Consider the following 144,179-nt stretch of genomic DNA (forward strand, 5'->3'; position numbering starts at 1 on the left):
ACTACTGTCGACACTTCGAATTTGCTGACATCCCGCAGGGTCCAAAATGTGATTGACTACTTAAACTGAAACGTGACAGTTCAAGTGACATGATTATTCAGGTGCTAACTAGCTGCTTCCTCTAGGCCACATGCAAAAGACGTGAAATGACTTTCCAGGAGATCCCCCTGCCTGAGAATGGCTCTCCTGTTAATTTCTCCACGGCGCTGAGAAATTGCGTGGTGAATGGATTGTAACAGTCTAGTTATTGAAATCAATAGCAATAACTGCAATCCCTCATTTTCAGAATGGCTCTCAAGCCAGTCAATGGATACCAAATTACACTTTGTCTATAGCACATAATTTCCATTTGAGAGATGGCGATCAGGATTTCATTAAAACCAAAAGAAAAAAAGAAATCAATGTCCAAGTATATGCCTCATTATGAATCATAAGCCTTAGGACCTCTGAGAATATACTGTAACACAATTTCAGAAATATATGGGCAGAATTAAAATAATGTTGAGTTTATTTTTATACTGGACATCACATATAAGGGTGGCAAGGTGGCCACACTTATACATGTGTGCTCAGAATCCGCAGGATCCCTTCATCCTGAGCTTGGGATCCTGTCTGTGGGGTTTTGTATGTTCATACTGTATGTCCTCACCATGTCCGTCTGGGTTTCCTCTGGGTTCTCTGGGTTCCTCCACATCCCAAAATATACTGGTAATTGGACTGGGGACTCTAAATTGCCTCAGAAGGCTGGATTAGACTTGCTGTTAACTACCTACATGGTTGTTTGGAGTGTCGCTTGGGCAGGTCCTCAGAAATTATCACTACGTGTCCATGTGGTGCAATACCATCATAAATAGTAAGGGTAGTATATCACCATGTGACACTGTATCCACAACTGACACAGGGATTCCCAAACATTTTGGGCAAACAACCCGAAATGGAGATTATGAATTTTCTGCGCGAAGTCTTGATCACCTTACATTTTTTTTTATTGTAAATTCCAGATTTATAATATAGGACTACTGTAATTTGAAAATTTCTTATGTCAGTAATATACATATGGGCAAGGTAAGTGACAAAAAACTAAAACAATATTCCATGCACTGACTTACCATTCTAGCGGGACGTGTTGTATAATAGGAAAATTATCCAGGCCAGGATGGTGTGATACGGCCTGACGCTAAGCAGAGGAATCTGGTTTATACTTGCCACATGATTTTGCTCATGCAGAAGCAACAGCAATGCAAGCAGCATTATTTAGACACCCTCTGTGTATCTAAAGTACATCTGGAAGATTTAAAAATGACATTCGGTAGATTGGACGTGCCAAAACATCCATTTGGGTTCCAGTTCGAACTGTAAAATGTTTAGTGATTTCTTTACACAATGATGTTAAACAGACTGCCGAGCTCTGTCTCTCTTAAAAGCATCTCAGGATAATGAAAAAGACTATAATGAAAAATAGCATATAGCCCATTAATTTAAATGTGGCTTGTCTCAATGCAACTCCTAGCATCATTTCAAAATATTCACACACAAAATCTGTCTTTGATATTTCTAGTATTAATTTGTAAAGTAAATGAATGAAGCAAAAGAGGAAAACGTGAGTTTCTCTTGTGACCCATTTGTAAATCGAGCAACTCCACGTGGGGTTGTGATCTCTACTTAGGCACCCCCTGGACTCAGATCGCATACTTATGTACTGTTCTAGACAGTCATTGAGTACTAACACTAACTGGTTTACCGGTTTGGTGTTTTTATATTAAAAACCTCTTACACAATCTTCAAACCCACTGAAAGGTCAGTTTTGCATAGCAGTCTTCTGGATTTTCTTTAGTAAATACTGTTAATGCAAGCTTATAGCTTTTGATTTGAAATGCAGCTCATGACAACAATCACAACAACGGCGAAAAGTTTTAACAGCGCTCGACAGTGCTCGTCAAATTTCTAAACATTTTACCCTTCAACTTGGAATCCTTATGGACAGGGATGGTTTACCTGTGAAAAGCCATCCAGTGAATGCCGCTTTTAGTCCTCCAGATGCACATCTATGCAGGTGGGTATGTGAACAATAAGGCTCGTGTTGCCACCACTTCTGCACCCGCACATCAAGCATCAAGTATAAACCAGCTTTAATTGATAATGAGTATGTGAATGGGTGTGTACATGGTGCTCTGTGATGATCTGGTGTCCCATGTAAATCACATGTAAAGGGCTGATCTATCACATTTTTGCTGATAGGTCTAAGTTCAAAATAGCAACTACAGACTAATATAGAGATAAAAAACGTAAAAATGAGTCAACAGCCAAGACTTAACAAAGACGTTCCATATGCATAGCATTAGAAAACACAGCCAGGAGCAGAGGTGGACTGGATTTATGTTTTTCCTCTTAACACATTTAATCCCTCGTTTATTAGCTGATAAGTTAAATTCAGTGTGTTGAATGCAGCTGAAGGAGTGAACTTTTACCCATTTCCTAAAACACACGACACTGAAGATATGTGAAGTGTAGGGTCTGGACTAAACCTGCCAGATCATATCATAGGATTTCAATTTTATTGAATTGAATCTAAAAGGAAGTACATAAATGAATCTGGCATATAAACATGTTAATATTGAGCATATGGACCATATTAACAAATTAATTCTGGCACATATGAATTTGCCAATACTGTTTATGTCATTGTAGATTTTACTTAGCAGGAAACTAACATTTCATGTATTATATTTGCCACACTTATTAGAGCAACAAATAATAAAAATGGTGTTAAAATAATTTGTTGGTGTGTAGAGATTAAGGCCGAGAGCATGTGTAAGCCAAAGTAAGAAGCAAGATGGGTGTGAATAGAAAGACACAAGAGGAATTGTATTATAAACTGAACAAACAAAGCAACCACAAGAGAAAATGTGAATTTGGAAAAAAAATGCATTTGGAAGGCTTAAGCATGCGCTAAGAAATTCCTGATAAGCTTATGAACAGACCGGATAGAAACAGGAAGTATTATGTATGAGGCGATGATGGAGATAATGGGGAACAGGTGTCAGGACTCAAAGACGGCAAAGCTCTGGGATCAAGCTGGTGAGTAGGCATCCATGACAGTGTAAGGATGCTGTTATTGCAATGTTGGCTAAATAGAGAAAGTGAGAGAAAGAAAGAGAGACAGATGTCCAAATGCCCCTCAAGACTCCCGCTTCTACCATTTGGTGGCATTTGAGAAATATAAAGGAAGAAACAAGCATGAAATCCATCCTGAATGACACAGCAAACAAAGAGGAGGAAACTCCTCAATAGGCCCCCTGTTGTAACTGGAAGTGACAGGCTAGTCGAAGATAAGAGAGAAACAAGATATGAGGCTTTTATTCGCATCCAGTCACAGAGATACTGTGTGCTGCTTTCGTACTACCCCAGCAAGCCGATATCAAAGATCTCATCAGCGCTAATCAAATGATTGAGCACACAGATATATGGTACAATCCAGCAAAAGTATAGGGACATTTGTAAAGGTTAGAGGACCAGCAGCTTGGTTTCATTGATATTGATGAAGGTGGAATTGTGTCAGAACGTAGGGAGAGGCTTGCAGAGGGAATATCATTCATCCCAGCACCCTGTTATACACACACTGAATGAGGTGCCAACCTGTGTCATTCAAAAAGCCATTTCTGTCCACCCTGCTCTATTGTCCTCTGACAGAAAGAGGGGGAGGGAAAGGGAAACGTGGGTGTGTGTGTGTATGTGTGTGTAAGACAGAGATGGAGACTGAGAGAGACAGAGAGAAGGGGACACCAGGAATAGGAGTACAGAAGGAGGGGTGGACATTCGTCAGTAGGGCCTTTTGTCATCTGAAATGGCGTAGCTGCCTTTTACAGCCAGGGCATTAACAAAACAAGCAAATTTATACACACGCTGTTACATATACTGTAAAAGCAAAGCACAAATATTAGTCACAAGGCACAAATTTCTGCTTATAACATTTAAGTAAATATTTATGACATTGTCATGACACTGTAAGGACAGAGTTATGAATCTCTTCTTTTTGATAGTGAGTTTAATTTCAAGATATGTACATTTCATACATATCTTGTACAGTTCATGTTTCATGCCACTGGAATGACAATTGTTAATATTTTCTCAGATTCTGAGTTTGGTTTTGCTGTTTGATGTGTCACCATCATGTTACTCTGGCATAAGAAGTACACTGAGCTACAAAAGCAGTTGTTATGATGTTCTAATGTCAGCCCGAATAGTCACACAAAAAAGTAACACAACCTCATTTCAACAAAAATAGGTGTTACATGACTCAGGAGTTAATCAATTTGACATCCTTAAAACAGTCCTTAGGACAATTTTAATAAGCTTTCTAAAGTTTTAGGTTTAAGACATATGAAGATGACTTGTAGCCTACATTATCCTTCCGAAATATAATGATAGCTCAATAATTCTGCAATTCAGCTTAGTGAGAGTCTGATGAACATATTCGAGCAGAACAGTAGGGATCCCATCATCTATACCACTCTCTCCATGTGCAATTTTAATGTAGTGGCAGAACTGCTTAGTGTAGCATAATGAGAATCAAGAACTGCTAGCTCTTCTGAAAAGAAGGGAAACAGAAGCTCTAACAGCCCAACAGCTGGGTCGTTAGCACGTTGTTCGCTGTTTATTGCATTAACATATGAAACACACAAATATAGTTTATTTTAGGCATCTGAGAGCCTCTCACACACCTCACTCCAGCGCACATGGTAATGAAGGGAAAGAGAAAAGAGGAGCATCACATCAGCATTCAGTGAAACTCTGTGTGGTCTGTGCAAAATCACTCAGATTAAAGAAAGTCTTGATTGAATTGCTTTTTATTAAGTTATGCATATCATGCTTTGGGTATTTGTTTAGCTGATTTAGTGCCACATCAAATATTTCTGTTCACGCTTCAGGTTCATTTGGTGCAACCAGATTAGATACTTTACTTCACACTCCAGTGCTGCTAGGCAGATCTTAAACTCTGTCTCGCCTTATCCAGACTCCCTACTGAATATTCTGCTACACTACAGGCCACAGTTCTCAACTACCTACAAGATAAAGATAACACTCATATAATAAATGTACAAAAAATCTCAGCTGAAAAAATCTCCTGGATGAAGCTCCTTGAAAGAAAATAAAAGAACAATGCCATGAAACACTTAATTTATCGTCAGAAATCATGTCTATACATGAACTATATAATTTTTTTTAAAAATAAATAAGCATTAAAAACAATATACGATTTTAATATTGACAGAATTAAAAATGCGAGTTGAACTTCTATCTGGAAAATGAGAACATGTAACAATTTATGGATCCATTTATTTTGCATATAATTGACATGTTTTGCATGTGGTGTGTGGCCATAACCAGATTTTACACAAAATGTATTAAGTCATGAGAAAACTATGACCTCTGTGATCTCCGCTCCTTATACAAACCTTAAGCTTAACCTTAACCTTGAGCTTTACCTTAACCTTAATCAATTCTCAAAACCTCAATCAATTAACCAAACTCTTCATATGCATTATCTAATGCATTTGCATTTGTGGTGAAAATACAGCGCAATAAAGAATTCAGACTAATACAGCCCTGCAGCTGGGATGGCCACTGGGTTACCATTTAGTGGTCATTCAGGCAGTAAATCTGGGACGAAGCCTAGCAAGATCTACAACTTTCAACAACACATTTAACATTTCTCATCTCCTATTTTGGCAATTCCAAATGTTTTGGTTTAATGTCTGAAGCCCTTTTGCAGCTGCTCTCTTTCATAATAATATGATCAGCGGCCTGTACCCAAATCCTAATTGCATGCATTGGAGCGATCTTGTATCTGTTTTCTATGCAGCCTCCAATTATTCTCCTGGTCACGGCTAGTTGCTCTAGGATAGTGAACAAAAGAGGGTCCCCAAATATCGCACACTTCACTCATTTAGTGAGTGCTTTCATATTCCACGGCTTGGCACACCTGCAGCAGAGCCTTTGAAAAATTACCTGCAGTTGCTCAGTAGCACCATCTGTTGCATAGAATAGATGCAGGGCAACTTTAATAGTGATTTGTTTTTGATGAACCATCTCAATTTGGCTTGCTAGTAGCCCACCATCAGTAGTTATTGAACTTTATACCACAGCACTGTTGAATGCTCGAATCTGATTGGTCAGAAAGTGACAGTAGGGCAAGGTTTATATTACTTCGATCTTTCTAATGTTATTGTTTCTATACTAACAACTTACACAGGAACTTGTATGGTAGATGCAACACATGAACAGGTTTGTAAAAATGTGGCGAGAACCTTTCTGTAAGGAGATATTTATTTATCGTTTTTTTGGACACTGAGTCTCCAGTGTCTGAGGTAAAGCTGTGATCTTAAGTTTTCCACCACAGGAAAGTCATCAGAGTGGAGAGCTTTGTTGTGTCTTGGAAACATGACAAGCTGCAATTTGTTTTGTCTTAGTAACTCCAAAAGAGAGAAAAACAAAGAGGAAACAACTGGTTATAGCTGCTATAACGTAAGTGATAACAGGAACTAACATGTCTTGTGGACATTCCACATTAAACATTGCTAACAAATAAAAGTGAATTGAAAAAATGTAAGAATTGGCATATTGTTGTGGTATAAAATGAATAAAACACACTGCTTTTATAAGAAAATAATCAACTTCAGGGTGGTAACGGTAACTCTACTTCTCATTGGGCCACATCACATCATCCCATCATTGATTATTTTCTTATAACAGAGTACCCCTAGTGTTTTGTTCCTCAATAAGTAGGTGAACTGTATAACATTGTACTAATCATCATGGCTTCTAGGCAGCATAGACAAAAGCCATTGCTACACTAATCATATGTAATTGTCTCTCTAATCACAGTAATCTATTCTCATGACTTATTTTTCATTAATGACAAACAATTAGGAAACATTAGGAATATTATTAAAATTAATTAAAACATGTTTAATATAATGTAGAACAATTTAACAGCACAAACGACTGAATGCCCTAGAGCTGAGATGAATGAACGTGTATTTCCTTGTTTTTCAAATGATCTACACAGTTATATCTGTATAGTTTTAATTATTACAGTGTAAACTGTACATATTACATTAAACTAAGCTAATCAACTTCACACATGGAGAAAATGTGTTATTGAGTAATTTTTTTGGTATGCTGAAATTAGCTAGCCATATGGGTAATGGAGAAATGTTAATATATAAGGGCACACTGTTTGATTGGCATTGGCACTGTGTATCATATAGTAACTCATTTAGATTCTTGGTGGGCTTGTGCAAATTTTGTGCACAGTATGGGACCAGAGGAAAACAGCCAGACATTTCACAATGTATTCATAAAACAGATGCTTTGGCAAATGGATGCAATCTAAAAATTACCACTTAGTGTCCGTCACTGGCACTCACCACTGTCCTCTTTCATTCCCTCTGCTCTCCTTCTCGTACATGCATATGGGAAAGTCCATCAGCATGGTGGAGTTGTTATGATTAAGGAAACTGTGTGTCTGTTGAATTATGTATATGCAATAGAGTCAGAGATCACTGAGCTAACTGTCAATGACAGCAATGAATACCTGGGAAGAGGCCAGAGACCATCCGACATACACACTCTCCCCTTATCTGTTCCTCTCCCCTCTCCCATTTCCTCTCTCTTTCTCTCTCTCCACATCTCTACCTCTATCTCTCTCTGGCATGAGTGTATCACAGAGAGTTACTGTATATATTTGTGCTAAGACCATCAGGTTTCAACAGTTTTACAATTGTTTCCATGTAGCACCTGTGGCCTTTGCAAACAGACATAGTTTTCCTTGGCAAAGACTCACACCCTTCAACCCAGACATTTTATATAACATGGCCTCTATATTCAAGGGGAAAAAATGATTGTCTGTCTTAGGCAACCTTTAAAGTTCCATGTAAAACACTACAGCTGAGTGTTTCCCAATCAGGAGATGTTCTGTTAAAATGATTTAGGAAATTAATTTCATTTCAACACTTTTGAACAGAATTCACTAAAAACAGGAAGATAGGTTTATTCAGTAAAGCCTACAAGAGTATAATGATGATTTACAATTTTTTTATTTTCATTATCAGTATGGATTAACTGTTATCCCTGATTTACAGTGAATCATAAGTAAGGAATAAGGGCATGAAATTATAAGAAAGTAATCAATGATGGGATGGTATGATGTGGCCCAACACAAAGTGGTGCTACTCTTACCACCTTAAAGTTGATTATTTTCTAATAGCAGCATGTCCCAAAGTTTTTTTTTTATTCCTTTTCTCCTGCAGCGACGTTCCTAAATATACTAAAGTATGATACATGATACTTTTTATTCATTTATAGTTATATTTAATGTTCGCACAAAGCAAGTTAGTTCCTGTTATCACTTACATTACAGCAGCTATTTACACTATTTCCCTCACCAGCTTCTTTTGCTTCTCTCTCTTGAAGTTAATGAGACCAAAATCATTTTACAACCAACAACAACTTCACCATATCAACAGTCAACACATTTTTTAATTCATTTATGTAGAGTGTCCACCATACAAGTCCCTGTGTAAGTTGTTAAACGATAATGTATTAGAACGAGCACATTAATAAAAACCTATTATTTGCTTTGCAGCCAAAAACACTGTCAGCCAAAAACACTTAACAAATTAAGTTGTTTATTATTTTTTTTTGACCAGTCAGACTTAGAAACACCACCATAATCAGTTTCTTCTGCCACATAGTGAGACTAACTGGAAAACTGAACAAATGCCACACGTGACATGAAAAACACTGACTTTCTGATCGATCAGAATAGAGAATTTAACAGCACTATGGTAAAGCTCTCATTACATTCATCAAAGTGCATGAGGCAGTAGCTTCAACAACTCTATTAATGTTTAATTTACATGTACATTCATTAATTTGACTAAGCAATTTACAGTTGAGACAGGATAGCTGTGAGCAATTTAGGGTTAAAGGCCAGTAGTAACTATTTCTGTAGAGAATTAATTGCTTAATTGTTACACATAGGCATATTTTCCTTTTTAGTCAGTCTCAAGTGAAATGTGAATTTTTTATGAATTAGAATGAATGAAGGAGAGGAGGTTTGAAGAAAAGGTAAGACTGTGTTGTTTTTATTTGAAAAACTCTAATAATAAATCTACTAATCAGAATCAGAAAGAGCTTTATTGCCAGGTGTCCTCACACACACAAGTACATACACAAATATGACAGCTGGACACATAATAATAAGAATAAAAAAAAAATCAGGGCTTGATTTAAAAAAATGCAGGTCATGCAGGTGTCACATGACCAAAATAAAAAAAAAAAAAAACTTTTGTCTAATTGCAGGCATTTTTTTTTTTTAACCCAGGAATTTTTTTTTTTAAATAGTATTTTAGAACATACTGAATATTCAACTTTTTGCTTGAGAGCACCATCTTAACTAAAACTAATCATGTTGTCCATAGCATTTGAAGAGTGAATCCATCCAGGACAGTGAGAGGAGTGTCCTGGAGTGATGTGATGCCTTTAAAAGCCATCACAATGCTAAATGCTTTACAGTGGCTGCCTCAGGGAGGAGTCGTATCTGATCATTATGGGCTGAAAACTCATTCGGCTGATAATCTTAAAGCTTTGTTTGCATGTTTGTATGTAGAAGACCATGAACGCTGCGGGCCATCTGGAGGATCAAAGAGCTTTTTTTCCACTGGGCGCATCCCTCGCTCTATCTTTCTCTCCCTCATTCTGTTTCTCTCTCTCTTTCTCTCTCCTCCAAACCCTTTCTTCTGTCGCTGTCCCTCTAATTCTGCCATGCCCAGATCTCTGACAAGGAGAAGTTTGCGCAGGAGATAACCAAACCAGGGTCAAACACTCACCTCGCTGACACACTAATTGAGCCTCAATAAAATTATGTTATTAAATTGCCTTTTAATGCCAAACTGTGGTGACATAGGAATGCTATAGGGGAGAGAGAGAGAAAGAGAGAGAGAGAGAGAGGGAGAGAGAGAGCACTCACAGGCACTTAAGAAATGTGCCACCTTCAGATAAAGCTTCCTTTATACAACACACACACACAGGGCTGATGAATGCAGAAGCCTAATTAGTCAAAATGGAATCAACACAGACCAGGCTGGAATACAAAATGGGGTTTGTGTGTGTGTGTGTGTGTGTTCATGTTTAAGTGTTGGCCAGGAAAGGATCCATTTTCAGTTACTGAATGCATTAACAATCTATATCTATTTAACCAAAAACCAAGCATAATTTCTGATTTAATCAGTTGGCACTGCTAAATGCAAATGTATTTCATGCAAATTTCAATTAAGGTTCAAACTATTTTCAGTAATCACCTTTAAATGTCATTTGAAACCATTTAACATTATTGAATAAGCTCCTTTAAAAGTTTTAGATATGCTATTTTAAAGATATTGTCTAAGGTAATACATTGCCTTTGTATGAAATAAAATCCTACATTTTATCCTTTCAGATATTACCACAATATTATACTTAAAATCAGAGCAAGAGTTCAATCCACATTGCTTTCTTAAACGTCCACACAATTCTCTTCCTGTGCACAGAATTATGGGACTGCTTTTGACAAGATGGATATACAGCATGTCCTTCATTCATTCATTTATTCATTCATCTTCAGTAACCACTTTATCCTTGCCAGCATCGTAGTGGATCCAGAGCCTATCCCAGGAACACAGACCATGAGGGAGGAAATTTGTTAATTAAAATTTTATATCTGGATTTCTGTAAAACTGCTTGTGACAATGTCCTTTGTTAAAATACAAATTGACCTGAATTGAATTGAATACACCCTGCATGGGATTCCAGTCTATTGCAAGACACAATGCATACACTCATTCACACCTAGGGGCACTTTAGCATAGCCAAACTGCCTGCTAGTATGTATGGGAGGTGGGAAGAAATCGGAGAACCCTGATAAAACCCACGCGGACACAGGAAGAACATATGAAATGACACAGATACAGCAAAGCAAGCTCAGAATCAAACTAGGAAACCCGAAGCTGTGAGAATGCTCTATGAGAAAGATTTTTTTTTCCATTACACGCTTAATTTCCAAGGCCAGGACCAATACCTCATTCTCATAACTACATACACACCTTTCTGAGTGCAGTTACTGAATAATACACAGCAGTTACTCAATTATATGCTTTTAACTGAATAATAAGGTGTTAATATCTGAAGGAGAAAAAAAAAATCCTAAGCATTTTTCTCAAAAAAGGTTTGGTTTTCAGATATACTATAGTCATTCGTTAGTAAGCACACTACATTGCAGTAGTTCGAATATTTATTTATTTATTTAAAATGCTGTCCCCAATTAGATCACTGGTTTATTTGGTGAGATATTTACCATTTGTTTTATTAATTTTTAGCTTTATAAAATAATTGATTTATTACAGAAGGACATGCATTCTGACCTCAGAACAGAAGTTTAAAGAAGTGCTGGAATACAAATCTTATCATTTGGGAGACCTTGAAGTAGTTTAACAAGATTTATATTCTGTACATGTTCGTCCTTTTAAAAGAGAGCAGGATTTGAATACTATATATAGTTGCTGGTGAACAAATAACACAAAATGAGTGGCACGTAGTTGACTTTCCTGTATTTACTTAATGAATTTGATTGTAATCAAAGCCATCAAAGGTTAGTAATGAAAATCATTTTCTCTAAAGCAGCATTATAAAATTCATAAGGCATCATATTTTCTAACAAATGATTTTTTTTTTAATGCAGTGAACATAGGTAAACTCAGACGTTAAAGAATGTAACAAATTATGTAACCTTAGCCACATTCATATCCTAACATTGTGCTAAAGGTCATGTGACATGTCAACTACTTAAACTCCCAGAAGCCATGTTATCTTCCTCATTCTTGTAAATACATGCCAGGTTTCACTGAAGTTAATGAATAATTTGTAGTATATAAAAAAGTCAGACCCTGTTCATGGACTGGATTTGTTTTCAAATTTTGTAATTAACATATTAACTAATGCTAATCTAGTTCTACAAGCAACCTTCGATGAGTAAACTAAACTAGTAAACTATAACTTGCATACAAAATAGTTCCTTACCAAACCTTAAAGTGTTACCAGCTTTTATTTAAAAAGGCTGTAACATTTGATTAATTCATTCCTTCATCTTTATTAGAGGGTACCATGCACACATGCACACACACACACACACACACACACACACACTTTAGACCCCTTAGAGGGACAGTCACTGGAAATCAATACAAAGTTCTTCTGATTGATCACCTTGATTCTATGATGAAACAGTTCTATCCTGATGGGAGTGGCTTCTTCCATGATGACTCCGCCCCCTTCTACAGGGCATGGAGGCTCACTGAATGGTCTGATGGAGATGAAAATGACATAAATCATATGCTATGGCTTTCACAATCATCGAATCTTAACCTAATTGTACATGTAAGGGAGATTTTGGAGTGACGTGTTAGACAGCATTCTCCAACACCATCATCAAAACACCAATTGAGGGATTAGCTTTTGAAAGAACGGTGTTCATCCCTCGTGTATAGTTCCAGAGATTTCTAGAATCAGTGCTAAGACATGCTTAAGCTATTTTGGTGACTCATGGTGGCCAAAATCCTTACTTACACACTATGCTTTTTTCCCATTTAAATCGTCACATGTATGCATATGAAAATAACTAAAACCTAAATAGAAGTTTCACCTACTGATAAAAAATAAGCATTTTCATAGCATATATTATAAAAGCGTGTTTACAGGCATTGCCAGTGGGCATAAATTGGTTAATTATGAGGAAATAATCTGCATAAATAGCATGAGACAGACATGAGATCATAGCTCTCAATCATTAATTATGTTTCTGTAAATAATATTTATCAAAAAGAAATGCTAAACCCAAACACTCTCTCTCTCTGTCTCTCTCTCTCTTTCATGGTGACTCAACCACTCCACACTGCTGATGTGCAAAAGGTGGAAATGGGGGTGCAGTTACCATAGTAACAAGGTATGCTAACCAGGACCCTCGTAGGATGAGTGGATATTAGAGAATGGCTTGGAGCAAGTCGTCCACACCTGCACAACAGTGGTTAAGCACCGCTGAGAGAAGAGGGACTTGAATAGCAGACCTTTTATAAGACTCATACTTGAAATGTCTGCTCTAACATGTACAAAAACACTAAATGACAGGCCACAACAATCCTGATAATTTATACACAGGCTGAAATTATTCTGAAGCCTTCATAATGAAATAATGCTTATATACATACTAAATACTTCGTTCTTATGGTCACTTTCACACCTGAAACCTTTGCCAAGTGCGTAGAAATCACAAACATCACCCATGTATGGAGAACACAGAGCTGGAGCTAACAAATTACTAGATAATTATATAAATAAGTAGTTTAAAACATTTGTGTATTACATCCACCATTTTATATTCTCTTTTTGTTTATTCATCCAGATCTCCAGAACTCATTGCATTTCTGCACTGTTACAGCTCTGCTCTGTCCTTTGGATCAGTTTGCACCTCATGGCTCAGTTTAGCAGCACACATTTAGAAAAAAAATTGCTGGCCGAAACCCCAAAATATGGTATGTTGGTTCATTTCCCGCAGTTGGGTTGATTCAGACTTGAATCGTTTTCTCACTGCCATCAAACTGCACTAGAGTTTGTTTAGAACTGGACCGAGACCATCTTGCTTCGACATTTTCAGATCGGTTGTTTTTTGGTCCGCACCCGAGTAAGATTGCTGTGTTCTCATCTTCCCAAATGAATTACACTCCAGGGGGAAAAAAAAAAACACACCAAGGCTCGATCCAAACACACTTAACACTGCATATGTGAAAGCAACCCAGACTCACAGAAATACGTTTGACTGCAAGTTATCTGCAGCATGTTCTATCAAATGAATATCAATGTTCTGTTACAAGTGTACAATGCATATGAACGCATTAAACATACACTCGAATGCTTACGTAATGTAATTTCCAATGTAATTTAACCATGCCCACTGCTACCACGATCCTATTTATGTAAGATTGACAAACTAAGTAATTTTACCTCCTTTTAAAACATATTTAACATAGCCCACTTCATGCAAGTGTGCACTTTTCACAACATATAATTAGACTTACTGGGCTCATGAAATAATCCTAAGTTCTCCTCTTCTCTACAAACACAGTCAGGCTTGCAAGTCATGTGACGACATGGCACAATATCGCAGGTATTTTAAAATGCAGAAAATCTCTGCAGTCTGCAGCCTAAAGATGTTATACATCTCAAAAATACTCATGTTACCATCTCATGTTTCTATGTGCTTTCAAACGTGGTTGTGTTATATGTTATATTGTGTTATGTATAATATATTTTTTTCTGTGACTGGCTTGGAAAGCACACTTATCAGTACTTATCAGTACAAACTTCAGCTATGTGAAATTCGAGAATCCCTCAGGTTTAATATTCATGGTCTCTTGAACACAGTAGATCTAATTGGACTCAGTACACCGGGTTGTTATGAAAAGAGTAGGCTTTAACTCGAGACTCATTTTTCTCTCACACCCACAGGCAGATCAATGTGTTAATCAGTAAAGATTAGTACTAACCAAAGCAAGGGCCCTTGATATTAAGTAGTAATTGTGTTAAGGAGCTGCAATGGGAACATTGGTACTGATGGTTGGGATGATGGCAGTTGAGGGCGGTATCCTGTCAGGGACAATCACTAAATAGTGCTCAGACCGGCTGTGGTGTGGAACAACCCCACATTTATCATCCTCACACACTGTCGCACAAATGTGACCATGCCTTCTGTCTCACTCAGATTTGCAATATGCCAAAAGATTAAAAGTTTCAAACTTTCTAAAAAGTAATATGGGTGTATCCTTCTCTGCATATCCCGTCTGTCATATAAACATAGGCTAAGCCTTTGAGCTCCTCTTCAGGGCCACCAGAGTAGCGGAAGATGTGGGATAGATGCCAGCTTTGGAGTGGGCAGAGCAGCACATGGCACCTCACACTGTCCAACATTACCTTCTGCTGAGAGACAGAGAGAGGAGGAGAGAGTTCCTTCAGTTTCCCCTCATCTTTATCCCTATCCTCTAGCATTTCTAATCCAATGCGTTGCCTTCGTTCACTGATAAATAAGAATAGAGAGTTGACTGATTTAGTGGGATCATCACAATGTATTCCCCAATGTGCTGCACAGTCATTGATTTTGTAATTTCACATAACAGCAAGTTTGGCCTGTTTGAGTGCACTGGTGTAATGCACACACTCCTCACAGTGCACACTGCCATGTTGTAGCATTAGAACACATTCACCTGAACCACTAGCTGTAGTTAATAGCAACAAATCCCTGTGGAGTAGCTGCTCGACATCATTTCAATGTGACAAATAGATTCCTTGCACTTTACTGAGGGATGGTGAGCATAGAGCTACATAGCATCTATGTAAACCATTTACGACAACCTACACAAGCAGTTATACAGAAGCACTAATTATTTTTGATATGTCAAATTACCATAATTGTATACATTTTTACTGACTTCAGGTTATTTGTTATTATGCCTTTTTTTTGTACACTATATGACCAAATGTTTGTGGACACCTGACCATCACACTTAGTCCCCCTTGTTATAATAACCTTCACTCTTCTGAGAAGGCTTTCCAGTAGATTTTGGAGTGTGGCTGTGGGGATTTGTTCATTCATCCACAAGAGCATTACTGCGGTCAGGCGCTGATATTGGACGAGGAGGCTTGGTGCACAGTAAGCGTTTCCCGTTCATCCCAAAGGTGTTCAGTGAGGTTGAGGTCAGGGCTCTGTGCAGGACACTCGAGTTCTTCCGCTCCAACCTTGGCAAATCATGTGTTCATGGACTTTGTTTTGTGCACAGGGGCATTGTCATACTGGAACAGGTTTGGGTCTTGTAGTTCCAGTGAAGGGACATCTTAATGCTACAGCATACAAAAACACTCGGCCATATAGTGTATGTTAGCACATAAATAAGGAATAAAACACCTAGGAGTGTGCTGTTATAATCAATATAATCAACAGCGGGTGGTCTGTTGTGGCCTGACCCACAACAAGTTGATTACTTTATTATAACAGTCATGTGATATTCCTCTGCACAACCTGTGACTACAATTTTTAAATTATCAATGAATGATGCATCATGCTTTTTAACCCTTTGTAATTACAGTTAATCTCGTGGAATTTCTGCAAAACAAGTTATTTCATATTATCATTTACATTATAACAGCCTCACCAGCCTTTCTTTTATTCCCTTTCTCGAAGTTAATAAGACAGAAAAAAAGCAGCTTGTCATTACTGAGAAACCAGAAAGCAGAAGCTCATCTGTCTCTGTTACAAAGTGATGATGCTGGAGACTAATTCAATAAATGTTACCTGAATGTCTCCTAACAAAAATCTTCATCATATCAATGATTGTACATATTTCTTTGTTAAATAACAGAACGGTAACGTTTTTATCTTTTTTTTTTTTTTTTTTTTTTTTTTTTTAATTAAGCTTAGCTTTTTTGGGCATCCACCATACAAGTCCATATGAGCTGTTACTATGGGAACAATAATGTATTAGAACAAGTGCATTAATATAAAGCTGTGATTTATATTACCAGAACAACGGTCAGAGCTGTTCTGTTGTAGAAAAGAAATTCAGCCTTTCTGATTCAAGAATTCAACAGCTATATGGTATACAAAATTTATAAAAGCAGTCTTTCATAAACTGACACCTGGAAAAAGCCTTTATAAACATTTATGTAGGTTTATATCAGTTGACATGAAGGGTTTATGTAAGTGTCTTGTAGCCCGATGAATACTTAAAACACAAATACTAATTTTCATTCCTGAAAATTGCGCTCAAACACATTTATCATAGTTTAATTCCAGCAGCAATGACATATAGAATAATGAATTTGGTTTCAACATCTGATTAAGTGTGCCTAACTAAGCCACAATAATTAGCTCTGAAGGCTCACAGGAGAAAATATCAATATGACAATGATACAAGGTAATGACCTTGGTTCATAATCTCCATTTGACTCCATTTGACTCCAAAAGACTTTAGTCTTATATATAGTCAATCCTTGATTTTTACTCTTAAGTGACCAGTCATGAGCTAAAACATTTCTTAAGGAGGCCAAATCACAGAGTCTGCATGTCCTGAATGTAAGCTGTAGTGCTGTGTGTGTGTGTGAGTGTGTGTGTGAAAATGAGTTACCCTGGCTTCTGAGAGGGGAAGAGCACACATGTAATGGACCGTGACCGGAAATCGATTCTTTTTCCCCCGTTACACCCCCCTCCCAGTGAGACTGCGCAATCATTTTAACCGCAGGGATTTAAAGAGGTCTATGGGGCTTGTGCTTGAACACTATGCTAGCAATGAGTTATCAGGTTAAGCAGCTCTGTCAGGCAAGAGTTAAATCATGAACTGACACTTACTCACAAGCTGTTACTAAAACATCACGCCAGCACTGAGGCTTCAGAAACAAACTGAGGACTCGTGATGAGCTTTCAGAACGGTGTCAGATCCAAACCTTTGGCCCCTGTGCTCCGTCAGTGTCAAAATATTGATAAAAGACTGACATAAGCAAAGGTCCACCCGGATCCTGGGAATTCATATTTCATTGTAAGCAAACATTAATCTTGCAACATTGTTGTTGAAGTTCTCAGGATGCCGTGGTTCAGCAACAAAAGTGCTTTATTTTCCACTCGACAAACAACCCAATAGAGGCAGCAGGAGGTACATGCAAAAAAAAAAAAAAAAAAAAAAAAAAAAAAAGCACATAGAGCTCTCTCACTTCCTACGTCTCCCCAGCACTCGTCGCTATCTCTCCTCTTCACCCGTTCACCACTACACACAATAGCAACAATAACTCTCCCTACTTATACCTTAAAAACGCCTCCTCCCTATAAACATCCCACACACAGGAACACAAAAACAAGCAACAATTCTAATTCTTGTAATAGGACCACAGCATGAAGTATTAATAGGGAATTTCACTACATGGTTTAAAGCATGGTGGGTCTATTATGCTAGTCTTTTTCAGATCAACACACTACACAGATTTTCAGAGATGTCTCAGCCTTGCTTTTGGCTACAAGCAGTACCACAGCATTGGGACAAGGCCATGTGGCTAACCTGAAGCTATAGCCAAAAATATGGCAGGCAACACTTTGCTCTGAACCTGGGCTCAGTCCAGAGGACACATTTCAAATACGGAGCTACAAAAGCACATTGCACTGACATTGCAGGCTCAAATCAAAATAACTGATTTTATTATCATTTTATAAATGCATACCACCATCAGAGTCACAACTGTTCTCTCCAAACATCTAAATTTATATCTGATCTTGAAAATGAGCTAGTCCCAAGGTGAATAGGACACGTTGCTAGTGGTGGAAAGACTAAAAAACACACTGATTTGAGTAACAGTACTGCTACTGTAGTAATAATGAATGTGACTACAAGTAAAAATAATAATCAAGAAAATTAAAGTAAGAGTCAGTGAGTTGTCTGGTGAAAAACTACTTTTGTAATTACAAATGATTTTTTTATTTATTTTTTTTTTTAAAAAACTAATCTGAAAACTAATCAACTAATCCGAAAACTTTCTATATCTGAAGAATGCACTTTTCAACAATTACTCTATGTTAACTAACCAAGTGAGCTACAAAGTGAACACCTCCATTATCAACGGTAGATAAAAAGGGTAATGTTAGCTGGCTAGCTAAATGCTGTTGGGCTTTCAGGAGCTTGCGAGGTTCATCAGTTCATGTTAATTCACATGTTTCTAGCTAAATAGTCAGATAGCAAAGATACCCCTTACACATTATCCTGAGCATTACCTATAGGCTGTGGCAGCATTTAGATATATTTAATACTACACGCAATTGCTACTGAACATCGAAGTGACATCTCAGGTTTATACAGAGCTTTCAGACTGTAAAACATCAAGTGACCTGTCTAGCTAGTCTAGCTCTCTCAGCTAGCTAATGGCTGACCTGTACATGCTTCCGCAGGTTGGACATTGAGCTGTGAAATGCTGGTATCTCCACAGATTTTGGCTTGCATAATTTGCAGATCATTATCACGCTGATAAATTGGGCCAGGGATGCTCATCTGTCTCCACTGTTTCAGACATTGCTGCTTCTGACTAAGCGTTTGGTGCCTGAAGAGTAGACTTTTAGCAGGAAACTGCTTTATTTATTTATCAGTTCTATTTAAAATCTGCATATATAGTCTTTTACAGTTTTCCAAGGATAAATTTATTATTATTTTTTTTACTCTGTAATGGTTAACCTTTGATGGACTGTCATCCTATTGTTGATGAATACTATACCCAAAGTTGCCTGAATAAGGACCCCAGAGCCACCCCAGCCCTGCTCAGGATAAACTAGATACTAGAGATGAATGAATGCATGCATTTAACATAAGTAGTGGTGAAGTTGAATATTTTATTCAAAGGAAAGTAAAAGGAAAGTACAGGTAAGGTGATTTACTTATACTAAGTATGAGTGAATCATATACTCAAGTACTATACTCAAGTACTCTTGTAGTTCTATCGCTGCATGCAGCTCACTATGAACATGAAAAAGGACATATCTAACACAATTAACAAGTATCTGAGATTATTTTATTTATTAGAAAAAAAAATGAAATGGGTGACTTGAATATGGAAAAAAAATACACTTGCAAGTGCTCCTGAATCTCTCAGGAGTTCATTTGATCAATAAAGAAGAACCACTTTACGTTCAATGTCAAAGTCAATACACTATATTGCCACTCTATTTTATCCACTGGGGTGAGGGCTGTTGCCATGGTCACCTAGACATGGCCATACTCCCTGACATTTGAAATTCACACAAGTTGCATATTCTAATTGTATTAGTAAGTGTTACACACACACACATACATATATATACACTGCATATATAAAAACCAGGTAGGAGGGAGGCAAGAATGAAAGTCAAACCTCAACAGCTCATCTATTTTTTTTTCCTGAAAAGGAGAGAATCTTTCAATGTCTAAGCTCTCAAGGTGAAACATATTCCCTTTTGCCTGAAATCAGATGACTGCAATGAAGGTTATTATAATGGGTACATTAGAATGACTGATAATTACACACCCATGGGCCTATTTAATTAACAATATGTTGCATATTCCTTGTTTTCTCCTTCTCTGCCTCCCAGACTATGTTTGTGAGACCGTCTCCTCTAATTCCAAATCCCAAACAAAAATGCAAATATATTAAGAAGGATTGTGAAATAAAGGTTTATTCGGAATGTATTTGCACCGTAGTTCAATTGAGCACAATTCGATTACCCCTCTAATATAATATTTTTATTTTGTTGCCTTTCTCAACCATAGAGTGATAGATCGATTCCTATTAGACTGCTATATTTTCAGAACTCAATCGCCATTCGTCCAGAAGCTGCCTGGAGTATCTGAGAACACTTAATAAACGGCAGGCTGTTATTGACTTCAATTTAGAGAAAGCTGCTGAATGTTTTTCTTCCATAGAGGCCCGGAGTACCTCCGGGAAATCCAGAATTGCCATAGGAAACATATTACCACAGGTCAGAACCTCCAGTTTAAAGGATTTATTGCCAAGCCCCTAATCATATTTCACCAATCTCTGCTCCCTTCACTCTCTCTTCTTCAGGGTTGAGTACAGCACTGATAGTCTTTCAATATACTTCAGTCTTTGTCCAAGCTTCAAAAGCATGTTTTTAATTACAACTTTTGGGACCCAGAATCCTCACTACACCTCTGTCACTCCTTAATTGAAAACGTACTCGATATTGCTATGTGTTGGGCCATGCAGTGTTTCCGTTTATTGCCGATCAGTCTACCCTCTAATGCATTTACTGGGTACTACAGGTGCTAAAACGTGTAACAAGCATGATGGAAGATGTCCTTATTTACAGAAAAGCTTGTATTCCTTCTCATCTTAACCCTCCTGGAAGAGAGCCATATTTCAAGTGCACTTAATTTAGAAGACAAGTAGCAATCACTCTCGATTACTTTGTTAAATCTCATAGGAACAGGCTGAGTGCACAGAAAATTTCCCCTGTGCTTGAAAGAATAAAAAAACAGCATGTTTTACAGATACATCTTAGTTTGAACCTAAAAGTATAACAGAACCGCCTCTTCTCACATAACAAGTCTGCCTTACAGCCAAATGAGTGCATAAATCTTTAATACTGAATGTTATTGCTATTAGCACTGCATCTTTATGAGTTGGACGATATAAACTTTTGCAGTTTTTATGATAGAAAGACTGTGGTGCAGCCATATTCAGCACAGCAGGACGCTTATCAACAGCAGCTCTGGCCTCCTTCTGTCAATGCTTAATTAATTTACTTGACAACCCCTTAATGGTTTCCAAAAGAAAACTCAAAATGCTGATTATGACTATCCCAGAAAATAGGAAGAATTTTTTTGTCTGGAATCGTTCAGCTGTTGTTATCTGCTTTGGTTAAAAGTCAGTCAGATTCAGGGTCTCGTGCATCTCTTTACCAAACATCAAACACTGACAAAGTCTCTTTTTAGTGCTAACTGTTGGCACAGCAACGCGAGGATAATGAATTCGGACGTGATTGGAATGTTAATTCTGCCAGGCCCATCACAGTCCAATATGTAAATGTAGCATTTTCACATGATGGAGGTTTTGTATGTATAAAGAATCCTTAAAATGGTGAAGTTCATTATTTTGATAAAGAATTACCCTCTTCTCATTGACTGACACTAGTCGAACAATGCAGAGCACAGTGTCTGAAACTATGTGACTGGCAGAGCACACACTCTTTCGGAATTAAAATGAGTCACAAATCAGCCTTCAGTGCTTTCCAATTTGCACGGCCCGGCTGGAGCGAGGGCTGCAGCTCATCTCTGATTGGCAGTGAAGCCTTAGATTTCAGCTGCTGCTCCTCTATTGGATTATAGCTCACTATACCATAGATCATAGCCCCAGCACTAGCATCGGCATTGCACTATTTCTAATGGGGACTGAAAATACTTGTATGTCGTAAGTTTAATGAGTTGGGTGACCACGGTATAAATTCAAGAACATCATCTACAAGACATTATCGATGAAGCATCTCTGCTGACCACATAGTTATTGTACATCTATTTCAAAGCTCTGGGGATTAATTAGAAAAAGGCAAAGTCACACTGTGTCAACCAGCCTAAATCTTCTGTACTAGATGGCAAAATGCCAGAGGAGGTTGACAAATAATTAAGGTCATTAGTCTATAAAGGAGAAGAACAACTGAAGCTGTATCACAAACACAACATTAATCAAACAGGGAAGGAAGCATTAATTCAGACATGCAAAATCAATCACAATGGAAATAAGGATCGCAAATATAATTAGCTGGGGTTCAGTACTTAGAGACAAAAGCAAAAACAAATTCGTCAGGTGTCGTTGAAGAAATAGAAAGCATATTTTGCTAAATAATTGATAAAATTATGAATAATTTGGTCACAAATCAGTGGCAGGTGGATTTAAGCTCTAGCTTAATCTTTATTAAAATCCACATCAGCAGGCAGAATTGTGGTCAAAGGATAGGCAAAGTTCAAACGATTAGACAAACAGTACAAGACACACAATCAAGATCAAAAACACTGTGAAAGCTCCTGAGTGGAGCAATAGAAAAGTGTTTGCCCTATCATCAGGAGATTGCAAGTTTGAACCCTGATGATGCCACCTGTGGCTGGAAATCTAGAGAGCAAAATTACCCATGCTTTCTGGGTGGGATGGCTAGTATGTGCTCTCTGCCCTGTAAATCAGCATGACATTAGCCAATTGTGGGTGTTTATGAGCTCATGTATGTGGAAGAGGGTAGATAGCACTTACCTCTGAGTGTTTTACACGGCCCTGCGGTCCAGCATGTAGCAATCACTATCAGCAGAAATGGTTATTAGAGCACTGCTGTTGGTATTTGTTGTATGATAGAGGAGAGCTGGCTCATGAGTAGGAACTGGCAGGTGACCAAAGAAAGAAAGCGCAAGGTCAAAAGCAGGAAAACAATCACAAAATAACACTCAAAAGATGTCAAAAGCTTGCAAAGAACAGAGATGAATAAGCAATGTGAATACACTGAGTAAATTGAGGCTAAACAGGAAACAGGTGTGCTAGTGTTCAGGAGTGTGAGAGTGTAAAATCCGTGCTGAATTCGGACCCAGGCATGAGGAGCCGTGACTCAAAGCAACCAAAAATGACAGATAGCTAAGTGACACGTGCACCCTGCTACTCTAATATATTTATCTCATAAAAAAAAATGTAAAAAATGGATATGCAAATCTTTCTGTGATTTCCAAGATGAACAGGAATAGCTTTCACTGTTTCTGAGACCTTTGCAGCTCATTATAAGACAGGCAGGTCTGATCAGAGGGCAGCAGGAAAAGATAGAGCCGAGTCTCACCTTTCCAACTTCCACTTCAGTACACTGTACTATGATGAGGGTCGATGAGGGCAAGCAGGATCAGACAGCTAATAAATCAAATTCTTCCCCCCCAAAAAATCTGGTTATTAAAATACTGTGCATAATAGGACTCCATCATTAAAGGCTCCATCGATCCAGGAGAGCCCAAAAGCCTAAGAGCAGCATTTTGCTAATATGCTATGCTAAGCACAGATGATCCCAGAGCCAAGTCTCTTTCTCTCGTACACATTCACTCACTGTCTCTCCTTGATTACCTAATCACGCTCCTCTACTGTAACACTGAACATGCATTATGATCAGCACTCTGCAGTAATCACAGTAATGAAGGCTGTATTAGTGGACTAGCATGAAACGCTAGTGAGCGCTGAAACCGTTATCTCAACTATGCTGACTTTCCTGGCGTCACTGTTTCCCCTGCAGCCTACTGTGTCTCACTAACACCCTTCACTGTGACCGCTAAACACAGCAGCCCTGAAACTAGGTCACGGGGTGCCACAAATTTAATCTGCGCAGCCAGAGGACCAAGGGGATGTAGGCCAGGGAAAAGTGCAGTATTGACACAGGCCATTTCACTCTTTGACTGTCCTCCATCTTCCACCCCCTAGGGTGCACTCATTCGCCACCCACAAACCAGGTCAACAAACCAAATCGGGCTCTCAAGCAGAGACCCCACACATACCGTATAAAATCCACAAAGAGATTGTGATCCTAAAATATAGCCTTTAGGGTCCTTGGCTTTTTGCAAATCCAACATTTTTTCAACATATGTCTTGATTTGTTGTGCAGAAAATAATAGCTTCATATTATAAAACACAAATGATCTTGTTAATGGCTTTTGTGTTATTATCAATGTTCTGTAATGTCCTTCCATGGATCTTTGTATATTATATGCTACATTAGCAAATCACAGGTTTTTCAGCATAGTCTTCCAATGTGGTTTCTATTTGGTTTTCTAGAGAAGCCAGCTCTCCAGAAGCTCAAAAACTGTGCAAATCTATAAGGCAAAATTCTTATCCCTTTGACCTTTTCATGCTTATGACCTCTATAATGACATTAGCACTAGAGTTGGCACCAGGGATATCAATTACCTTCACTGCTGGACCATTAAACTGGAGGCTAAACCAATCGCCTTACATCGTCTTAGACCCCAGCTGTGCTAATTTATACAGTTCCTTAATGCACAAAGCCTGCCCAGCTCCTGGCTCCTGGCTAAAGTGCCCTAAGTATCTCTTTAACTTGAAAGAGACAATTAGTAGCTTAATACTCTTTACAAAGAACCATTTTGTCCTGTTAGCTCAGCGAAGAGAAGGCAACAATTGTGCAAAGTCTCTCTGGTGATCCATCAGGTCAATTGGCTGGTTGTTACAAATGGAGCACAACTGAACAGTGCAGTGTAAAAGTACTTGAAGTACAACACAATTGTTAAAATCCTGTATTATGAATTAACTTGCAGACTTTTATAAGGTTTATGCAATGATACAGTAACATAATAATGAAGTATATTACACATGCATGACTGTGTACAGTATAATTGTGCAGCAGTGGATACTGATCGACTCATTTGGGTTCCTAAAGTGTTTGGACCTCTGAGATTGCAGGGCTTCTCTCGGGTAATGTCACTGTGCACTTAGTAACACAGAACATAACACAGAAACAGCTGACGGAGGGCCAACAGGCCAGTTTCTTCTCATCTGAATCTGTCATCATAGTATGCAGCGGTACTATATTAGGATCAAGAGCTAAAGGCGTTTTGAGGCTTGTTAGATAACAACCATGAATTCATTAATGAATAAATTATGGGACATTTATGCAGGAATGTGTCAGCAAGATTGTCAACGATAAATAAAAATAGTTTAAATAAAAAAAAAAAAAGTTTTTCTTTAACCTGAGCATCGTGGTCATCCTGGCTGTTACCATGTATCATACTCAGTGATATCATAATTACCACAAAGCTCATTTATCCTAACTTTCTTTATTACCGTTCAAATTAGAGATGCACAATGAAAACAATTTTCAGCATACAAAAACATTTGGCACAGCATACTCTACTGTACAGTGTGTTTCTCTGCTTGAATTGCAAAACGCTGTCTTCGAACAGGGAGAGAAGGCGAGGGAGAGAGAAACCATTAACTATACTGTGGAAAAAAACAAGGGACCAAAGAACTCTACATCTGCATTCAAATGCCATCTAATCCTGCGAGTTGAGCTGCTTCTTGTCTCCTCTGCCTCTTTCTCTCTATCTCTTTATGCTTCTTCCTTTCATAACATTTATTATAACCTCTTGTACTTACCTTAAAGAACAGTCACTATACAGTACAGTTCCTGTAATGTGTGTCTTTCCATCAGAGTTGCCGACCTCACAGACGGCCGCACAGTCAGCAGTCATGATGTCACATTAGAAAATTTATCTTGTACAATGTGCTTGTCTGGAGATCGGTACATGTGTATGCGTGTATGTATGTATAAAGGGGATTATTAAATTCAATGATTTGCATTTATTTCTGTTTATTTCAATTAAATTGAATGACGATGCAGTGTGATTAAAATTATTTTAATTTTCTTTAACCTATATTACTGCAATATATTTGTGAAGAGTCAGTGCTCGCATTTCTATGTTAAATTTAATGGGTTGGAAAGCCTCCCAGGGGGTTTGGGTGTGTGTGTGTGTGTGTGTGTGTGTGTGTGTGTGTGTGCGCGTGTGTGTGTGTGGTGGGTTGGTTTTAGAGGAGCCCCCATTGCAGTGATGTAGTGTTGTTTTATCTTAGTCAATGCAGTCCCAATAGAGCTTACTACAGAAGGAGAATGAGGATGTATGTTTGAGAGAGAGAGAGAGAGAGAGAGCAGTGTGTGCATGTGTGTATGTGTGTGTATGAGAGAGAGAGAGAGAGAGAGAGCAGTGTGTGGGTGTGTGTATGTACGTGTGTGAGAATGTATGTGATAGAGAGAGAAACTGACTGCAAAAAGCAAAAAGAAAAGCAAAATATACATATATATAAAAAGAAGATAGTATAAATGGTTAAAAAAAAACTACAGAGGCACAAAAAGAACAAAGAGTAAGAAAGGAAGAGTTGGAGAGTGCAAAGCCTCACCAATGTCCGCAAGAGAGAGAGAGAGAGAGAGAGAGAGAGAGAGAGAAGCAGAGCACAGAAGAAAGAGAGGAGGGGGTGGATGTGTTAATACACAGGAACACTGCATCAAACCAGTGCACTGCTCTGAGCGGGATGCGTCAGCAGTACATTCACGTTTCCATTGAAGGACAAAAGGAGGAGGTAGAACACAGAGGTTTGACTGCCTGCAACCCTGTCACATAAAGGGAAAAAGAGCGAGAGGATCCTGAATGCTGGGGATACAGTGAGGACCGCTGCTGCCACCACTGTCGCCGTGGACAGTCTTCTCCTCCGGGTGCATGTGTGTGCGTGAATCTCTCTCTGCCTCACTCTCTCTCTCTCTCTCCTGCTGACCGCCAGGCAGTCCAGAGCCTCACGGGCAGAGCAGGCAAACTGCCACAACTTACTACCTCAAGAAGCAGGAATAAAAGAATACCGCAAGATCTTTACCAGGGGCGAAAAACTACGGAATCCTATTCAAGACAAGCACTCTGAAATCGACAGCACGTCACACAGCAAGATCAATTCCTCCTTTTTCTGACACTGAAGTGAGTGAGAGAGCATGAGAAAGAGAGAGAGAGCAAGAACACACAATCGCTAGAGAGAGCTTCACTGCTGCGATGCTGCTGCCCCCCTTCCTCCCCCTTCCTGCTTGCGCACCACCACCCCCGAGCCCCCCTCCAGAGAAACTGACGGATTATTGCTAACTGTGCACGCGGCAGTCTGCAGCTGCTACGGCAACGAGCAGGAGAATAGCGAGTTGAAAAAAGCAAGACGGAATGACCGCAATGTGCGTCTGTTGGCGTTTTTAATATTCGTCAGTGAACTGCTAATCGACAGGACAAGTGTCGATGGGGGGTGAACAACAGTGTGTTAGTCTATAACAGGCAGGAAGGAAAATCTGTAAAAGACTTGGGATTTCAGTCCCAACACTATTGCTTTTTCTTCTTCTTTTTCTGCGCTACTTGCAGTTTGGAAATGGAGTCTTGTGAAAAATGTTCAGCTGTATGCAGCGTCGGCTTCCAAGGACAATCAATGGGGGAGCTGAGAGGAGATCTTTTTCAATCTGACTGGATCCGTGCACCTGCTTAGCTCAATGGGCCTTACCTCTTGAATCAGTTTCTTTAAACACTGCATCCCTCTGGAATTCAAAGGAGCCATTTTGGCACATCTATTCACAGTCCAGTTTACTTTTTTTGAAAATGTTGTAGAGATCTTATTGAACCTTGTCAGTGTTATGCAAATTAAAAAGGGACATTCAAAGGAGAACTAATGATGTAAGTATATTGCATTTAAACTTATTTCTTCTTCTTTCTTATTCCACAGCAGTTCTTTATTCTATAATCATTTGCCATGTCTTTTCCCCTCCTCTCTCTGTCTTTCTCTTTAATGGGCATAACACAGTACCATCCTGCACTGTCGATGGAAAGCAGAAGCAGTGTCTTGCTCAAGCCAGGGTAGGGCCACTGTTCTCCGTTCCCGAGCCGAATCCCCAGATGATGTTGAATTATGAATGCGCCACATCATGAGTCTCTTGTGGCAGGTAACTGTGCACTGGAACGCAGCCCTGCTCTGTGCAGTCTACCTCATGGTGCGAGCGTGGAGTGTGTGCGCCACCCCCACCGGACCGCAGAACTGCCCAGCTGTATGCTCCTGCAGTAACCAGTTCAGCAAGGTGGTGTGTACCAGGCGTGGCCTGGTACGAGTGCCCCCTGGCATCCCCACTAATACACGGCACCTCAACCTCATGGAGAACAGCATTGAGGTAATCCATGCTGACACCTTTCGACACCTCCACCATCTGGAAGTGCTGCAGCTTGGCAGGAACTCCATCCGGCAGATTGAGGTGGGGGCCTTCAATGGTCTCACCAATCTTAACACCCTGGAGCTCTTTGACAACCGGTTGACTGTAATCCCAAGTGGCGCTTTTGAGTACTTGTCTAAGCTGCGGGAATTATGGCTCAGGAACAACCCTATTGAAAGCATACCGTCTTATGCATTCAACCGTGTCCCCTCCCTCATGCGACTGGATTTAGGAGAACTGAAAAAACTGGAGTATATCTCTGAGGGTGCTTTCGAAGGATTATACAACTTGAAATACCTAAACCTTGGAATGTGTAATCTGCGGGAGATGCCTGTCCTCTCCCCATTGGTGGGGCTGGAGGAACTAGAAATGTCAGAAAACTACTTTCCAGACATCAAACCTGGATCCTTTAGGGGTCTGAAATCCCTGAAAAAGCTCTGGATTATGAACTCCAAAATCACCACCATGGAGAGAAATGCATTTGATGATGTCACAGCCTTGGTTGAACTCAACCTGGCCCATAATAACCTTAGCTCTTTGCCCCATGACCTTTTTGCACCCTTGAGTTACCTGGTAGAGCTGCACTTGCACCATAACCCATGGCGGTGTGACTGTGATGTGGTGTGGCTGGCTTGGTGGCTAAGAGAGTACATCCCTACCAACTCCACGTGTTGTGGCCGCTGCCATAGCCCTGCCCATCTGCGAGGACGCTACCTAGTGGAGGTGGACCAGACTACGTTTCAGTGCTCTGCTCCTTTCATTCTAGATGCTCCACGGGACCTTAACATATCTGCAGAGCGAGTGGCTGAGTTCAAGTGTCGCACAGCTCCCATGTCATCTGTCAGATGGCTCCTACCCAACGGAACAGTTCTGACCCATGGCTCCAATCATCCAAGGATATACGTTCTTAATGATGGAACTCTAAATTTCTCCAATGTTCTGCCATCTGACACAGGTGTGTACACCTGCATGGTGACAAACATGGCTGGAAACTCCAATGCATCAGCTTACCTGAATGTGAGTGCAGCCGAGCTTAACACCTCTGAGCATCTAAGCTACTTCACCACAGTCACTGTGGAAATTGTGGAGTCAACATCAGAGTTGGTGATTAAACCGAAGACGGTCACGGCCTCACCCTCCGTCTTCCAGCCTGTGTTTATCTCAACTCCAACTGTGCTACTGCAGACACCAAGACAGGTTAGTGTGCCAACTATCCGAGGAACAGTGCGCCCACCTGCCAGTTTGGACGAGGTGATGAAGACTACAAAGATCATCATTGGCTGCTTTGTTGCCGTCACGCTGCTCGCTGCGATCATGCTAATTGTGTTCTACAAGCTCCGTAAACGACACCAACAGAGGAGCACGGTGGCAGCTGCCAGGACTTTAGAGATCATTCAGATGGGGGAGAACGTTCCTCCTGCCACATCGGGAACAACAATACCAGGAGAGGGTGAGATGGTGCTACCAAGTCTGAGAGATCGTAACAACAGCTACAAATCCAGCTACAGCACCTACAAATCAGCACACTCTGCTCCCTGGACAGAGAACAGCATTGGCAATTCTCTACATCGCCCTCGGCCCTCAACCATCAGCACCATCCCGGAACACTACTTGATTAAAACTCACACCAAGGAGAAGGTACAGGAAACCCAGATCTAACATTCCCATAACCTTCTCCTCCTTCTACCCTTTTTCTGTTCCTCATGAAAACATGCAATAGAATGCACAAAGGAAAGACAGCGATTACTTTTGTACCCAGTGCAAAAATGAGACTGTTTTTCTTGTACATGCTTATATATAAATATATGAATATAAATATATAAATTAATCAACTATGGGGTGATAAGAGAAGCAGATTATATATAAAAAAGAGGAAAAATGAATTTAAAACTATTTTCTAATGTGTAACTTCTATTTAAGACGGGAAAATGAAGATAATGACATTACACTGCAGATGCGAACAGATTTGTTTGAGAAGTCTGTGGTTTTTAGACCCTGCTAGATATAATCCAGTAATATTTCTACATAACTGTCCCCAAAATAATATTTACAAGTTTCTCTTGTAAGAGCACCAAGAATTTGTAATGTGCCAAATGTTATACATGAAATTTGGGTTGAAGAAATATACGACAAAACAATGCAAGACATAGTTGCAAAAAAAAAGAAAAGAAAAAAAAAAAAAAAACAAGATCTCCTGAGTCTGCTGAGTCTCAGTAGCTATCAGCCAAATGGTTTTGGTCTCTTATGTGCTTTTTTTCAGTGAGTGCTTTTGCAGTTTATCTTCATAACTTTAAGGAAAATCCCCAGTACTGACCAAACACCTACAGTGTTTTCATAAGTGTACCTGGATACAAATTAACATTGATTCTTCATTCAATACTGGGGATTTTTCTATGCTGTTTGTTTTGTTTTGTATTGAACCTGTGTCTCAGCAAGAAGCAGTGAGGTAATCTGATTCCTGCATTTTTTTTTTCTCCTTAATTCCCCTTAAACCTCTTTAGGTTTTTTTGGATTTGACAAATTTACCAACAGTAGCTCTGACCATTATCGTCTCTGTTACTGGTCCCAATTCTTTTAAGATCCCAAATGCTTTCTTAAGACTTGAGCGGCTTTTAGGGCTAAAATATAGTTAAAAACATTACAACAGTTGCCTCAGATTAGTAGTGTAAGGGCTGAACAGGACGATTATTTGCAACACTGCAGAGATAGTTGCAATGTCACGATGGTTTGTTGCAAGCTGTTAACATTATCATGACTGCTTACGATTTTTTTGTTTCTTTGTCGAGAAAGGGTATACAAAAGAATGTGTTAATTCTAGGCTGTCCTCACTGGTGATCATTCAAACAGTGAATTTCATTTGTCCTTATTTTAAGCAACACTATTTTTATGAGGAGTCTTCAGAGGTTACAACAATAAAACATTTGGTTTGTATTTCTCTAAAGATAACTCTTTGCTCTTGCCTTTTTTTCCCACTTTTGTATGCAGTAGTAGAAGTTTGAGAATTGTAATGGAAGCAGCAAAGACTAACCCCTCTCTGTCAGATGTCATTTTTGGGAATGCGCCAGGTTTGCGTCTGCAGGTCCAGTGCACAGAATTTTCATGGCACATTTTGCTGATCCTTCTTCTGTGGAAAAATGGCTTGCTGGGAAGATTCTAATCTTTGCCATATCGGCGATGGCATATGGTCCCAACTAATAAGAGTGAATACTATGTTCATGACACAAAGGTGCAGCACTGACATTAAAAAAAAAAAAATGTAGTCTGCTTTTTTGACACAATAAATACAATGCGATAGGCAGACAATTGCTAGGATCCTATTTTCCCCGTCATTATGGCACTTAGAGCTCAGGTAACACAACTCCATTTGAAGCACTGGACTAATAAGGTTAAGTGCGGCTTTTAATATAATCCATTATTGATCTTGTTAACCTGTGCACATAGAAAATTAGATATGGAGTGCATGTGTGTGTTACATCAAGAAAGTGTATGTGAATTACATTCAGTGCCGTTTTATGACTCCCTTTTACAGTGTAGTCTTGTAAACTCGATGCATATACTTTTTTTCAACAGCAAAACTTCTATTGCTCTAGAAGATTTTGAATGCCTCCTTGGGCTATTTGTTTTTTTTTTCCTTTAGTGAGTGACCTTTAATATGATTATAGTGGCTTACGTTCATATTATGCTGCCTCGGCATTTCAGGCAGATTCTTTACAACGTTCTATGTTGACTCTCTGTATATGCCGAATATTAAAACATTTCTTCTGATGCCATGCAAAGCAGAGTCTGTTTTAGGCTTGAATGGGTGCTAAAGTGCTATTACGCTGTACATTTTTAGCATGGATGGGAAGGGGGAGAGGGTGCAGTCTATAATCAGGGGCAAAATGTCTTCCAAAGCTGAGCTGCAGAAACCCAACATTAGCATGCACACACATACACACACACATACACACACACAGCCAGCAATTTACTGCCCTCCCAGGACACTTGGGCCATAGCATTCACACCCCTCCTATAGTGCTGCATCACACACATCACAAAAAACAGCAACACACCGGGCTAATTAGCCAGCTTTGCAGTTTTTACGTTATTTAGAAGAAAACGATGCAGCATAGTGTCTGTGGCTGATGAGGCTTGTAAATTTAATCTGTAATACCACAAGGATTTGTTCTGCATAAGTTGATTTTACTTTCTCTTTACACTGGAAACAATGAACCAAACACTAGGAAGTAGTTTATTTTCTTTACTGGAGAGTTAATTTCAGTTTAAAGCAAGACACTGCACGTGAAAAAATTAGGTGAAAATCAATAGTTATCTCAATTGATTTTTGCCAGGTGATTGCTGAATTTTTTTTCATGTTGTTCAAATTAAAATATTTAAAAAAAGAGAGAAAAGAGAGAAAAAAAAAGACTTTTACAGAAAGGTTTGTTGGAAAAATCATTTCTTTATTGTTTAATCAAGAAAATATCATGCACTGTGTGCCAGTTTTGAGTATACACGATCAGCCATAACATTAAAAACCACTGACAGGTGAAGCGAATAAAATTTATTATCTCGTTACAATGGCACCTGTCAAGGGGTGGGATATATTAGGCAGCAAGTGAACAGTCAGTTCTCAAAGTTGATGTATTGGAAGCAAGAAAAATGGGCAAGTGTAAGGATCTGAGCGACTTGGACAAGGGTCAAATTGTGATGGCTAGACGACTGGGTCAGAGCATCTCCAAAATGGCAGGTCTTGTGGGGTGTACAGTGCTTAGTACCTACCAAAAATGGTCCAAGGAAGGACAATCGGTAAACCGGCGACAAGGTCATAGGCACCCAAGGCTCCTGGGGAGCGAAGGCTAGCCCGTCTGGTCCGATCCCACGGAAGAGCTACTGTAGTACAAATTGCTGAAAAAGTTAATGCTGGCTATGTCAAAACACACAGCGCATCTCAGCTTGCTGTGTATGGGGCTGCGTAGCTTAAGACCAGTCAGAGTGCCCATGGTGACCCTGTCCACCACCGAAAGTGTCTACCATGGGCATATGAGCATCAAAAGGGGACCATGGAGCAATGGAAGAAGGTGGTCAATCGCGTTTTCTCTTACAACATGTGGATGACTGGGTGCGTGTGAGTCACTTACCTGGGGAAGAGATGGCACCCGGGAAAAAGGCAAGCCAGCGGAGGCAGTGTGATGCTCTGGGCATTTGTGCTGCTGGGAAACCTTGGGTCCTGGCATTCATGTGGATGTTACTTTGACATGTACCACCTACCTAAACATTGTTTCAAACCAAGTACACCCCTTAATGTCAATGGTATTTCCTAATGGCAGTGGCCTCTTTCAGCAGGAAAATGCGCCCTGCCACACTGTAAAAATTGTTCACAAATGGTTTGAGGAGCATGATAGACAGTTCAAGGTGTTGACTTGGCCTCCAAATTCTCCAGATTTCAATCTAATTGAGCATCTGTGGGATGTACTGGACAAACAAGTCCGATCCATGGAAGCCCCACCTCACAACTTACAGGATTTAAAGGATCTGCTGCTAACGTCTTGGTGCCAGATACCACAGCACACCTTCAGAGGTCTTGTGGAGTCCATGCCTCGACGGGTCAGAGCTGTTTTGGTGGCACAAGGGGGACCTACACAATATTAGGCAGGTGGTTTTTAATGTTATGGCTGATCAGTGTAAAATCGAATGAAAATCCAACACCTATACCCATTATGAGAAATTGCTCTGCAGACTGGAATGAACATTTCAAATTTCATTATTGCAGATCATCTTAGATTTTCATCTTATATTAGATTCTGAATGCAAAAAACAAACAAAAAATACAATGTGGTTTAATGTCTTTCCACTCTGGTAAGCATGGTTTATAAAAAAAATATATATATATATATATATATATATATATATATATATATATATATATATATATATATATATATTGACACATTACACATAATGACACATGAACTGACATATACAGCAGGAAACATTTTTTTGGGAATATATGACATGACATGATTTTGCCAAGTGGGTGGAGCTTAAGATCTCTTCAATTTTGCTAAGTTTGAGATATTGCAGTGGTGGCATATTTCTATTGATATTTGTATTACTACAGATATTTTTAACCCAAAAATCTGAAAAAATTATTCACATGACCAAAATTGGCATTTCTACCTGTAGTGTCTTGTCTTAAGTGTTAAGTGACATGTGCTTGTACCATCCACGAAAGGACATGACGTTTGCCTCGTGCAATCCCTCCCTTTTAAGCTCAATAGCCCTTAAACCATCACCATTTCTTTCTCCTCAAGAGGAACCATCCAGTCTAGATAGCACGGCAAGCGCCTGTACGCTTTTGACACCCATCATTATAATACATGTCAGGCAAAAAAAGGTGAAGTGGACCCCGAAATTCAATAGCACAAGAACAGAGATTCCAATTTGCTTGCGAATAGGCTTAATTTGACAGTTCTGTCAGATCTTTAATGGGCATAGTCTGTGCGCGTGTGCTTCTATTGTCCTGAGCGACATCAGCTTGTGTCATTAGGCTTATCTTTTTGCTCACATTCTTCCTCTCCTTTTTTTATGATGCTAATTGACTTACCATTATTGACTTTCCATGTCAACATTACTACAGCAAGGGGCTCACTTTAAGGATGTGCGTGCTGAGGAAGGAGGCTACTATTTGATGGCCTCTCCATGGGAAACTTATCACTGGCACAATTATCCTGACAGATTCGAGAATTGCTTTTTCTTCCTTCTTTTGCAGCCTGATATGTTGGTTTTCTGCAGTCTGATAGATAATCATGAGGAGAGAGATGGAGTAGGGTGGAGAGGAGCACACAACAGATGTTTATCAGTTAATGAAGTGTCTAGGTCGGGCCGGGGTGGTCTTTTTCTCTATTTGGCGTATACACTCTGACCGCCATCTTGGCCAGAACAGCAATCTGATTTGATATTTTCCAAGCGCTGGCGACTGACAGAGACACACTGTAGGTAAAATACAAAAATAGGACATCTCATGTTTTATTCAATCACACCCAGAGTTACATACCGTCATTTCAGTGATACTTAAATATGCATGATACATTGGTTTAACCATTAGGAAGTATATTGGTTCCTAATGATTGAAGTTCATTAATTTAATGAGCCTTGAACAGGATTCAAGTGATTGGCTAAGAACTCATCATGACCAGTATTACTGATGCACAATGTCTGCAAAAACTAAATTAAATTAAGTGCAATAATTATATTTTATTAATGTAATTTGTTTTGCTTTATTGCCAGTCAAAAGTACTGGGACTGATACCATGTCAAGGCAATTTACAGTCAATATATCTGATAGGAAATTTGCGTGTAATGGTTGAAGTAGTTCTAGGACAAGCATTCAAACCTATTTCACCCTCTTTTGCTTTCCCACTTTTGCATTCAGGAAGAAATCCAGACAAAAAGGTCTTTGTTGATCTTTTCTCTCTGTATTTATCTTACATAGATGTATTTTTTTTCTCTAGAGAATGTACCAATGTTGTTCCTCTTCTATTTCAAACTAAAACTGAAAAAGAAAAACAAAAAAAACCAAACAAACAAAAAAAAAGAATAAAAAAAAAAAAAAAAAAAAAACACAGTACAATAAGCAGAATTTCCTCCGATCGATTTCAAGACTGAGCAGTTTTGGATGAATGGAATGATGTGCTCTGACAGACAAGACAAATGAAAAACTCTTTCAAATTTCATTTCGGAGAAAATGAAACATGTTTAATTTCATGTGATGTGGTTATAGCAATCTTCGCTTGGTTCAGGTATTACATTATGTGTTCCACAAGAGACCAGCCATATGAGATGTCCTAATTTTACATGTCAGCGCTTGTACACCGTGTGGATAAAATCAGGACTTTGAAGTAGACCATGTTTTAATAGCTAAGGCATCAGGACTGTTTGATATTGACTTGCATTTTGAACACTGTTATATCACATCACATCAGATTCGTGGCATTAAAAATGTCCACTGTACACATGCAAAGGACAACATTTTTAAAAGGAAAGAAAAATGACTAATAACAAGAGAATTTTTTTTTTGTTTTTTACATTTGAACCTAAGCTGAATTTTATGCTGGAAATGAATGTAGGAGAGTTAGAAAGAGAGAGAGAGAGAGAGAGAGAGAGAGAGAGTGAGAGTGTGTGTGTGTGTGTGTGTGTGTGTGTGTGTGTGTGTGTGTGTGTGTGTCCACAGAAGGACAGGAATATCTGACATTTCTGACCTTCACTGTCCACAATGAGGTATTTATTTAAGTTTCCTTTTTGTTACTGAGGTTAACCAAACGTGTGTGTGTGTGTGTGTGTGTGTGTGTGTGTGTGTGTGTAACATGCCTATTATGTGGTTTTTTTACACTTATTTAAATTAAAAAGCTTGTTTACATTGAGTTAGCAGTTTATTAGTTACTTGCTTATTATACCTAATGATTAAGTATAAACTGCTATTTTATTATACAAGCCAATTTAGTAATTAATAAACTGTCATCTCAGTGTATTCCATGAAACCAACCAATGTTATAAAACATGTAGGCAAATCAACAATCATTCAAGCTAATCTAGAAGTGAATGCATGACTGCTAGACTGGGAATGACATGATTTCCCTTAGCAGCCCAGCACAAAGCAATGAGATGTGGTGTCAGTGCAGTGTTAACCCAATATCCATGATTTATCTAAAAATAAATGTTAGAACATTTTGCACATATTAATTTGTAATTGAATCCTTGGGGCCCGTCTGAATGTTTGTTACCAGTGGCAACATTTTCTGCACAATAACCTCATTAAGCCCAATATTCAGAGAAAAATAATACCCTGATTATTCAAGACATGTTATGACATGGAGACAATTAATATTTCTATTTATATGCCAAGCCTAAACATCTATTTAGAATGATTGAACTTTTTAAAATGTTATGCAGGGGAGAAAAAAAAATATGAGAAGAAATTTTGATTGTGAATGATGAACAGTTGTACATTATGTTGCCAGCTAATTAGTCTTTTTGAAAGTGTATCTTTATGAAAGTGTATCTAATAAGAAATTGGCAACTTGGTGTATATCTTTACAGAAAATAATATGCTATGACCTTTCTAGTCAAGCAGATCTCAACCGAATGGACTCCTTGCATTCAATTATGATTGTACGCATTTCCATTTTACATAGTTTACGTTCCTCAGTACAATACAGCACCTTTTCCTTCAGCTTTCTCTAATGCCACCTCACAAAGAGTAGGTATTAAAGACTGAACATTTTCAAGAACAAATAAATAAATATCCAGTGGACAGCCTCTTCAAAATTTAACCGCTCTTTAAGCCTCCATAGCTTCCCAGTCCAGAATGATTTCAGGAGACAACGGTCAGTAAACATGCATCACCATTTCACCGTTCACCCCATACAGAGGTCTGTAGCAGGTCACCAAAATCACACCAGATCAAACCAGATCACCAAAACCACTTAAGGTTGGAGAAAAAAAAAGCACAGCACCATTCACTTTGAATGGAATGGATAATATGCATTAATAATATTTATGTACCTTTATACAGTATGGGTTGAGACAGATTGGCATGATGAATTTTCCAAAAAAAAAAAAAAATCAGACGTAATAATTTAATGTATGTGTCCAAAAACTAATATAATGGGTAATATCCAGTTTCAACTAAAGACACCACATTGGCAACAACACAAGCTACTTTGCAGTAACTGAGTGAGCTAACATTAGATACTATAATTGTTCGGGTGATCCTTTCTGTTAATAGGTACTTTCTTACCTTCATAGCTGTGTATGTATGACAGAGCATACAGTTCGAAGCCTTTGCGAGTATTCTTACATGAACGTCATTGACATTATCTTCGGGAGCTCTTGCAAACCTCGACTGCGAAATACCGCCATTGAAAGTGTAGTGACAGAACCAGAAACACAGGGGCAGTAGTAGGAAGAACGTGGAAGTATTTGTTCAACAGACCCACTGAATATCCACGGGAGATTTTGGAGCAACTGAGGGAGTATCTTTTGGAGGAATAGTGTTCATCCCTCCAGTACAGTTCCACAGACTTGTGGAAATGATGTCAAGCTGCATTGAAGCTGTAATAGTTGTAGTAGTTGAAGCTGAAGTAGTAGCTGGTAGTTCAGGCCCAAAACCTTAAGACTCTTTTTTTTTTTTTTTTTTTTCCCTTTAATTTGTCACTAGTGTACACTACTGTGCAGAAATCATAAATCCCATATTTTAAAAAAAAATTCGTCTTAGATGTAAGTTCTTCTGTATTAGTGTGAAAAGAACACTTTTTTGATTTACAAGTCATTGAAAGAAGTAACATATTAAGTATTAGACAAAAGACTGAAAGCCAATTCCTGCAGGGGAATTGGGCAAATTCTTCTAGATGAAAGGCAAAGGAAGGCCACACCAAATCTTTTTTTTTTTTTTTTTTTTTTTAAGTTTATAAAAGCCATTGCATTCATAGTATCAAATATGTTCACTGCAGAGGTGCAAAGGACATTTTTTTTTAAAGGCCATAATAATTTACTCTAATCGCAAGAAGGATTTTTGTAACATTTCTTTTTTTAATCTAACCTATTATGAATGAAGACTTCACGTCTGTAACTGTGATGTGAATGTAAGAGAGTTAGAGAGTGTGTGGGCATGTTTTTACATCTTTTTGGGGACCAATTATTCCCAAAAGGGACAGCATTTGGCTGGTCCCCACAAGGAAAAGCTTTAAAATAATAAGTAAACAAACAAACAAACAAGCAAACAAACAAACAAACAAACCCAGAAGAGCCAAAAGGTTTAAAACACAAACGAGCCAAAAGGTTTACTTTTGGTTACAAAAGTTTACGTTGCAGCTAGATTTACGTTGCAGCTAGATTTACGTAAGTGTAAGTGTAAGTGTGTAGCATTAATTTTATGCAACAATAATTACGTCAATGAAAAAGTCCTCATATGTATAGCAAAACCAGGTCTATAGTGAGTTGCCGTTTTATTAGTATGAATAATTATGTATAAAATAGCATTGTATTTTTGTATTATGCAGTCCAATCTAGTGAGTAATAATCAGAAACAACTCCTTCACAGAATTGTTTGCACAGTATTGTATATATGTGTACACAGAGCTCCCTGCTTATTAGATGTACTGAGGTATGATGATAAAGTAATCCTCAAAAATTCCCCATCTCCCTTAATTTTATTAAAAGGCTCCACATAGGGCTAATTGATACATTAATCACCTGCTTCCAAAATCTGTTGTTCATGATAAAGGCTAGAATCTTGTTGTGAAACTGTCTGATCCAGCTTAATCATCCCTTACCATCTGGCCAATGCACCCTTGGCATTTGTAACAATTTACTTAAGCTAACCAATCTGGAATTTTGGAAAGCTGTTATATAATAAAAGCTGAGCTACAGTCAAGAATGGTGGATTATCACTTTCAAGGTTAGAAGCAAATTTTTAGGGTCAATCTACATGTAATTTAGTGACAGCTGGTCATGATATTGAATGGAAGGGATAAACAATTCTACTACCTATCAAGAAATTGCTGTTGCTATTATGAAACCATTATGGCTGTATGGTTGAAACACAGGGTCTCGGCAGGTTTATAGGAATACACTCACTGAACGTCGCGATTGCTTTCTTTTTTATTGAAAGTCAAGTGTTTCGTATCCGTAATCATGCTGTATCCCTTCTGAAAAAGCAAGCACAGTAAACAGGAAAAGCTGCTCTTTCTGTTAGCCAGCTCTTTCATTGAAACTACACAAAATGTACGCTCGCTTTGTGTTATTTGCACTTTGATTGGACAATGTTTCCTTAGTCTATTTATTTCTAGTTTCTCCAAAGAAATTTTGGAAAAAATCAGTGATTGAGAAAGTAATCCAACTTGTTCATATTTATTATCCACAGCTGTATTTCACATGCACCTTGTCAATCACTGCTGATGATGTGTTATGGATGTGTCAGAGAAGTGAGGATAAATAAATTAGCCCCAATGCACACTGAAATCTACGTGACATGTCTGTCAGTGATAGATTGTGTAAATCTACAGTCCGAATTAGAAAGAAATCAGCTTTGACCTCTGTGTATTTTTACTTACAACCATGGTGGTGCTGATGTTTGTGGTTCGACAAAAGTAAAAATTACATCAAGTTTACATCAACTTATTTGCTGGCACCAAATAAGTAAGGAATAATACATGACAAACTACAAAATTACAAAAATAATCCACGCCAGGGTGGTGTTATACCATTACCACTGCAGAGTGGTTTATTATTATTATTTTTTTTATATAAATGCATGGTCTGGAGTGTGTTATTCCACTAATACTACAGCAAATTTTCAATCATTACAATATATGATTTATTAATGAAGTACATGTCATGCTTTTTAACAATTTATAGTTAGATTCAATGTTGTGGAACATCCTTGAGACAGGTTAGTTCCTGTTATCACTTCCAGCAAAGATAACCAGTTGTACCCTCAACTGCATCTCTTCCTCTCTCTTACACTCTCTTAAAAATATATCAATAAAAAAAATAATGCAGCTCATCATTTTATTGTGAAACCAGAAAGCATAAACTCTTCTGTCCACGAGACTTTCCTGTACTAGGAAACTTCACAAACTACCATGTCTGTTAGAAAGCTCTGACACCTGAGATTCCTTCCATAAATGTTACATGCAATATATGGCTAAACGTTTGTGGCCATCACACTCATATGTGCTTTTTGAACATCCCATTCCTGATTAGGTCCCCCTTTGCTGTTATAATAACCTCCACTCTTCTGGGAAGACTTTCCACTAGATTTTAAAGTGTAGCTGTGGGGATTTGCACATTCAGCCACAGGAGCATTAGTGAGGTCAGGCACTGATGTCAGGTGAAGAGGCCTGGGGTGCAGTCAGCGTTCCAGTTCATCCCTGAGGTCAGGCTACTCAAATTCTTCCACTTCAACACTGGCAAAACATGTCTTCATGGAGTTCGCTTTGTGCACAGGGTCATTATCATGCTGGAACCTAAGAGGTTTGGACTTCTTAGTTCCAGTGAAGGGAAACTAATGCTACAACATACAAACACATCCTATACAATTATGTCCTTCCAAAAGTTCAAGGAAGAACTGGACATGGGTGTAATGGTCAGGTGTTGACAAAGTTTTGTCTATATAGTGTAAATGTCTCCAAAAAAAAAAAAAATTGCCACAACAACTATACATTGTATACACGTTGTATTATACTTTTGTTAAACAACACATTTTTTTTAAATCCATTTATTATAACTCCTAGACTTTGTGGAGCGTCTGCCATACAAGTCCATGTGAATGAGCTTTTACTATAGAAACAATGACATATTAGAACGAGTGCATTCATGTAAACCTGTCATTCATGTGACAGCCAGAGATACACTCTGGGCCATGCTTTTACGCAAAAATAATGCACACCTTCTGACCAATCAGATTTGAGAATTCAACATGCTGTAATATAAATGGGAAAAATTGAGACATGTTTTTATGTATTTTTCCATAAAGAAAGGACCCTGCTAGCCCATTTATACCAACTGGCCCTGATGTATCTCATTTAACAATGAAGTTAGTATAGAAATAGCAGAAAAAAAACTTTGTAATCTTTGCTGAGACAACACAAATTCATCACAAGTCTGCACTGGTCTCAATACTATCGCTAATGAGTGGATGTGTATTTTATCATTACCCACAATACACAAGCCCAGCCTTATCAGAAAGAAACACTTGCTCTGAATGGAAACAAGGTCAATACCTGCAGTATCTCCTTTAGTGTGCAGATGAGCAGTGGATACAATTCAGTGTTTCATGAGTAGCTACGATTAGCTAGGGGCAGCTTTAAGGTGATGGAATATTTTAAAGGAGTGATTCTCCTCACCGAGTCTGTCTCGCTGTATGACTCAGCTCTCATGCTTCATCAGCCTTTGCCACTTCTTCAATCTGTGTGTGTGGTTCCTCCTCAACCTTATCTCCGTTCATCACTTTCACCATCAGTCTTTTGGCATTCCTAACGTGATTTCTCCCTTTTACTGGTTGTATACTGCAGCGAGTTGGAGTCAGGGAGAAGTGGTAGAAGAGACACTGCAGAGACAGAGACAGAGCTGATGTCATTATACCAGAAAAATAATATACTGTAGCTCTGAGTGAGCTTTACTGCTGCGTGTACTCACAACATCTGAATGCGAGAGCTTCTAGAAAAGTCATATGATCTTCACACACATGGGTTTCAGTCACTTCACATTTTTCACACGCAGTGCATGTGTTCACATATTGTTCACATTACTTCAATTCACACACACAGTTTCTGTGTATAACATGTTGAAATGCACCTACACGTGTTTTTACATGCGTTCACATATTACTCAAACGTGAATATTCCATGAAGGAGAGCTTACAATATATGATAATCACCAAACACTTTGTTTTCAGTAGAATACTGTTTAGGAATGTTTTCATGTTGATCTTTTTAATGTCATATTAAAGTAAACTTTCAGCTTTCCACATAACACTGAAAGACTTTAACTGCATATGCACCAGATTATAGCTCCTAATAGTAAGGAATAAAACAGTTGAGGGTGTGCTGTTATAGAAAAATAATCAAACACGGGGTGGTAGGATGTGGCCTGACACGAAGCTAAGTAACTGTTCCCACCATAAAGTTTCTTATTTTCCTATAACAGCATGTCCTGAAGTGTTTTATTACTCTTATACCACAGCAGTTTGCTAGTGATTACAATTTTTACTTTATTGAAAGACATGTTGTACTTTTTAACCATTTATAGTTACACGTATGTCCTCGAGACAAGTTCCTGTTATCACTTACACTGTAACGGCTATAACATTTAATAAAACAAACAAACAACAATAACAAAAAAACGGCTGCTTGTCACATTACAGGCAAGTCCTTTGTCCAGAAAACTCCATGCTGACACTGGAGACTCCTTCCATAAATGTTAAATAAACACCCCCTTACAGAGAATTTCACCATATCAGTGAATGTATATTTTTTGTACTTGTTAAATAACAGCACTATTTTTTATTTAAAAGCTCTTGTGAATTAACTGTTACTACTGAAACAAAAACCAGATCTGTGGTTATAGAAAATTAATCAACACCTTCTGACCAATCAGAATTGAGAATTCAGTACCAATGTAATGAGAAATAGCTTCTAGTTTCTCAACTTTTTCTTGTAATCAGCTTAATTAATTGACATCTGTTTTCAGGCATGCACCATTTTGCGACAGAAATGACTTCATCCAGTCGGATGAGCGATGGAGTGGGAAAGCTTGCCTGATTGGCTGTCTTATAAACTATATCCCACTCTGACTTTAATCTTTTCAAATCGCTGAAAATGGCAGGTTTGCTGCTTTAATGCAGTTTAAGTGATCCACTTTATAGATTGATTTCTACACTGTAGCAAATGCCTTTAAAGACGTTTAGTAGAAGAAGGGATCTGTACTGAAGAGAATGATATAGACTGCTTTACTAAGATTCTGCAATCACTTAAACAGTAAGAAACAATACCTTTTTTTTGGAATCCAGACAAACATGAAATATTCCATACCGAGAGATGTTCGTTTATACTGTAATGCTGCACTTGTGTTCAAGGCAAAATATAAATCAGATGGTTGGAGGGTGCAAATCAAAAGGCCAAACCACAGCACTGTTTTAAGGGGGCCATTTGTGGAATATCGACCTGTGTCTGTGTGCGCGCGCGTGTGTGTGTGTGTGTGTGTGTGTGTGTGTGTGTGTGTGTGTGTGTGTTACTCTCTCCTTAGTTTTCAGATAAACAGACAAAGACAAGCATTCAGTTCTGTATGAAAGCCTGAGAGCATCCACCGTCCACTGCCTCAGAGAATATCATCAGATCAAAACATTAATGTAGAGAGAGAAGGGGGGGCAGGTACAGACAGGAGATACAGACAAGGAGAGGGGAGAGAGACAGATAGACAGCAGGAGCAACATAAAGAGAGAGACACGGAGAGAGAGAGAGAGAGAGAGAGAGAGACAGAGACAGAGAGAGAGAGATAGAGACAGACAGAGACTGAAAGAGGCACAGAGAGACAAAAAGAACACAAAGAGAAAGGATGAGAGAGATAGACAGAGAAAGATGGAGAGAGAATGAGAGACAAAGAGAAAGGCACAGAGAGAGAGACATACAAAAGGATAGAGAAAGAGAGAACAGAGAGAGGCACAGTGAGTGAGAGATAGGCAGAATGAAAGAGACATATAGAGAGAGATAGAGCAAGAGAGAGAAGGCCAGAGAGAGAGGCACAGAGAAAGAGAGAGAGAGAGAGAGAGAGAGAGATACACAGTAGCATAGAGAAAGAGAGAAGAGAGAGGTACAGTGGGAGATAAGCAGAATAAAAGAGACATATAGAGCGAGATAGAGCGACAGAGAGAAGGCGAGAGAGAGAGGCACAGAGAGGGGGGGGGGGGGGAGAGAGAGAGAGAGAGAGAGAGAGAGAGAGAGAGAGAGAGAGAGAGAGAAAGAGAGAGAGGTGGGAGTGGAGTAGAAGAGGATTACATGAAGATGGTGAACACGAGGGAAGCCAGTCTCTGCTGCAATCCCCTTTCCTCTGAGCATTCAATATTCAAATAATGGTGTTTTTCTCTGACACTTAATAGTCTCACAATCAATACAAAAAAAGGGAAATAAATAAATAAATACACTGCAAACAGCAAATATGCTGGGATTGCAGAGTAAGCGTATTGAAATCCCAAAAGTGCCTTTCCTTTTGTTGAGCTGACAGGATTGAAACAGTGAAACCGACAAACTCATTTAGCCTAATCCCCACATTCAGAGGCCCAGGAGAGCGATACGCTCTGAGACTCAGCGCACAACACACTGACAATCAGCACACAGCTCTCAGCACACAGCTCTCAGCCCTCAGCCTCACCACTACACCCCAAACCTGATTCAATCAACATGACCTCCTTACACAACTGTTTACTCATCTCAAATGATCGAAAGGTGAGAGAGAGAAAACGGTAGGAGAAGGAGAGAGAAACACTACAAACACTACAAAAGAATTTGACTGTGCAAGCCTAGCTGAATTCAGAAAGCTTTAAATAGGTGAAAATGTTACGGCTGGAGAGGCTGAAGTGCTGCACTGAGCTGCACAAACGCCTAAAACTCACAGAAAGTCATATGAACATCACATGGGAATGATCATACAGATCACGAGTGAAATTCATTTTTTCATCATTCATTTATTTTCACATGCGAATTTTTCACAATTCACTTAATTTCTCAAATGGTTTCTGCACAATTTGCTTATTTTCATGTGTTTTGTTTTTTTTTTTTTGAACAAGATTCACTACACAAGATTTTTTTAATACATGATTATTTTATTTTCACAGGATTTTTTTTACACGATTCATTTATTTATTCATTTTTCATAGTCTTTTTTTACTTGATTCCTTTATTTTCTCATGTCATTTTACACCTGACTCATTTCAAATGTCATTCTATTTTTACACATGATTCATTTATTTTTACATGTGAATTTTTACATGATTCATTTATTTTTACACAATTCTTTTACCTTCACATGTGATTGTTACATTTGATCCGTCTATTATCAAGTGATTTTGTACGTGATTTTTACATGTGATACATTTTAATATCTTTCTCATGATTTATTTATTTTCACGTGCGCTATATTAATTGTGCATATGATGTCACATATCTATTTGGGTTTACATTCACTTATTACATGATCACATCAGCCCTAATAAAGTGGCTTGCATTATTGCCAGGCAGAAGTTTAATATGTAAGCACATTAATAATTTATTATGAACTCTTCCTTAAAATTTTGTAAAAGTAGTTTTTCCAGCAGGCCATTTCCTGGTGAAGGTTCATCAGCAGCCAGCACACGTTTCCTCAAGGCAATGTTCGATGCTAAGGCTATATTTGCAATTAGTCCTGATCCCTTTGGGAACTACTTGACTAAAGACCTGAATGACATTTACCACAGCAGAGAGCTGTCCTTTACCGTTCAGTTAATTACTTCATAGACATCCTGACTTTCCCATGATCTCAGTCATATTACTATACCTAAATGCAAACACCAGTAAACACTCCACAGATACGTTTAAGGCATAAAAAACAGTGACACAAGATGGAGACTGCTGCGTAGTTTTCCTATTTTCCACAAAACAGCTGGGATCTCAGTCCATAAGTCTCCAATCTAGTCCTCGGAGACCTGCACCATTTTTTAATTTGTTTTTACTTGGGGTCTCTGCAGCTTGGATTGAGAACTTCTTGTCATTTCATCCTCAGAAAATAGAAACACTGTGTTTTCTGACCCCGACTACAACACTGTGTTGTAGGAGCCTTTTCGTTGCCTGCAGGAATAAAGTGCCCAGGCATTTGAAACTTTGCCCTCCAGTAAAGCCCCTGGCACAAACAATCGATCCAACATCCCAGGTTGTTTATGGCGTCTGATGATCTACAGCAAACACTGCGGAGAACGCTCGGGAGAGAAACACAACATTACCCACATGACAACTAGCTAAAATGAAATGCAGAGATGTCATATTTTTTATGTGCAGTCTTTGAGAAAAGATGTAAACAACATAATGAATTGTTTGTGTGTGTGTGTGTGTGTGTGTGTGTGTGTGTGTGTGTGTGTGTGTGTGTGTGTGTGTGTGTTTTAATTCACTGGATAGTTGAAATCAGGCCTGGATATGCAGTCAGGTCTCTATCAGCTATTAACCCCCAACTGATAAACTTCCATTAAATAACCATCATCTTAATAGATGTAAACAAAATCTGTTGGCTCTGTACATATATAAAAAAATGTGAATTGCAAATCTTCAGGGTTGAGATTCAGTGGTGTTTTTCTTGGTATTTGGAATGAGTCATTTGCTGGCAATTTAGCGCCTCTCTTCTGGCAGCCTTGAACATTTCCAATCACACACAACATTTAATCACATTTGTTATCTCACAGAGGGTACAAAGTTGAGGATTAAAAGAATATGATCATCTTTTAAAATGTCTGTCTCATATACAGCATATTCATAGTCCAAGCAAAGACTTTTGCTCATTTATTATTAGAAGCTTGCTGAAAGCATTTGTTATTTTTCTGGGAAATAATTGCTTATTAGGTTCTAACATTTCTCTCATTTCTGAGAGTGGATAATTATTTTGTGCAGTAGTAATGAATATCTTCTACATAGCAGATTTCCTCAGGGGTGGATAAATCATAAATTTTATTAGCTTGCCCACAGGCAAGTAAAAAGAAAAAAGAAATGTTCTCCCCAGTCCTATGTTTTGGGTGGCCAGAAATCTAATTGGCTAGCTAAAAAGTGGTAGTTAATGTAAAGTAATAAGGAATGTCGAGCTATTTTGCTACTTTAATGGATTAATACAGACTAAGAGCATAGGATTATTATTCTCTTTGAGCTAAGTTTCTAACATAGCACATAGCATCCTGAACAAAACCTCGGCAAGTTAGTCCCTAGTGCTGGAACAGAACTATCATCAGGAGATATCATAGCTATCAGTGGCTGGGGGGGTCAAAGAGGACAAAATTGGCCACGCTTTCTGAATGGAAGGGATGGCATTACTCTTGGTGACACTAACCAAAGTCAGTGAGCTCATGTATGCAGAAGAGGGCAGACAGCTCTTTTCTCCGAGTGTGTTCAGCTGCACTGTGACATAGCGTGAGCAGAATCAGAAAAAGAATCAGTGGCTGGCTTTATGTTTCTCAGAGCAAGCATGTGCTAGCTTTTGACTTGACCAAATTGGGTGGTAGAAAAAAAAAAAAAAAAAGGAAAAACGTTCGAAAATCATTGTCTAACATTTCAGCTATGAGATTTGGTGCTCTATCACACAAACAATATTGTTTGAGTCTGGCTGGCATCTTTATTCTGTTTCAAATTGTTTAACCACAAGGTGACTGCATGTAGTGTCAGGACAGTCATCTGAAAGCTTTGGTTCCAGAACTTGGTTCCAGTAGTGATTTCATATACCTGCATGTTCCTGAGTTTGAAAAGATCATCTATCATCCATGGACGCTACTTAACAGATCTTGTAAAAAAAAAAAAAAAAAAAAAAAAAAAAAAAAAAAAAAAGTACTACAGACAGCAGTTTGGACCTTAGCAGATGCAGCAGGTGGTGGAATTTGAAAGCGTGAGCTACAGATGCAGCACTGAGGTGTGTCGCATCATCAGGAAACATAGTAAATTTAATCAGAGTTACATACCAAATGAAAATATTCAATAAAAAGTAAGGTTGTTTTTTTTTTTTTTATTATTTTTGAACCTACCTGTCTGCTGGGAAACTATAAATAAAAAACTAATAGCCCAGACACAAAATCTTCTTATCCTAAGCGCACAGGCTAGTGATTTGTCCACCTCAGATGCTGCACTGATACAAAGTCAAAAAGCAATGACTTTGCAGCCAAATCCCTTTTTATCCTTATGATATACTGCAGTTTTAAAGAAAGTAAGCTAAATCTGCTCAGGGGTGGTTCTGAAGTCCACAGTGAACAAGAATGATGAGTAGAACAGCACTAATCTCATGCCATGTTTCATTTCACATGTTGCTATGAATTATTCAAGAGTGGATTACTCCATCACTCACGACCTAGCTGTCTGTTTCTCTCGTCTCATTAGAAAGCCCACATGATCAGTCTGGAGCTTCGTCTTGCAGCTCAGGCCTCCGCTGTCTCAGGCCTTCGTCAGCGCAAAACACCCGCTGCACGTGGGTCACATGGGTCACACATAACTGTAGGGGGCCTGCCTATCATAAAAAAAATCAGTGTGCCAGGTCTTGTATTAGACCGTAATACTACTACTACTATTACTAACAATAATAATAATAATAATAATAATAATAATAATAAATCTGTTAGATATTTACAAAATTTCATTTGCTTCACTTAGAATAAATGTGTGCCGACACTTCTGGTGCAAAGTGTGTCTTTTAAGGAGAAATTTTACTGAAGTAGATAGCCTCCCACACTGTTAGTAACGGGTGCCAAGGGAACTGATTCTATCGGTTTCCAAAACAAAACAAATACATGTTTGAGGTTTTTTTGGGGTTTTTTTTGTTGTGGCACACCAAAATTTTTGCAGAATTCCTAAACATATCACAAGTTTTACTCTTATAGAATTCCTTAGTTTAATGCAGTACACACACACAGATATTATATTTTATATATATATATATATATATATATATATATATATATATATATATATATATATATAAAAAAAAAAAATACACACACACACACACACACACACACACACACACACAGTAAGTATATGCAGATGAGTTCACAGTTTCTGTCCTAACATTTTCATTTACATTTAGACCATTTAGCAGATGCACTTATACAGAACGACTTACAGAAGTGCTTTGCGGTCTCTATCTAAAAGATATCCTCATCTCCTACTAGTTCATTAGGTCAGGGACAAAGATTACCATCAGTCTAAAAATGCTGCTGGGGAGTTTAGTGCAGCTCCCCAGCTTAGCTTATAATAGATAAGCCAAGTGCTAATTGAAGTGCTTGATGAAGAGGTAGGTCTTTAGTTTTTGTTTAAGGCCTGTGACTCAGCTGTTTGGACAACCAAGAGAAGTTCATTCCAACACCTGGAAGCCAGGCCAGAGAAGAGTCTTGATGCATGTCTTCCTTGTACCTTGAGAGATGTTGGTTCCCAGAAAAGCTATGCTACAGGCTTGAAGGAGCAGGGTATAATAAGTGGCTTTTTGGTTTGTAGGCAAGCCTCAGTGTTTTACACCTGATGTGAGCAGCTACAGGAAGCTGGTGGAGGGAGTGTAGCAATGGGGTGGTGTCAGAACATGGGGAGGTTGAAAGCAAGTCATGCTGCTGTATTTTGGATCGGTTGCAGAGGTTGGATGGTATGCAGGGGCAGACCTGCCAGGAGCGAGTTGCAGTAGTCCAGTCTCAAAATCACAAGGAACTGAACAAGCACCTATAGATACAAATGGTGTTTTACTGCTGGAGTCCAGTGGTTTTCTTGTGGCTTCTTCTGTGTTGTTCTGCCATTATCACCACTAAAGCCTCATCCCACATACTCTTTCCAGCCTGGATTGTGGATGACTAATGAATGTGTTCAGTGAGGACGGGGAAAATAATTATGACTGATGAAGTTTGGACCACATTTTATGAGTAACCCAATTAATTTCAATTGGTACACAAAGCTTTTTCTTGCAACTGTAAATAATAATTAGCAAATCGTTACAATGTCCTAGCACATAGATAGTTATAAATTTATACAACAGAAGTGTATGCCTTTGAGTATCTGCTACTATTATAAATATTATCATCGGCCAAGTGACACATGACACTATTTAGCCAAATGCTGAAGTCGTCTTTCAAAGCTAGTTTATTAGTTTGAGCAGGAAATATTTGCTGTCTATTTCCCTTTGTCCATCTCTGTCCTGTCTATCTATCTGTGTCTTATCTCCCTTCTGTGAAAGACTGTCAGGGTATCTGTAATGGATCTGCTATGTGTTCTCTGCACGTATAAAACATAATTTTAGCTGTATAAAGGAGAAGATAGTGCCATGATTTATGTGTTTGTATGTGTCTCTATAGAGGAGGATCATAGACCAGTGACAAGTACAAAACAGAGACTGCAGGAATTTGCAAATCAGTGTTTATATGTAACAACATACATGATAAAGGCACAGCTAAAGGCATTTTATGGCATGGATAAGTGTCATTGTGTGACTGGATGAGTGTAAAACAACAATGGATGGTAAACATAAAGAATATGTTGTATTGCAAGTAAGGTCTGCTCTGAAACACATTAAATATCTTCATACTGAAAAATTTCTAATGTGCTTACTGATTCCATTGCCAATTTTTTGGTTGGCTGCTGCATTTTTGCTATTGGAGAAGAAATAACTGTCAGGTTTCATTGGTAGCTCATTATTTCATTCTGAAAACATTTGTATGAGATTTTTTTTCTCAGTTGCATATCCTGTTAAATGCTCATGTCTAAGATTTCATATTGTACAAGATACAGTCAACTTCATGGAAATAAATATCAGTATATATAAATGAATAACGCATGCAGTTAAGATAAATGTTTTGAGATTTTTAAACACAATTTTAATCCCAAAATACAGTTTTGAGTGTTATCAGGATCAACATCGTGATAACTGATAGATGGTGAAGCATCCCCTGGAGAGAATAACAGCACCTCTAATATCTAATAAAGTTTGTTTCACTTGCAGTGGAATATTGCATGTGTGGAATATTTCAAGTTCCTTTATTGTCTTGTGTTTGTCCATGTAGACTCTCTTCATCAGTTCAGACTGCTGGGTTTCAATCAGATTTGAATCTGGAGAAGTGGCCAATGCTTTTCTGCCTTGCTCAATGCTTGGTAGAGGCAACCAGGTACAGGGAAGAAAGAACCTCCCACTATCTGTTGTCACCCAGAATAGGATGAGTGTTCTTTGAATCTATTTCCTCTCAAGGATTCTTCATGTCTTCTCAGGGAGTTTTTTCTTGCCACTTGGCCTCTGGATTGCTCATGATCTATCACAATCTAAATCTGCATCCAGGTTTCTGTAAAGCTGCTTTGTGACAATATCTACTGTCTACTGCTATACGAATAAAAATGATGACAGTGTCAGTTATTACAGCCTAAATTTAAGATTTAGAAATGCAACATAATCTCCTCTTCCTCTCTCTTTGTTTTATTCCCTTCCTTTTCCATCATTTAGTTAGTTTTTTTAATCCCTGTGTGTTTTTGTTCAATAGTCCTATTCTGAAGCTGTTTGAACCCTGGCTTACTAATATAGCATACTGTACATTTAATCATTGCATTACCAGAGCTGCCAATCCAGAAGAGCAGTAATGTATAGTGCTCCATGAAGTGCCACTCGACTATTTTAGATGTAGAAACTTAGAAAAGTTTACAGCAGTTAATAAGAAAGTGTGCAAACTTTTTTCACCTTTTCTAGTGTCCACATCTTAGCTAAAACACAGAAACAGCAGTTTATTTCCCCAAGCACCTGATGGCTGCCATAAAACCCTGCATATAAGTGCACTTCAGTTTCTACCATGATAGATTTGACCATGATTTTTAAACTACCTTTTTTTTTTTTGAAAAAAAAAAAACAATTTTCAGACCAGATTTTTTTTCTGCCATCCATAAGAAATACATCTAACTGAGGTTAAAAATATACTTATCTACGTTAGGTAAGTCAAACATACATTGATAGATTTTACTTCACATTAATGGACTCAAAACATTCCCTGTTTACTTACATAAAGCAAAAGCACTGCACCGTTCAAATGGAAAAAAAAAAAATTAAATCAAGACAAGAGCAGTAGCAGAGATGGGGGAAAGGGGCAGGACATACAAGGGCTATGCAACTGTCAGTCATTCCAGATTCATATGTCAGTTGGCTCATATGCTCATAATTTTTATTGGCAGAAAAAAATTAAGCCTAGTCTTTTTGCACATGTTGAGTGATAACTCATAGCTGCATACTCCACTTTTAAAATCCAGGGTTTATACCAAGATTAATAAAAGTTGGCAGATCTGCACCATAAAAGCATGCACAAACAAATATACTTTTTTTAGATACCTATTGTACATCTCTTTCAATTATACTGTCCATAAAAATGACTTCAGAAGAGAATTAGACTGCAGTGTACAGATAATGCATGCATATTATTTCATAGCATTCCCATATATAGAGTTTATCTCGGGAAATCTGTGATTGAGATGGAATGCTGTGTGAAGTGATTAAGGAGTTTGTAATGAGTGCAAACTGCAGTAAAATGTGTTTAGCACTAATGGCTTAGAGAAAAGACAACTGAGCTTTGGATATTGAGAAGTGTGTGCCACTGTGCAATAACAACGTGTAAACAATTATAAAAGACTGTAAATGATAAAGATGCACATGTCTTTGGTACAACTGCACTCTTCGCAGTTCTTATTAAATGATGGCGAGGAGCCAGTGACAGCAGGGTATTCGGTGTAGGAAACATCCCAACGGACTGCTCTGAGTGTGTGACTGATCTCGCAGATCTGCAGAGTCAGCATGTTCCAGATGTTCCACAGCTGCCTGATGTTCCACCGCAATGCCCCACTGTGCCATGAATGCCTATTTATGAGTTGTCTGTGCATCTTTGTCATGGTTATTACCCTGTTAAAATAGTGGAGTGAATCTGCTCTGGGTGATGGGATCAGATTTTTACAATAAAGCTTCCAGGGAATCCAGCCTTTGAATGACCATGACTGTTGTGCATATGTCACCCAGTAGATGACAGTGAAAGATTTGTCACAGCTCATATCTGAAAATCAATAATGTAACATATGATATGGAGGGTATAAATGGGTAAATAATGTCTCTGGCTAGGACGCTGTAACCTCTTATGTTTTAACTCACACCAAGATATAAAGCTCTCCCAGGAAGATGGTCAGTTGGTGGCAAATGAACGGGAAAAAAATCCCTCATCACATTTGGCCATGTAGTGTTATCAAAACAGCACATAAACCTATAGGCAGTGATATACAAAAAATCCATTTCAAGCATTTACAATCCATGAAATGACTGTCATGTTTTGGTCGAATGTTTTTGTCTCCTTCCTGCTTCTCTAATTCAGGTGACATCCTAAGCATAAAATAAACTAATAACCTGGACAATCTTAGCCAATAAACAAGCTGAATACACATGCATTTTTTCCAATTGCATAAACACACGCTTTTCAAACTATCCTTGCGAGGACCTTCCATTGGAAAAAACATCATCTGGTCTGATGAATCTCAATTTCTGCTGCAGATGGTAGAGTCGGATTTTAATACGAACAGCATGAATCCATGGACTCAACCTGTGCCTTGTGTCAACAGTTCAGGCTGATAGTTTTGGTACAACAGTGTGGAGAATGTTTTCTTGGCACACACTGGGGCCCTTAATACCAGCTGAGCATTGTATGAATACCACAGTCTTTCTGAGTGCTGTTGCTGAGCATAATTTAAGCATCTTGGAATGGCTACTTCCAGCATGAAATGTGCCATTCCACAAAGCACAAGTCATCTCAAACTGGTTTCATGAACATGACAAGTTCGGTGTACTTAAGTGGCCTTCCCAGTTACCAAAACTGAATCCAATAGTGCACCTTTGCCGTGTAGTAGAACAGGATATTCACAGCATGAATGTGTAGCTGACAAATCTGCAGCAATTATGTGATGCAATTATGTCAACATGGACCTGAATCTCAAAGGAACATTTCCAACACCCTGTGGGATCCATGCTACAGGCTGTTCTGACAGCATAGCACATCCTGCCCAGTATTACTACAAAGACTGCGCACGCACACACACACACACACACACACACACACACTTATTTATTTATTTATAGGGTTTCATGCTTCAAGCATGAGGTGATTAACTTTGAGGGATAACATGGATTGCTGCACCAGATATTGCGGCACCAGATAAATACGCACCCCACACACATGTGTAATGACATTCCTCCCCCAAGCCTACCCTTGTCACTTCTCTCTTCTTTAGCTATTCCATTGTCCTTCATGTTCCTGCTTACGTCCTCTGTCATAGGTAGGTAAGTGTGAAATTGAGAAATGTCACCTGTGTCTAAGTCACTCTTTCACACAGCCATAGGAGGCGTTAACATACTGTCAACAGCAACTTGACATGCTAATACTTTTTTTTTTTTTTTTATTTAAAGAGCTGGATTAATTCACAATTTATGGACTGACTAGACAAAGTAACAAAATAATATTATATTTTTCTGAATGCTGCTTAGCATATAAGTGATATGCGTTGAATCATTTTTCACTGCATGGTATTTTTAACTAGACAGCTCCATTCTGGTTCATCACTAGGCAACAACTTGCATAAATGATCCATCTGGGCTTGAATTTTCATGCATTTTGCCTATATCATGATCACATCATGAAATATTAAAGCAGTTCTCTTGAAGCTGGAGCAAAGGAAATATTAGGTCTTGCTTAAGTACTTTCTTACTGCATTTTTATTGTGGTAATGCAGTGATTTATTAGGTTTCTGAAAAATTAATTAATTAATGCCATTTTTCCTCTTCTTCATTTCTGCCTGTCTGAGTGTTACTCACATTCTTCTTTTTTCTCTTTTTTTCCCCTGTCTCTTTCTTTATATAATTATATATATTTAAATAGTGCTTCCCTTCTTCATCCAGTATATATTATATTATAATATATTATATATATATATATATATATATATATATATATATATATATATATATATATATATATATATTATAATATATATATATATATATATATATATATATATATATATATATATATATTATAATATATATATATATATATATATATAATTATAATATAATATTATATATATATAATATTATAATATTATATTATAATATATTATATATATATAATATTATAATATTATATTATAATATATTATATATATATATATATATATATATGCATAAGCAAAGAAAATAATGAAATTAAATGTTTATAGTATTATGTTTAATCTAGAAAGAGCTGTAAAGAGTAATAAATGAAACAAAGTCAGTATTTGGTGTGACGACACTTTGCTTAAAAAAATTTAATATCAGCTACAATTTGTGCAGTTTTATAAGGAAATGAGCTGGAAGTGTTACTGAGCATCTTGCAGAAGCAGCCACAGTTCTTCTGGAGACTTTGACTGTCACACTTGCTTCTTATTTTTGCTGCAAAACCCAGCAGCCTTCATGTCTTTTGTCTGAAAAGTGGTCTCATGTAATATGTTGTTTTCTTTACTGACATACAAACATTTTTCTGTAACATTTAATTTTGTGCTGGAAAACTAATTTTTGGAAATCCGAATGTTTTTGTACTGACTCGATGATGTAGAAGTCATAAAATAAAAATGTATAACAAAGTTTGTACTAAAAAAACTGGGTGTCTAAGACTTTTGCACAGTGTGTGTGTAATATATTATATTATATTATATTATATTATATTATATTATATTATATTATATTATATTATATTATATTATATTATATTATATTATATTATATTATATTATATACACACACACACACACACACACACTTTCAGATATATTTTCTTTTTTAAATGTAAATTCATTGAATTTCCCTGCATCACTTTCAGCTCCTTGAAACTCTTCCTTCCTTTATATTTCCTCCCTTCCCCAGTCAGAGAGATACTAGAGACGCTACCTGTCATGTATAACTGAAAAATGTTAGACCGACTGGCTCATGCTCTTCCGAGGCCAAACATAAACTTCAGTACTTTGTGTTAATTCCCCAATAAAAATGGCCCCTTTGGGACTTTTCACTGGACTTCTCAATGTTTATGGGTTTTGTGTGCTGGCCTTCTCAGCATTAGAGTCTCAAAGTGTTTTCCATCACAGTACCAAAGGCCATGCAAGTTAGACAGTTCCACAGCAGTTACAGCTCACTTAAAGGCAGTTACAGCTCCAGTAAAGACAGTTACATGTGACAAGAACCCCAGAGGTGGATCATAAATGTTAGGTCTATAACATTTGTAAACACTCATTCTTCTAGTCCACGTACATACATTCTATACGACAATATAGAGAAAAACAAGTTTATTTCTGATTGTATGTTCACACTAGCAGACAAAATGTCACTCATGTAGTTTGTAGATTGTCTCTCGTGGGTATGTACAAACAGTGATTGTTGTCAGTTGTGGGTGTGTATTAGCTTCTAAAGTTAAACACAATTTAAATAATGCATTAATGTTAGGCTTTGTACTAGCTTCCTTGGCAGATTAGCAAAACAAACAAGTGTACTAGCCATGTACACTTCCCAGAGACACAAATGATCTCCGCCACTTCCTTCCAAGATTCATAATGTCTCAATACACATTTAATGAAATGTCATATGACAGGACAAGATGAAACCATGTTTAGAAGTTGTCTTCTATTTTCGAGAATGAAAAAGTGAACAGGAACTCATTGCTGGTGGGAACTAAAGTTCTGAGTGGGAAATTGAAAGAAAAAGAAAAGAAAAGAAAAAAGAAAAAAAAAAAAAAAAAACCTTTGGGCCACACATGCTATAGGTTTTGTCTGAGGAATCATTTAGATTTGTCACTTTACCACATCATATATAATTTGCATAATTTGCACTTGTCACTTACTGTTGACACTAAAATCATAGCCATGCAAACATACTAAAAAAAATTGAAAGTCAAGAAAATGACATGCCATCTGTGTGAACAGAAGTAGATGCAATCAGACAAATAACATCTGCCCTCCAACACATGTACACATACACCTGCGTTGTGACCGCTACACCTTACGCCAGCATGTTTATACATAAACACTGCACATACTCACACTAAGCATTAAGTGACCCCTTCCTCACAGTGGCATATTGTGTATAGTGCTTGCACTAACCCCAGAAAAAAGTGCATAAGCGTCTTGCAGTACGTTCAATGTCACTGTCTCCTTCACTGCCATATTCTTGCTAGCTATCCTCTGAATTATTCACACTGCCACTTCCATCACCATTGCTCCCCCCATCACCATACCCTGTTTATCATTGCCACAGTCTGCCAGATGCCCCATCATCATTACAGCAGACAGAAGAACAAGAGACAGTAAGATAAGGAGTATAAAGAACAACAGAGGTGACCATTAGAGAAGTGACAATGAGAAGAATTTGTTCTTAATGTACAATAAAAAATAGGAAGAAAGGAAGATGAATGGCAAAGGCACTTGCTGCTGCAATTAGGTTTTGCGACTCCACATTTAATGCACATGGCTGTGGCTGTATATGCAGTAAACACAGGTCTCTGGTTGAAAGTCCTGCAGTCTTTTGTTCACCTCTCGCAGCAAGAGGAATGTTTGAGTGAGATATCCCAGGAATCACACTCGCATTACATGCTTCATAGCCCTGAGCTGATGGACCTTTATATAAAGCTAGAAATTTGAGCCATATCTATGGAAGCCTGTTTGTGTGGGATCCCTTTTGCACACACATAATTGTATTATTATTCAAGGGGTCTTCGTTTAGCTAGTTTATCTCATCTTCTTCAAATGTCAGAAATTTCAAGCTTACACATAATATAGAAAAGAAACAAATTGATTTGTTGGATAGGTCACTCCATTGCCAAGAATGCCATGAAAGGTAAGGGTGTATAAGCAATCTTAATAGTAAAACACATTTTGTCCAGAGTACTACACACGATGTCACCTTTTCACTGCAAGTGACCTTCAGATACAACTGTAGAATTTTCCCCGTGGTTGCAGCTGTAGTAGGTTTACATTTCATCCACAAGATTGCATTGTCTTTGTTCACAAACAAGCCTGGGAGAGAGGCTGATCCCACCCCTATCCAAAGGTTGAATTGGAATGTAAGTTTCATTTTGTTATCACCAATACTAGATTGTTTTTAGCACATCGGATTAAAGTAGTTGGCTGTGTGTGGTAAACCATCAAGGCAAGTTTAGCTTAGCTTTCTAAAACCAATTGCACTGAAACTAACCCTTTATGGTCTATGTATATAAAATACGTGTGGAGGCCTAGGAAAACCCTTCATATGGTGAAGTTTTAACATCTACTATATGTAGTTCTGAAAACTACAGACTTTCTTGAACTATGTTTCTCTTTTGCATTTATCTCAATCACTAGTAAAGTTTTAGCATTAAAATCTAGAAAAATCACAATCTAAAAAGCAAACACAGGGGCAAAGCAAGTCAGGCAAGGGCTAGGCAAAAGGCAAAAAAGATCATTCAGAAGAGACTATGCTACAGAACACTACTCAGAACTTACCTGAATGTGTAGGGCAAATTGTAAAGCTTTACATCTACAAAACGTCCATGTGCTTTGTATAGCAGCTAGACAGGAAGTGAGTGTCATAACCAAAATAGAGTTTCAAAACTCGGGTGAAGGTGCCCTCTGGTGATCTGGAGGGGGAGTGTCATGGCTGGATGTTGATCTTATATATGGGTTCCACAGTCAGATCCATTCAAGTTGCACATTTTCAGCGGATCCTATATTTTGCCTGTATCCAAAATTCAAATCCGTAGCGATGTGGTGCCATCATATGACTGTCTATTGAAAATGACGGGCCTGGTTTATCATTTGTCATTTGGTGTAAGCAATGAAAACCAGATGTCTTGATGGAATATGTGAGCTTAGCTCTGTTAATTCCTAGCTAGCTAGCTAGAACATAATTAATGCATGGTCATTGTAAGCTCAATCTTATGTCTGTTTGTTCGTTTTTCATTTTTAAAGCACTATAAACTACCTATTCACACTTTTCTTAACAAATAAATACAGCATTAAGATCATCAATGGTGCTTTCTAACTAAATAATATCTTTCTTATTTCACTGAAACAGACATACCCACAACTAGGGTTGTATAGTAAAAGGTGGGTCTCTGGTCAATAACCCCCTTGTGGTAAGCTATAAATTGTTAGAGTAGGCAGTAAACTGCCTAGACACTCAGACATCAATAGTGTGTTATGTTTAAAATGTACAAATGTGTTTTTTCTCTCTCATTGTAGTAATGGTGGTAATTGCCATTATGACTATAGTGATGTGTCTGAGACATAATGCATGCTTGATGGCCCCAATGTTTAATTTTATGTTCACACCTTAAAAAGCTTTCTCCCAGCTTCTCACACCAGGAGCTAGAAGGTACAAAGAAGCAAATCACAGAACAATATAATGTATTAAATCGAGACTGTGGTGTGTGTGTTTTATCTTTGTTGCAAAAGTTCAAATGTTCTCAGCATTGTATTCCTATAAAACTAAGAAATTTGCTTTTGAGTCATCATTATTAGGTTGCTTTTACACTTGGCTTTTTTTTTTTTACTGTAACCACAGCAATGTTCTTGCCAGTCCTAGCTAGTACCAGTTAACTAAGTAGTCTAGCTTGTTATCTAGATTAAATTTATTGTTATTATTATCTATAATATAGATTAAATGAAATTGCTTTTAACTCTGGTAAATAAACAGTCAAGAGAAGGGGAGCAGCAGTTAAAATGGGACCCATAAATATTATTTTTAGTTATATTGGGTATGTTTACATGCAAAGATTTTTGCCAGTCTAAATTAATTCATTGCTATTGCAGATTCTGAATCAATTCTTGATGTGTTTTATAAATTGAGCTCTCTGTAAATGAGCCGTATTAATCTTTACATTCCATGTAATCCAATCCAAAATGTGCATGCATGGAGTGAGGTTTAATCATTACATGTCATTTACAAGGATTAAATGATTTCTGTCTCAGCAAAGACATTCTTCTTGTTGAAAATAACAAAATGAACACTTTATTGATCAGGATAATGCCTTTACTCATCTTCTAATATTACCAACATGTAAGGCCATTGTGAACACAAGAAGTAAAGACTTTATCAAGATTTTTGCAACCCCCCTTTGTTATCATGTGTATGTTCTATATCCTTGTTGGATTTCTTGAGAATATTAAATGTTAAAATGTCCTGCAGATCAATCTGCTTCCTGCATCTGCCTCAAACCGATGTTAATATGAATGTTTCTATTCTGATTGTCAGTCAGGTTATTAACGGACTATTAGGCAGCATGTAAACAGCCATGTAAACGAGTTATTAAGTCAGAATAATGAGTACACCACTGGTACAAACACACAAGTTCAATGTCCAGTGTGGAACACGTCATGAGCTGGGTAGTGTGGAAGTTCTGGATCTGTTTTAAAATGCTAATCTAGTGCTTCATTAAGCATACCTCCAATGAGAGTAAAGTACTCTTAACACTTAGTTAATGCAGAGCCAATTGGACTAACATGTCTCTGCACATTCTCCATTCTCCACGGGTGTTGGCAAGCCATTAAGATCTGTACTGTTGTTACACAGTGGGGTGTTCTGGTAGGAAGGACAGCAGAGCTTTCAAGCTTCTTCTGCACACAGGTAAGAGAGTGGAACCTACATGTACACCCTAGCTTTTAATGTTCACGCCTTAAAATTCTTTCTCCCAGCTTCTCACACTTGCACTTAAATGAGTCCTCACTGAAGTTTTGTTTCACACTGAAGCTTTCTGCTTGCTGCCATCCCGGCAACTGAGAAAAACACGCAGGTCTCCACAGGATACTTCTAATCTGCCATTTCAGCTCAGCTGGGCCACGGCATTGATATGCACTGAGGTTCATAAATGCCTCTCTGTAAGGTACAAAGAAGCAAATCACAGAACAATATAACGTGTTAAATGCGAAACTGTGGTGTGTGTGTGTTTTATCTTTGTTGCATAAGTTAAAATGTTCTCAGCATTATATTCCTATAAAACTAAGATATTTGCTTTGGAGTCAGCATTATTAGGTTGCTTTCACACTTGGCTTTTTATTTTTTACTGTAACCACAACAATGTTCTTACCAGTCCTAGTTAGCATCAGCTAACTAACTAGACTAGCTTGTTAGCTAGATTAAATTTATATGTAAGTGCAAGCAAACAACCAAAAATGTGAAAACAAGAACCATAAACAGTGGAAACGAGGCAAAGAACATACGGACTATAAGTGAAACTGTGGTACACATGACAAAAAATGAAAACTACAACAAGAAGCTTGACCAAGAGATGCTGAAAAACTGGACCTTAAATAGTGGTGCTAATCATGGTGAAACAGGAAACAGGTGTGAGCGATTAGTGACATGTGACGTGCTGAGGCTGATGGGTAGTGTAGTTCTGCACCCCTTTGGCGCTACCATGACAATCCGCATTAATCTGGACGTTCCATGTAATCCAATCCAAAATTATGCACATGCGTGGAGTGAGGTTTAGTCATTTACATGTCATTTACAAGTATTAAATGATTTCTGTTTCAGCAAAACATCATCCAAGTGTAATTATTAAAAGGACACAGAGAAGATGAGTTTGTGACAACAGTAAAATTGCTCAGGATTTCATATTTGTCCAACAGTCAGGAGCAAAGACATTCTTCTTGTTGAAAATAACAAAATGGACACTTTATTGATCAGTATAACACCTTTACTCACCTTCTAATATTACCATCATTTAAGGCCATTGTGAACACAAGAAGTAAAGGCTTCACCAAGATTTTCACAACCCCTTTATTATTGTGTGTATATTCAATATCCTTGTTGGATTTCTTGAGAATATTAAATGTTAAAATGTCCTTAGATCAATCTGCTTCCTGCATCTACCTCAAACTGATGTTAACATGAATGTTTCTATTCTGATTGAGCTATCAGTCAGGTTATTAACCGACTATTAGGCTGCATGTAAACAACAACAAGTTATTAAGTCAGAATAATGGGATGTTAAGTTGAAATAATGACATAGCACTTTTTCCCTTACAACTTGCAGTTCAGGGCTTCTGTAACATTGCAACGTTGGAATAATGGCAATAAAAATTAAATCATATTTACTTTCTAACAAGACTCATTTTTCTACTTGTCTTCAATTTTTATTTCTTGTTTGTCTCCTGAGCTACCACCTGATTGGTCAGAAGATAAAAAAGGTGTTGTATGACCAAACAAATGCCAACAGCATTGCTTTTTTAAAATCGCCTATTTGGTCCACCTTACGACCTCTTCCCATAGGATTACATGTAATACATGCGCTGGTGTTTGAGAAAAATACAGCTAGTGTGAAAGCACCCTTAGTCACACAAGTAGTCCCAGACTCCCAGTATGAGTTGATGAAATGCTACACCTGCATCACACCTACACATTCCCCAATAAGATGAAAATCTAAAGCTTTAATCTGTGGATATCTATGGATATATTTCACTGTCTCTTTGTCTTTTTTTTTTTTTACATGCACAATACATAATATCACCCTCTTAGAAATCTAAGACATCACTTAAATGGTTTCATCAAGTGGGCTGCAATTTGCATAACGAGATAATGAGATACATTGCTCTCATATTCCAGGCACCCTTTTGTAAGGGCTCAGGCTATACAGAAGCTCTGATATTACCCAATGAGGAGGTTTTAACCCGGCTGATTTATGTACATGTACTGTATGTGTGAAAGAAACCTAATACAGCACAGCTCTTGACATGGCCACCTCTTCTACAAGCAATTCCACACAGCTTTAGTGCTGCTCTTTAAGGGAATAACGGTTTAAATCCACTGATTCGCCACCATTTGGGTTTCTGATAAACACCATGGTGTGTGGGCAGCAGAGGAACACTACACCTGGAGAACAAATTGCTGCAGGCTCACAAACAAATCTGTACATGTGCAAGAGAACGAAAGCTGTCATTATTAATAAGATTAAACCAGAAAGATATTTTCTCCATATTTGGAGATAAAACTTTTGCTGTGCCTAGGGCACTCTGTGGCATTTGTATAACGTTTAAACAATGTTTGTACAAGCAAAAAATATATGAATCTGTCTTTCTGCGTAGTGTTCTGGGTGCTATTTTGTGTTTGTTCTCAATTATATGAAATTAGGAAACAGGTTCTGTGAATACACAATGCCTTAAAGCTACTTTCTGCAATTTTAGAACAGCCAAGTGCTGATTTGATTTACTAAAAAAAAATGAACTTCTCAACTCATATTCATGGTTCTAGCTATGGATGCATGAGCCAGAGAAACTTGATGACGAAACATATGTAAATTTTAGTTGCACCATGCATCTTAAAGGAAATGCTCAAAACAAAACTCTAGGGATGTAACTCAATACAAATACATTATTCAGACTAAACAGGTAATGTGTTGTAAACAGATAAATTCAAATACAGTTACACGTAGAAGGTGCACCGGTTGAGAATAGGGGTGAGTATCTGGACTGGGATCCTGTGGAATGCAACAAAAAAGTCACACAAATGTGAGGTTTTTGCTTTCATATGGGCATCATATGAGCAGTCAGAAATGAAGCTTGCATGACACAGAAAGACCTCATGAATGAACAGCACTGTGTGATGCACTTGAAGCGTTCGTTCAGTCATTCAGTTCATTCATTCATCTATAGTTTAGGCCAATTATGTACTCGAGTGATGTAGCTGAGGTTGAGGAACTGTCATCTCCTTTCCAGTGTTTCCAGGTGTAGAGTTGTGGGTTTCATATTTCTTAAAAAAAAAAAAAACCTGCTTTAGGCCAAGCCCACTTCGAGTTTAATTTCTAATACAGATATACATATGAGTATTAAGAACACTAAATAGATACAGATAACTCCTATAAAGCTATGTCTGTTTGATTATATGTTTTGGGACACCAGGGAATATGGTTTATATTATTTCCAAAGGGCATCATTGTGCAAAGTGCACACACTACTAAGAGACTGTTCACTTCTTTTTGTTGAACAAATGATCCTATATTGATTAAGTATTGATCTTAGCTTTCACTTAATATATCTGAATCCACAGTAGAATCACAGAGTGTGCCTGAAACCTTAGTATTGATCCTAGCTTTCTCTTTTTTACCCATGGACCACAGCTAAACCACTGGTGTGACACACACACACACACACACACACACACACGAAACACTTCTGTACACAGTCTCCAATACTTCTAACACAACTAGATTCATTCATCATGGATTTTATAATTAGTGAGTGCAGTTGAAAGCAGTGTTAAACAAGGAAATGCTATTAAGTGTAGGGTAATGGGCTTCCAGGAATTCAGCATTACTGCCCTGACAGCTAGTTATATCCCCCTTGTAAAATGTGTCTATTATTGTTTTAATGTGCCTTCTAACTGCCTCAGAATTTATCACTGCTGCTTGCGTATCTTTTCTACTCTGAATATTTACTGGACACATTTTTAGAAGAGGTAGTCACCACTCACCTATCTGATTTCTTAAAAATAGATAGACTATCTGCCATGAAACTGAACAAAAAAGGTAAGCGTTTAGGAAATCTATGTTTTCAATCTCACTAAGGCATCTGTAGCCAATAAATACCATAATGGTTGAGTGACTCTTCAGAGACACTTCCATGTAACTCCACAGGCCATGTGAAAAAGGTTTCTACTGGTGCACAAAAAAGGCTATCAGCATTTAAAGTAGCTTTGGATAGAGTACTGGGGAAAGAGGCCATTATTCCCTGTAGTTTTCTTGACACCATGTGGCTGACTCCAATCTACATCGGTGGGAGTCAAATTTGCAGACAACATGACTCTAGCTTAGGAAGAACAGGAGCCAGTAATTTACCTTCTTTAATGCCAAGGCGTTCTGCTCGCTACACAATCACAGAATGGGATGTCTGAAATAAGCAGTTTACCATAACATGCTTATCAGCATAGGATTTGGAAACCAAAAGATCTCAAATGGATATTTATCCTGTATATTGGGGCTGTTTCTTTAGTGCTTGATCTCATGTATGTTCTGGCTATTAGCTGTAATACCCAGTATGATCAGTTGATCAGTGGTCTGCTCATGCTACAAAGAACACTATACAAATTTACAGTAAGATTTACTGTAAAATTTACACTAATTAACTGGCAGCAGAGTTCCTCTAATGTCACCGGACAGGTTTTGATATAAACCCTTAATAAAAAATCAGCATTACTTTATAAAAGATTTATGAAAATAGCTTCTACCCAACATATAGTACAGCTGTGAAATGTGTTACTTGACTCAACGCATTTAACATGCATTACAATGTTACTATATGCTGCAGAAGATGACAGACATTTTCATGTAAAATATGGAAAAAAACAAGCAAATTACTGTGTTTGTATGAGAGAGCTTAAAGAGAGCTGCTCCTCCCGCATACTTGATGTTGATAGGTTCAACAAGCTAGTCAATCCTGGTCTATGCTGCAGCTTAGCGTGACTGGAGTCTTCAGAGTTTGCAGTTCAGTACTGCAGAGATGGCTAGACTTAACTGAAAGGATATAATTCACTTCCTGTAGGCTTGGCTGGCCCTCATCCCCTGCACACTGACACATCTCTGAATTACTAGTACACAGAGTCCTGGTGGCATGAACACAAGCCGTACACTGCAGTATATAGGAGAATATTTTGAAGCATTGCCTGAATATGCTTTAGATTTCCTTTTTCAACTGATGAAAACATGCACCATTATAAAAGTACAATCGTTGAAACGTAATAGCGATAGTGTTTGTGTGATTCATTTGACTCTTAGCAACATATAACAAAAACAAATGCTGTGCATTACAATGCAACAAAATTAAAAACTGCTGTGACGCACATTTGGGCATGTCTGAAGCATAGGGATTTTCTTATTCTGGTGTTAGCTAGTTACGCTGTCAATCATGTAGCTCTCTGTAGCCCTAGACGTGTTTTTGAATCTTGCCGTCTCCACTATAGGATATGAACTTCCCAGTTGCCATGATGGTTTCTTTAGATTGAATCAGTGAGTGCATGTATAGCTTTGTGTTTGCAGTATCAGTACCAATGTATTGTACACCTATTTGGCAAATTCGGCACACTGGAATGTTTCTTTCTACCACTTACTCACTCACTGGCCATCAGTGTCCCAGCTTAACGTGAAGCCAAAGTGCTCCGATATACCAGATCTTAAAGATTTGGGGGAGGCTTCCAGCTTCTTTTTGCTGCTGAATGTAGGATCTAATATGCTAATAGGTCAGTATGCTAGTGTATTCACTATTGGAAAAAAGAGCATGCTTAGAGAAAGCTTTTAAGATAAAGAGGAAGCTACTTTTTCAGAGAAGGGAGTGTGTGCTTGATTGAGATTGAATGCTTATTATACCTCATGCAATATAGTATACTTTATTATGCAGAGTCTAGGATGCATGGTTTGATATGCTGACATGTCGAATGGAGAGCCTTGTATTGAACAAAGTGATATGTTGTGTCATTATGGCCCTATACTGTACATCGGCATCAGTAAGGGCAGAATCTCCACTTAAGAGAAATATTTAAGTTCAACAAAAAGTAAAAGCTACATATTCTACTTATGCAGAAATTCTCTACATATACACCACAGGAAGAAAAGGAAACAGGCAGATAGTATAAAGCTTAATATACTACTCTTACAACTGCCTTACATAAACCTGCATACATACTATATAGATCAGATGCATAACTTTCAACAGGCTCAGCACACACACACACACACACACACACACACATGCATGCACGCACATCCATTCTACTTCATACAGAAACTCACATGGTGTCTCTGACTACATGAGCCAGGCCAGTTCAGGCCACATTCGCTTACTGCACTGCCTCAGAGGGATGTCATTGATATTCTGTAACGCGGCTCACCATGTTCAGGAACTCACAGGCTGCCTATAAAAAGTGCATTATAAGGAGTTGGCACCAGACAGGACACAGAGGCGCTTAAACCAGACTCATACACATATACACATACACACACGCCTCCACACACATACACACACCACTCTGATACAGCCTATCCAATCTGAGATCCAGCGTTTGGCTCTTTCAGGTATGAAGTTATTCTCAACTCTGGGTGATGATAAAGAGATATATAGAGCTCAAGAGTCTGTACAGCTCTGTGATATACCAGCATATTTTTCCATATGAGCAAGAGGGCAAAAAGATTACTTATCTTTAGCAACATGCACCGATTTATCAGAGAGAAGGCTTAGAAAAGGCTATATATCATCTAGAGGAAAACATTCTTCTGTATTCACGTATCTGATCCTATCACCATTTCATTTCATTCTAAATATTAAGGCCTCCTCAACCAACATTATCTACAGCACTAAGTAAGAGTGTGCTGTTATAGGAAAATGATCAATAGCAGCTACAATATTAACAGTCGTTCCACTAGCCTCCCTTTTATTCTCTCATTTGGGTTTAATAAGTAAAAAAATACTGACACTGGAGACTCCTTCCATAATTGTTAAATTAGCATCTGCTTACAGAAAACAACATATCAGTGATTATATATTTTTTCTTTGTTAAGTAACAACACATTTTAATGCATTAAAAGTCATAGTCTTGTGGGGAGTTTGTTTGTTTGGTTGGTTGGTTGGTTTTTGTAAGTTTGCTTGTTTGATTAAATATAGACTAAAATTTTTAGTTTGCAGAATGGTGGGTTCCAGCAGTTACACCTACTTATCACAGTTTGAAGACAGTCAGTGACTCAGCTGTTTGGACAGCCAGGGGAAGTTTGTTCCACCACCTAGGTGCCAGGACAGGGAAGATCCTTGATGCATGCCTTCCTTGTACCTTCAGAGATGGAGGAGCTCAGAGGGAGTGTGGTGGTTTTAGGCAAAGCATCCCGTGTTTTAAATCTGATGTGGGCAGCTACAGAAAGCCAGTAGAGGGAGTGTAGCAACTGGGTGGTGAGGGAGAACTTGGGGAGGTTGAAAGCAAGTCATACAGCTGCAATCTGGATCAAAATTCACAGTGCACAGTGGCAGACCTGCCAGTGAGTTACAGCAGCGCAGTCTCAAAATGACAAGTGACAGAACAAGCTGAGTGGGTTCTGTGGATAGAAATTGCTGGATGCCCCTATTGATGTACTGGAGAAACCTGCATGAGCAAGTCAGTTTAGTGATGTGAAGCGAGAAGAACAGCTGGTTGTCTATGGCACCCTAAGGTTGAATGTAGTGACAGACGGTGGGATCTGGGAGTTGTCCAGGTAGATCACAAGATCTTGACATGAGGATGCATCTCCAGGGATGTACAGCAGCTCAGTTTTGCTGGGATTTAGTTTCAGCAGCTGAGCTGACATCCATGATGAGATGTCTGCCAGATATGCTGAAATCCTTGCAGAAATATGAATGTCTGAGGGAGGAAGAGTGGGAGGGAGGAGAGGGAGGAGAGGATGAGTTAAATGTCGTCAGCATAGAGGAGATATGAAAACCCATATTAGGAGAGAGAACAGAAGAGGACCCAGCACTGAGCCTTGTGGAACACCAGTGGAGAGTCTACATTGAGCAGATCCCCTCCTTGTCACCTGATATGACGCCTTCAGATGTGCTGTTGTATGAGACAACAGCCTGACATGAAGCAACACACTACCTAGTCATTTATTATTTTCTAATAACAGCACAACAATATATAACAGCAATTTGCCAAAGATTACCATTTTTATGTATTAAAGAACAATTATATCAAATAGCAAACATTAGCACCTATGGACAATTTAGCCAGTTCTCTTAGATGCATGTTTTTTGGGAAGTGGGAGAAAACTGGGGAACCCAGAGAAAACCCTCGCAAACATGGGGAGAATATGTGGAATTCTACACAGACAATAATCTGAGCCATGCTGATTTTCACTGTAACAGCATGATTGTGCATGTGATACTGCTTTTGTACAACAGTTCTATAAACAAGAAATTAATATTGAGTAACTGACACTTCAGACAGAATATGGCCAAATATTTTGCTTATTTTTGAACTAACATCAATGAAAAAAGTTCCCAAAGAAGCCATTGCATAGAGCATTGCATGTTGCCATGCAACTTACAGACTGACTGACAGCCCATAGTAAGTATATTAATGGTTTAAATGTAATGAACTTGCTAAAATTGAAATTTTATTTAGCAAACACAGACAAGTGGAGTGATACAAACAAGATATACTAGTGCTGTTACACTAAATATCAGTTTGTCCAATCAAATTATTTGACTGGAACTCACTGTTGTATAAGAACATTGATACAACACCAGCATTTGAACTGATTTTGTCAATACTGATGATATGTTGACATAACAACCAGGTCAAGTAGCATAACTTTTTGTTGACTTTCCAGGCTGATGTACATTAGGGCATCCTAACAACTAATTTTGTAGTTCAGGGTACTTTTGGTATTTCAGAGTCAAACATCAAAACCAAATTCATGCTCATTTATGGTCGTGACCCTGAAATACAAGCTAAAAAAGTCAGTTGATGTTCAAATGTAAGTCAATGTAAAGGTTCTGTGTCAAATAACATCTGTGTCAGTTGACTTGAAATCTGGGTCACCTTGACATCAAAACTGTCGGGTCACCTTGACATCAAAACTGTCAGGTCGTCTTGACATCAAAACTGTCGGGTCACCTTGACATCAAAACTGTCGGGTCACCTTGACATCAAAACTGTCGGGTCACCTTGACATCAAAACTGTGTCAGGTCGCCTTGACATCAAAACTGTCAGGTCGCCTTGACATCAAAACTGTGTCAGCTCACCATGACATCAAAACCTTCTGGTCACCTTGACATCAAAACTGACAAATCTGGAATCTTGAACTAAGCCTAAATGTTTATGTAGCTTTATGTCTGTTGGCATGCTGGGTGTATCTATTGTAGGCGTCATTTAGCCTTATGAACACCGCCCTTTAATTAAATCATTACTGTTGATATAAAGATTTATATTCCAACTTTACTAAAGTGAAGCACTTATTCATAGGGGCAATGATGGGAATATTCATTCACAGAATAAAATGCAATAATGTGTTTTTAACATTGTCTTTGGAGAACCAATGGACCCATGTTTTATTTGAATCCTTTGTAATAGAGCAGACATTGCTGCTGGAAGACATTATCTCTAATGAGCAGAGCATTATTCCATTTTGTTCAGCAAGGATGATATGGCCACTTTGATAGCATCCGGGGTGCTCAAGACCCAAGTGTCCCTCTATATCTGTCTCTCATCTCTCACTCTGTGTCTTTCCACTCTGCTCTATACATGAACAATTCTCATATTTCTGCCTCCTGTTCTCAGCCGGCATGACTGTAGGCATGTCCGCTTTGTGTGTGGTCTTCTCCTTTGTGTATGCTTCTTTCCTTTTATCCCATACTGTCTCTACACTGTTTTGATTTAGAGGTGAAAAGTAAGTTAATGCTGTGTTGTTATATATGTTATTTTATATATATAAAGCATATATATTTTAACAAAAGCAACAGAAGCCTTGTAGTTTTCTGGCAAGGATTATGATTATTTTTTTTTTTTTAGAAAGCTGCATTTTTAAGGAAATAAATGTGAGAAATATAATGAACGAGGGCTAGGAAAATTATTAGCATAAATAATATAACTGAATACTGTAACTGAATACAAATGTGTTATTCAGAATAAACAGATAATGTCTTTTAAACAGATAGAAATACAGATATGAATAGGAGAAGTACTAGCTGTAAAAATGCTAGCTAGAAAGGTTCACAGGGCATCTGACTGACACCAGAGGCATGCATTGAGACTGGGATCTCACACAATACAACAAAAAATGGGTCAGTTTGGATAACAAACAAACAGATAGATAGATAGATAGATAGATAATTTTCACTCATTAAAATTAAAAATTCAAATTAAAATTTTATTGGTCACACACATAACCATACAGAGTACATCATGCAGTGAAATCCATGACATAGAATATACATAAACCATTCGTTCGTTTATTCATTCATTCATTTATTCATTCATTCATTCAGTCACACACCAGTCCAACACAAGGCACCATGCACACACATATTCATACCATGGGGCAATTTAACATAGTCAATTCTTGAGGCATGTTTTTGGTAGGTGGGAGGAAACTGGCAAACCCCAGCAGACATGGGGAAAACATACAAAACTTCACACAAAGAGTAATCTGAGCTCAGAACTTGGAGCCTAAATGAATAATTAAATAAATAATCTTTGTTTAGAGAAAGAGAGAGAGAAAGAGACACACAGAAAGAGTTAACATGGACTGGTGTTAGTGTTTCTTTTATACCGGACACCTTGGGTTCCTCAAGGGGGTCCCTGAAGGAATAGTGGTTAGGCCAGAGCGTTCTCACTGCTGCAGCCCCGGTTCGTTTCCCGGCCAGGGAACCACCCCCAGCCACTGGGGTTGCATGCAACAGTGCACTCTCAGTGCCGGTCCCAAGCCCGGATAAAATTGGGAAGGGTTGCGTCAAGAAGGGCATCTGGCGTAAAAACTGTGCCAAATCAAATATGCGGACCAATGATCTGCTGTGGCGACCCCTAAAGGGAGCAGCTGAAAGAGGAACAACAACAACCCTGAGGTCCTCAGGGATATCCAGTTACTGGAACATCTTATTGTGGAATTGGAGTTTAGTGTCAGCAGAAAGTCCTGCCTAAAATCTACAATGTACACATAATGTTTGAATACTAGACAAACAAACAAACACATAAATAATTCATTCATTCACACACCAGTCCAACACAGGACACCATGCACACACATTCACACACGCATTCCTACCATGAGGCAGTTTAGCATAGGGGCATGTTTTTCGGTAGATGGGAGGAAACTGGCAAACCCAGACAGACACGGGGAAAACGTATGAAATTCCACATCAACATCTGAGCTCAGGATCAAACTGGGAGCATAAATGAATAATTAGATAAATAAGCTTAGTTTATGTGTGTATGGGTGGTGGTTAGTGTTTGCACTTTTTATTACTTCTTTTGCTTAATTCAAATGAAATCTGATATCATAAGTAGATGATTCATATAGATTCAAAAGTACCAATGGATATGGTAAGATTTATTTGAGTTGGTCTTCAAATTTAAATTTATTTGATTGCTAGCTACTTAACATATTTAACTGTTGTTCAAGGAAAAAGCTTAATGTATCAGGCATTACTCTCTCTATAGTTGTACTGAGATTCCCCCTCAAAAATAAATAAATAAAATACCTGCATCCTGTAAGAAGGACACTCAGTCCTCATCAGTTGTTCTGTAAATCCATGCAATTTTTTATTATTCTGAACTTGAGGCTTACTTGGAAAAAAAACAGATTTGTGAAGGGCTTTTAGCTTTTTTTTATGGAAAGCATTTAGCCTCAGGTCCTTCTGTCTCAGTAATTGATTCCAAGAGAAGAGTGACGCTTCAGATTTAAAGCACATGCTGCTTCTTCTTTCTCTGTGCTGAAAGCCGGTCTGATGAGGAGCAGCATCAGGGCTTGGCATGTAATGGCAACGACCTGCTCTCATCTTCTGGAGATGCTGCAGGGCAAAGAGGATGGAGCAATGAGACACGGGAGGGATCAGAGCTACTAAACCTGCACCCCCTCTCCTTCAGGACGGCTGATCATTTCAGTCACAGTTGGGCATCCTCCCGCTCCAGTGTGATACCAAATTACGTGCACGCAAAGCGAAATCAAAGCGCACATAAAAGCCCTGTAATGTGCTGTGACTCTTGGGCTTTCTCTCGGCTCGATGAGATTTAAATCGATTCCGAACACCCTCTCTGAAATGTCGGTTTAAGGACATTTTAGATAATTACACAGCTGTGCCTTAGCAATGAAAAATCCACCCCCTGTTCCTTAAAAGGTTTTTGCCGCAAATCTGAACGCAGCCACTGAACCATTTTGTCATTGGCTTAATCTAAAATGGACTGGTAAATGGAAAAGACTGTCTTTATTTATGCTGATATTGTAACTTCTTTGCATGCGTAACAGTTATGTGTATGGTAATGGCAAAAGAGCTGCTTGTTTCCATGCATGCGGGGATAAATGTGCTGATTGTAAAAAATCTAGGAAAGACAGCTCACAGAAACCTGAAAGGACATCTCAGTGCCTCAACTGGCATTATACAGAGTTTCTCCTGTTTTTAACTCTAATAACATTTTTTTCATACTATTAGATAGCATTGTCCATAAATATAAGGAGAATATTTAACTGGCGGGAAGGCTTATTGTGTGGTTTAGATAATATAACATCTTAACTCTGTCCATCTGTTCCACTTTCTTCTCTCCCAAACAAAGAAAGCACCATTTTTTTTCCAAAACACATCATGTGGGTGATATACAAACACTGAAATAATACAATGCTGACACTGTACACACAAATAAACAAACTTTTGCAAACAAACTCAAGTTCAGTCACATGACTGTTGTGTGGTTCTTGTGGTTAAATACTGTACAAGTGCCATATTACTCCAGTGGTCTGTAGCATAATATTAAAAATATTATCAAGAGCTAGAGGGCTAGAGGCATCATCCCTGTTATTTGCAGATGTTATTCTTTTGGCACCATCCAAAGTGGACCGCCGACACACAATTGAGCATTTCACTGTTGAGTGGGATGAAAATCGGCAACTCCAAGTATGAGGCCATGGTTCCCTAATGGAAGAGAGTGGGATGATCCCTTCAGGTGAGAGGAATGGCCTTGCCCCTGGTGGAGGACTTTAAATATCTTGGGACTAAGTATCTTGGGAAAGTGGACCTCTGACACATGATCAAAGGTTTCTTTGCTGAGTAGGATGAAAATCCACACCACCAAGTCCAAGGCCATGGTTGTGTCATGAAAAAGAGTAGGATGCTCCCTTCAGATGAGGGGAGAGACCTTGCCCCTGGTGAAAGAGTTTAAGTATCTTGAGATTTTTTTTCTCAAGTGACTGAGAAGAGAGTGCAAAATTGACCAATGGATCGGTTTATGTCAGTTGTATGAAGGGATTATGCATGTGTCATGTAGCCCTATGAGCACTACTTTAAAGTAGTGTTACCTGATTTTTTCTAGTGTGACAATTTCACTATTGAGAATTCAGCATGTGTCTTTCTTCCACAGTCAAAATAGAATTTTTTCCCCATTTTCCCCCCAATATGGTGACCTGCCAATTCCCACCCACCAACCAGCTCTCTCCTATCATGCAACAGCTATCAACCCGAGAGGATGAAGTCTAGCGTGTGCTTCATCCAAGACATGTGAAGCCAGCAAAACACACCTTTTTGGGGGCAGTGGTGGCTCAAAGATTAAGGCTCTGGGTTACTGATCAGAAGGTTGGGGTTTTCCGACCCAGCACTGCCAAGCTGCCACTGTTGGGCCCTTGACCAAGGCCCTTAACCCTCTGTGCTCAAGGAGTGCTGTATCATGGCTGACCCTTCATTCTGACCCCAGGGTCCTAACAAGCTGGGATATGCGAAGAATAGAATTTCACTGTACTGTAATGTATATCTGACAAAATTAACGCTTCTTCTTTTTTAACTGCTGCAAAAAATGCCTCAAAGGGCAGCATAACACCCTCGGAGGAAAACACTCTCTGCCGTCTTCCTCATACAGGAGCTCACTGGCTATTGTTGGCTAGCGTTTCTGTGATTGACAGAGGCGACAGAGTATGCCATCCATCCCACCATGAGAACCTGGCCAATTTTGCTTCCTTGACTCCCTGGCACAGGTGGCTTTGGCATTGTTGGGATTCAGATTTTCAAAAAAAAAAAAAAGAGAGAAAAGATAGCACAAACACTTTCTGTTGCACCATGCTTGAGCCTAAAACTGACCTCCTTAAAGAAAAAAAAAACTCGTTGGTTGATTCCTTCAGGGTTAATGCAAACTGTGGTGAAATGATCTAAGCCATTTAGGCTCATTAATGTTAAATGTCTTAATTGATCTGGAAATAATTAGGCAAGGCATCACACTCATCAGTGCAGTAAATTATGTGTGAACATCTGAATATATTTAAAATGTTAAAGCAATCAAGGTCAAGAGGCATTAAAAAGGCTATATTTCAGAAGCTCCTAGTCACCAGGCAGTATATGTCTTCTACGACAAATGGAGTGAATATAAGAAAAGTCCCATCATACAAGAGAGTACAGGACTGTCAGGTCAAGGTTGATTAAATCGGGACAGTTCTGTGGCTTTAAAAGCTGGTGAATTATATTAAATCAACATTCAGAACATAACCCATAGAATGCAAAGAGGAAAGTGCTGACATTGATGGAGAGAGAGAGAGTGGGAGGAAGTAAAAGTCTTAACAAAAAAAAAAGAGAGCTGGAGATGCTAATATGCTCAACTTCAATAACCTTTTAAGCTCTTTTCAAATGAGGTCTCTGGCCTGAATTCAGAGTTGAGTTAAGCACATGTAAAGTTAATACCAAACAGTTAATACCAAAATTGTGCACACAAGAATTATCTCTCAACTGAAGCGCTTCTCAGTTTTTTGTGTGGGCGGAGTTTGCTCAAAACAGAGGTGTGTCTCAATTATTCTCTATTCGCACTTTTTTATCCACTCAAGTGAGGAGCTGTATTGAGTCAAGTTCGGTTATCTTAATATTTCACACTGCAATTTAACATTAGGATACAAATAATGTCCACATCTTGAACTTCATATTTTCTTGTGCTCCCTTTACCAAATACTATGCGCTTCCTGGAGAGCTGAATGGTGAGCATGTCTAGTTTATCAGATTAGATTTTAGATTTTTTTATCAATTAGATTTTCTTAATTTGGCATGTTTTGCTTTTGTTATTAAGACTGTGGTATCAATTGCTATTTTATAGGCTGGCATCCATTATATTGTGGGCGGATTCCAGATTGGTAAATTGGGACAAGTTTGCAAAGACAGCGGATTAGCTTGATGATCATGACTAGAATTATTCATGACAGCTAACCTCAATGTGTTTCAATGTGTTTCTGATATACTGTATAACACTGCAATTATATGTTTTTTTATCTTTAATTTATCTAATATTGGTATATCATTGTAGTTGTTTAAAATGTGCTTTTTATCACTTGGTTTTTACAGTATTTCACACCGTGATATTCAATCATTCACTCATCTTCAGAAACTGCTTTATCCTGGACAGGTTTGTGGCGGAGATGGAGACTATTTCAGGAACACGTTGTATGAAGGTAGGAGCACACTCTGAATGGGATGCAAGTCCATCACAGGGCACCATACACTCACACATTCACAAATTTGTTCACACTTAGGTGGACTGGCTACATTAAATTGCCAATAGGTGTGGGCTGGGAAGAAACATGATGAGAATATGCACAGAAACTCACAATAGCCCGAGGTCAGGAACATACCAGGGACCCTGGAGTTATGAGGTGACAATGCTACCATGCTGCCACTTCAGAGATTCCTCAATTTAATTTTAATAAATACATTTTTATAAATTGACAGATTTTTGGACATACAATAAGTTGCCCACTCGACTCATATTTACACTCATAAACACATGACTATACAATATATTGTCCCTAGCTCTGTGCATACATAGAGACAATGATATAACCAATATAAAAACACCATATTTTCTGAACACCAGGTCTCTGATATCAGCCCAAATCCCCTATTTTAGACCTTTCAGTAACAGTTTACAGCCTTGCAATTATAATAAACCCCTGAAAAGAAAGGCTCAGAAAGCACTAACAAGATTCACAAGTGTATTTATCTGGTGTCATGTGTTTGATATATGTCTTGTTAAAGTACTCTGGTATAACTCACAAAAACTGTGTCATGAACAGAGTACAAATGTGAAGCACAGCAGGTGTAATAAATGAATACAGGGGCTCTGATTGATTTATACCAACAGCAGAGACAGTTGTTCAGGATCAAGGTCATCAGCAGTGGCTGGCAGGCCTGATGGCAGCATCACAAGGTAATGGATCCATGCCACAGCAGTGTAAATACTGATCGCCTAACACTTTTCTCCGCTGACACACGGCACTGACAATGGCTGACGAGAATTAGCGGCTCTAACAGGTTTAACCCCTTGAGGCACAGCATCGTAGATACATGATTTTGGAAAGCTGCATTAATGGTACATTTAATCTGAACCAAAACTATGATATTAGCATTCAGGTGTGGAAAGTACTTGAATAATTGACACTGAATACTTTTACTAAATTTTTACTCCTTACTTTTTTATTTAGACCTTCAAAATAATTGTACAAAGTACGCATCTCGAAGGTCTCTTATTCTCTAATCCAGCCAATAATTGTACACTAAACATCAGCAGAATAGGCTCCTGTGCTATTGTGCTATTTTTTTCATCTGTTCTATTTAATTTCATCAATTAAAAACATTTTCTTTTTACTTTTTAATACTTTTAGTTGAAAAAGGATTCGTTTATTTGAGACAGATTGACACATTATCTCCATTTTCATTTAAGTATAATTTCTCAGTACTTGCTCCAACCCTTTAACACCAACATAACTACAACCAGCAAGTAACCTCACTGTGCCTAAATTTGGATCAGTGGTTCAGTTTTTTTTCACGATTTTATCAGCCTCTGAAATTCAGGTGTAAATTAGCTCTATGCATGTTGCTCAGAGCAGTATCACCATTGTTTCCATGGTACATATTTTTCCCATAGATTTGGGCCCTGTCCAGAATGGTGTACTTGCAATCCTTGTTTGTGCATGCCTGAAAGTCCACATTGCCATAGCATGTGCCATTTCCATTTTGTCCCATTTCCATTTTGGCCTTCAAAAGGGTGCTCTTCCCTTTGGCGAAGCCTGCATCGAAGCAGACCCAGCCATGGTTTCTTCCAGTTATGAGCGAGGAACAGTCACAGTGGTTGCTCAGGAAACAACAAGGCAGATTAAATGAGAAAAAAGATCTTCGGTTAAAATTTAAAGGCCTAATGTACCTTTCTCTAAAAATTAAACTTGTCATTAAGCAACATTAAGGTTACGACTTGTGTAAAACCCCATAAAATGATTGATTAATCTGATTATAGACAAATATCTGTTACTCAACTGCCATTTGCTTTTCAGTTCAGTGCTACAGTATTTGATAGGTCTATAGTCTATGGTCTATATTTCACAGCAGCTTTTAAAATGCAATTTGCGCTTCATGCAGAGTGCATTAAGTAGACAGTCCCAGGCACAGTTGCGTGATGAGCTATTGAATGTCAGATGCATTGTGAAAGCATTTTGTGGCCACATCAAGTCACATTTTAAGCTCCCCTCCTGACTATACACTGTACATTGTGTCATTTACAAAGCCTTGTCTTGATCTAAAAGATTTTTTTTTTTTTTTCTATCATTAAAACTATTATGTACTGCAGTTGGGTACTTTCTAAATGAAAATGTATTCATAGAAGCAGAGATCATGTAATAATAAATAGGTACTGTAATATCATTCCTAGGTATGGTGATTTTTATTTACATGCCATTTTGAATTATTATAATACAGACTAAAGTTTCAGCTATAACTGAGAATTTATGATGATGGTGTTACCTCTTTATATTACTTCTCAGTAAAAAATAGCATTCCTATGCATTCTCTTAGAAAAGAATATATTTTATTTCTTGGGATTAAATTGGAACAGTAGTTGTCAGTATCATATTATATCATATTTGAGTAATAACCTTAGTGGGTCACTTTCCTTTGAACACATCTGCTTTTTCCTTGTGTTTCCATGCTTGTTAGAGTTCATTCCTTCATTTCTGAGAGTAAGGGAATACTGCTGCCACCCTGTTGAGTTTATCTTCCTCATAAATGATGCATTAGTTGAATGGCCATTCTCTGGTTCTTTAGTGAGACCATTTCGGTGAAGGCCACGGGCTTTTTCCCAATCTCAATCAGCCGCTTTTAATTTGCCTGCTAATTAGCAGCCATCTGTGGGCCGTCACAGTCAGGATGTATGGGTCTTGGGCAAATGGGGGAGAGGCGCGAGGGACTGTGACGGGGTTAGCTGCAGGCTAGTACCCTGCCTTTACTGACTCATTTAACTAACACAAAGACAGAGACTTGTGGTGCAGTGCTTTACCACAAGATACTAATGATGTTCCAAAAGTTAGCAAAGAAAGATAATGGTACCACTTTCTATGAAGGTCATATTTATAATGAGCTATGAACACATTTGTATCATTTAATAATGCATTATATACATTATTATATGCATTATTATTAAAATACATTATACATTATAGCTATTTTTATTGTGCATTATGAAGTATTAACATAATGTGTTATAAATAGTGTTAATAACACATTATATCACCAAGGCCAAAGAATCCCATCTGGTCTTGACTTGAAAATGATATAAAATTGTTAAAATTATAAAAGTTAAAAAAAACTTTGCTTTTATTTTTGCAAAAATATTGCTCTAAATGACTTTAAAATTGTTGTCTATTACTATTGATTTTTTTTTTATATGTCTCACTTCACTGAGAGCTTAAAAATACAACTTATAAGTTATTATGTTTAAGTTATAATACCACAAATCTGTTAGTAATCTACACTCAGAAATGAAATCTATATAAATTCAGTCACTTGTTTTAGAAATAATCAAGGCAGGTGTCAGTGTGTCTATGAATGAACATAATGCCCTACATACAGTGGAGCTGAATTCCTTTGGTAGTGGCTATCATAATATGCTACAAACATTGCTTATCGTGCATTAACACTTTATAAATGCACTATAAGTATTGCTATAAACTGTAATGCTTTTTCAGATAATAATTACATATACATGTGTTCATAGGTCATTCTACATAAAGTATGGCCTTCCCAGAAAATATTGCCAGCATAATGTTTGCTGTGTCAATCTGTCAGACCAGAGGCCTGGCAACTTAGGCTGCATTAATCATTATATATTTTAATACAAATTCTGTAGAAAACATGTCATTGAATGGTTGCCAGTGGATTGATGCCTCACATTGTGTACACATAAATGTCAATATGTTGGGTGAACAAAATTAGGAAATGAGTAAGAGTAAACGTAAAAAAAAAATAATAATAAAAATGCTGGGAAATTACTGATTCTTGGTTTGTTCAAGTAAAGCCTGCACTCCTATTCATGATTGCCAAGATAATAGCACTTCAACTTGTTTTGAAAAACATCTTTTCTACTGCAATAAATAGTAAATTGGGTAAAATAACAGATTAAAAAAATACTATTAGACCAAATAGAAAGGCACATAAACAGGCCCAGACTTTTCTTTTATTAAGAATTTCATTCATTCATACATCTTCAGTAACTGCCATATCCTGGTCAGGATCATAAAGCATCCAGAGCCTATACTGGCATCCCTGGGCACAAGGCGGCTGAATTCACCCCAGAAGGGTTGCCAGTCCATCGTAGGGCATCACACACACACACATCCACACCTAGGGGCAATTTACCGTAGCCAGTCCATCTACTTGCAAGTGGGAGAGTGGGAGGAAACCGGAGAACCCTGGGAACCCAGAGAATCCAAAGGAAACCCACATGATCACTGGGAGAAAATGCAAAACTGGAGCTGAGAGACAGCAATTTAATGTGAATATTGTAACATGAATTTTGCTACTGTATATTAAAAGAAAAGCTAGAAATAGTTTCCATACAGGTTAAATTAGTGCCAATAGCTCATCTACTGCTGCTGACAGATGTGTCTGAATGCTAATTTAGTTATCCACCTACATTTTTTATATAATCAGTCATAAACTGTAAGGAGATTTGGCCATTAGATATTCAGAAATCTACCTAGCTAACTATAACATATTATCATGTATGACCTGATACATATTACTGGTACAGTTGCTGCCTCACAGCTCAGGGGTTCTTACTGTCTCTGTGGAGTTTCTCTGCATGTTCTCCTCACGTCTGTGTGGGTTTCCTCTAGGTTCTCTCCCAAAACATCCCAGTAGGTGGGTTGGCAAAGATAAATTGCCCCTAGTTGTGAATAAGTGTGTCAGTATGTGTGTGCATGGTCCTTATGATGGACTTGCATTCCATCCAAGGTGTATTCCTGCCTCGTGCACAGTGTTTCAATGATTGGCTCTGGCTCCACCGTGATCCTGACCAGAATAAAGTAGTTACTGAAAGTGAGTGAATGAATATTCCTATCCAGCAAATGTCACATCTGCAAATGTGAAGCTAATGTAGCAGCTCCTTATACAAGCCATACTATGTTGATTCCCAAATGGCTTGTTAGTGGCCATATAGTGCCCTACATATAGCAGAAAAATGTTTCATATTCTCTTGAGTGCATGTATTGTGAGTGAGGAGCCATCTGGGACTTAATTCAATTCAATTCAACCAGTAAATTTAACATTGATTAGCCTGCATGCAGAAAAAGCAAACTACTGCATTAACCATTTAGGAATTACAGCCATTTTTGCAGCGAAACTGAGCAGAAAGCATTGCTCTATACACTTCTATATACTTCATTTTAAATCTACTGTGGTGGTGTACAAAGGCTATATTTGTATCTATATATATCTATATATCTATATATCTATCTATATATATATATATATATATATATATATATATATATATATATATATATATATATATATATATAGATAGATAGATAGATAGATAGACAGATAGCCAATGTTAGCCGCTAGGAGGTAGAACTGGGCTACAGAAGGCTGGCAGTTGGCTTTTCCAAGAAGCCAGTGAGGGCCTTTTTAATTGGTAAAACAACTTTTCAGAAAATTTGTGTGTAAAGATCTATTCAACAATAGAATGAGCAAAACATAGTTTGCTGTGCATGCTTACTGCCACGTGTAGACAGAAATGTCTGTTTTGATATGCTTATAGAGAATGTGCAAATGGAACAGCCAATATATAATTTCAATCAATCCCAAAGTTCATATGCCACCACATAGTGTACCCAACATGCACAAGCTTTAGTTCTAATACAGTGGAAAAATGTTGAGTAGTAGGTACTATGGGCTGTTTCAATATTTTTTTCATAATGTGATGAAATGGGGCAGCAGGCCATATGGCATAAGGATTCACTCACTCATAATCTTTGGTGCAAGGACAATTAAGGAAAACAGTGTTACCACTTGATGTCACCCAGACGTGACAAAATAACTACCTTTTTTTTTTCCTGTTTTTACACTTTGAACATAGTGCAGAAAAAAAGCATGTGCCAGAAAGCATTTTATAAATGGAAGAAATGATCATTCTTGTATCAGCATTCTTACCTTGATGTAAACCTTACACACACTGCATAAGCTTTTTCGAAATGATATAGCCACTATTAGAGATTTGACAGAGATACTGTATACCTGCACAAATAGCCACTGAGAATATTGAGACCAATTTATTGCAGTAATAATTGGTGCATTGTGGAACAGTGAGCATGTTTGGCACTTTTGGAGAACACACTATTCTCTCAACAAAGAATTGAGTGGGAGAGCAGAAAGATCACATCACCAAAAAAATATTGTGCCTGCAGAACAAAATGTTCATGTGGTGGCTAAGAATTCATTAAATTTTATCATTTGTATTATATAAAAATATAAAAAAAAGGAAATGTGAGGAGCTTTGAACTTTTATTGAAAACAGTCATTTTGAAATGCCAATGTATATTCTTTTATTCTCAAATCAGAGAATACTTATGTACATGGTGTTCAGAGGCACAAGCTTGGAAAGTCCTTTTTTTAGTTTTTTAATTGAACAGTATGATTTTTAAAAATGCCCGCAACGCCCTTCCGGCGTCCTCAGGTCATACGAATGATGCATTCAAGAGCCTTTCAGCTGCCCTTTCTCCAGCCTACATGCTTATAGAGACTTACATGCATGGACAGGTCTGTTTTGTTTGAAAAAGGAAATAGACAGTGATGATAATTCTCAATTGACTTCATCTCAGAATTAAACATAGCCCAGGGCCTTGTTCTTGATTTCCTCCTGTATAATATGCTGCAGAGATGATAAATTGATCTATAGTTCTAAATCATGATTTTATATTTACCATGTGCTATTCATTGATGTATGTCCTGAAAATACATCTAGCTGCATTTCATTTGTATAAGAGAAAACACACTTAAAGCAGCACTAAATCTAAAAATATTAGTGTTGCTAATAGTGAAATAAAGCAGCAATGGGCCTCTTAGCAACAAGAAGAAAATCGTGCTGCTCTCTAATAAGATCGTTTTTCTTCCACATTTGCATTTCTGGATTCAAACTAAGGAAAAGCCCTGAATAATACAATAGACTCAAATTTATTCTGCCACATGCAGGCAGCAGCAGCTAGTAAAGTCAGCATTCACAAAGAGAGAAGAAGAGAGTATAAGTGATAGAATATAGTTTGATTGTAGCTTTTGGCAGAAGTGAAACAATTATTCCTTGTCGCCAGGTTTTGTTACACAACCGCAGAGGAAACAGAAACATGCTTTTTATAAAGATTCTTATATACGGACACTGTATACAGTGTGTTGTTGCCAGCCAATTTTGTGGTGAAGTATTGAATTATGGATGAATGCATGCATCATTTATTATCAAAGGCATCAGTAAAGCAGGTCCAATAACCAGTTCCAATAAAACCTGCCATAAGCACTTGTCTTCCACATTACACCTTCTAATCAGTCTCAGGGCAACTGCATAATCCTCATGCCAGAGAAACATTCCTGCAACTCACCCTGCTTTTGTTTCAGTTTGACCTCACTTACAGAGAAAGTCCATTTTTTAAGCCCATGCATGCTGTGGTGTGTTGAATTAGTATGCCAAAGGGATAGTGAGTTGTCTTCATATTTAAGTGGGCAGTAGTGGTGCAGTAAGCTATGACTCATACACCGTAAACTGGTAGAGAACTGGAGGTTTCCTTCTTTTAAAACATAAATGATGCAAAAGTACTGCATAGGTGATTATTTTTATGCAGGCTTCCCTGGGAGATATTGCCACAGTCCATGGCAGGGGTCAGAGAATAGGAAGACAAGGCTAACACAGTGTGACCTTAGAATTATATGGCTCTATCTGTTATCCTGTCGACACCCAGATAGTGTCAAAGAACAGATACCATATCGGAAATGGTGCTACTCCCTATTCACTCTAAACAGTTCTTTACAGGTATCCTGCATCCTCTAAGATACATTGTTTGAACAGTGCACTGTGGGATTTCATAGGAACATGATATTCTCCACTATTCTTTTATAAATGGCTAAACAATGGATCAGAATATAATGGATATGAGCTTTCAGACATGTGGTTATTAATCCACACCAATTAAAAACAGGGAAACTAGGAAAAAAGAAATGGAATGCTGTGCATTTATAATGTTTATACCACAGCACTGTTGAATACTTGATTCTGATTAGTCAGAAGGTTTTGATTCATTTTCCCTAACAGTATGTCTCAGACAAGAGTTCTGCCTACAAAAAATTATATTTCATGCAATGTTATTATTTCTACAGTAACACCTTACAGTAGGAGGGGGGGTGGCATTTATTATTATATATCATATATATTTTTGGAAGGAGTCTCCAGTGTTAGTGCTTTGTAAGAGTCAAAGGATTGATGTTATTGATGTTTCCTTCAAGTTTTCATACATGGTAAAGTTTTATGGTGTGAAGGCATTGTGGATTCTCAGTAACACAATGAGCTGCATTTTTTTTTACTAACTTTACATGAAAGGGAATGACTGACTGTTTATAGATTCTATAATGTAAGTGATAACAAGAACTAGCTTGTTTCATGAATGTTCCATTAAACATTAAACATAATTCTAAACTGATAAAAAAGTACCATTATTAAAAAGTGATTAAAAACTGCCATTCTTAAATAAATATTTGTAATTGTTGTCAAATTGCTGCTGAATGAATAAGGCAAATAAAACACTTTAAGACATGCTGTTATTGTAAAACAATCAACTTTGGGGTGGTATAAGTAACACCGCCACCACCTCTATTTCGATTATTTTCCTATAACAGCACAGTACATACTATACACCATGTACTAAAGAATGTAGTACTTGGACAGTAGTTACATCTGAATTCAAACTCTAACCTTTTGCATTAACAGAAATAATATCATTAGCCTGTGACAAAACAGCCTCCAGAGGAGCAAATGCAGATTTTACAATAATAATAATAATAATAATAATAATAATAATAATAATAATAATAATAAAATAAAAAATATCTGATCTATTTTTTTTCTCCTAATTCCCTTTCAGTGTGTAGCCGTTCTTGCACAGTGCACTGGCCATTTAGGAAATCTTAAACCGCAGCAGTCTTGGACAGCTATCTTTTGCTCCCAAGTATCCATCAGCAGTTTTATTGCATCATCTGGGTACAAATAGTGGTGGTGGCATTTACCAGCACGCAGCACACTCAATTGCTTGGGGCCCCGGAGAGTTGGCCAGAAGTGGTTGGATGAATACACCTTTTTTTTTTTTTTCTTATGACATAAGAGATATCATAGCTAGCTATATAAAATATTTTTGATTAAAAAAGGAAAGCAAAATCATGAATCATGTGAACATGGACAACAGAGATTATAATTAACGCTTTTGCTGAAGCCATGCAGGATGACTGATTTCTGACAGTGGTGAAAACCCAGTGAAGCATAAGTGTATGTAAGATCAAACTCTTAGATACAGTGTGTGAAAATTTTCTAGGCCCCAGGATTAACTTTGCTTGGGGAACCAGAAATTAAAAAGATGCCCCTGACTAATAGTACACCTTCTTACTAAATGACCTATTGTGAACACACTACTCACTGAAATTATGTTTGAGATGGAGAACAAGTCAGAGGCTAAAACTGGGGTAGGAGTTAAGCAAAGAGGAGACTAGTAGGACATTTTCATTAAACATAATAATCTTAGTGCAGTTGGGTCGTTAGTGATTTCTTTCTCCATTTCCTCTTTCATTATGTATTTAATTAATGGCGGCATTGTATACAACCTTGTTTTGTAACCTGTTTCTAGTGCTCAGTGGTCCTGTTGTGATTTAAATAAAGGTTTACAAAACTAAGGGTTATCCATGATAAGCAAGGTTTGTTGTTTCTTGTTTTATACAGTATGCATTGATTATCTGCTGAGGAAACATAAGGAGCTTTAATCTCCATCTCCCTTTAGGTAGCTGCAGAAAACACATTAATATCCAAGTCTTTAAATCCTCATGTACAGCAAATTATTTTACTGCTGGAACACAGTCATATGCAACAAAAAAAAGCTTTTTTTTTACTGTTTGTGTAACACAAGCCATGTTTTTCATCACTAAGCCCAAGTATTGCAGCCTACACTTTTTTAAGTGGTGTAAATCCATGCAAATTCATTCAAGTCAATTTATCCTCACAGTGGAGGATTGTATTGGTGTCTGCCTTTGTGACAGCAATTAAATATGAACACACATGATTAACTAAAGCTTCTTTAATATATTCCTAGTGGTAAACTTGTTTTTTGAGAGAAATTGCACACGCCTGTCTCTTTGGTAATAATTTGTGGCTTTATGCCTTTTTTATGAGTTCACCTTCTTGCTCAGGCTTGTGAAGGTTATTGTCATAATGTGTTTCATTACAGGTCATCATTCAATTGTAATCAGCACCTTAATATAATAGACTCCAGGTGAATATAACAGATGGAGAAATGTGGTCTGATTACTTTCCATTACCTGTTTCCTTTATTTTTATCTTCTAATACCTCATTCAATGGTGGCTGTGCTAGTGATTTTTGCCTATTTATTTATTTTGTGGAGAAGTTTATTGAAAATTTCTCCTCAGTAGTTTTGCTTAATACCTTAAAATGTAATTCTACAAGTAATAATCTCAATTTTTAAATTGTCCATATTACACTATGCATTTTGTTAGTGCTGTTGTAATCCTGTTACAGTATATGCACTCAGGATGATTGAATGAGAACTGCACATTTTGAATAATCTTGGTTAAATATTCATCATTTTGTCTTTTTATATATTTTGTCTTTTTGTCTTCATCTATATCTGTTTTGTGCTCCAAATATTTGCAAAATTTTTTCCTTAATGCCAAAAAAGACAGCCAGAGTACACCACCTTTATCAGTTTGACTTCATTCATTCATTGTAGGGATGTATCCAAAAATAAATGCATTATTCGTTATGAACAATTATAAATACACATACAAATATTTGGAGCACAAAACAGATATAGATACAGATGAAGCATTGCATTACACTTTTACATCATCACTTCATCTTTAGTAAGCACTTTATCCTGGTTAGGGTGTGGTGGACCTGGAGCCTATCCCAGGAACACTGGGAGCGAGGCAGGAATACACTCTGAATTGCACGCATTTTCACATCCAGGGGCAATTTAAAGTCACTAATCCACCTACTGGCATGTTTTTGGGAGGTGGAAGGAAACCAGAGAACCCAGAGGAAACCCAGAGACAGGGAGAACACAAACAGTAACCGGAGCTCAGGAGTGAAGCAGGGAGCCTGGAGCTGTGAGGTGGCAATGCTACCCACTGCACTGCTGTGCTGCCCTGTTTGCCTTCTGTTGAGCTCCACAGTTCAGGTTTTAGTGTTGCAGGAACACAGGTGCCTTGAGACTGCAGATGAGTTTTCACGAAACTTCCATTAACCTCCCACCCACCGTTCAAACTTCCAATGCCATAATCAAACTTGCCACAAACACAAAACATCTCACTTAGCTCCCTCAATGGAGTGGAAACATTCATCTAAACCAGCAAATTAGCATCTAAATAGTAAACATCTGCGAGCGGGTTTCATAGGGGCAAAGCTTATTTCTATCATGAGCCCATTTTCTGACTTTCTAAGCTTGCTTCTATAAGAAGAAGAAGATGAAGGAGAGAGACAGAGAGAGAGAGAGAGAGAGAGAGAGAGGGAGAGAGTACAGCACATTAAAATAGACATTTTAAATGCATTTTATAATAAGGAGCCATCTCTGGGGAGGGAGAGTAATATGACTGTAATATCATCTGACTGAAAATGCAGACGAGCCAGGAAAGGTCTGAGTTGGTCGCTGAAGGTTGGTCACTGAAATCTAGTTGGTCCCTGAAACTCCTAATTTGCCAATCATGTTAGTGCTGAGTCAGCAAACATAGCTGTGTGTTTGACAAAAAGTGAAAGAGTATAGTGCTTTCATCTGGGCAGGTTTTGTGTCATTTGGGTGTTTGAACTTTCTAGTAGGAATGAGTTACATTCTATGGAATGATGAGGAATTCCCTGCAATTCTATCTCTACAGTATGTATGCATTTTGTAACATCCAGCCTGGACATTTCCTCTCCAGAATGGCAGAGGGTGCCCTCCCCTGAATTTGGAGTCACTTCTTCACTTATACCATGCATTTCCAGTTTAAACACTATAAAAAACACATGGACTTTTCAGGAGTTGTGAACCCTTGCAGTTTGCCAGTCATGCTTTTAAATTCTGAACCGTGTTTGTTTTGGATTGCTTTTTCGTTTCTGAGCTTATCTTGCCTTGCCATGTTTTTTGCCATTGCCTAGCCCCCTGACTTTGATGTTTATTCTGATTTCTGGTATTTTGACACTGCCCTTTCCTTTGAATATGTTTTGGATTTGTCTCAATATTCGAGTATTTTTGGTATTGATCTGGACTGTGCTGACCTTGATTTGTGAATAAACCTACTGCACAAGGATCCTTTATCTATCTCGGGGAGCTCAAGTCATGTATAGACTATGTAAAATATGCTCCAATGACAATATCAAAAATATTTCATATACAGTTTATACCACAGTGCTGTTGAATGCTTCATTGTGATTGGTCAGATGGTGTTGATTACTTTTATATAACAGCAGCTCTGCCTGTAGTTGTAGCTGCAAGGTTTGTAGTAACAATATACACAAGGACATGTATATGTATGGAAGACACTCCACATAAACAGATATATAAAAGTGTGTAATTGTTGATATGGTGAAGTTTTCTGTGAAAGGATTTTCTGCTTATTTTGCATTTTTTGGAAGGAGTCTCCAGTGTCAGTGCTTTGCAACAGTCAGAGGTACATGGGAACGTTCAGGACGGAGGGCTTTGCTGTTTCTCAGTAACATAATACGCATGACAAGATATTAGAATGGAGCATTCAACAGCAGTGTAGTCCATTCATAAATTTTTTTAATATTTATGTTGAAAGGCAGCTCTTTATGTTACAGGTTGTTTGTGATCTATTGAAAGTACATTGTTAAAAAAAATACAAAATTGTCCTTCTATTGCATTATGAAATATGTGAAGTGCAACAGAGTTGCGAATAATTGGTGAAAAATCATTATTTAGGCCATAAATATTTGCTATAGTGATGTAATTGTTGCTAATGGACACAGTGATGATAATGTAACAGAAGGACAATTAACAGAGGATCAGCGATGCTCAATGCTCTTAGGAACAAGTGATATTTCTTTATTTAGCATTATAGAGACTCCTCTATGTCTGGGGTTCTAAGTTGCTGAGAATATTTAATTGAAGTCTGGAGTTTATAATTTTGGTTCTGACAAATAGGTCACTTGAATACAATTACACATTCAGCTCCAGAATGATTGACACCCTTAATAAAGATGGGCAAAAAAAAAAAAAAAAAAAAAAAAATGTTTGTGGTTAATTAGCTTAATCTCATGCTGAAAGTATGACCAACATGTAACCTTTAATTGAAGTACATTTATGTTAAGAAAATAAAACCCTTAAATACATTTTTAACACAAATATATTCATGTCACAATTATTGGCATAGGACCTGGTTCCAGTCAGTTCCAGCAGTGTCTAGAGAGCTCCAGGCGCTCGCATTTGTGGTTAGATGAAAGACAAGGCTTTCTTCTGGCATGCCTTCCAAATAGTTTGTTGGCATGGAAGTGGTGTCTAATTGCAGATTTGAAGATTTGGAGAAACCTCAGAATGCTAATACCTTCTGCTAATCTCCAACCGTGATCCTTGGAGAAATTTTTGCCTCTCTAACAATCCTTCTCACAGAACGTGGGGGCAGAATACACTTATGTCCTCATCCAGGCAGGTTCATAACAACTCTGGTTGTTTTAAACTTCTTGATGTTTTGCCCTAACTGGAAATATGGTTATTTTCAGGCATGCAGCTATTTTTTTATAGCAGTTGATTTATTTATAAAAGTCAACACACTTTTGTCTCATTTCATTTGTGTGTTTTATGATCTTCTCTATGTTGAAGAATGATTAATGCTGAGTGCACACTACTTGGAATCGGTGACCTGCTCACACTACATGACCTGAATCATGTGCAATCAGTTGTTTGGTGTTCTACGGGAGTACACACTACATGATTGCTCACAGACAAGGTGCACACACTACACTGATCCGGAAATCCTATTTTCCTAGTTTCAGGAAAATAAATGCCAGAGCTGTCTGTCATGTTACTGTCACTATTTTGTATTGAAACAAGAAAAAAGAGAAATGTAGATGAAATATTTATTGGGGAGACACGGCCAGTGTATACTGAAAAGAAACATAACTATTTTACTTTCTTATCTTACCTTACTGTGTTTACCTTATTGATATTATTTTTATTTCTTGTATTTTACTGTTATTACTAAGCACCAATACACCAAGAGAAATTCCCTGTACATGTAAACCCACAGTATTTGGCAATAAAGGTGATTCTGATTAAACTGCACTCCTCCAGGAATCATGCTGTGTTTGTGTTTATATTTGCTGTTCCTAACATGCTATGACATGCCAAATAAGTTGTTATAGAAGCAACATTACTTATATTTTGCCCTTGTCCTCCGGATTCAGAGATCTGTGGCACATGAGGACAGATTAATTTGATTGCATCTCTCATTGGCTGTTTCTCATCATTGTACTTGCAGCTAGTTGCAGAGAAGTTATACACCATATGATGCATTGCAGAGAAAAAAAAGCCAGACAGTGCATACTACATGACTGGTTAATGCAGGAGTGCACAGTGAGTAGTCACCCAGCTGAGGGGTAGTTGCTGATTGGCAAAATGAGTTGGTGACTAGATTATTGGGGCTAAAATTGTTTAGTGTGCACTGGCCTTAAGGGAATTTGGCAAGAAAAATATTTCGTATAGAGGTTGGATTTCTTTTCTCTTATATTTCCAGTGTGACCTTAAGCTAATTAACCACAAAGACATTTTGTCATAACCTTTATTACCCGTCTTTGCCAAGTGCTCCTATCCTTCTGGAGCTCACTGTATATACCTGTAATTTAATGGCTTACTGTGCTCTTTTTGCAGCTGATAAAGTTGTCACGTATGTGAAAGCCGAGAACATTTTGTGTCACCTCTACACCTACAGGCTTGGTTAAGTCAATGGGCCATGTAAACAGAGAGAAATAATATGTGAGATATGCACTAAGAGTGCTAGGTTTGTAAATGTTACAGCTTTATGCAGAATACAGCTAAGCATTACCTTAAAGTCATAAAACAGCAGGGTAATAATGGAGTTGCTGCTACATGTTGATAGGTTTTTATTACTCTAACATTGGTTAGTCCAAGCAGGGCCATTAATTTCTCTAATAATATTTCAATGACATTCTGAAAAACATATTTCAAAAATCTCATCCTATACAAATCCATTTACAGCAATGCAAGCCTATTCCCTCTATTGGTAGCCCATAGACTAGAGATAGACATAGATAAAAAAAAAACATCACTTTTCTTTCCCTACCTTACTGATTTATGAAAGATAATGGTACACAATTTTACAAACTGAAAGAAAGAAAGGAAAGAAATGATCCATTCCAGTTTTATGCATCAAACACTTGACCTCGAGGATTTCAGTGAAGCAGCCTGTCATCTGTAAATGGTCTTGTTATCATTAAGTTGTGATGTTCATTAAGCTGCCTCGTAAGGGGATGTAAAATGGATTCATTTCTTTTAGGAATGTGTACATGGCACAAATCCACTTATAAAAGCTCTTATGCAAATGAGCCACTGCCGTCTCCCATTCAGCTGCAGGCATGCATTCTGATTCACTATGGAAACATATGTAAAATCAAAATGATCAAATGGGAAACCCAAATAAGCAATCGGAGATTTAGTAATCAGTAATTCAATAATTCTGACCACATCCCTACCACACTCTCACACAGCTATGAGTGAGCAGCTTTCCTGTGCTTTCATCATCTCATCTGTATTAACAGCAATGGCAAAAAGCCTCCAATTGCTTTATTGGCTCTGGCAGTATTTTTCAAATGTATCCTTAATACATTCAGATGTCCTATGTTGTTGCATGAGCAAAAGTTCAAATGATGCAGCAGTTTCACACTTCTTATAGGTAGCATGTGCGAGTCTTCACTCTTCCAGATGGCTTTCAAGTGGGATTTGGCCACAAAGTAAAATAAAAAATCACTTTCAAGTGGGATTTGGCCACAAAGTAAAATAAAAAATAACTAAATTGAAAAGAAAAGACAAATGAGATACAAATGAAATGCCATCATTTATAATTAACTGGCAACCTTCTTTTAGTTTGGGCCAATTGTAAATTCAGTCAGTGTTTTATACCCCAGGCAAATCACTACACAAAAAAAGCTTTCTCAGGAATTAAGGCCTCATGGAGCACAATTCCAGCATGGTGGCTTAACCTGGCACAGTCAATTCTCTTCTTCAGTCAATTCTCTTAACACACGCACAGTCAGGTGCTCTCAGCAGGAGTCTCCAAACTGATTTCCTTTTAGTTGCATCAGTCTATATCCGGAAGCGATGTGTGACAGCACAGCTTGCAAGGAGAGAGCAGGAACCAGATCCACAATTAGAATTACATAATTAAAGAGCTGAAAAATCAGGTCAAATCCATATCTGTGCACAGGGGAATCCCTGTCTAGGTCAGTCCCTGGATAGAATTATGCAGGAGACACATGAAAGATTACTTTGAGGAAAGTGCTGCAGAAGGACCTGGGTACCTCTGGTGAATTGAAGCATTATGACTGAACTGTAATTATACAAGACTTCCTCAGATTTAGTTCATTTATAGAGATTACTTCTCGGGTTGGCTGTATTTAATGTAAAGCAAGAAGGAAAGTTAGGAATGAAGAAGGAACCAGTTTTGTCACCGAACAAGTTAAGACAGTGTTAGGTTTGTGTCCAATGCTTGAAAATTCATCACCTCGCTCCCATTCATGTGCAAGGGATTGTAGGATAATGAGTGAAAATTTTAGCATGAAAAGTTACCATAATGGTGACCAATCAGACAAAATATATCTTTCCATTGTGCATACACAACTGCGTGAGTTTGCATTATACTGTCTGCGTACTGTATAGTTCTAATAACCACAGTGTCGGGTTTCCCCATGATCTATAACCCAAAGGTAAATGAATACAAAGACAGAAATAAAATAAATACATGGTTCATTTGAGTACTATGTTTATGAGACTAGCCTATTTGAATAAGAAGATAATTTATTTGAAATCCATGATTTTATGATTGACAGGTTCATTCATATGCTGCACTGTAGACAGACATGCCTCAGCAAGGCACCGGTGAAGATAGCAGAGGGAGATATTCACACTGCATGCAGTGGACGCTTACCCTTATTGTTTCCAAATAATGGCCCCGTCATGTAGCCATCCTTCTGGATAATATGAGTTATGATTAGGGATGCGAAATACATTTTCTTTTGAGACTGAGTATAAGGACAAGTACATGTTTTTGATACTAAAACTGAAATGAGTAACCTACTTAGTATGAAGTGTCAGGCAACATTATAGTCAGCTCTGTTTATGTTGGTTGCTGCCATGTGCTGCTAGCAATGAACTCCTCCTGCTGAGTTTTATGTTTCACTTGTTATATCATTTAAACTCTATATTTAAAAGACAGCCGGAGTGAGGCCGACCTGTGTGTGTGCAGAGCAGTCATTAAAATGAGTGAATTGCACCTTGACTCTCAAACAAAGTGTAGACTCTAGCAAGCAAGGGGAAAGTAAATGTTCATGGCTCAGTGCTCAGCGCTCGTAAAAACTGAACTGCATTCTCTTACATGTGACAGTTTCTCTGTGTGCTCACTTCACTGCTGCATATTTACCTGCTGCAAGTTCAATTTATGTAGCACCTTTCTCAAACCCAGTGTCACTTCACAATTTTTTTGAATAAAAAAACCAAAATAATGAGAAAACAAAACAAAAATAATAATAATAATCAAACAGAGAGACTGGGAGAAGATGCTGAGACGGATACAGATTAAATGCCGTAATGTTTTTATCAGATTAGTTCTGTTGTAGGAAGAAGATGCTCTTGATATTTTTGCTGTGCACAGTTTGCAGTCTACTTCGCTTTGCTTTCATCATTAATCGTGAAATACGTCCATATTGCTGTCATTTCATGTCATTTGTTCAGTAGTGCCAAAACAATCTTAGGTCGCATAGTATCACGTGGTATCAGTTGATATCAGAGCATATTTTTACGAATAAATGAGCACAGTATCAGACTGATAATGATACCAGTATTGGTATCGATGCATCCCTATTTATGATCATTATTGCCCCAGTGGCTGAGAAGGACACAGTGATTTATTGTATAAGACTGAATAATCTCCTCCTTTCCATCCTTAGGGATCCAGTCTGTGAATTTTGGAGGTAGAAAAAGACTTCTCTGAACCAGCACAGTGAGACATGTCATATCTAAGTAAGAACTTGACTCAGCACAGCCTCTGCTGAATGCAGCAACACCGTCATCATCATGAAAATTAGCCACACTAGAACAAAGTTGCCGAAAGCTTTTACATTGCTGGGCTATGCTTTATTCTGTGCTGATAACTCTCCAGGCCCGTTTTGTTGTTGAGTATCAAAGACTTGCAGAAACCACCCCAGGATTTACTCTTCGCCTGCTGATTTGAGATGTTTGCTACTGCTGAGCCACGTGCACTTCGGTCAAAACAGAGCAAGCAATGAGTCATCTGGAGACTGCGTCTAGGTCGGAGAAATGGACTCCGCTTAAAATGTACCGCTTCATACTTGATGTTTAATTATTTGTTTATTCGCTTCCCTCTCCTTACCACATTTTCACTCAGATCGTGACTGCACTGACAAAAGGACTCGTCTGTGGAAGTTGCCGTCGATTTGCAGGCATGCTGGTTGCCGGGGAAACGGATTTGAAGTTGCACATAAACGGTGGTGGCTTCTCTGCACTGCAGCAAGAATCACATATCACAGGGTAAGAGAACACGACACGGGCCGATTCACGCCAGCAACGGGATGCCTAAAACCGGAGTATTAGTAGGATAACGAAACAGTGTGTCAGAAGACAGGAGAATGGGAGAGGGGAGGGAGGGAGAGCTCAGGAAGAAAAAAAAATGACACTTGAAGAGAGAAATACCTACCAATATCATATCACTTCATCAAGATACACTAAAGGAAAGAACATACAAGGTTCAAAGTCTCTATTTCAAGTGGTATGCTTATTCGTGTTTTGCCCTGGGAACATTTCCTACCATATGAATTTGTGAAAACTACACACTGTAGCTTCTGAAATGAAATTGGTGTCTCTATTTCACATATCTCAAGATAAGTAAAGTACGTAAAGTTCTTGAGTTATATGTAAAATGATAAGTAGAATTTAATAGTTTGTTTAATCAAAGAAGTGAAAAGGGAGAAAATTACATTTAAATATCCCACTTTATATATACACTTTTCATATTCCAGTGAAATGCACACTAATTGGCTAAAAGCAACGTCTATGTATTAAGGAATAAAAAAAATGAGGAAAATAATCAACGACTGTGTGGTGTGATGCATCCTGAAGCAAAGCAGAGATATTATTACCACAGCAATGTTGATTATTTTCTAATAACAGCATGTCATTAAGTGTTTGCTTTCTCTTATACCACAGCAATTTGCAAAGACTATTATTATTATTATTATTAGTAGTAGTAGGAGTAGTAGTATTAGTATTAATAATAATGAAGGATATTGTTTATAGTTACATGTAATGTAGTGATACAAGTTATTTTTACAATGATCATACACTTTTCTTTGCTAAATAACAGCACTTTTTTTAAATTTGCCTCAGATTATGTGGAGCGTCCTCTATACATGTTCCTGTTGAATGAGTTACTATAGAAACAATAATGAATTAGAACAAGGACATAAATATTAACCTGCAATTTGAATTACAGCCAAAATTATGACAGCTGCTTTCATAGAAAATTAATCAACACTTTCTCAACAAGCAGAATCGAGAATTCAACAGAGCAACCATGGGATAATTCCATTTTATTTAACTTAAAAAAAAAATATATATATATATATATATATATAATTTGATGTTATAATAAACTTAATAAAACTGATTTAATATTGACAAGAAACATCAATAGATACTTACTACTGCACCTACTACATTTGTATCCCTAAGGAAAAACAGCATTAGTTGTACATTATGCATATTACGGAAAAGGAGTAATCAGCATCATTCACGTCAGTCTCTCGTGTTTCATCAAATGCAGCATTTGACAAACTGGAGTCTTAACATTGCACTGCTGATCAGTGTGCCTTTGGGGTGAAAAAAATGCTAATTAATTCAGTGAGTTCTGTTCTTTCCATTAGATTTTCACATAATTAATTAGGTCATTCAAACACATACATTTTGTCCACTTCTGTCTCTACAGTGTAAGTAACAGCACATGTGCCTCGTGGAGAATTTGGCAGCTGATATCTAGATGTTTTACAAACTGACTCAATCAGACATATTCCTGTTTCACAGTGGCGTGTAGCCAACAACTTGATAAAAGCATGGCATGATCGCTGTAGGCAGATTTTTTAAAAAAAATTTCAACATCGTTTTGATGAAATATGGTAGTTTGATTCATGTGGAGGCGTTGACATATGTTATAGGCACAAAAATACAATTTTGGTCAAAACACAATTTTTTAAAAATCATTTTTGGCTGTTTGCCCAAATTCAGGGCAGCAACATCTGATAGTTTTTTTTTTCTCCCAGATCATCACATTTTCATCCCTCTCCCACATATAAAATAAACACATAATTTAATGAAATAACACACTTCTCATCTATTTTAATATTTCACAGGTAGCCAAAGACAGGCAGTGGCCTAGACCTCATGCTTCATCTGTTGAAGTGGTAGAGAACATATGGCATTATTGAGAATTTACCCTATTGTTTACTCAACCTCATACCTGTCAATCGCAAGTCTTCATTTTTATTCACAGGCAGCGAGCTATTATGCTGAGGTGCCATCTTCTCCAAAAATAATGCAAGTTTATTAGAAGTGCCAAATGCATCTATTCAATTCAAATGCAGGCAACACTCACATATTCAAGCCACCTCATGACGCATGACCTCATGTCTGAACCATACTGTGGCCATGGCTGTGCTGTATACATGGAACTGACACACTTATTCTACAGCAGAGAAGTACAAGACCTAATGGTAATGAAGTAGTTCTAGATATTAAAGTATAACTGGTACACAGAGAACCATATCAGCTCTCCTTCATAAATGACATAAACTCAAAATGAAGAGAGTTATGCAGTAGTAAAATGATATCATGCCAGCCATATCTCTAGCCATTTAACAAATATGGGACTAAGCACATATTGCCGTCTCTATGAAATGTCTATATCCCATGAAGATGGATTTTATTGTACAAATTTGTTAATATCTAAAATGGGTTTTCCTATTATAGACTCTACTGATAGAACTTTCTGACTTGATTTCCCCTTAATTCATTCCCATTTGGAATCAATGGAGCCAACCATCTAGGAATGGATTAGAAAAAGAACCGGCAAGTTGTTAGTGGGTGGAGAAGGGCTCTAAGGAGATGGAACAATATCAAAACTGATATAACTCAACAACTTGAATGTACAAACCATAAAAATAGGATGAACAGGGAAATCATGTAAAACTGGAAAAAATGCTCTTAGTGTTAGTATATTCCTCATCATTACTGGCAATAGCATAAATTTCCCTGCCTAATTTCCTGAATGTACACTAGATTTTAGCCCAGATCTCTCTCTTTGGCAGACTAATTTTGGCAACCTGTGACACTCCCACCCCAACTCAGTGACAAAACATTGCGCGCCACTGTGGCAACAGTTCAGCAGAGGTTCAACAGAGGTTCAGCAATGTGATTTTCTCAGTCCGTGAGCTTACGCAGATGCTCCAATATTTCCAAGCATGTTTGAAATTTTTGACAATAAATCTTGTAGTGTAAGCACCTCTATGACTAGGACAGTGCTGAGAAACAGCCAATGAGAGGCCGAGAGGAAATCGAATTCATCTGCTCACATGTGCAGCAGATCCCTGAATCCAGTTCTATCATCCATCTGTTTTTGTGGAGGGAGGGACAAAATGTAAGCACAATAACCTTCCTCTTTATAAGAAATTATTTGTCATTATTTAAACAGCAAAAATAAAAGCAAGCAGGACATGATTTCTGGTGACACATAGTATAAAAATAGTTCAGTTTTTTGCACTATACCTCCAGTTCTCTTTGCAGAACAGACAGTCCTTGCTGCTCGAATCTTCCCAACCAAGCCTCCTCCCTTATCTTATTTTCTGTTTATCATTTTTGTTTAGAAACATCCACCCCAGCCATCTGCTCAGGCTCCATCTTGAAAAGTTACATAATAGATAACTCTTGTCTAATTCATGACAAAGTGGGATTTGGTGATCATCAGGGATCTTATTATCCAGGTGAAACACATGGGCCTAGTCAGTGATCCCTTGTGTAGTTTTCACACCACAAACTATGGCAAGAATACAACAGATTACAAGTGATAAAAGTTGTGTGGCGTGAGAGTACAGCGATTCTGAGATTTTGAAAGTCATGTAGTCTCCACTAAATATAAGGGTCTTCCATGAGAAAGCTGACAGCATATAGCTTTTTTTAGCAGGAAAATGTATGTGGCTGGAGTTACACTGCATTTTCTAGCTGACACAGAGAGACAGAAAGGGCACACTTGACAACCAAGCTGTCCTACAAGCAGCAAGGGAAAATAAATCCCCAGAGGTCTTTGGTAAGGACGTGTGGTTCCAGGGGAAACAGCATGATAGTGAAAATCATTCCATTTGGTCTGTTGACACCTTGACCTGCTTGTGTCGCTTCTCTACATGACCACAAGATTTTACTGCTCTAAGCTCTGAGTTGTGTTTGATGATGTAGACAAGTTTAATGAAACATTTTATGAAATGACTGGATATTTGTTCTATTTTTCAGTTAGATAATCACAGACTATATAAAATGGTGACAAATGTGTGATTTTCTCTCCATAGATTATAATACTGATAACATGTCATGGTTAAATTTGTTCTTCAGTCAATGGAAACCTACATCTATCCATCCATCCATCCATCCATCCATCCGTCCATTAGTCCATCACTCCAATTTTCATTCAATCATTACTCCGATTTTGATCCAGGCATCTATCCATCCATCCACTATTTCAATTTCCATCCATCCATCTTTCAGTTTTCTATAAAGATAATAATTTCCCCTTGGGGATTATAAAGTCCATCCATCCTTCTATTCACTCACTCACCCAAACAATTAATTACTCCAATTTTCATCAATATACCCACTCATCCATCCATCCATCATCCATCCATCCTTCCAACTTTCATCAATTCTTCCATTCGTCACTCAAATTTTCATTCATCCATTACTTCATCCATCCATCCATCCATCCAATTTCCAGTTTTCTATAAAGACCTAGTGATATGACTTAAAATATCCATCTGAAGTGGTGCATAATACTGTGTACCAGGTGTTGTGTTCTTCTACAGTTTCTCACCAAAACTTTTTCCTTAAATGATTTAACATGGACAGCCAGGCTAGTAGCTTCTGGTACTCTTAAATATGCACCTACAAGTTTCAGAAAACAGCAAAAAACAACTGAAGTATATAAAAGACAAACATTTGGTTTACAAGTGAAATGAAGATCCTCTTATTCATCATGCTTAGTTAGTATAATCTTATGAGTTTATCTGTAATGTTGAGGCATCTGAAAATTTACACCAGACCACTTACTGGATATCCTTCATATCCTTCTTTCCTTAATATCCTTAATACATTACTGAGGCTTGGGTGGTGGGTAACATGTTATTTGAAAGGAGCTGCATTCTGCATTTATAACACATTAATAAGCACTGTATATATTAAAATATACTATTATTTTAAAATGTATTAAAATTAAAACATTGCTATGCAGCAGTTTATTCATAACAGTAATTCATGGTTATCTCGGTGATTTGAAAGACAATGAATGAACCCTGAACAATGAACACCTGTCTTTCTCTATCTTCAGATTTGTTTTTAAAAGCTTTTTAAGGTGTGATAAGAGCTTGCAATTCAGGACTGACCTTTGGCTTATAGTCTGACCTTTGGCTTATAGGCTTATAGAGAGAAAAAGAGAGAGAGAGAGAGAGAGAGAGAGAGAGAGAGTATTTGAGTATTCTGAGGATTTCTTTTGACCTTTAAAGTCATCAGCACCTGAGACCCTCTAATGAAGCTCCTTAAATATTGCCAGATACACACATAACCTTCATTACGGCAAAACAAAATTCCAGCTACCAACTTGCATTTTTCTCCTTCATAAGAAAATGAATGCTTCTCCTAGGGCCAATATACTGTTCAGTGAGAAAAAGAAAGACAAAAAAATGATTAAAAAAAAAAAACAAGAGCAGCAGAAAGTGACACAGTGCCCTGTTAAAGATCCTGTAAAAAATGGTTGAAAGACAATAGAAAATTACATTATATAACTATAATAATTATTAAAATTTAAATGAAAAATTAAAATGAATTGACATGGGAAAAAAAAACGTAATACAACTCAGGATTTAATCATTTAGGAAATCAGTCAGTTATTGTTATTTTACACTTATTTACATTTTATAATGACATTATTAATTGTATCAATAATGTAATTATTTAATAAATACTGCAATGGTACAATGAAAAATATGCTGACTGTAATGTAACTTTCAGAAAAATCAGGTACTACACTTATTTTATAATGTTACTAATTATAATAATCATACAGGAACATCTACTCTTTTTCCAATCATCAGCTGTCCATTTTTGGTGAGCCTCTGCCCACTATAGCATCAGATTCCTGTTCTTGGCTGATAGGAGTGGAATCTGATGTGTTCTGCTGTTGTAGCCCATCCATTTCAAGGTTTGATGTTGTGTGCATTCTGAGATGCTTTTCTGCTCACCATGGTTTATTTGAGTTAGCGTAGCCTTCCTGTTAGCTCTGATCAGTCTGACCTCTTCTGACCTCTCTCATCAAAATGGTGTTTCTGCCCACAGAACTAGATGGTGTTTTTGTTCGTTTGTTTTTCACACCATTCTGTGTAAACCCAAGACACTGTTGTACTTGAAAATCCCAGGAGTTCAGCAGTTTCTGAAAGTTTCTCAAACCAATCCATCTGGCATGAACAACGAGGCGCAGTCACTGAAATCACATACTTTCCCCATTCGGATGTTTGACGTGAACATGAAGCTCTGGACCAGCATTTGCAGATGTACAGGTGTTCTTTATTAAGTGGTTGGTGAGTGTGTATTAAATAAAGGTATGCTAATTATATGCAATTTCACTGTTATTTTTATAAACAAATATGAACTCACCTGATTATACAGTAGAAAAAATATATTTATTGACTGTGTAATTAAATGGACAACCCATTAAACAGAAATAACACAAATACATTTTCCCAATCATGTTCCGGGCATCTGAATGCTTTTAACAATGAAGCTGTTGCCACTGCTCACTGCACTTGACCGGGTTTGGATAGTGGTTAGGTAGCACAAACAGTGAATTGCCATGTACCGCAGAGGCAAACACACTGTGCTGAAGGAGCAGATGTGAGAATTGTGTTAGCTTGGCATCCAGCTTAAGTTCTCCAGTGTCTAGCATCTAGTCACACTATGTGACTAGATATAGATATACACAAATTCATGTACAGTATATTTGTTTTCCCACCGAAATCCAGTTGGATAGCACATACCCTCTGTGTGGCCTGTGCATGCAGTGGATATCAAGTATGCATATACTACATAACAGTGTCCTATGTGTTATTTTGCAGCAGTGATACTGTTTACATTGAATGTGATTTTGACGTTTTCCGTTTAAATATATTCTGTGCAAAAGTAAATATAAATTCACTCATGCATGTTCCATCATTTTAAACACAGTGTCTCCTTTACATTTCACCCATGTGTTCATCATCAATCTATATTTGAGTGTGTCATTACAAATAATTATTTACCAAAATGATTTTAACAAATAGAATTGAGGCCAATTTTGAGATTTCAGGATGCATCAGATTTACATCGCTAATAAGGACTCATGTTTTACCACCTCACCAACAGTGCAACCCAAGATTTACTAAGTAAGCCATGCTGTCTTTGAAGAATCCCAGGAAAGTAATGGATAGCTAATATCCAGTGTGTAGTAGCAGGTAAATATCATTACATGACAGAACTTTATTGACAATAATGTTGTCCAGTGAGATCAAATACATATACACTCAGTGGATTGTTTCCTGTAAATGTCATCTACTTTCACCATCTGCTTTTTTATCATCACTGAATTAGGCCAGCGAAGAAAGAGAATCGTTTCTTATTTTTCACAAAATACCTCAGGTAGATCGTAAGATCATATGCCACAATCCCCTCAAAAGATCATGACCTAGACAAAGCGGGAGGTCAGGATGGCACACATGGAAATATCTCTGCATTAAAATCAGAGTCTGATTTCTAGCCATAAACAGATTCTTTACCATCTTGTGAAACTTCTATTACCTCTTTATAGTTCTCACCTCTCCTCAGTCAAATCATTTATCTGATCTCTTGAGATTGGGCAATGCCTACAGAAATAGCAGATTTACTAAAGTTTTCTGCTAATCTGATAATTCTGCTAATAATTCTGATCAGTAATACATAGATGTCTTGCCCTTACAATTTGCTCAAATGCAGTCATAAATCCATTAATTTCTGAATCTTTTAAATCAGACAACAATGTTGAGTACAGTGTTTCTTCCCTAAAGTATTTATAATTTCTTATTCTGTAGAGAAAGAATGACATGCAAATTGTCAATGCTTGAATGATCAAGTTCCTCAAAATTAGCTAGTGTGATGTAAACCACAACCTAACCACCAGCTGACCCAGGAGGATTTACCAATCTTGGTTTAGTATAAGCTTTAAGGTTAAATATAGTTTTATAAAGAAATCACTGGATCTAAATATAAATCCATTGCAAGCATCCTCTAGTACGCTATGAACAGCAGGAGCAATGTTGTGCTGACACTTAAAGCATGGCTGCTTCACAATGGAATGTTCCTCTTGGTATAATCAATGCCAAGAGGAAAGATACAAATCTGTTTCTTGAAAGCTTTTACATTACTGTGTGTATTTCAGATTCTGACAAGTTTGTAATAGTTCCTAAATTGCGTTCTGGTGTATTCTTGGCAAATTCCATTAAAACCAGTAATTTCCTTAACCATAACCTAGATGGATAAGGATGGAACCGGTAGTTTAGCTTCCAATTGCATATAAAAACATGAACAAGTCCTTTATATATAGATTTCTCAAACTAGGCCCTTCTGTACGCTCATTTCCACCTAGACCTGCATTGTTTGTGCCCACCTGACTATGTCATTTGAATTATTTCTAAAAGTGAAACCATGGGAGGGTCTCTAGGATAGTGGAACATGTGAGGTAATATCTGACAAACATGTGTTTACAATCAGCTACACAATAGGAATAATAGGAACAATAGGAATTTTCCATGTGATTCATGCCTATGTAGCAACATAGCATTTCACTGATTTTAACAAGCTCCACAGGAGTGGAACCTGATCACCATGTTTAATTGTTATTATTTTTTGTTCTACTTCTCCTAAGGTTGGTGAATTTAATATGAGAAAGCAGCTAAATAAATCTGAAAGAATTTGCAACCATTGTTGACAGAAATCTCAAATTGAAATCCTACACATTAATGCCCACCCAATCACGGCGGCTGAGGTTGAAAATAAGAGGTGATGCAGTGACTGTTGGTGCATCTGCCTTCACTTATTCTGCTTTAACAGCTGCAAGAAAACAGAAAAGATATTGTTACCAATTACTCTATTATGCACAAGTCCTGAAATAAACAGATTAATGAATTTCTAGAATTTGCGTACATTGAATTTGTTTCACAACACTTGTTATTAGCAGGATAACTTGCTTGCTTGTTTTAATGACCATGCAGTAAATCATGGCACCGAGAAGAAAACAACTGACTAATAGTGCATAGATGTTGGAATTAACTGGAATTGATTATAAAACATGGAGCTTCATCTCGTCAGACTTGGAAATTAGTTGTTTCTACGACAAGGCACACAACACTTTTTACTGGCTTTTAGTACCATATAAGTACACAATAAGTATAGGCAGTAATAGAAAATGACAGGGAATGTCTGATATATATGTTAAATGTTTCTACATAATATATATATATATATATATATATATATATATATATATATATATATATATATTCTAAATAGCAGTAAACAGTAATATGAAACAAAGTCAATATTTGATGTAATGACCCTTTGCTTTAAAAAAAAAAAAATAGTCTCAGGTACAATTTGGTTTATAAGGAAATTAGCTGGTAGGTTTTACTGAGCATCTTGCAGAACCAGCCACAGTTCTTCTGGAGATTTTTGCACTTGTTTTTGCAGCAAAACCCAGCAGCCTTCATTAGGTTTTTTTTCTCAGAAAAGTGGTCTCTTATGTAATTTGTTGCTTTCTTTACTGACATACAAACATTTTTCTGTAACGTTTAATTTTGTGCTGGAAAATTAATGTTTGGAAATCTAAAATGTTTTTGTACTGACTCGATAATGTAGAAGTCATAAAATAAAAATGTATAACAAAGTTAGTACTTAAAAAATATAGTGTCTAAGACTGCATAGTACTATATAAAATATGAGGTTACCCACAGGCAAGTTTCTGAAAATTCCGAAAGATCACATAATTCATGCATTCAGCTTCAGCTACCCCTTTATCCTGATCAGGGTTTTAGTGGATATGGAACCTATCCCAGGATCTCTGGATGTGAGGCGGGAATACACACTGGATGTGAAGCCCTGGATCTGTGAGGGGGAAACACTACCCAGTGCTGCCCATATCCCATATTTTATAGCAGGTATAATCAGTAACATAGTCAATCAATCTTCTTTTCTGCTGATTTGATTTCCACTATCTGGTCTTTCTACTGTAGCATTCTTTGTTCGCTGTAGCATCGAACATGTCTCAGCAGGCTGTCAGATTGGCCAAAAACCTGCTAGAATATCAGTTATTTTTCTGTAACACCTTAGTGATCCACCAAAGCATGAGTTCCTTGATGAAAATGGATTCTGTGTTATATTGCTGACTTCACACATGTGCACTTGCATCCAGCATGAGAGAGCAGTACCATTTATTTCAGCTGGGTAGGGAAAACTCCAGGAGAATGATGGATGAGTTCACCAGATATATAGAATTAGCTGAACTCACAACTTTTATCATGGTCTATGATTGCTGAACTCTCCCAGGGCAGTGTGAACCTGGACAGAATAGACTATAATGGCTGCCCATCATGCTGTCATTATTATGCTATACAATGTGCCAACACAGAGGGCATCAGAGCTTCAGTTGTAGGTTGAAGGGAAAATGTCCTGAATACTCATATTTTTTGTACAGCTGGTGCAGTTTTTTGGTGCAATTTGCACACGGCATATATAATAGATGACCCAGTGACTTAGACGACATAGTGGTAGTCTAGGATAGTAGAGACTGTACCAGAGACTGTACTGTCAAATACCATTAAAACTTTAGAATATATAGGTGTTGTTCCAAAAAACAAAATCCAAAACAAAACAAGGAGAACATACTGTCCCAACCTTGCTATTCCTTCACAACATTTTTTTAAACACCTACAGTGTTTCTGTAAGTCTCGCTGGACTCCAGTGAACACTACGTGTGTTAATTTCAACATTACAAGAGGGTTTCTTACAGGGAGATTTTGCTGTGTATCAGTTCCGCTAAACACACAAACTGGTACTCTTTTCAAAACTCATTATAAACAGATGAGGTTCACTGCTGAGAAAATCTCCTAGCATTATTCCTTTAAGAAGCACTGCATAATTGTGCTGCATGGGGAAAAATGTGAAACAACAACACCTTCGCATAACAAATTGCATTGACCCACACAGAATGGCAGGCATCTAAGACGTATAAAACTCTAGGAGCCTTATGTATAAAATGATGTGTAGATTCCATCCTAAAACACTGTGCCTGCTGAAAACGTTCAGATTTATAAGAATCGCATGTCTTATGAACAGCTCTTGTCAAAAATCCGAAACAGAGTAAGATGGGTCCCTTTAACATGCCTATGTTAAAGGGACCCATCTATGTCCTATGCATATAAAACGGGTTTCCATGACAGGGGCCTTTTAATGGAGCGGTAATGCAAATGATCAAATACAAATTCATTATCTACTGCTTTTATTGTATAAGTGCAGACAATTGAGCTGATTATGTTTGAAAAACTGTTGATCACTGCAAATTGCATTTTCATTTTGTCCTGTTCACCCCAAGCATAAGGAAACTTGACATATTTGCATAATATCTAATTATACCATTCTGTACAATCCGAGGATGACTACGAGATGAGACAAGCCAATTTTCACTGAAAAGTACTTGCTGTAGAATACCCTGTAAAGGTAAGCCTTTGGGGAACTGCATAATTTCTCCATGTTGATCTCCCCAATTCTGGCTCCAATTCAGAACCCAATTCCAAGAGGATGGCCCACATGAATTGAAAATGGCTCATAAGCTAGTCATAATCATCAGCTTAAAAAAAATCCTTGTGGTCCTTAAAAATATGCTCGCTCCTCAGCCGGCTAATGGAAAAGTCCTCTGAAAGCACCAAAGGCTTCATTTTTTAGTTGTTATAAAACATCAGTACTCTACTTTTTATAGCCCAAGGCACAATCATGACTCTATTCTCATGTAGTAATTGACAATAAATTACACCAGGGTGCTAATTAAGTCCAAATGGAGTAGGACACTTAACTCTCATCATAAACATTCTACTGTAATTATGACTGTGATGAATTCAATGAAATAACATTCTGTTCAGTCCATTACTTTGCCACTAGAGTTGCCAAATCACACACGCCAGTGTGTTTAGAGAATGACAGCGTGCACATCTCCACATCAAATTCATTTCGTGAGGCCTATTTTGTGAATATGCAACACTGATACACCAGTTCTGCATTCAAAACATGGACCTGTGAAGGCAGAAGGGTGATTCTACAATTCCATGTTTTGGCCAATGATATTACATTTACAAATATGTATGTAAATGTTAAAGACATTTTAATCATACGCAAAGTGTTCAGCACAATAGCTTAATGTTTTATGCATAACATAAAAATCATCTCTAGTCCACTAAAATTACATTTTACCTTGAAATATACTCATTAAAATACTCCAAAAATTTTATTACATTAGTATTAATGTGTTAATTCACTTAACATCTCATTCTTGAAACATCGTTTTCATTAACCTATCGATTGAAATTGAATTATTAATTAAAAAATACATTTTAAGTAAATGAATAGAATGTTCTTAATATCATCGTGCCATTTGCCAGGATGCTCGTCCCTCTTACTTTCAACTCTGTTACTCAAAATGCAGCTATTATCAGCTAAGAAACCTTGTACAAAACTGAGATTGCTGCCTGAGATGTGTTAAAACATTTTCGAATGGTTTTTGAATGCATCTTTTCTTAGATTCAATTTGAAAAATGGTTTTAAAAAAATAATAATAAAGGCACCCCAATCATGGAACACAGAAAAGCCGTTCTTCATTAGAACATGAACCTCTTCTATCTCTACCTGGGTAATTTAAACTCTAACGCTGTGAAGCATGACTTCTATTTTTCACTTAACGATGATGATACTTCATTGGAAAGCCATTGTGACTGGGTCAGTGCTGATAGCCTGCGTCTTCTTCAGAGCTATATTCAAGCCTACCTCTGTATGTGTAGCAGCCTAAGAAAACCCTTCATATTGTCAAATAGAGTATAGTATACACTTATATAGAACGCTATATGGCCAAAAGTTTGTGGACACCTGACCATCACATCCATATATATGGTTTTTCCACATAACTGTTGCCACAAAGTTAGAAGCACACAATTGTATAGGATGTCTTTGTATGCTGTTGCATTAAGATTTCCCTTCACTGGAACTAAGAGGCCCAAACCTGCTCCAGCATGGCAGAAAGCGAGGTCCATGAAGATATGAGTTGCAAAACTCAAGTGTCCTGCACAGAGTCCTGACCTCAATCCCACTGAAAACCTTTGGGATGAACTGGAACGCTGACTGCACCCCAGGCCTCTTCACCTGACATCAGTGCCTGACCTCACTAATGCTCTTGTGGCTGAATGTGCAAATCCCCACAGCTACGCTTTAAAATCTAGTGGAAAGTCTTCCCAGAAGAGTGGAGGTTATCATAACAATATAGGACTAAATCTGGATTGGGATGTTCAAAATAGCACATATACTGTAGTATACTTATATAATATACAGTAGTGTATACTTATCTGTTTCGATGATGATGTAACATTGCAGGAGCATCGCAGACATTCTGATAATATTTGATTAAAAACTGAATCAATTAGGCTTATGTCTGTTTCGCTCTGCCATGCAACTATCCAACAACTTGATCAAATTGTGAGAAAACCTTAGCTGGCAAGGTTTTAGATACCTTTAGCATTTATTGCCATGGTTGATAAACTGGCTTCTTACCCAATATAATATTTGCATTCAGATATCCAAGGCAACGTTAGAAATTAGCCAAATAAAAACATTTCCACAATGTTTTGGCCAAATATATTTACGTTTCCTGAAATTAGAGATGCCAAAATACATTACTGGCAGGAGGGTGGGTAAATAAATAAATAAATAAATAAATAAATTAATAAATACTCAATTTTGATGAAAGCATGATTTTTCATCATTTTAGCTGTGTTTTGAATTCAGCAACCACATCTGACAGGTTTATACACAGATCCACAGAAAATATGATTTATTTTCTCTGACCAATAGAATGAGGTAACCCAATCTTATAGCATCTCAACTGTATATGACTTTGAGTGAGGTTGGTTTTTGTTCATACAAATGAAGTAATAAGAAAAGCAATGACCCTGGCTATTCCCTCTGCCCTAACCCTTTTCGATTTGTCACTTGGTTTGTGTAAATTTTTATGACATCATGAAATATTATAAGGTTCAACTGATATCAAGAATACATATATTGGAAGAAATAAAGCAATTTCTTGTCTGTTTGCTATGGATGGGCAAAGATTTATGAAGCCTACATTCATAAAGTTGTTGTCAAGCAAAGCTGAGGACAGGAAGGCATCAGTTCAGTTGTCTTCTGATGATAGTTCAGCATGGTCATATAGAGCCTACCTAAAAAAAAAAAAAAGATCTGTGAATCCATTTGTGCCAACTCCGTGACGAATGACATTAAATAGTAGAGCCATGATGTGCCATTAAAGACATAATTAACATCCAAATGCTGCTACGGCTTTCTGGTGTGCTTTGATGGCCTATTGTTTGTCACCTGCATCTAACTTAATTATTCCATCAAAGTAAAGAATGAAAAGACAAATAGACTGAAATGTGTAATGAATTTTAAGGAGTCAAAACAGTTCCAGTCTCAGCATATTTTCCTTCATATCGAGCAGTTTCAATTTTGTTTCAATGATTTTATGCAATTTGGAGTTGATCAAGAAAATGTGTATCAGTGCAGTTTTCAAGAGTCCTCAAGAGCACTGTAATAATCTGCAAACTAATTGCCATCCACACACACACACACACACACACACACACAAACACACACAAACACACTGTCCAACACAGATTAATAGAATTAAAGAGCTGACCACTGCATAATTGAATCTACTGTACCACGAGGCACCATGCCCTTGACTAGTTCCCTGTTGGCATGGTAACCAAGCTGCTTTTATGGCTAGCTGGCCTAGCAGGAAAAGAAGGAACGGTACACAAGTACTTTTATTAATGCTTTACATCTAAAGTTGCAGTGTATTCCCAATATATTATTTATTGAAAGTACACATACATTACGTTTATTATGACAAGTATCATTTTTTTAATAAGCATCTTGATCTTCCCAGTGATGTGAAGCATAAACAGACAGCTGAGAGGGCAGAATGTCTGCATGAGGGCCTGGCAAGGCCTCCCGTTCGCAAGGACATGACTGCCAATCTTCCCCTGTAGGACACTCAGCTGAGAAAACATCAAAAAAAATGATCAGTGTGCATGAGACAGTGTATGTAATGGGTAACATCTGAGTACTTATAAGCAATACGTAATAAGGGTACCTTAAGTAAGGAACTAAACACAACAGGGCTTGCTGTTATAGGAAAACAATCAAGGATGTGGTGGCATAATGAGGCCCAACACAAAGCAGAGTTACTTCTACCACCCCAAACTTGATTATTTTCCAATAGCAGCACATCCTGAAGAGTTTTATTTCTTGTATACTGTAGCAACAATGTTCTATTTATTAATGAACAACACATTGTACATTTTGTGCATTTTACTTATATATAATATATAATGTAATGAAATGTCTATGAAACAAGTTAGTTCATCTAGTTAATCAAGTTAATATCATTTACATTTCAGTAGTCATTCCTTCCTCTGTCTTTTTTCTCCATCTTGAATTTAATAAGATAAAAATTAAAAAAAAAAAAAAACAAATGTGTGAATGCGAAAGCATTTTGGGTGGATGTGAGAACAATCTTGTGTGGTTGTGAGAGCATTTTGTATGGATGTGAGAACAATCTTGTGTGGTTGTGAGAGCATTTTGTGTGGATGTGAGAACAATCTTGTGTGGTTGTGAGAGCATTTTGTATGGATGTGAGAACAATCTTGTGTGGTTGTGAGAGCATTTTGTGTGGATGTGAGAACAATCTTGTGTGGTTGTGAGAGCATTTTGTATGGATGTGAGAACAATCTTGTGTGGTTGTGAGAGCATTTTGTGTGGATGTGAGAACAATCTTGTGTGGTTGTGAGAGCATTTTATGCAGATGTGAGAGCATTTCGATTGGGAATGAGAGGGTTTTTGGTGTATTTGAAAGCATTTTGTGTGGTTGTGAGAGCATTTTGTGTGGTTGTGAGAGCATTTTGTGTGGTTGTGAGAGCAGTGTGGATGTATCAGATGTTTGGTGGATTCGAGTGGGGGTGAGAGATTTTTGTATTGATGTAAAAGCATATGTAAAAACTTTCTGTGACTTTGACGTACAGGTTAATTGGTCCCATAGAACCATACACATAATGTACCTGCACAAAATATGAACTAATACACACACTAACAGACATATATGTACAGACAGCATGTACATCTCTCTCTCTCTCTCTCTCTCTCTCTCACTCACTCACTGCAGCACCACACACTCACACCCAAGCAATAAAGGACATAATTGGACATATTGATTTTATTAAATATCCAATGCAGTTGCATTGGTAACACTAACCCATCAACCCCTTTAATCTCAATCAGTGGATAGAGACAAAAAATACATCTAATAGTGTTGCCTTTTCCCAGGTGAAAATATGAGATAAACTAGATATCACACTAATTATCAATATATATGTTGTAGATTTTCCCAAGTGTGTGTATGTGTTGGTTGGTTGGCATGAGTTTGGAAGCAGACGCTCCTGGAGGAGCTAAAACTCATCTGAGTGCTTATTTGGCACAACACCTCCAGAGTGATTCAGCCTATTACTCAAAGGGTGTTAATTACACTAAGCGTGACTGTTTGTGTGTGTGTGTGCCTACATTTCATAAGCTGAGAACACGATAAGTAGAGAGTGAATATGGGGACCTACTGCTCTGCTTCCATACCCTATAAACGTGTCCGGTTTTACACGATACTGGTATCAGGTATCCATCTGATACCATGCTGTGATAAATTCACATATTTACAATTTATTTTGATTTAATCTGAATGCATTTATTTCTGTAAAGCTGCTTTGTGACAATGCCCATTGTCAAAAGCGCTATACAAATAAAGCTGAATTTAATTTACTCATACTTGTAAAAGGTCTGATGCGAACATCCAATACTGTGTGCTACTATGTGACAAGTCTAGTACATGTTGTCTCACTAATGAATAAGACAACACAAAATGACAGTAATCTAGGTTTATTTCTTGATTAATGATGGTAATTAAAGCAAAGCAGGCTGCAAATTGTGCTCTGCAAAAACAACAAGAGGTGGTAGGTCTACTACAGCATTTTCCTACAATAAAACATCTTAAACATAAAACTCAGCATGAGGAGCTCATTGCTAGCAGCATACAGCAGCAACGAACACTGCAGCAATACTAGCTAGGCGAGAGAAAATGTCTACAAACAGTGCTAGGTGAGTGAAAATAACAGCTGTTAACCAGTATCTTGTTTTTGATGAACAGTCGCGATCAGTCATTGACAGCAAGGGATTCTGACGCAACAAAAAAAACAAACATCCTTTACTTAGAGCTGTAGAGAAGCGCTTTTCCACAGTGAAACGCCTGCACTCCACTGCAGCCCTACTCAATACAAGGTAACTAATGTAGCTAGCTAATGCACTTCATTTACAATTAGCTAGCTATCACCGTAAAGAATGAGCCTAGTAGCCTGAACATGTGCATTTGCTCTTTGCATGTCCACATATCAAGCTGAGGAAAAATAAACAGAGCGAAATAAAATGTTCCGTGATGCCACTGATTGATTAATACTAAGTAGGTTGCTTATTTTGGTTTTGGTTTTGGTAGCAACAAATACAAAACACCATATACTCATACCCAAAATGGTAAAACAGCCCTAGTTCTGTTAATCACAGCCCCAATATACATCTCTCAGGGATTCGGGAGTCAGAGACAAGACTCTGAACCGAAGCAAGTAACACACAGACAGTAGACAACACACAAGGGGCTAGGTGTGTGTGATCAATGAGGTCATGTGATGTGCCGGAGCTGATGGGTAGTGTAGTCCAGCACCGATTTTGGCACTAACATGGCAAAATCATACAATAATCTCTATGAATTTAGGAAATTATCATGGCATATATAATGTGAGTCTAACACACACACTTATCCTAATGTCACACTTATCCTCAATAAAGTGATGTTTAAACAATAAACATCACTTTCTTTATTCTTTTCTAGCTCTAGTCAGCTTCTAGAAACATGTTTGTGGGAGTCCAGTCCTAAAAATTCTTTTTTTGTTGTGCCAAAACAAACATTTCATTTTTTCTGTTATGTATCTGTATACATCACAAAAGGGAATTAAGTGACTTGGCAGTTCCTTTGATAGGGCAATCAGGAATACTGTAGATGCTGCCAAATCCAGTACAACAAATCATTATATCCAAAGACACACTCCCACAAACACACGCACTTGCTCATGGAGTGTCTCACAGTGGCGCTTTATTAAACTGTGATTTAGAGGCTGGAGTGTCCAGCAGTTTGAAGTCCATTTCAGTGTTTATATGAGACACTCTCCCTGGGTGGAGGGAAAGTTTATGGAACATTGTGAACCTCAATCAGCCTTCGTTTAACAACTGTCATCGTGTATACAGATCTGGGATTTTTGTTTTTCATGGAGGCTGGGTCATATCAATTTGAGTTATTGTCATGAAGATGTCACAGTAACTGACAAACATGTCATTGGCTTGAGGCAGGGAGAAAACACAGGCTGGAAATTATTATTCCAAGAAAAAACTGGCTGTCAGAAAAGGTAATAGATGCATTATTTCATGCTGCTTATTTCATGCTGCACTGGCATCACTGGCAACACAGAGACAAAGGTCTACGTTATCAGGAATTAATATATAAGACAGTGGTACAGACACGACAATGGTTCCAATATTAAATAAACAAACAAATAAATAAATAAATAAATACTGTTCTCCAGAGTTTGCACATACATTAAACCTTTCACAATGGCACAGATGAAGCATTTAATTCTGTCGGATACACCTGACCTACTGGGAGAGTGTTAGCAAGGCTGTACATTGCCAGTATCTGTAGGCACAGAAGAGGACAAGTATCACAAACCTGAGAAGGGATTGTTAAGTAAACAAGCAAACAATAAAAAATCTGGAGAATAAAAGGACTGGGTAAACAAAGAGAGCAGAGAAAGGCGGCCAAGTGGAGAAAGCAATCGTTCTATGGATTACAGTCTCACTGGAAGATAGAGCCATCAGATGGCAATCGATGACTGTGGATGGAGGATATGGGGGGGGGTGTAGGTGGAGAAGGGGAGGGAGATAGAGAGAGAGAGACAGAGAGAGAGAGAGGAGAAGATAAAGAGAGGACAAACTTAGGAAAGAGTTACAGTTGGCTGCAAGCTCACAACTGCACACACACACACACACACACATACACTCACACACACAGAGACAAATATGGTTTCTTATAACAAAGGTTCTCTAAGTGGTATCCTTGAAGCATAGCCAGGAGGTCTGTGTTTTGCCACAGTGCTGAAAATCACAGCCCACACAAATATATTCTATTAGTTGCATATATTATTCAGTTCTTATAGTTATTAGCCTGTTTGACTGGTCATTTGAAATGAATGGGTTTAATCCAAAACTCAGTAAGCAAGGAAGTAGGCCTATAAATAACATCAAGGTGGATCTCATGTGTTCTGTTGGTGAAAAGGAACAAAAAAGAAGGATGGCTTCAGTAATTAGGCAAAATTTTATTTTTCACATTTCAATAATAATATTTTTGCAATATTGACTTGTATGCATTACCGTGCATATAATCATGACTTCAGTATTCTAGCTGGCACTTCAGATTAAATGGGTTAACCAGATAAACTTTATTATTTTTCTTGTGTCCAAACTTACTGAAAAACAAATGTTGAATGAGTTGGCCAGCTGGCCAGTTATCATCCAGCATGAATTTGCAACATAGGCCATGGTGGCTGGTCATGTTTTATTCTACACTGAGAGAAACATTTAGCTGCAAATGTTTTACTTGTATTCAAAGATAGTATTAAAAAGTAAAAGTAAGTATTAAAAAGCAAGTTTAAAAAAAAACCACACTTGTCGTGTAAATGCAAAAGTGTCTTGATGCATCAACAAGCAGCAAATGACAGCCTATATGACTGCATCATAGCCTTAGCCAGAAAATACGTAATCACTGCAAGACAGTTTTGCCCTGAGTGGTAGAGTTCTCCACCACTAGGCTAATGGAAAAGATGATGCTAACAGCAGGGATGAAAGCAGCTGCTTTTGTAGCTAATTTTTTGTTGTTCCATCTCCCGTTCATGTATAAGTTTCATTAGCAGACCACCTGACTGAAGCATTTGAAACAGCCAGGGCAGGTACATGACATAAGATTCGTGGTACATTTCTGCAGAAGACTGACATAATAAATGTGCACAATATCCTTCCTCCAGTGGAAATGATGTATGAAATCCAATCCCAAGTGGTCACTGGAGATGCATTCAAAATGCCACGTGTAAACGGCCATGCCTTTCGGCTGTCCACTTGTGATCCGATCACTTGAGACAGATGGAACACCAGGAGTTTTGCTAGCTAGAATGAAAAAATGTACATGCCAAATATCTCAAAATTGCCATTTACCGAGATAACTTGGCATTTCCCAGATAATTCAAACTGCCTACACTGTACTAAACAGATCACATTAACAATGTTACCAAACACATATATATACACATACTGTATATACACACACACTATGTGCTGAGCTAAGCCTTTCTTTGTGAGATTACAAGCTAAGATTTCTTTGTTCTCTACTTAAGGACCAATAGCCTAAAACACCACACACACTGCAGGTTTCTTTCTCATTTGGTATAGCAGAAACTGACATCTATATCTAGCACTTTATAGTCCACCCGAAGGACGTTTCAGTGTGCTGGCCTGCAGACTTCATGGTAGCCTAACTCCATTAGCATCACTGTTAGCCAAGTGAGTTAGTCATAAAGAGGGATTTGGGTCATTTACAGGCTTGTCAAGAGAACACAATGCAGCAGAGTGGCCTCTAGTCATTCAAAGAATGAGCAGCAGATCGATAGATCAAGTGTGCGACAGAGCTATGGTATTCATATGATCAGAAGCAGCTGTACGCTATGCGTGCCTTTGAGATCAGAGTTTAGCACACAGAGGGATTGCATGTCTGCATGGAGACCATGAAACTAAAAGTCAAAGTAAATTAGAGTGCTTTTTATAGGGACAGGACAAAAAAGACTACAGAGTTTCTCCTTACTGTCAGAGATATAAAGTACAGAAAGATCGTAATCAAGTACAGACATAGTGCCCAGAGTCTAGCTGCTGAAAAGGGCAGACAGCAAAAGCCCTGGATGTCTCAAGAGAAATAAATGTGTCATCACTGCATGACAGGTTGAGGCTGAGGTGCACTTTTGTCGATAGTGTGAAAAATTAAGAAAAATACACAACAAATTACAAAACCTTTACCAAACTTTAACAAAATGACTGAAAAATGACAATTCTGCCTGGGTGAAGAACAAATGACAAAACAGCAAATTCACTTGAATTTTCACAAAGCAGCTTTACAGAAATCTGAATGCGGATCTAATTGCTAATGAGCAAACCAGAGGTGAAGACAAAAATCCCTTTATTTAAGAAACTTTGAGAGGGACCAGACTCATGTTCTTCTGGGTTCCACCAGATAGTGGGTTTATTCTTCTAGATAAGTACTCTTCTACAATAGTAAACTACTATAAAAGCGAACTGTACTAAATGTGTTGAAAGGATGTTTAGTATGAGCAGATTGTGAATACATGTCCTAGGATTAGCACAAGACATTGTTTATGAATACAGCAGCAGTTCTTAAGTGCAAATCTACAGAAACAATACTGAGACTTGGGCACAGCCTGTTTTTTGCAAGTGCAAATCTTTAGGGTATCCATATGGAACCATCCACAACAGCAGAAAGGGAGCCATACATGCAGAAAGCTCTACACGGAAGTAGAGCATCAAGATGAATCAGGCAGGTCTGGAGGGTGAGAGGAGTCACAGCAGCAGAAGTATGTCAGGATCTGGCACCTGTATCACATCAGGAGTGCACATATAGCTCAACAGAGAGAGAGAGAGAGAGAGAGAGAGAGAGAGAGAGAGAGAGACAGAGAGAAAGAGAGAGAGACAGAGCATATTATTAGGTATGTTTTTATCATACAATGGCTGGTTCGACCTAGTGGTCAAAAGCAGGAACTGGTTTTTCTACATCATGTAATGACACTATATTTCTTAACTTAGTAATGTTTCTGAGATAAAAAAGGCTATCCTAGTAATCTTATCTACATAGACTTGTGTTAACATTCATACCAAGTCTTTCACTGCTCCAAATGATGCAATTGAAACACCATCGAGAGTTACTACATAATCTGAGAGCTTATTTCTAGCGGCCTGTGGCCCTAGTAGAAATATTTCTGACATTAGAATTAAGTAGGAGGAAGCTACTCATCCTCCAGTGTCTAATGTCCTTTACACATTCCTCATCTATATTACTAGTGTCTGTCATCTGGCTTTGAGGAAGCATACAGTATAGCTGTGTCTCTTCAGCATAGCAGTGAAAGGTAATACCATGTTTACTAATAATTGTACCCAGAGGTAGCATACAGTATATAGAGAAAAAGGCAGTGGCCCTAAGGCAGAGCCTTGAGGAACATTGCTTACAAAAACGTTATTTTTGTATGCATAGAGAAGTCACTATTAACATGTACACACTGATAGCAGTCAGTCAGGTAAGAGCTGATTCAGGAAAGAGCCGTAATAAATTGTTCTAGAAGAATATTTGCTCCCAGTAAACAGCTACAGTGGATATAAAACGTCTACATACCCCTGTTAAAATTGCAGGTTTTTGTGATACAAAAAAATTAAACCAAGATCAGTCACATCAGGTGTTTTTCCACTTTTATTATGATATGAGTTTGAATGTAATTGTTTCATTCTGAGCACAGTCACATGCCCCATTATAAAAGGGTGCAACTAACTGCAACTAAAACATTTCTAGTTGTTTTTCACTTTAAAGATGGAAAAAGATCATTTTTTACATCACAAACACCTGTGATTTTAACAGGGGTGTGTAGAATTATCTGTTAGCATGTAAACTATTTAGAGCTGCTGATGCCCCTAAAGGCCCCTTAAATATAGAGAAAGTATAATTCATATGAACAAAAACAGCGGAACAATGTGGGAAAAAAGGTAATAAAGAGTGACATATGGAGAGAGAGAAGCACCGAAAGAGGGACACAGAGCTGCAGAATATAAGAGAAATAAGGAAATATAAATGCAGAGAAAAAGTGATATGGATAGAAATACAGAGAGACACACTTTGGTTCTGTGTTTGTGCAGTGGCAAGCGAAATTTGCTGGTATAACCCCGGTATATTGCTATCTTGCACTCATTTGCTCTTTTCAGTTTCCTGGTCAGAAATGAAGGCATCTTTGCTGGTGTACGTTGAGTTGTGTAACAGGGGGTGTGATATTTGAAATTTGCTGGCAAAGTGGAATTTCAAACACACTTTGATCCAGAGTTGTGCTGATATTACTGACTACTGAGAATCCATTTTGTTGCAAAAGCAGCACTAGCCAATCTTGGGCATCTGTGAGCTCATGCATGCCGAAGATGAAGAATAGCACTTTCCTCTGAGTGTGTTACGCTGTGTGTTACGCTGCTCTGTGACACAGCATGAGCAGCAGTTCAAGAGGCTGCGGTTGACTGGCTTCATGTATCTCGGAGCAAGCATGTGTTAGCCTTCAGCCTCCTTGTTCTGCAGCTGTTTTATGATGGGGAGAGCGGGCTGGTGAAGATAAATTAGCTACTTCACCCAACTAGTTACAAGTTACAAGTAGTAACTAAGTGCAACTGAGTTATTTTATTTAAAAGAAAAAAAGACTCAGTTTTAGCTATTAAATGGGAATTAGACAGTTGATGGGACATACAGTAATATAAAGAAATGAATCATTGGAATGTCTGTCAAAGCTAATCAACCCATTTACATAGTGATTATGGCTTTGTACCTTGTATGTCAGTTGCAGACAGATAATTACAGAACCAACCAGTTTCCCCTGTCAGTCATCAACACATAAACACTAGAATTACTGTTTTTCCACTACCAGATCCGATAAATAAACGGCTCCAGTTTTCTAAATAAGACCTCCTGAATAGCTGTAGTGTGACATACCATAACCAAAAGGCTCTGCATCATCATTCTTTACACCGTTAACAAAGATGGCAGACAGTGATCTATATACCAAATAGGACAAGACATTTATGTGATAGTTTGTTGACAGAAATCATCAGTTTACACTGACAAACCCATTAGACTGATGTCTTTTCATAAAAAAAAATCCTCTCATGCTCAAAAATCTTGACGATGAGGTATAAGCAGACATAAATATAATGTCCTACAGAAATGACCATACACATTTCTGAGAAAACAGAAAATGCATTTGTTGTATTTTTTTACAGCCAGTTATTTTTTAGCATTAATACTGATGTGAAATGTATAAATGAAATCTAATCATGTGTCATTATGGAAATATCATAGCTCCGTGCCGCTGGTTTTTGAAGGGAATGAGAGGAGCTGATAAAAAGATCAATGAGATATGGATAAATAAAGGAAAGTGTGATAAAAAAAGGAATTATGGAGACAGAAATTATGCAGGGAAAAAATTGATACAGATAACAGACACAGAGATATAGAGAGAAATATTGGTAGCGAGAATAAAAATGGAAAAAAGGGAGATATATGGAGAGATGAAGATGAAAAACAGTGATATGTACAGAAATAAAGAAATAAAGGAAGAGACCAACACAGAGAGTGAGAAATAACATAGTGAGAGATAGAGAGAAAAACACAAGACACAAAGAAGCTTGTGAAGTGTTGGACTGGGACACACTCCATGCTTCTGGTGTGTATGCAGCTCCAGGGTCTCTGTATGAGGACACGCAGGGACACAGGGGGTTAGGAGAACACAGCCGGAGGATAAGGGACACAGCCCGTTTGTCACAGCAGGGCCCAGTGACACACACACACATAGCTGGAAGACATACGCCACTCTGTATTACACATCACGGTCCAGACGCACACACAACACACACTACAGCGAGAGCTGTGACGTCATTACAGTCACCACAAAGTGTTTGCCAGTGTTAGTTTAATACACACGCAGAGCTCTCTTCTGCATGCCATCACAGGTTTTCATGAAAGCGAGATGAAAAGCGAACAAGGAGTGTGAGGGGACGATTCAGCTCTGTGTGAGTTTATTCACAGCCCTGTGAGAATCAATCATTAAACCCAACACGTCGTGAGCGCATATAGTTTCCCAGCGACAAAGTCGGCTCATACATTTTGACATCATCCAGGGTAATACTGCATCCTGAGGACTCCTTCAAAAATAGAGATCTACTCATTTTCGAATACATTAATTCTCCTCAGTGCTCAATAGCTCTCAGTTCAGGCAGAAAAAAAACCTTCCCTCCATCTTGATTTCTTGATTGTAGCTCACTGGGGTTTGGGGCTGTTGGTGTAGATTTTCCAGAGTGCAGTTCTCACTTTTTCCTCCCCCTTCCTGGCCTCAGGCTCTTTCCACCAACTGCTAGTTCAATTTAAACCTCAATATGCAAGCTCTCCCAATTAGCTCCTTCATGAGAGTGGGCCTTTTTTCTGCACCGCCTGCTCCATTAGCGTCATATCCAAAATCGAAAGACATGAATCAGCTGGCATGGTGGGAAAGAGACTCTAAGGTCAGACAAGGCTGCTTGCCGTAACCAATAACAGCACAAACTAGCATATTGCTGTTATATTAAATTAGCCTGAATCTTGTTTTACACCTTTAGGCCAGTTTGGAGGGTCATCATGAGTCAGCATCGTATCAGCTCAAATTAGCCACGGCTGAATGTGGGCGTGTAGACAAGAGCAAGCACATACACATATACACAGTAGACTAATCCTATATAGCAAAGGTTTTCTGGAGATACTCAGAACTGAGACGCAAGAGCAGCCAGTTAAAAGACCATTGTAGACAAGAATAAATGTCACACTAATGTCTGTTTGGTTGTCCATAATTTGTTTAAAACACAAAATGAAATCACAATATTGATCAGCGTGATGCGTTCACCTTCAGATTACGGTTGGGGGAAGGGACAGGAAGATTGCAGCATGCTGTGATGGAAAATTACAGGACAGTCACACTAATAGAAAAGAGAGAAATGCACTATATTTAACACAACTGGCCCTTTTATCATGATCAAGGTCCAAGTGCAAATATAAAACATAAGATGACAATCATTACAGGTGATAACTAGATGAACAGTGGCATGATTTTATAACATGGAGGGGATAAAGGCAATAGAGGTGATATCGAGTTAAACAATTTCATTTCAAATTGTATCTGATTTCACTAAAAATGATTTATTTGATTTATTTATCTGATTTTTGAAACTGCGTCAAGTACTAAAATTTGGTTACCTTTCTTGATATACTGTAGTAGAAACAGTAATTCTTCTTCTTCTTCTTCTCATTATTATTATTATTATTATTATTATTATTATTATTAAGCATTTCATTCACTCGTTTTCTGTAACTGCTTAATCCTGCTCAGGATTGTGGTGGATCTGGAGCCTATTATGAAAACACTTGGCACGAGGTGGGAATACTCGACCATGAGGATGGGACGTCAATCCACAGGGCACCATACACACACCTTCACTCATGCCTGGGGCAAATTAGTGTAGCCAATGCACCTTACATGTATTTTCTGAGAAGTTGGAGGAAACCAGAGAACCCTGAGTAAACCCATGCAAACATGCAGAACTTCCTATGGACAGTTACTAATAATGTAATGTCACAGGGCAGCTGACTAGGCTTGGAGGAGACTCATGAGCACACAGAAGCCTGCCATTGGCTGGTTTCTATGTACTAGGAGAGGGGAGACAGTCATGCCATCCTTCCCACCCAAAGATCAGGACCACTTATGTCCTTCTGGCAATGAATGAGCACGGCATTGACGCGATTCAAACTTGTGATCTCTCAATAAAAGGGTGAACGCTATACTGTTGCAACCTCTCATGCTTTTAATAAAACTGTGCAGCTGAATATTATGAGATTTTCATGAAGACATGCAATTTACTTATAGATTCATGCTAATATTTTAGTGGTAGAAATAACCAGCTTACAACAATTTTTTTTTTTTTTTGTGGGATTTTTTTTGTGTTTGTTTGGGTGTTCACTCACATGCATTAGCCTCAAGGACAAGGACGTAGCATCAATATTGACTAATTCCTCATCTTTAGGATGGAAATAAATTTGGTGAGTCTAACATTTAATTGCTTTTTCTTAGACATTTTGGAAATTCTGTTAATTATATGGTGTAATCATGCACAAACAGTCTGATTCACATTTTTATAACCACAACTATGCAGTTTCTTATTTATTACAAATAAAACCATGTAATCAGGAGCATGTAGTTAGAAGTTGGAAGAAGTAACTTATTTATACTAAATCCACAAAGCAGGGTTGTAAACAAATTGGAACAGGCAGTGTTGTTAGCTCTCTTCAGGGGCTAGTCAGCTACTGTATGCTCAAAAAATAATTAGAAGTTGCCTAATGATGCCATAGACTAATTTGCACATTCATTGAATTGTCAACGGTCATTTGCATATAGAAACATGTTACACAATGAAGGAAGATTTTCTTAGAATAGAATAGAATAGAGATTTAGTTTTATCAGAATACAAAAATAATAGATTACAACTCTTTGGTCATGGCACCACAAACTATTTACATATTTACAAAAGTCTATGATTTCTATCAAGAGCTCAGACAAAAAGAAGCAGTTTTAGTGAGTAGTTGGGAAATAGATATGAAGGAAATGGTTACAGATGGAATGCTTGTTAATATCACCAAGAAAACTAGATTTGTTGCTAGGCACTTTTTTTTTTAATAATGTCTCCAAAAGGGACTAAAATGCATCAAATCTACTAACAAAGTCTCTAATTTGGCAAGATTTTAAGTTGTTTAAGAAAATGGTGATTTTGCATTGAACTTGAACTGTATGAATTGCTAACATTATCACAATTTTGGGATAACCACTACACTATTAGAATTTGAATGCCATGCCACAAATATGCTTCTCCACCCAGTGTATTCATTTCTGACCACAAAAATAGCAACTGGACAGCAACAAAATTGGCATGTGTCCAACTTAATGAGAATTATGCCATGCTTAATACAAATAAAATTACACATGCAGATTCAAGTGTAATTTTATTTGTATTATGTCATGCTTAATAAAAATAAGATTTTTAAACATTATATATATATATATATATATATATATATATATATATGTGTGTGTGTGTGTGTGTGTGTGTGTGTATACTGTATAATGTCTATACAGTAGTCTGTCTGTAACAAAGTTTAAAGCCTTGATGTAGGATTGAGTGAATTAAGCAAAACTGGAAACTGAATCAATCAAATAGAACAAAAAACAAACAAACAAACAAACAAAAAAACAACAGTAGAAAGGTTGTAGTACAAGTATTTCTAAATAGCTTGCAGGTTGTGTAGAAAGGTATAGAGCTAATCAATTCACTACAAGAGACAATCAATTACAATTCTCTAATCCAACCAGCACAGTCTAATTGACTATAGGCCTTCAACTGTAATGCTATGTCACGGAAAACACATAATGCACATAATCATCTATAAAGCATTTTATGGTACCTCTATGAAGGAAATGCAAGATAATCATAAACCACGTTACTGCTACCAACATATCAACCACACAGAAACACATTCACTGTAGCCCTGTAGTGTAGGCAGAGAACTCACACTGCGCTTTATAGCAACCCACACCACCCTGGAGACGGCAGAAAATAAAACACAGCATACGGTTCAAACCACCTTTGTGGAGGTAAAGCGTCTCAATTTCACGGCATGTCATAATATCTGCTGCCACACAGATCAATCTCAGGGAGGCACCTCTACTCCTCAGTCCTCTTTCACTCCTTCTCTGCCTCCCTCTCCTAAACATTATTTTCCTTCGCTCATCTTTGTCAGGAAACGTTGCCGCAGGGACTTGGGGCAACAGTCGAGCTGCAGTCATTTAGAAATGCAGCCTCTTTTAGTAGCCAGGATTATCGGAATGTGCTCTTCCCCGATAAGTGGATTAATATAATATTTCTCCATATGACTGTGCAGGGTTGAGAGACATCAGTGAAACCGCGACTTATGAAGTTAGGAGCATGGAGTCCGCATTAGGCTTGAGCGAGAGTGCTACTATATTTCAGCTCAAGGAAAGAGAACAGGAACTCTGCAGTCCTTTAATTAGCCCTGAGAGACTAAACTTCTCCCTCCTTCACCACACAACCACTGCGATTCTCTAGCTGTAGATGAACATGATACACAGCAGCAGTGCATGTAGGTATATCAGTATATCAGAGTGATGGGTCTGATGTAAGAACTATTGAGAAATGGAAAGTGCTTATCCACACCTACATTAAGCTAGACTATATGGCCAAACAACTGTGGGCACCAGACCATCACACCCATTTGTGCTTTTTGAACAACCCCTTTGCTGTTATAATAACCTCCACTCTTCTGGGAAGGCTTTCTACTAGATTTTGGAATGTGGCTGTAGGGATTTTCCCATTCAGCCACAAGAGCATTTTGGGAGGTCAGGCACTGATGTCAAGTGAGGAGGCCTGGGGCACAGATTGAACGAATGAACAAAGGTGGACGGGCTACAACAGCAGAAGAATAAATCGGTTTCCATTTCTGTCAGCCAAGAAGAGGAATCAGAGGCTATAGTCACCACAGGCTCACCGAATCTGGACACTTGACGATTAGAAAAAGACCGGGTGACAAAACAATCATGCTCTTCATCATGCTTTTCTACCACCCTGAAACACATTAATTATGTTTATGTTTATAGTTGTTGGTCAGTGCTGTATCTTCATTATTCCTGTGAGAAGGTAGCAGTAAAAAAAACCAAAAATTGTCAATTTCGATCTCAAACACAATGGATAACAGTCAGAGTTTACTGACAAGCATGATGAATTACTATGAAAGATGAAGATTTGGAAGCTTATCTGTTTGAACAGATGAGGAGGTGAGAGTGCTAGACTGAAGGACTAACGCTCTGTTGAATTAGGTAGAAGTGAAGCAGTGGCACCAACATCAGCAAGAAGTCAAATGGCATTGCGGGTGACATATGAAACTTTTAACCAAAGTGAAAATAGATCAACGTGTCAGTGAAAATGAGTCAACTCAGAATTTCATTATGAAATAAATCTTAAATGCCATTGAACAGCATGTGTTAATTATGAAGATTAATATGCAAGTTGTTTTTTTTTCTGTTTTGTTTTTCTTTAATGTAATGACTAATTTCGGAACTGTAATTGTCTGATGATGTAACAGCCAGGCGAAGTGCTGGGTGTATGAACTCAGTGTTCTTACAGACGTGAGTAACTTCTTGTGCTCATTTCCAAACATTAAGGTCTATTACCTAGCAACAACACCGAAACTCATGTTGTATCCCTAAACTAATATTATTATACAAGAATAATAGTTTGGAAGTGTGGATGTTAAATTAGGGGTCAACAAGTTTTTTAAATCAGAACACTGTTTCTAATAATTTTTGGCGGCATTCCAGCAGCTGTCAATAAAAAATCTATTCAGAAGAGAAACTGCTCTCTGTGGTGCCCTGAATCTGTAAATGGGGGTGGGGGTTGGGGTGGGGAGGGAATGGAGACAAATGATGTGATCTACCAACATCACTGTGTCCAACAAATGAGGACACAGAGGCATCTTTACTTGGCTGTTTATCAGATTATTTGTCAATTAAGGAGGGTTGCTGTTTTGCACCAACATTCCAGCATTCCAGTGTTTTTTGGCCATGGTTTTGGATGGAACACTAAAGACAGGGGTTGTGCTGGCTTGAATTTTCAAAACATCTAGCTTCAGTTAACTTCCCCCAAAAATGCTAATAATATATCATAATAAAAATATATGACAATTCAGTGTATTGATTGTCTGTCTGATATATATAACACATATAGTTTATAATTTACAAATTATTGACATTCTTTATATACTGTGAGAATATGTGGACTATAGAGACAATTGTTTCCATAAATGTTTCAGCTTGCATCACTTAAATTATTCTGTGCTATCTTTGGTTTACTATCATTTGCCATTTGTTCCACTGGTAGCACTAGGTTAGTGTGGTATACACACAACAGATGATACACTATACTGCCAAAAGTTTTGGGACGTCTGCCTTTACATGCACATGAAATTTAATGACATCCCATTCTTAATCCGTAGGGTTTAATATGGAGTTAGCCCACCCTTTGCAGCTATAATAGCTTCAACTCTTCTGGGAAGGCTTTCCACAAGGTTTAGGAGTGTGTTTATGGGAATTTTTGACCATTCTTCTAGAAGCACATTTGTGAGGTCGGGCACTGATGTTGGTCGAGAAGGCCTGGCTCTCAGTCTCCGCTCTAATTCATCCCAAAGGTGTTCTATCAGGTTGAGGTCAGGACTCTGTGCAGGCCAGTCAAGTTCCTCCAGACCAAACTCACTCATCCATGACTTTATGGACCTTGCTTTGTGCACTGGTGCACAGTCATGTTGGAACAAGAAGGGGCCATCCCCAAACTGTTCCCACAAAGTTGGGTGCATGAAATTGTCCAAAATGTCTTGGTATGCTGAAGCATTAAGAGTTCCTTTCACTGAAACTAAGGGGCCAAGCCCAACCCCTGAAAAACAACCCCACACCATAATCCTCCCTCCACCCAACTTTTGGAGGTCTGTAGCTATTGACTCTGCAGGAAGTTGGCGACTTCTGCGCACTGTGCGCCTCAGTATGCGCTAACCCCGCTCTGTGATTTTACGTGGCCTACCACTTCATGGCTCAGTTGCTGTTATTCCCAATTGCTTCCATTTTGTTATAATACCACTAACAGTTGACTATTTACTAGTGAGGAAATTTCACGAATGGACTTATTGCACAGGTGGCAACCTATCACGGTACCACGCTTGAATTCACTGAGCTCCTGAGAGCGACCCATTCTTTCACAAATGTTTGTAGAAGCAGTCTGCATGCCTAGCTGCTTGATTTTGGAACACCTGAATTCAATGATTTGGAGGGGTGTCCCAATACTTCTGGCAATATAGTGTATCTCACAAGCTAGCTAATGTATACAAAACCACCCATTTGACCACAAATCAGATATCTTCCCTCTAAAAATTCAAATTAAGGAGAGAATACTCATGTATAAAATGTATAAAATACAAAGCATCACTGTTTACTACAATCACAATGAGCCTAAAACAACTTTTTTTACTTCAGGATATCTGGCACCTATTTGATAGACTTCATTTACAAAAAACAAGTCTAAAGAGAACTCTTTACTTTTGCCTTCCCAAAATGAAGAAGATCTTCGGGTTTGGTTATAAGCTTTGAAAGAAAGCACCGAAGTGACCTATGGAGGAGTACCATGTCCAGAGAAGTGTTTGGGCTCCGATGCTCCAGTGAAAACTCAGAGGCAGCATTTTGTCAGGAGGATATTAGAACATAAATGTAAGTTAAACTGTGTGTGAATGAAGGTCAATGTTACTGAGATTAGCTAGTTGTTTGATAGACCAGTGATGTTCAGTGTCTCTAAACAATGGATGTAGACAAGGAATACGTTATTTCAGGAGTTGTTTGTTCTCTAATATAACTGTGAAACAGGATTGCTAGCAAGCTAAAATTAGGTACATCTGTTCATAACAGTAGCTAGCATAGTCACATAGCTACGTTCATAGTTCATAATTATCAGCTAACAAAACGCAAGATTTTTTTTACCTGAATAAAAGGGTTTTTTTTTTTTTCTACTTGCGTTAAAGTCCAAAAATACTTGGAAATGTATCCATACATAAAGTTCTGTGTGTTATTGCAGTTAATGGACAGTTTCTATTAAGGAAACCTGAGTGACTGAAGACATGAGTTAGGTGTTCATGTCTTCCCCCACACAGGTTTTGTTAACAGAAAAAAACCCTAGATATTAATAATAATAACAGCATCATCATAACAAATGACAGCAATAACTCACAGTACTTTTGTTACTTTACTACATTTATGATCAAGTGCTTCTGATTCGAACCGGAAGTCTCACACAAAAAGCGGAAACACATGCTAGTACTTACTTTCATGTTCCAAAATAAGGTGGATAAGAAGTGGAAGCCACTTCAGGATGTGTTGTTACTGAAAAATAATCAACTTAAGGGTGGTAACAGTAACTCTGCTTTGCGTCGTGTGGCAAAACATCACCCGATCGTTAATTATTTTCCTATAACAGCACATCCGGTCCTGTTTCATTCCTTATTTAAGCTATTTTATTTCCCCAGTCCTTTTTTTGTCTTGAAATACCCTAACAAGTCCAACGCGCTAATCACTAAAGTACTCTAGCTATATATGTCGACAGAAATTATGGGGAAACAGTGTACTGCTAATAATCCTTTCATGTGAAGAAGAAGGCTGTGCATACCCACATTAAGATTATTAGCCTAAAGCGTAAGGTTAGGGTTGAGTTAGCACAACGGCAGTGGGCTTTGCCGGCCTGATTATCTTAGCTAACACTCACATAAGGGCATGTTCTCATTTGTTCATTACAGGCAGCAGATGTAAAGCCTCTGTCCATCACTTTTGCTAGACAGCTTTAGAACCACTCGCAACAGTGAGGCAAAAGAAATGCAGCCAACTGAGAACACTGTTAAGAGTCAAATATGTGCTACATGTTTCTTCAGAGAGAGTCTGAATCCAAAGATATGACCCCTGAATACACAGCTGCTTTGAAATACCTGTGCATTGAAGGACAGGGTCATACACTGGGGAGGCAAAGTAAAAATCCAGAGAGTTGGAAGCACACATATTGTGCATTAAATAACAGTAGCCACACACACATAACACACACTCACACCAGGGGGAGTGGAGGCCTGGTGTTTGGCCTTTTAAGTGGCTGATGGGGTCAGCAGGGCAGCACCATACACAGGAGGGGATGCATCGATCTGCTGCTGGACAGAATGGTCCGAGATAAAAAGAGAAGACAGTTCACGATCCAGTGCTACATACTACATCATATCTAACTGAGATTCAGTGCAGTGTAATTATTTAAAATGTATATAATTGAAATTTGGAGGAAAAAAATGTCAGCGTTGGTGAGCTCATTTTCTAAGAAAACCATAAGTGAACTTGTGGAAAGTGGAAAAATTGTGGTTTTCTAAGAAACCATCATGGAATTCTTTTTGTCAATGCTTTAAAAATACTAATGGATGCAATCTCATGAAAAAAAAAAAGTACTAAATTGTACCTTTCTTTGTCACGGGGTAGTATCCTCAAGAGTACATTTTGTACACTTACTCTGTATCTTTTAATGTTAATGTGAATATACTCTACAATTAAAATAATTTAATGATCTTAAATACCACTCTTGTATTTTTAATTAGCTTTTAAAGTAATACTGTAAAGTTAAAAAGGTACATGCACCTTTTCAGGTTAAAGATAAACAGTACAAACGATATATATCACTGCAGTGAAAAGGAATGTTACAGTTTAGTACCTTTTTTCTGAGAGCGTAGTCACTAGTTCTATGGGCGCTCTGGAGCTTGAGTATACCCTATAGTTCAGATACAAAAATCCAATATTATGCTCATTTAAACATACAGTTATGCTAAACTGTGATTTACCCGAGACAGCACCTACTGGAGTATAATAGCAGTGATATTGCCTGTTGTAGTTTCCATTTTACTACATATCTTCTCAAAGTGGGGTCAAGGGACCCCTAGGGTTCGGGATTCCTCGCTAAATTTAGTTACCACAATCTCCTCACAGAAGACTGATAAGACTGATTATTGGCACACTTTATTAAAATGAACTTTTTAATATAAGAAATGAATACCCTAGTGAAAAAAAATATGCTAAGTATACTTGCAGCCGGACTAATCATCAGTATACTTTAAGTGTGTTAATGATTAGTTAACCTGAAGTGTGCTATTTTGGAACAACTAATTTTGTGCTAAGTATATTTTAGTTGTAATTAAAGTTGTAGTAAAGCATAACGTTAAGTATATTTAGTGTACTTTTATGTGCTAAATTGGAACAACTAAAAGTATACTTAGTACACTTTAAGTACATGCCTATATTAAAATGTACTTTTTTGTATTACAAGTACATTACAAATTAATTAAGAGTGTGTTCAAAACACACAAGCAATATACCATAAATATATTATTTTTGAGTTAAAATATGCTAATTTTTTTCCCCAATGCTGAATGCACTTCTTGTTACAATAAATAACTTGTAACTTCAATAACAGACATCAGTATTTCAACCCAGTGGCATGACAACACCGGCCCTCGCGGTCAAACACAGACCGGCCCCCTGGGAATCCTCCCGGTGCTCCCGATTAGCCAACCCGGGCCTGCTACCACCCGTCACTTACCCTGCTCCTCATCACTGGATTGGTAGAATTGTTACTGTTGCCGTTGGAAGTAAAACTTTTTGTCGGGTTGTTCACCGAGTTTCTGCCTCTTCTTTTCCCTGAAATCTCCGTCGTACCCTTTTCCAACATCGCGGGCATCTCGAGGCACAGCACCGAACTTTAGCAACGTCTCTCTCCCTCACACGACTAGCTAGCTAGCTAACAGGCTAACTGGAGACTGAGATGATGGCTAATTCGCAGCCTCGCTGTCAAAAACAAGAAGTGTGAATAGCAACTTTAAAGAAATGCACAAATCCCCTCAGACAAGAGCACAAACAGTTAAACATCAACTACCAAGTCTGTAAACTGCAACGCTGCCTTTATAAATAGCTAGCTCTATGAAGTTAGCAATACTAAGCCAACTAAGTTCCCCGAACAATATTAAGTCTATCGGATTAGCTAGTAGGCTAAATGTTAGCACTCTGTAAGCTTCAGCCACTGTACTGATAGCGAGCTAAGCATAATAGCATCGGCTAATGCTAATTTAATTGCTCATTTCGCCCAAAATTCATCTGAAACATTTCAAAAACACATTCGATAAAAGGTTACTTTCCTGTAGAACACATTTTCTTGTGTTCGTATGGTGTGCTGTTGGTATAAAATTAGTCATGGATTGATGTTTATACATTAGACCTCTCTGTGACCTTGTAAAAATGTATTAAAATACTTTAATCACAATTACAAGAGTAGCCTTTTGTGCAGTGCATACACTTTACTTAAAAATGTTTTAAATGGGCTTTCAACGCATTTATCATATGTTTTATTACTTTCTGAAAGCAGTAATGAAGTGAATTGCAAGCATGAAGAAGTCCACTTAAAAATTACTCCAAAATATAACTTAAAGGTTATAAACTACAACTTCAGGTTATTTAATAATGTACTTTGAAAGTAAACGTTCAATGCATTGTTACAATGGTCATTTTCAGCACACAGTTAAAAATAATACTAAAATATATTTATATAAAGTGCAAATAAATACATTTAAAAAAAAAAAATAAACAAAACTTTCAGTTCAAGTAAATTTTTTTTTTTAAATATATTTTTAGAAAATATACTAAATTACAATTATTTTAAAGTGTGTTAAAAGTTGTATGGTAAAAATAGGTAAAAGCATGGTGGTAATACACTTTTTATATATTTAAAGTTAGTACAATTTTTTGTTAGTATATTTGCAATGTACTATTGAAACAGGAAATATATTACAAATACAATAAAGTATTTTTTTTTTCACTAGGGTAATGCATTCAGTGAGTGTGACTCCGAGCTTAAACATATAGGAACCCTGTGTAGCAAGGCACTGCTGTCAACCCCACAACTGACATGGAATGAAACATCTCCTGGAGAGAATAACAACCCTGATCATGTAAAGCTTCTTTATACTGTAGGGTTTGCACATGCATACCAACCAGGGAGTGCGAAGGCTAACACATGCTTCCTCCAAGACAAATGAAGCCAGCCACTGCATATTTTCTGCTGCTCATGCTGCATCACAGGGCAGTTGAACACACTTGGAGGAAAGTGTTAATTGCCCTCTCCCACATGCATCAGCTCAAAGGGACCCATGATTGATTGGTGTCGGTCTGATTGACAGGGAAGAGAGTAATCCTATCCCTCCCTCTCAGACACAGGAACAATTTTGCTCTCTTAGACTTCCAAGAGTACTCTACACCTCCACTAGACCACTAATTTTACTAGGGTTCAAATGCGGAGACACAAGAGCCCTGAACCATCAGGTATCATAGATCTACCTCTATTGAAGCTTGATCTGAAACAACATACTGTACAATTCCAATGTCTCCTTTATGCTATTGTTTTAGCCCATTTTCTTGAAGGATTTCTGGTTATACTGTACAATTCCAATGTCTCCTTTATGCTATTGTTTTAGCCCATTTTCTTGAAGGATTTTTTTTTTTCATTTAAAACAGACTAATTTTACCTGTACAAAGTGGACAAAACTAAACACAAGTCAATAACTGAATTAACCACTGTGATAGATCAGATATACAGTATATTCAGAGTCAGTTTCTGTGGCTTATTGCTTTCTTCTAATTCTGTAAAAATAACCAGTTTAGTGTATCATTCAACATAGTCTGGAAATAGTTGCTATCTGCTGGGATTCCCATGATATTTTTTGCAGCTGTTGAAACAATGTTGTAAATAATTATATTGCTGTAATGCAACTAACTCTAAACAGCACGTTAAGGTTTCATTCAGTATATCCACAAAAGGCCACATGAATAGAATTTGAATTTGTGTGGGACAAGGGACATGTTTATAGTTTATGATCTATGACACATCAAGAGCTTTAAATATTGCACTTTTGCTTTCACTTTATTTGCATGGTCCAGTTTATAGCTTTTGATATTTAGTAGATCATCTGTAGTGTAAAAAATGTGGTTATGTTGATTGGCTATTGTAAATTTTCCCTGGTCTCCTTCAATAGGCAGGTTTCTGCCTCACACACAATACTCTCAGTATAGGCTCTGGATCCACCATGACCCTGACCAAAGCGGTTACTGTAGATTAATTGGCTTGTAAGCCAGTTCAAATGAATGGTTTGATAAGTGACTAAAGTGTTACACACTAGTGGTGTTTTAATGTTAATAGGTTTAGAAATGTAGAATTAGGTTAAAATATATAAAAAGGGTTTTATGTGTTTTTAGGGTGCTACCATTTGTGTGTTGTAGACAGCAAAGGGGTTTTCGCTTAAGGTAAGCCTGGATTAGGAGTTACTGTATTGTATTCTACTGTAATGAATTCTACTCCTTGTATTCTACTGTATTGTATTCTACTGTAATGAATTCTACTCCTTGTATTCTACTGTATTGTATTCTACTGTAATGAATTCTACTCCTTGACCCCCTTTGGTGCAAATTAGCAACTGTTTTGGCTTGTATTCCTGGAGCTGTGCTTCAAGCGCACATATCCAGTGCTCCAATTGGTTATTTTAACAGATTTTAGTGGTTTACACAATCAGGTGTACTCTTAAGAAATTCATTTCCACTTTCTGAAATCCTTTTTCCTTCCAAAGGCATCATGGTGTATTTATATATAACTGCACCAGGCACTACAGAGTAAAATTTTCAGATTGCATTGATAATTGTTGTTCATGTTGTTCATGCTCTAAGCATATTTGACTTCAAACACTTAGACAGAAGTATACAGTATACAAAAATAGAGTTTTGCCCTGCAGTGAAGCCATCACATGTTATCAGATCTAGCGTTTCTCTTCTGGAAAGTGTGTATACAGTATGTATGAGGTTAAAGCTCAGATAACAGCCTTTGGATACATCCACATCCAACAGCATACACACACCTGCACACACAGCTGATCCAACACTTCCCTTTGAGTCAGAGAGGATACAGATCATTCATCACGAGCCTTTCTTGGCAACTTTTTATCATAGACATCTGTGGTGTGTTATTTCGACAAAAGCAACAAGGCCAAAACATAGACGATTAAATTAAGCATTTAAGGTGGGTGTTAATTATATTTATTTGTAAACAACACCTCGTTCTCACACACACCCAGGCCACAGTAAATCTGAGAAGAAAGTGCATGCAGACTGGTTTCAGGACCAAATATTCTTCATCAAAGAGACAATTAGACTAGAGATGCATTTGATTTCAGTGGCTTTGAAACTGATGCTGTAGCTATCTGCCAAAGATAATTGCTATCTAGGGGGACTTTTCTAAGAAGAAACACATTACACTACAGTATGCACTGGAATGAACTGTAGGCTGCTTACACACTGAAGCTTGGCTCAGTGGCATCCTTATTCTGTAATTCTTTCAGACTGCTGATACAGGCTAATGCAAACGGCCTGGGAGCTTAAAGGCACAATCAGGGATTTCAGAGGAACAACGCAATAGCTCACACATAGGAGTCTCTAAAGGGAGGGACCGCTATCAATATATGAAACCACAATGACTATTAGCTTCTTAGTGTTCTTTCGTTTGAGAGTACAGTATGTCATAGTATAGTTACAAATAAGTTATTTTGTTATCATTTCCAATGCCAAATGATCATAAGTGAGTCATAACTGCATCACAACTAACTAATGAATTTCGTTACCTGTCTGGCCAAATAAATCAATTGTTTTGTCACACAAGCAGCACATACTACTACTACTACTACTACTACTACTACTACTAAAAATAGGCATGGTGATGCAGCAGGTAACATTACTAGATCATGGCTCCAGTGTCCCCATTTCGATACTGAGCTCCGGTTGTGGTTGGGCAGAGTTTCACATTTTTCCCCCCAGGTTTGGTCTAGGCTCCCTGGTTTTCTTCCACCTTCAAAAAAGGTAGCTAGATTTGCTATGCTAATTGCCTCTATGTGTGAATGAGTGTGCTGGGTGGCCTGTGATGGACTGATGTTCCATTCAGTACGTATTCAGGCCCATTGTTCCCAGTATAACCACTGGATCCAACGCAACCTTAACCAGGATAAAGCAGCAACTGAAAGTGAATGAGTGAATGTATTGCTAGCTACAGATGTAACAAATTAGACAAACAAAAAGCCACCAGGGCAAGCCACAAGAGCAGCTTCAATGTGTCTTCGCATAAAATCGACTGGCATATAGTCTCTGGAACTGTACTGGATGGAACGTGGACACAAACCACGCCAGCAATGTTTCCGCCTCAGTATAACTGACCCATTAGTTTTCTATTTGTCACATGTCTGTGTGACACTGTGTATATATTGAAATATATTAGCAAATATATTGCATAGTATTTTACAATATGTCACGATATATTTCCATAAGGCATATCTGCAAACATTGGTGTGGATGCATAACATAGTACTATTAAATAGGCTGATGTTCTTTTTAATTCTTTTGCCAGTATGCAGATTTGGGTATGGGCCTTGTTTAGCATGCACCCACACTGCTTTCATGTCATTATCTCTCTGTGAATTTTCTAAACCTAATTGTTTCTTTCCTTTGATTTCCCCATGTACCAATTGCTTACTCATGTGAGTTCAATAAAGCCTGCATTTGCATACTGGAATCATTGACATTCACCAAAACAGTGTATACCTTCATATGCCTCATTTGCCAAGTTAAACAATCATAATCTATTTAGTCAAACTAAGGCGATTTTGCCTCTATTATCGATGAGCTCTAAAATCATAAACAAACTCTTTAAGTTCATAATGGCTGGGGGGTGGACACACAGCACAGCGCAGTAATTACTAAGGCCTCACTGAGTTGAATCAGGTGTGCAAAAGCAATTAAAATATGGTACTGCAGAACTAGAGTCTGGCATCTTGTGACCTTTGTATTATTTTAAAACTCTATCTGGAACAAATGAATAGAAAAAAATAAAGGCACATAGGACCTTATAATACTAAGCTCATACACTGTGTTTTATATAGATCTTTTCCATTATACACCTCATTACGGTTACTAATCCAAATCCAGCATTGACTATACCTTGGTAGAGTACCTGTGTCCTTTTCCTATCCATGACATTTTAGTTTGTTTACAAGGACAGGCAAAGGAAAGCAGCTTATTTTAATACGTCTGCTATGCCACTGACTTTGTACCTTCTGGAGATTTTTTTAAAAATATATTTGTACCCCATTTTCTCCCAATTTGGTCATCTGCCAATTCCCAGCCACTGGCTTTGTAGCTCTCCCCATCACACAACAGCTACCAAGCAGGGAGGGTGAAGGCTAGAACATGTTTCCTCCAAGCATCCGCCAAACATGCTAATGTTATGTCACAGTTCAGGTGAACACACTCAGAGGAATGCACTAACTGCCTCTTTCATATACCTGAGTTCTTAAATGCCCATTACTGTCTAATGTCACTTTGATTGACAGGGGTGAGAGTAATAACATCCCTCCCACCCAGAGAGCATGGACAATCTCCTGGCTACAGGGCAAATGGTCTTCTGTAGTTGTAGTTCTGTTTTTGTAGCATGTGTTTTAAGACACTCTGAGAAGACTCTAAATCACTGAAGTTCTCTTGAATGGGGAAAATTTAGAAATAGTGCCATAGCAGCCCCAAGATTGCTTAGTTTACTTATTTGCCATTTTTCATGTACACCTACTCTATAGGCCACTATTCAGACTGTAGCCCACTTGTTTCTTTGCAAATTTGGTCAGATATCTTTCTACTTCTGTCAGTGGAAAGGAACTACCATAGGCCCTCTACCAACCGCTGATATTATTTGGGTGGTGGGCCATTCTCAGCAAAACCGATATGGTAATGTATCAGGTACAGCAGTGTTGCTGTTTTATATAACTATAGGTGTCCACCAACAAAAAAATATCCAACTGAGAGTGGTAGGATAGACGATGTCTGTAACTATACACCTAAAAGGTGCGTTATCATACACTACATACAATAATAAGCAACAGCCTTGTTAATGTCACTGCTGTGCTGAAAGCTCAAATAATATCATGCCAGTGGTGGTCCTATGGTGGACCCTTTGAAAGATGTGGTAGATGGGGCTTCCCATTGAAGGGTGGAAAGATGGTGGCTTTCCATTGAAGGATGAGGTATATGGATGGGTTTTGATTGAAGGATGGATAGATGGGGCTTTCCATTGAAGGATGGGGTAGGTGTGAGTAAGAGCTTTCCATTGGTTGGAGATTTGGATGCATGGGGGTTTTTTACCCTGCAGTGGAAAGCCCTCATCTGTTTTATCCTTCAAAGGGCCCATCATTGGGCAACCACTGACAGATGGGGTAGATAGGGGGCTTTCCAATGTAGGGTAGGTTATATAGGGTGTTCCACTGAAGTACGTTTTAGCTGGGAGTTTGTCATAGAAGGATGGAATTCATGGAGGCTTTCTATTAGGATGAGGTAGATGGTGGCTTTGCGTTGAAGAATAGGGTAGGTGGAGGCTCTCAGACTGTGCATAGAAACATATGGGCTACAGTCACTAATTACTGTAAATACATACAAAATGACTTACACGAGTCAAGATACAAGATTGACATACCCAATAAACTGGCAAGTGAGTGTGAATATCAGTGTCTTAATAGTTAAAAAGCATTTTGCTTCAGTAATTCAAGCAGACCTGCAAGTTGAAATGATACAGCTTCAAAAAGATAAATTACTCATTACTCAGAGTCTAAAGCAGAAAATTATCTACACCTAAAACTGAATGCTTTACACCTTACCTTGAGTTAAAGTGAATGTTGATTGCCTTTGTTTAGCTGAGAGTGACTCATAGAGCTGAGTTGTGACTGCTTACTGGGTCACACTGTCATGCAAAAGCATGCTACCAATCTCCCCACAGCTTGGTTTCTGTTACACTCAGCTCTCTGTCTTGTTCCTATGGTGATTTGTCTTATCATTTTGGCAAAGCTCACACTATTCTGCCAACTTAATGGACTTCATGGGCATATGTCTAAAGGCTGGATTGTGAAAAATGTGCTCAGCCACTCAAGATCAATTTCTTTCTATCCATATGACTTTGATAATAAAAAGGTTTTCTTCGAGCCTTATGTAACCTATTGCTGGTTGGGGGTTTGTGTGTAATATTTAATGTGACAAATATATGCAATCAAATTTCATTATGATAATGCTTATAACATTATAACATTGTCATTTAATTAAACACTTGTTTCTGTCACAAATTGCTTCTGTAGTGCCATGTTAAGTGTAGACATGATGCATACACTTACCTCCCACTTTAATAGGAACACCTGTGCCCCTGCTCATTCATGCATTCATCCAATCAGCCAATCATGTGGCAGCAGGTCAGTGCATAAAACCATGCAGATACAGGTCCAGAGCTTCAGGTAATCTATACCACAAATATAAGAAAGGGAAAAAATGTTTTCTCAGTGACTTTGACCATGGCTCTTTGTTGGTGCCAGACAGGCTGGTTTGAGTATTTCATAAACTTCTGATCTCCTGGGATTTTCACTCAAACATAAGAGTTTACACAGAATACTGAGAAAGAAAAAAAAAACATCCAATGAGTGGCACTTATGTTAGTGGAAATGCCCTGTTGATGAGAAGGGTCAGCAGAGAATGGAGAAACTGGTTCAAGATGACATGGACGCAACAGTAACTCATAATACAACTCTTTACAACCATGGTGAGCAGAAAAGCATCTCAGAACACATACGTTAAACCATGAGGCAGATAGGATACAACAGCAGAGGACCACATCAGGGTCAGCAGAGAACAGGAATCTGAGGTTATAGTGGGCACAGATTCACTGAAATTGTTCAGTGGAAGACTGGAAAAACATCACCTTGACCTGTAATTGCACTGCTGCCCCATGATTGGCTGATTGGATGCATGCATGAATGTGCAGGTGTACAGGTGTTCCTTTAAAAGTGGAATGTGAGTGTTTGTTTTTTTTTCTGCACACACTGCAGCATCATACATGTCATGACATACTGCATGTAGTATATTAATTTATGTACCTATTGTTACAACCTTTGTATTTCTGTGTCTGTCACATAGTTTTTTCTATAAATTGACCAGTCCCACGTCCTACATTACTCTTCTCCAGCCATTGCTTACTAACTGCTGCTATCTGCTTGGTCAAGTTTTCAGAACTTCACTAGCAGGTTTGTCAGGATTTGCCATGGACAATACTTGAATTCGAAGCTCCAGATTGGTGAAATATGCAACTTGGCAAGCAAGACCTGACCCCTATCAGAGTAGAGGTTTTGTTTTCTATCCATTTCCAAGAGCAAAAACAAATTAAAAAAAAAATGTCAGCTTTGGATTAATCTGTGCAGTAAAGATGAACAGACACCATATCAAAAGACCCGTCTGTCAGCTCAAAGGCGACTCATTCCATCTGCTGTTTAGTTGTATGAGCTGGGTTCAGCAAAATAATAAGCCATGAGTATGAAAATAAATGTAGCTAAAAACAAAATTTGTGAATAATCGTCCTGAATAATGTGCGAGGCTAGCTGGTCATTGCTAAACCATCCAAACCTTTGTTCACAAAAAAACGAGCATTAATATAAAGCAAATGTTATGGAGAATCTTCAGCCGGAATTGTAATGCAGCTTTTACAACGTTAGTTGCACAAGAACTCTATCAATTAAATGAATTTATCTTCACCAGCTCAAGCTGAGAGCCGTAGCATTTTGACTCAAGTTTTATTTTTGTTTTGCAGTTTGTTGAAGCAATTTAGCATAATTTAAGTAAGTTTCTATGTGAAAGTATACTGAAGGTTTTGCTTTGGTTTTCAGTTCTTCCAAACCCTTTAAAATCAGAATTATGTTTTGTGGTACCCCTTGACCCCATAGCAGCCATAATCCAACTTGAATGGTGCTTGGGATTGATCAATTTGATCGATTCCAAGCACCACGGAGGTTTGGATTGATCAATTTGATCAATTTATCCATGTCTGGCATAGACTATTTTATTTTCTGGTTAGTGGTTAGAAAGAGAGCTACAGAAGTTTCTATACTTTTGTTTTGTTCATTTTGGCACAGGATAATTAGCAAACTTGCCTTCATAGGTAGTTTTAGCCAGCCTACCCTATTTAAAATTATAGTATGGACTAACCACTGAATGCTATTATTATTATTATTGTTGTTATTTATTCAATCACCCACTGCCCCATTCTAGCCAGGGTGCAGGACTACACCCTGAAAGGGACACCAGTCCACCACAGGGCATCACACACCCACGCATTTGCATTCTCATTTACACCTAGGGGCAATTTAGTGAAGCCAATCCACTTGCATGTTTTTGGCAGGTGGGAGGAAACCCACACAGACACATGGAGAACCCAAGCTTAGGATCATTCCCCAGAAACGGGAGGTGTGCTACCCCTTATAATTACCATAATAACTATTATTTTTTATAATTTAGGACAGAACAAATCAGAATTCCTGAATAATACAAATTGTTAATTAGGAAACTAACTTGCATTAAACATCATAATTTCTGATGAAAATGTTTAGTGTTTCTAGGGTGGTCTCAAGCATTTTCAGGCTGGTACTTGTTTTCATTTTAATGTAAAACATTTTGCATGGCAGTCAACCTGAGACACAAAGGACACGGTTCACACTGCAAGGATCCCTAAAGAGTGCTCCGCTCAGTCAGAGGCTTAAAGAGGACAACTCCAGTCTGCACTCATCCTCTTACAGACGCCAAGGCCATTTGATCTGCTTACATAACACAACACACACATACACACACACACACACACACAGAAAGAGAGAGAGAGAAAGAGAGAGTCATCTCAGCTGGTTAATGTTCTAGAGAAAGTTTCATCTAAATTCGTGTTTCTTGCTCCCCCTCTTGCTCATTGGCTCTCACAGACATCAGTGTGTGAGCCCACAATTTCTCACCCACCAGAAACACTACAAAAAAAATTGTAAGGGCGTTTAATGGTGGCTGTTTCTTGGGAAAAGCAGCACAGCAACTAATTAATCATTAAACCTGAAATTAGCATACTGCGTCCTGCCCGTGCTGGCTGAATCACACAAGGAGAGGAGATATAGGGAGGAAACAGAAGAAAACGAGGGAGTGCATAATGAGAAGAGGGGAAGAGGGACACTGAGGGATGGGAATAGGCAGGGGAACTGAGATATATACAGATGCAACCTCAAATCTAAATCTGTTCCCTCCACTCCTACTTGCATTGAGAGGCTGACTCCATATGATGATGTACATGTCGCAATATCACCTTAGCTTTACTAGATATTGCACAGGTAGTATGTCATAACACATATTAATGTTGCATTATGGTTTTATTTATCAAACATCATTAAAAAAAAGAATGGACTGATTGAGTAAAGGCGTGAACATTTGAAATGGGAATATCATCTTTTCAAGCATTAGGATGTGCCTGTGTCTGCATATACTTTGATTAGAGAGCTGGGAGGGAGTTTTTTTTTTTTTCCTCAGAAATATGAAATTGTACCCAATTTTGATACCCAAGATACCAGAACAGCCTTTGAGCTTATGTAAAATAAAATGTAATGAACTGACAGAGTTCAACATCTATGACAGGTCTTACATAAGCTGGCTGTTTATACATTTGATGACACGGGAAATGGTTGAATGGAGAATGCAGTGAAATAAGGGGGAAAACGAGACAGATGTGAGGTAAAGCAAATGGAGGTGGAAGTGAGGATAGAGATGACAGGGCAGCTGAGAGTGATATTTCCTCATGCATAATGAATTAATCCTTGAATGCAGGAAAACACGCTTGCTGTGTCAGCTAATTGGAGTGTGGATTCATTTTGGCACATACGAGAACACACAAACCCCACCGCACTTAAAGCATGCATGCCTCACTGCTTCCACCTAAACTCTTTTGGCCCTTAAAAATAGGAATGAGCTAATGGCTGGAAGTAATCATTTTGACACATTATTCAATGAATAAAGCAAATGAATAAAAATGGATAAAAAAGGCTTTAATAATATACTCCCTTCACCAATCTAGGATGTATGGAATTTGCTTTATTCAATATGTGCTCTTAAAAATATGGCATTGTTAATCTCTGCCACAATAAGGAGGCTTAAATTTGACTTTGTGTCCGAAAATTGGGAACAGCTTGTCAATTGTTTTAGCCTAATCCAAGTTTTGCATAGATATTGTCATTGCTTTAGACAAACCATGTTGTACTGGTGATGGGCGTGGACGTACTGTTGAAGTGGTATCGTAGTATCAGTATCTAGATATCACCATTTCGAGTTTCAACTTTTACTGTCATGTGCATAAAGAATGCTGTAAGCATCCCATATACAACGAAGTTCTTGTGCTACAGTTGCACACTCTTACAAAGACACAGTGCAAAAAGTATAAATAAATTCCAAACTAGTACAAAAAATAACAAACTCTAAACACTGTACACAGAGAAAAGATGCAACATTATAAATGTACTCTAAGCTAGTAAAAATAATAATAAACTGGAAACTTTGAAAACATTGTGTGCAGTAAAAAGTGACACAGTATGGGATACTGCAAATACAAGGACAAGTACATTGCACATAATCACACAAATGTCAACATAACATATGGAAATATGAAAGTATGAAATATCTGAAATGACTGGTAATAGAGTAGTGAATGAGAGATGTAATGATATAATAAAGTGCAGTATGGTAGTGGAGAGAGATGACATGGAGAAGGTAGTTATTCTCGTCTGCTGAGAATCCTAAAGGGAAAAAGCTGTTTTTGAGGTGAGTGTTGTTTGCGTTGATGTTGCAGAAGCAGTTTCCAGAGGGGAGATAGGAGAACAGAAGCTGGACGCAAAACATCCAAGATGATGGACTGAACCCTTGTCAGGCATCTGGTGCACAGAAAAGTCTGAGGTCTTGCACAGTTACAGTGGATATAAAAAGTACACACATCACTGTTAAAATGGCAAGTTTTTGTGATGTAAAAAAATGAAACAAAAAATGTCAAATTTTTTTACATTTTTATACATTTTTACATTTTAATGTTTTTATATTTAGTTTTTATATGTTGTAATTTCACATTGAGGGTGCAAAAAGTTCTGACGATTTATCTTCGTTTCTTTTTTTACATCACAAAAAAACTGATATTTTAACAGGGGTGTGTAGACTTTTTATATCCACTGTAGGTCGCCACACCACACAGTGATGCGTAAGGTTAGTACGCTTTCTATTGTGTAGTGATACAAGTTGACCAGACTGGTGGCATTCTAAACTATTGGTGTTTAAGGACCAGGAAAGTGAGTCTGACAGTAAGTCTTCACCAGTTGATTACTGATCTTCTTTGTATTTTTTTTGTATTGGAACTTTTTCAAGAAATTTTAATTGATTGATGCAAATGAGGCATTGTCTAAATATGCATACACACATAGATACATACTGTATGTACATACATACATACATACATACTGTATGTCATAAAATCCAAAATTTACTATTTGGATGATGTAGCTGATCTAGAAACAGAGGTTTGGTACTGAATACAGAAAAAAAAAAAAATTGAGGATTTTTTAAATATTACGAAATTTTTTTTTTTTTTTTTTTTTTTTTTTTTTTTTTTTTTTAGGCTTTTTCACTCTAGT

At 37.8% G+C, this 144,179-nt stretch overlaps 1 protein-coding gene and 1 long non-coding RNA gene across 2 annotated transcripts; one reads left to right on the top strand and one right to left on the bottom strand.

Moving 5' to 3' along the window:
- Positions 1–26,444: 26,444 nt before the first annotated feature.
- On the top strand, positions 26,445–31,354 carry lrrc4.2 (leucine rich repeat containing 4.2). Its single transcript, XM_026927550.3, has 2 exons — positions 26,445–27,881; positions 28,009–31,354. The coding sequence occupies exon 2, from the start codon at positions 28,118–28,120 to the stop codon at positions 30,065–30,067; it is 1,950 nt and encodes a 649-aa protein (XP_026783351.1). The 5' UTR covers positions 26,445–27,881; positions 28,009–28,117; the 3' UTR covers positions 30,068–31,354.
- A 9,277-nt stretch (positions 31,355–40,631) lies between these two features.
- On the bottom strand, positions 40,632–59,359 carry LOC113534629 (uncharacterized). Its single transcript, XR_004578351.2, has 3 exons — positions 59,203–59,359; positions 42,295–42,497; positions 40,632–41,415 (listed from the first exon to the last, which is right to left on the bottom strand). It is a non-coding gene; the product is annotated as an uncharacterized LOC113534629 (long non-coding RNA).
- Positions 59,360–144,179: the final 84,820 nt, after the last annotated feature.

Source organism: Pangasianodon hypophthalmus, chromosome 6 (assembly GCF_027358585.1).
Source record: "Pangasianodon hypophthalmus isolate fPanHyp1 chromosome 6, fPanHyp1.pri, whole genome shotgun sequence".
NCBI classification, from domain to species: domain Eukaryota; kingdom Metazoa; phylum Chordata; class Actinopteri; order Siluriformes; family Pangasiidae; genus Pangasianodon; species Pangasianodon hypophthalmus.

Excerpts from the sequence above, each read along its gene's own strand:
- lrrc4.2 (XM_026927550.3), top strand. The coding sequence starts at position 28,118 with ATGCGCCACATCATGAGTCTCTTGTGGCAGGTAACTGTGCACTGGAAC.